At 43.9% G+C, this 144,179-nt stretch overlaps 1 protein-coding gene and 1 pseudogene across 1 annotated transcript; one reads left to right on the top strand and one right to left on the bottom strand.

The window, feature by feature from the left end:
- The first annotated feature begins 37,485 nt into the window (after positions 1 to 37,485).
- On the top strand, positions 37,486 to 135,146 carry LOC126198730 (UDP-glucosyltransferase 2-like). The gene is made up of 7 exons (XM_049935251.1): positions 37,486 to 37,549; positions 59,878 to 60,062; positions 76,813 to 76,994; positions 82,176 to 82,635; positions 87,900 to 88,122; positions 109,658 to 109,877; positions 133,991 to 135,146. The coding sequence occupies exons 2-7, from the start codon at positions 59,880 to 59,882 to the stop codon at positions 134,268 to 134,270; spliced, it is 1,548 nt and encodes a 515-aa protein (XP_049791208.1). The 5' UTR covers positions 37,486 to 37,549; positions 59,878 to 59,879; the 3' UTR covers positions 134,271 to 135,146.
- LOC126200021 (5S ribosomal RNA) lies at positions 110,274 to 110,391 on the bottom strand (annotated as a pseudogene).
- Positions 135,147 to 144,179: the final 9,033 nt, after the last annotated feature.

The following is a 144,179-nucleotide window of genomic DNA, read 5'->3' as shown; positions in this document are numbered from 1 at the left end:
TGCAACCCTCTGCCGCTAGAGGGCTCTGAATTGTAGCGTGTATCATGGCGGTGTGTGATGTAACCAGGTCGGTTTGCGAGAAACAGCGTGCTGTAATCGAGTTTCTAATAGCAGATAACGTGCCTCCAATTGAAATCCATAGAATAATTTAAGTCGTGACAGCAATGACTGTATTTACATCAGTAATGTACGACGCTGGATTGTTCGGGCTTGTAGTGAAGGAAACGGTGGTACTAACCTTAACATTAGGGACCGAGCTCGGAGCACGCGGAAGTGTACAACTGAAGAGACCCATCGGAATTGGGTTCATGGGCTTAGGGTGAGAGCAAACCGTCGGATAACACAGACACCTCTCCTACGCAAGTGTGGCACAACACGAGAGCGTGTAGAAGCCGTCACTGAAGAACTCAAATACAGAAAACTGTGCGCACGGTGGGTGGCTCGAGTGTTCACTATCAACAATTTCTTTTCCGATTTGAGCGTAAGGGTTATGGGTTCCTTAATAACTTTGTGACAGCTGATGAAACCTAGATTCAACATTTTGATCCCTAATGCAACAGAGCATCAATGGAGTTCCGTCACAAAGTACCACCGACGCCAAAAAAAGTTCAAGACAGTATCTTCAGTAAGCGAAGTCATGCTCACAGTATTCTGGGACATTCAGGATGTGGTGCTGTTGGAATTCATGCCTAAAGGCATCACCATAAAATCTGCAAGGTACTGCGAGACTCACAGAAAACTCAAAGCACAAATTTGAACAGTTCGTCCACACGTGGAGCACTCTCCCCTCCAGCATGGCAACATCAGATCAAACACGGCCGCTGCGACGTCTGCAGCAATCTGTCGCCTAGGGTTCGCTGTCATCCACCATCTTCCATACAGTCCCGACTTGGCCTCATTTGATTTTCATCCGTTTGCAAAACTTAAAGAACACATTCGAGGACTTCAGTCTGATAGTGATGAAGCGATGCAAGCAGAGGTGAAGCTGTGGCGTCGTTAACAAAGCCAAACATTCTACAGGGACCGTATCAAAAACTGGTCTCCAGTTGCAAGAATGTGGTATCGTCGCCAGGGTGACTACTGTATGTTGGGAAAACAAGCATGTAAACATGAAGAATAAAGACGTTGAATGTTAATAGAATTTGTTTTATTTAAAAGGCTTTAAAAGTTTTCACATAAAATTTTTTTCAGCACGCCCTACTACATAGTATTAAGGATATACAAAATTGTAAATTTAGACGTTTTGTTATGAGCTCCAGTTAGATACACATACAACTTTATTGTTAAAATAAAAAGCAGTCAACTGACTCCTCTTTGTGAGACGAGCAAAACATGAATTGGCTGCTGCAACCTCCTACTTTTGCTACTCTGTCATCTCCTTTACGGATACGTTGCTGGTCTTGTGTCCCGGAGTATTATTGTGAAGCATTGCGAACGACGGTTCAGATCCTATTTAGAGTTGTTGCCGAGCATAGTTTAAATCCATAAGGAGAGGAATTTCCACTTTGACACCGCGTAAACACAGGTCTGTGACAAGCAAGAGTAAACAGTTTTGTCTCATGACAAAAAGCACCAATTATTCACAGTATCAGGGTATGATACTATGCAGGCATATAGCAGTTGTCTGTTACAGCTACGTAGACATACCTCAATCAGCAGAATCAGACTTTTTCTGCGATCCAGTTAAGAGCATCAGGACTACTCGACGGCTATACAGTAGTAAGTAAACACGATCGAAATTGCATTAACATATCAATTTTTTTGGGAAAACCTTCATTTTTAACTGTAGACTCCCCTTGCATGAATGTACACTGACGCGCCAAAGAAACTGCTAAAGGCATGCGTATTCAAATACAGAGACGTGTAAGCAGGCAGAAAACGGCCCTGCAGTCGGAACGCCTATATAAGACAACAAGTGTCTGGCGCAGTTGTTACATCGGTTACTGCTGCTATAATGTCAGGTTACCGAGTTTGAACGTGGTGTTATTGTCTGTCGGTGTACGAACGATCGGACACAGCACTGCCGAGGTATCGATGAAGTGGCGGTTTTTGGGTACGACCGTTCCACGAGTGTACCCTGAATATCAGGAACCCGGTGAAACATTAAATCTCCGACATCGCTGCGTCTGGAAAAAGGTCCTGCAAGAACAGGACCAACGATGACACAAGAGAATTGTTCAACGTCACATGAGTGCAACCCTTCCGTAAATTGCTGCAGATTTCAGTGCTGGGCCATCAATCAATGTCAGCGTGCGAACCATTCAACGAAACATCTTCGATATGGGCTTTCGCAGCCGAAGGCCCACTCGTGTACCATTGATGACGATACAAAGCCTTAAGCTTCGCCTGGGCCCATCAACCCTGACACTGCACTGTAGATGAATGGAAACCTGAAGCCTTGTGCGACGAGTATCGTTTCAAATTGTATCGAGCGGATGGACGAGTACGGGTATGAATCCATGGACGCTGCATGTCAGCAAGGAATTGCTCAATCTGGTGGAGGTTCTGTAATGGTGTGAGGCGTGTGCAGATAGATATGGGACCCCTGATCATCTGCATCCATTCATGTCCGACGGACTTGGGCAATTCCAGCAGGACAATGCGACACCCCACACGTCCAGAATTGTTACAGAGTGGCTCCAGAAACACTCTTCTGAGTTTAAACACTTTGGCTGGTCACCAAACTCCCTACACATGAACATTACTGAGGATCTCTCGGATGCCTTGCAACGTGCTGTTTAGAAGATACCTACACCGCCTCGTATTCTTACTGATTTATGGAAAACCCTGCGGGATTCATGGTTTCACTTTCCTCCGGCACTACTTCAGACGTTAGTCTAGTCCATGCCAAGTCGTGTTGCGGTACTTCTGCGCCCTAGAGGGGACCCTACACGATATTAGGCAGGTGTACCAGTTTCTTGGCTCTTCACTGTATTTTGTCTAGTGTTTTTGCACTGGACATACGCGTTCCTGAAGTGGAATTCTAGGACATAAACACACGTGCAGACGTAACGTGATAAGTGGGTCTCAACAAGTTTTCTATCCACACTCGTCAGATACATCAGGCAGAGATAAGATAGTAAAACAATAAACTGGTAGCCAAGATCACAGGAATCCTTTTTATTCCATAATTACCGGTTTCGGCGAAACTAAAGCCGCCATCATCGGATCTTAGGACACACAGTTTATTGTTTTACAAGCATCTAGATCGCTACCATAAGAGCACAATGTGCTCCCTACAAAAAAGAGGTACGTTAGTACCATTTCTGGTGATAAGAAAGACGTTCCTAGTCCGTGCGTGTGCGGTATCCCTGTTCTTTTCTTTGTCATCTGGTTGATCTAGATGACGTTTATAGCATTCGGTAGTTATTTCTTTGCCACTTATGAGTAACGTAGTAAGAGAAATCCATTTCACAGTCCAAAAGATCCTCGACGTTGTCTTTCAGCGACGTGAAATCGAGTTTGTCTTTCATGTTTAAGGGCCACTAATATATTGTTTGGTTTCTGGCTTCTATTGGAAGGTTCGTCCATTGTTCACGGTAAAAAACCTGCCTAAACTGTCAAAAGGACTCTTTTTAAAAAGTTCTGTTCACTGCAGAGAAACGCGTCCTACAATTACAGTTGTTAATAAATGTGGCACTCACATAGTTCGAAACTCTTTCATAAATAATTCTTCAAGTGTAATTCTCAGTGTGCACATTTGGTGTAGCTCTAGAATCAGTTATTTCACACACCAGTTGCTGGTCGTGCAGTAGGATACTACGCACTTTCTTGATGGCAATTTCTGCTACGGTTACACTCCTTACATGTGTTTCACGAGGTTCGTCTTCAACACAACTATGGCCACTTCCATATTCAACCTCTCAGAGCTAAAAAGTTGAAAATGAGGAAGCAACCTTCTTGTACACGTTCACAGCCTTTTCATGAATTGCTGATGGCGACAAACCGTAAAATAACAGAAGAAAAATTACATCTGCTGTCATTGCTATTTATTGGTTTCTGTATGATCGCATAAAGCACGACCAATTTACACAGCCATCTAAACAAATGTAGTCCGCATGTTAAGCTGTCATTTGACTGAGTAACTTTTTTTTCACAGCATGCATCGACGCAATACAAAACTTAAAGGTTTCGTGCCTCACGTATCTGTCATTTTTCCATTATTTGTTGTACGACTGTGCATTTTCGGTCTTAAACCATGATCAAGTATCTATGAAAGGGAAACATCACACGTTCAAGGTTTTAGCAATCAGTCGTATCTCAGGAAATGCTGAAATAAATACAACTTTACAAAAAATTGATCGGTGGCACATACAGGTGCGTATATTTAAGGATTTCGTGGGTACGTTATTTAAGAAGGAAACCAAGCCACACGATCAATAATAGTTTACAACGGTTATCGAGACGTATGCTTCGTATGTCGGAACCTTTTTTAACGTTCAGAAATACATAAAATTAACTGTGACGGTAGCTCTAAGTTTTATATATGCACAAACGGGAAGAAAGGTTTGCACCCGGTTTAAAGAGCATACAACGATAAGTTCAGCACACTTAAAAGACTTCGACCACAAAGTACCAAGCACTAGTGAATCACTACGTGTCTTGCGTAAGGTACATAAAGGTATAGTCACGGAGGCGATGGAGGGGCTACAGATTTATACCCGTCTGAGGGACCAACAAGATAGTTTTGAATGAACAAAAAGCCCCGTGAAATGTGACATTTCTAGACAGTTTTGCACCCGTTTTGCAACGAAGCGTTGCAATGTCACATTACGCGCAGTCGTTGATATAGTGATTGGCATTTGCGATCACAATGAGTGAGGACAATACAGCACATGGTAACAAGTCGTGGTAGTTCTATTCTAATTTTATACTTTCATTTTTGTTTTAATGCCTGTAAGAGCACAATTTTTAGCGTTTTAGATACTCGACTTGGCTTTGATTTTAATTTAGTCTGACTTACCACCTCTATGTCCTCATGAAGGAATAACATCTGTGTGTACCATCTGTGATCTGTGTACACTCAGTACCCGTTTAGTAGTCGCATACCCATATTAACCATTGTCCAGTCATAACGCATGTGCTGAGTGCGATGGAACGTGAAATGCACGTAGTTTCAAAGACTGTGACGTGCTCCCGTTTTAACGCATTTTATGACAATTACGACACCTACACTCATTGGCACAATGACGGTGGACGCTATTTAAATACACACAGAAGCACAGAGTCCTATATGGCATCGTGTACCATCGATGAATTTTTCTTTAAAAGTAAGTCATATTTTTTCTAGGGTTTCCTAAGATCTGACCAGTTTTTATATTTCATTTTTAAGTGACAGTGATGATATATTCAGTGCATGGTGCGTCCTTTTTATAGGTAGTTGATGATGGTCTACGACCGAAGTTGTACAACTGCACGACCAATAAAGAGAAGTGACAACAGCAGGTGACACTAAATCGTTTAAACAATCCATCGCTGCTGCAGGTCAAGTCTGGGTGAAGATCATTGTAATACCGAAGACATTGGTATCAATGCCAAGTCAGTACCAACCGAAAAATCTTTCACCTTGTCCAAGTAACAAAATTGCTTATGACAGTGTATGTATTCACTGTTCGAATAATGGAAAATGCAGGTTGTGTTCGTTAGTCCGTAACATAGTGAAAGTACGGTGCTAAAAAAAACGAATAAATATATTTAAACCAGCCGCAAATACTTTAATTACCGGAGAAGCTTATTTTTAATAGTGGTAAAATATTAAAAAAGAGCTCCGGTGATTTCGTCTTAGGAATTCAGAATGAAGTCCGTGGCACGAGATGCATTCTGTTTCAGCTTCCCGTTGCTATAACATCTGTGGATTTCTACGGAGGGCTAATCCCGACTTGGTCGGAGGCAAGTGTTGCAGTAATATCTGGGAGCAGGACGGCTGCAGCCAGATCCATTTACGGAAGGACAATGAGATTATATCGCGGGAATACGGGACGCGAATTTATACGCTCACTTTAAATTATTATTAGGCGGGATTAAATGGGGGAAGAGACGAGGAAGGGAGGCCGGCGGCGTGAGCGCACACGCTCCACTTCTCCACCCTCGTGACATTGCTTCAAATTATGTTTCGCTCCCACTCTCTCACAGAGCAGCTCTCGGTGGAATATGGTCCAATACGAACGAATACCACATTAAGTAAAAAGTAAGTTTTTTTAACAAGTAGGTGATATGATAACCTTAATATACAACTGAAAATGTTGGCGTACAGTATGCGGTGGGGCGAGGTCGGTCGCCTGTGTTGTTGTTAACGCTATCGTTCAGTCGACCTACATCGATAAGATTCACGCCGATGATGTCCCTTCACTCTGTCGTAGTAGATATGTGCTAGGCAGTGTAAAGCAGCGTTGATGAAACCTCTACCTAATACCTACCACACAACGACCACGTAACTCTAGTTGAAAGTCAGTTCCTGAAAGTTCACGATTAAAAAATCGGGCGTTCGGGATATTCAGTCTACTTGCAGAAAAACATTTAAAATTAGATTAACTCTGTTTTTTATTTATACTGAAACACATAAAAGTGGCTATCAAGTCTGTATTTAATACGGTGAAACGTTATCATTGAAAGTTCACTGTCTGTATAACAAATATTCACTCGAAAAGCAGCCAGGATTTTAGCAAGTCCGACCCTATTAATTTTCACGATCTACCAGTCACAGATTCACAACTACTCGCGAGCTAAACATTCGGTCGTTTCAGTGGTCTTCTCCGTCAGAAGTGCTCGCTAAAATATTCCGTTCAGAGCCCCAAACACGGACACGGAGTTGTTACTACCACCAGAAACTTCACACGCTCATATCACTCAAAATATTTAACTTCGAAACACCAATCTTTCATTAAAATGTTCGTAACTACAGTCGCTTCAGTCACGATATGTTCGAACAGTAAGGAGCTCACTATTTCCTCATCTTACAGAGTATTTTTAAGGGGCGATCTGACATCGTGTTATCCGTAGACCGGCTAGCAAGCGACTCTCTCTCCAGATACTCTCCTCTCTGCCCACTCCTCTATCCGTGCAGGAACAGCTTAATTCTGATTGGCTGTTGATCTTAACGACCAGTCAGAACGTTCCTTCCTGATCATTCTCGCGGCAAATCTTGCATTATCAAAATGGTTCAAATGGCTCTGAGCACTATGGGACTTAACATCTATGGTCATCAGTCCCCTAGAACTTAGAACTACTTAAACCTAACTAACCTAAGGACATCACACAACACCCAGCCATCACGAGGCAGAGAAAATCCCTGACCCCGCCGGGAATCGAACCCGGGAACCCGGGGGTGGGAAGCGAGAACGCTACCGCACGACCACGAGATGCGGGCTTGCATTATCCAATCATTAATTTGATAGTAATTAATGTCAGCAAAACTTCAATTTCTTGTATTATGTTTAATCAAAATAAAGTGCGGAATGTTCTTCAAATTGATAAATAAACTTATTCCGCCTCTAACTTCCGTTCTGGCTGCTTTTATACAAAAACATGCTCACGTAGACATACGTCACCTGAATCGTGGTTGCAACATAACTTTCCCACGGTTCGTTTGTACAAGGTTTTAAGTAAAATGAAATATTAAATTTTAACGTATGTCCCACATACACTCTCTCAATCATTCTGACGCATTCACACAACAAAATATAACCAAAAATTAATTTTGACCGATTTTTGTATTACGTAATGGAAAGTGACTAAAGTTTAAAAAAAATTCTAATTAATTGATTTTTGTGCACTGAAGACTTTTTAATGGTTTCAAATGATAATGAAAGTACTTCAGTTATTGTTCCTAACTTGGTTTTTAAAAAAACAAATGTAGTTTTTAGGACTTTTATGTAATTCTCCTTATGTCCTTAACTATAATAATAAAAATCTGAAATTTTGACTAATAACAAAAGGCTGCGTATCAAATTTGAACAAAATCGGATAATAACTAATATGGATTATTTAGATTCGTAGAGGGTATGAATCTTCGTATCGACTGAATGTTACGCTACGCAGTTCTCAAGGCAGGCAGTCAGCTGCGCTGTGAGCAGAGCGAGAAAAAAACTTACTGCAACGAATTTTATCTCGTAATAAGTTGCTGCGTTACAAGTAGTTTGTAATTAAATGTGGTTTGAGGCGTTTGCAAACTAAGAGGACGCAAGATTTACGAAGGAAGGAAAATTAAAAATACATATTGACCAAATATCTAGTACCACAAGTTTAATTAGTTGCCTGTCACAGCATGTAGCTTAACATTATACAGTTATTCCACTTATACCTGCTCCGGCAGTTCTTTTTATCTACCTGCAAAAGACGATACGTGTTTATAGTCTGCACTTCCTTACCTGCCCATGCAAAAGAGAGCTAACGCCTATGATTTTCGGGGGTGGATTACCAATCTTTGTTCTTCTGCACGTTCGAAAAATTTTATTATGAGTGTGCTTGTGTTATTCTGTTTGGCCCATTAGTGTACTATCACTGCAGGCTGTCGATGTTTCGTGGCTCGTCGGAAGAGTTACACTCGCAAATCGTACCAGATTGCCGGCGTACCTTAAAATTTTCATAAAGGAACTAGCATGTGTAACTTAAGAAGTGCCAGATACTGAAGATGGTTTCTCTCAAACTGTGTTCAATATCTAATCTTGATGAAGTTTTATTATCACTAACGGGAAGCAGTACACCATTTCGAGTCAGTAGCGCGACTCACCTGCAGCTACTGAGTGATTGTGTGATGCAGTCCTAGAAACCAGACCTCTTGCCGCCTATCTTACCTGCATCGTATCGGGGAGGTAACGCTCGCCACCTGCACCGCATTCGGTAAGCCTGGGGTGTCTCTTGCGTCGCGCCACATGGCAGGCAGCTTCAGTGGGCGCGTACCGGTGTGCGAACCCAGGTCTCGTGAGCGCCGCCAGCTCTAGACGATAACAGCGAGAGAAGCAGACGGCTAGGGAACCGGCTCAGCAACCAGATCGCTGGCGTGGTTGCTGTACACCTCTCCAGAGCGCGGTTCTTAAACTCGCAAATATTTCAATTTGATTTTCTGCCATATCGTAGTTCCACCGGAGGTGCCGATTTGCATTCTTGAAAGCCACAGGCATCTAGTAAGTTGTCACAACGTCAAAATGGCCGAGATGTTACGGGAAAGTCCGGAGTACAACCGAAGAGCAGCGTTTATCGAAAGTCTTCGCCCTGGTCGTTCGCTTACTGAAGTAGTTCGATTATTCGGGTATCCGAGATCAAGTGGCTACTATATTGTGGCCAAATATTGAGCCGTAGTAAAGTTAGCTTTGAAAAGCGCGCCGCGGCGCGTAGCGTGAAGCAGTCGCCCTCCGTTTTCTGGCGGTGGCGCCGTTGTCGCAATCGAAGGCTTCGGTGTCTCCCTCTAGCGGGAAAGGGAAAAGTGGGCTGTTCTCGGGGAGATTTTGATTTTATCCATACTGGATGGGAGGTCGTGGTTGTGAATGTCAATGTTGAAAAATATATCGGCTCAATCACTTGTTTATAGTGCAAAACACTAAGATTGACGCGTTTCGGAAGTCAAGCTCCCATCATCAGAATAATAAAAAGTAAAAGAACCTGTTAAAACTCGCTAAAATGGAACATGCACCAGGCACAATAAAATTGATAATAAAATTGAAACATCGTGGCTACTTCCCTTGTTGCACCTTGGAAGACACGGCTGCAACAAGGGAAGTAGCCACGATGTTTCAATTTTATTATCAATTTTATTGTGCCTGGTGCATGTTCCATTTTAGCGAGTTTTAACAGGTTCTTTTACTTTTTATTATTCTGATGATAAAAGCTTGACTTCCGAAATGCGTCAATCTTACAAGGGAACCTCCCCATCGCACCCCCCTCAGATTTAGTTATAAGTTGGCACAGTGGATAGGCCTTGAAAAACTGAACACTGATCGATCGAGAAAACAGGAAGAAGTTCTGTGGAACTATGAAAAAAATAAGCAAAATATAGAAACTGAGTAGTCCATGGTAACATATGCAATATCAAGGATCGTGTGAGCTCAGCAGCGTCGTGGTCCCGTGGTTAGCGTGAGCAGCTCCCGATCGAGAGGTCTCTGGTTCGAGTATTCCCTCGAGTGAAAAGTTTACCTTTTTGTTTTCAGTTTATGTGACAAACTCTTATGTTTTCATCACTTTTTGGGAGTGATTATCACATCCACAAGAAAGCCTAAATCTGGCAAGGTGGAAGAATCATCTTACCCATTCGCCAAGTGTACAAGTTAGGTGGGTCGACAACATATTCCTGTCATGTGACGCACATGCTGTCACCAGTGTCGTATAGAATATATCAGACGTGTTTTACTGTGGAGGAATCGTTGACCTATGACCTTGCGATCAAATATTTTCGGTTCCCATTGGAGAGGCACGTCCTTTCGTTAACTAATCGCACGGTTTTGCGGTGCGGTCGCAAAATACAGAGACTAAACTTATTACAGTGAACAGAGACGTCAATGAACGAACGGACAGATCATAACTTTGCGAAAATAAAGAAAGTAAAATTTTCAGTCAAGGGAACATTTGAACCAAAGACCTCTCGTTCCGCAGCTGCTCACGCTAACCACGGGACCACGGCGCTACTGAGCTCACAGAGTCCTCAATATTGCTTATCTTGAGCATGAATTACTCAGTTTGTATATTTTGTTTATTTTTTCATAGTTCCACAGAACTTCTTCCTGTTTTCTCGATTGATCTGTGTTCAGTTTTTCAAGGACTATCCACTGTGCCAACTTATAACTAAATCTGAGGGGGGTGCGATGGGGAAGTTCCCTTGTTAGTGTTTTACACTATAAACAAGTGGTTGAGCAGATATATTTTTTAACATTGACTCTCGGGGAGAGTTGGCAGTTGGGGGCACCAAGAAGCGACTTCTCTGCCGGTGCTAGAGGGACAGCACGCAGACCGCGGCATCTGCGTAAGCGACGCGAGCAGCGGCTCCGTGGTATGGGGCGTTAGCTGCTCGTCGCGAAAGGAGTCTTCCTGAGCGTGGGTCCGCAAGGGGCCTAATCTGCAGTTCGGCCGTATGCTGTCGACCGGCGAGGAGGTTCTGAAAATCGGCGCGCCTTCCTGCGTCCGTTGAATCGGCTGGCAGCGGGCTACTCGGCTAAGCATTTGGAGGTGCTGCGTCGGTTCAGTCCTGGGAGTCGTAAAGCACCAGTAGTCGAGTATTGATTGTTAACAGATTTTGTGATGTTTAATTGAATTCAATTTGCTTATTCTTGTTAATTATACCAGCCGTATATTTTTGGGGTTTCCCGCCATTCATTCTCGTCTGCCCACCCGCGGGAATGTGGTAATATTAGAAAGGGTGGTCCGTTTGTCCCCTTTTGAGGACGAAAGGGGTGGGAGTCAGAGTAAATCTACGGTTCGGATTGCTTCTTTCCCCTCCCAGCTTACCTACGGGTTTATTCGACTGTTAGCCTCTGCCTTGTCTGTGAAAGTCTAAGGCACCAGTGACTGTACTGTTTAAAATGCAACGCACTAAGACCTGATCCATTCTCTCGCCTGCCATAACTAGTATTACTAGACTCACGTGTAAAAGGTACTCTAAGAAAGAAGAAAAATTCCTTTTGGCTCGTGGTAAGAACTAGTCAATTGCATAACGAACTCCTGCTCATCTGGAAGCTGTAATTTGCGTAAATTTGTGTTTATGTATATTTGGCTATAGGTAAGCAAGGTTGTTAATGTACGCCGTAGTCGATTTTTTTATATTGTTCCTAGTCAGCAAAAACTGTTGTGTGTTTTTCCAATTCAATACCTTTTAAGGCTTTTACTCAACGTGCTTAAGTGTTTTATACAGGTAGTTGGTTATTAGTGTGTTTTCTTGCCATACAAAAGTTTGCCATTTCATTACGGGAAGAAATTGTTGCCTTGAAAGGAGAATGTTATAAAAGTTCGCAAGTCCTACCACGCGAGCGTGTGTGTTTGCCGTAAGTTAACTGGCAGAAATTTGTACAATTTATTTTCTTTTTTACTTATTTTGGAAATGTTAATGTTATTAACCGTGAGTGTCCCTCCCCCCCCCCCCCTCCCCCTCCCGTGTGCATGACCCATCCGTTTTGGTTTTTCTATTTTGAGAACTTTAGTATACAGGATTGCCTTCATATGTTGCAGACAAGTTAGATTCTCCGCCATTTAATGAGCCTGAGTGAGGCTGTTGTGGGCGGCCGTAGCTACGGCTGTTGTAACCAAATGGGAAATCTGTCTGCCCAAAAGTGAAGTCATATATTCAAATTGTATTCATTTATTAATGGAGTGAAATTCACCTGTAATTTAGCTGAGCTTGAAATATTATACAGCATCGCGTTGTATACGTTAAATTGCTTACCCGTACTTGCCTTTTACTGGCGTGAATTTTTTTATAATAATTTAATAATTTAGAAGTCCTTTCCTATCGTAAATTGTGACTTATTCGTTAAATGATTGTTGGTTTTCTTAGAAATATCGTAAAGTCTTGTACCAAAATTGAATAACGACTGTTACTGAAAATTGTGTGTAATTTCACCAGTTATTCCTTGGTACCTACTTCCACTTTACATTTTGTGTATTGATTGTGATTAATAACATTTGGTGAACCAGTAGTAATTTTACGGTTCAAATATAATGCTTGGGAGATTGATAGCCAATAAAGGGCTTTCTAAATGGAACAACGCCTGTTGACATTAACAGATTAAAAGAAGTGTAAATTAGAATGTCAATGGTGTTTGTTGCAGTATTCTAGTACGAGTCATTTATGAGATACCGTATTTTTAAAAGTTACGACACCGACACTTGTACAATACCTGCATAGCACGCACTAAAGAAAAACACAACTGCATACGCTAGTTACGTGTATTCTGACCAGTAATGAGACAACTATCATTGCTTGTGTTCAAAATGGTTCAAATGGCTCTAAGCACCATGGGACTTAAGATGCTGACGTCATCAGTCCCCTTTAACTTAGAACTACTTAAACCTAAGTGACAAAAGGACATCACACACATTCATGCCCGAGGCAGGATTCGAACCTGCGACCGTAGCAGTCACGTGGTTCCAGACTGTAGCGCCTAGAACCGCTCGGCCACTCTGTCCGGCACACACATCAAGAGCACTTCCTATTTCCGCAATATTTATGGTACAAGTTTTAGGTGATTCGCACTGTGTATAAAAATTCATCCTCTATATGTTTGCGCAAATCAGCAGACTTGAAATTTTGTCATAACCTTGACTGCGAATACAAGTGTGTTCTTATATTGCTATTTTTCGTTATATGTCATAAATAAACAAATACGTAATATATAAACGGGGAAAATTGTTCCAATCACAGACCGTTTGAAGCGTTACTCGCCTACACAGAAGTCTACATGGCACGTGTTGTATTCAATCCCAATAAAATTTCTGTGTTTCAGATCCATTGTGAAGTTCTAAGGGTTACAGTGGTGCATCGGAAGCTAGTACTGGTCTCCCAGGAAAGGTTCCAAGGACAGACCGTTTGAAGCTTTATTCCCCTGGACAGAAGTCTGCATGGTGCATGTTGAATTCAATCCGAAGCAAGTTCTGTGTTTCATCGTCAGTGTGAAGGACCAAGGGTTAAAGTAAAACTGGAGTGGTGTATCGGAAACTACTACTAGACCCCTAGGAAATGTTCCAAGCACAGACCGTTTGAAGTGATACTCCCCTGGACAGAAGTCTGCATGGTAACTGTTGTATTCAAACCGATGCCATTTCTGTGTTTCATCGTCAATGTGATGGTCGGAGATTTACAGTAAACGTGCAGTGGTTAATCGGAAACTGCTACTGGACTCCCAGGTAAGGTTCCATTCACAGACCGATTGAAGCGTTACTCGCCTGGACAGAAGTCGGCATGGTGCATGTTGTATTCAATCCGAAGCAAGTTCTGTGTTTCATCGTCAATGTGAAAGTCCAAGGTTTACAGTAAATCTGAAGTGGTTCATCGGAAACTACTACTGGAGTCCCAGGAAAGGTTCGAAGCACAGACCGTCTGATGCGTTACTCGCATGGACAGAAGTCGGCTTGGTGCCTGTTGTATTCAATCCGATTCAATTTCTGTGATTCATCGCCAATGTGAAGGTCCAAGTATTACAGTAAAACTTGCAGTTTTGCATCAGAAGCTGCTACTGGACTCGGAGAAATAGTTTCCAAACACAGACCGTTTGAAGCGTCCCCCCCCCCCCCCCCTGTACAGAAGTCGGCATGGTGTTGACAGTTCTTCACTGATTTAAGTCTTATTTTTTACACAATACTTTAAATAACATTTGGACAGACATAGACTATATATTTTAATACATATAAACCCACATTTAACTCATAAAAAGAGAAACGTCCTTGACAGTAACGGGGCACTTAAAACAATAGGAAAATTGTTTCTTTCATATATACTGTTTCTCATTGTATATATTTTTAAACATAAATTGTGTGTACAATATTATGCTGTTTTGTTTACATCCGCACAGGCGGATTTCAGACAAAAAAGAAAAATTGTATTTCTAGCTTGTTATCTAATGATTGGGATATTACTACAGAATGTGAATTTGCAATAACAATAAAGAAGGCTCAAGGTTGGAGAAGGGGGAGACGTGGAGAAGAGATGGACAGAGGGAGAGGCGAATGGGAGGTGGAGGTAATGGAAAGAGAGAGAGGAGGGAAGAGAATGGGTTAACTATACTGGAGGTGGGAGGGGGGAGGGGAAGAAGTTTAAGACGGATATACGTATATCCAATACCCACATATCTTAGAAACGTGTTATGTCTCTTTTGTTTCTTTTCTGTTTAACCAGACTTAGCCATAGCAGTCCATGACCGAGTACGACTAGTTAACCATAAAGTAAGAAAATCGTTCATGTATGGTAATTTTATAGCAGTAAAATGTTGTAAATAAGGTACTTGCTCTGTTTATTTTAAATGTTATTTGCAACTTGAAACTAATGTCACCCTCATTCTAAATGTCACACATCCCCTTACTTTTACAAAAGAGTAATAAGTTTTGTAACACGTTAGTAGTATTTGTTTGAATTTTTTTAACGTTGCACTTTCGCCGGCCGAAGTGGCCGTGCGGTTAAAGGCGCTGCAGTCTGGAACCGCAAGACCGCTACGGTCGCAGGTTCGAATCCTGCCTCGGGCATGGATGTTTGTGATGTCCTTAGGTTAGTTAGGTTTAACTAGTTCTAAGTTCTAGGGGACTAATGACCTCAGCAGTTGAGTCCCATAGTGCTCAGAGCCATTTGAACCATTTTTGAACGTTGCACTTTCACAGTTTATGTGATTATGTTTCACGATTCATTCATCCTAACATAAATTGTTTTAGAATTTATATATACTGACATAAGTGTTAGGAAACCCAGAGTTGATACTAATGCCACACTTGTAACCGTTTTTAAGTAAATACTAACTGATGGAGAAAGACATCAAGAACCAAGAAACAAGAACAATGAAGGATGAACTCAGATATGGCAGATAACTGTGTAACCTATAGAATGATAAAATTCTCTTGCATTTCCAGCAGCGTCAAGTGGTTTATAATCCACGAGCTTTCGGCCGAGTATGCCTGCGCCATTATTAAGTGGTGACTGTCTTTTGGTTTCTGCTGCCGTCCTTATATAGCCGCGCTGCCTTCTGTGACGTCACTGGTGCTCGCGCCACCACCATAAAAGGTAACGTTTTCGTTGAGCGACCGCCGCGCAGGTTCCAACCTTCCGATGACCGGGACCCAAGCCGTGCTTAAATGCGGGCTGCCGTCTTTTTTGAGGGTATTACCACAAATTTTTTTCCAGGTCGCTTCTTTTATTATGCTATATCAGAAACTATTAGTCCACGTAGTAACAAATTTCTCGTCGAATGCGAGGTGATGTCTTTTTTTTCTGGAGAATGCTCTGGTACAGCTGATTTCTCAGGGTACCGAACGAGACAGCACCTCTTGTGTCCAAGACAGCGCTGCTCAGTTGCACGCGTAGTCTATCCAACATAAAACTATCCACACCCACAAGGTATTTTATATACTTCTGGCGTTCTGAAGCCTGCATCTTCCTTCATGGGCTTTAAGAGATGTCGCATTTTGCGGGCCATGAAGACCGAATCGATGTTATGCCTCTTTAGGAGAAGGCTAGTCTTTCCTGTTACTGAGCCACAGAACAACAAAAACAAAGGCTTCTTCAAGTCCTTCTCGGGGTCCTCCTGATTATTCTTTTTTTTTTTTTTTTTTTTTTTTTTTTTTTTTTTGTGGAGATGGTTTGCTAAATCTGGCCGCTGTTGTAGCCACTTTTCTGGAATACTTTCCGTGAGCGATTCAGTTCCCTCGGCAGGTTCTCAGCGTCTGAGACGGGTTCCGAGCGATGCATCAAGATCCTCGGAACAGAACGTTTCTGCGACCGATGGCGATATCTGTTAACGTACAATTACTGGCGTGTGTGGGTGAGTTTCCTCCAAACTCTTCGTCTGAGATACCCATTTGCTTTACGGCGAAAAGGACGTCAAGGAACGGCAACGCACCATGTGTCTTTACCTCCAACGTCAGCTTTACATAGTCATGGATATTGTTGAAGTACGGCGATAGCTCTTAGCATACAATATCACTCCATGCAGGTGAATTCTAGTAAACTGTGTGTCTGAGACACTTGTTTTCTTTTACGATGGATGAGGACGTCCAAGAACGGCAAGGCACCATCTGTCTTTACCTCCATCGTCAAGTTTACGTTGCCAGGGATATTGTTGATGGATGGTGATAGCTCGTAGTGTACAGATATCGGTCCATGTGGGTGACTTTCGGGTAAACTGTGTGTCTGAGACATCTGTTTTGCTTTTTGGCATACGAGGACGTCAAGGAACGGTAAGAAATCGTCTGTCTTTACCTCCAGCGTCAACTTTGTGTTGTCATGGACATTGTTGACGGATGACGGTAGCTCTTAGCGTCTAGATATCGGTCCGCCCTGATTTCCATGTATAAAAACATGTAAAGAAACCTGAGGTTCGAAAACGTTTTGAGTCCAACGGTAGTCACGACGGCCATACATGGATATTCATCATTCTTTGATTGCCACGGTGAGAAACTGCTTACTCACGCATATATTTCTGAGTTTTTAGATGTGTAAACATATTTCAGTGCATTTACTTCGTAATCACCGGCTGCATTCTAGTTACTGATACGAAATTTTAATCGAGAATGGTTTGAAAATAATAAAAAAATGTATTATAGCTGAATGTAATACAGTACTGGCTATTAAAATTGCTACAGCAAGAAGAAATGCAGATGATAAACAGGTATATATTGGACAAATATATTATACTAAAACTGACATGTGATTACGTTTTCACGCAATTTGGGTGCATAGATCCTGAGAAATCAGTAACCAGAACAACCACCTCTGGCCGTAATAACGGCCTTGATACGCCTAGGCATTAAGTCAAACAGGGCTTGGATGGCGTGTACAGGTACAGCTGCCCATGCAGCTTCAACGCGATGCCACAGTTCGTCAAGAGTAGTGACTGGCGTATTGTGAAGAGCCAGTTGCTCGGCCATCATTGACCAGATGTTTTCAATTGGTGAGAGATCTGGAGAATGTGCTGGCCAGAGCAGCAGTCGAACATTTTCTCTATCCAGAAAGGCCTGTACAGGACCTGCAACATGCGGTCGTGCATTATCCTGCTGAAATGTAGGGTTTCACAGGGATCGTCAGTGCGAATAAGAGGTGACCGAAACGTGTAACCAATGGCACCCCATACCATTACGCCGGATGATACGCCAGTATGGCGAAGACGAATACACGCTCCCGATGTGCGTTCACTGCGATGTCGCCAAACACTGTTGCGACCATCGTGGTGCTGTGAACAGAACCTGGATTGATCCGAAACAATGACGTTTTGCCATTCGTGCACCCAGGTTCGTCGTTGAGTACACCATCGCAGGCGCTCCTGTCTGTAATGCAGCGTCAAGGGTAACCGCAGCCATGGTCTCCGAGCTGATAGTCCATGGTGCTGTAAACGTCGTCGAACTGTTCGTGCAGATGGTTGTTGTCTTGCAAAAGTCCCCATCTGTTGACTCAGGGGCCGGCAGGTGTGGCCGAGCGGTTTTAGGCGCTTCAGTCGCGAACCGCGCGACTGTTACGGTCGCAGGTTCGAATCCTGCCTCGGGCATGGATGTGTGTGATGTCCTTGGGTTAGTTAGGTTTAAGTAGTTCTGAGTTCTAGGCGACTGATGACCTCAGCAGATAAGTCCCATAGTGCTCAGAGCCTTTTCTTTTTTTTTTTTTTTTTTTTTTTTTGACTCAGGGATCGAGACGTGGGTGCACGATCCGTTACAGCTATGCGGATAAGATGCCTGTCATCTCGACTGCTAGTGATGCGAGGCCGTTGGGATCCAGCACAGCGTTCCGTATTACCCTCCTTAACCCACCGATTCCATATTCTGCTAACAGTCATTGGATCTCGACCAACGCGAGCAGCAATGTCGCGATACGATAAACCGCAATCGCGATAGGCTACAATCCGACATTTATCAAAGTCGGAAACGTGATGGTACGCATTTCTCCTCCTTACACCAGGCATCACAAAAACGTTTTACCAGGCAACGCCGGTCAACTGCTGTTTGTGTATGAGAAATCGGTTGGAAACTTTCCTCATGTCAGCACGTTGTCGGTGTCGCCACCGGCGCCAACATTGTGCGAATGCTCTGAAAAGCTTATCATTTGCATATCACAGCATCGTCTTCCTGTCGGTTAAATTTTGGGTCTGTACTACGTCATCTTCGTGGTGTAGCAATTTTAATGGCCAATAGTGTATGTTACCTATATTTTATGTTTTGAAATAATTTCAATCTTTTGAGTAACAACACAGACAGAAACTCTCTGCCGGGGCGTCGGTAACAGATGAAGACCCATGTGGATCTTGTTCTAGCAATGTCTAAACGAATTTTCACACTTGACCATAACTGCATTTTCTATCAGACATTCACCGCTACATCTCAATGCTGGCATAACCTCATGCACAATTTTCCGCATTAAATTCAGGGAAAGGGAGAACGTCGTATTGAAACCTAACGATCCCACACATGTGATAATGATGTTCACAGCTTCAATTAACTATCCAATACGTGTGTATTCTTCGAACTTAAAATATACGTTTCGGGTCTTTGGTATTGTCGTTTGTTGCTGAGTAAACAATTAACAATTTTTATTACTATTTTCAGTATATTGCTTCCTGTTTGTAACTGAATTTCGTAATCGGCGATGTTAATAATATCTGCTAAAAATAGCCGAAATGCGTCATGTCACTGTTTACAAAACGCTAGTTCTAAAATTTCTCGTAAATTGTATTTTTGTGTAGAACCTAAAACTGATTTCGAATTCAGCATGATTTACGTCATTGTATTCATGTGGGCGAGTGTTGAAGTCTGATATTAATGAAATAACGAATAAGATTCCAGAAACTCAATACCATTTTACCCAATATGAATGTCAAGCAATATTTTTGCAGTTTTGTAACGTAACGTAAAATATGACTTTGTCAAAGAAACGCCACGAAATTAAGCAATACATAACATTTAAAATGTGTGCAAAATTATCCAACTACATGTAATGACAATTCCAATTTTATAAATATGAGTGCGGCAGATGATGGGCAGCCTATTGTGACTTTGAACTTTGTTGGTGCAGACTGCTTTTTTCATTTTGTGTGTTACAGTATAAGTTGCATGAAAAGGTGTCTTCTTACATTTTTTTTAAATACATCTTGGACCATCACATCTTACTGCTTATCTGTTTCTGTTTTTGCTGTAAGATTGGTTGGTTGGTTGATATATAGTGTAACATTTGTGAGCCAAAACTCACCTTACGGATTGAATTATTTCTAATATTACTGAATTTTGGGTATATACTTTGATGGAGAAGTGATTTTACAGGCTGAACAACGGAAAGCCCACCATAACTGCTTTATTTTTGACCTCACATCGCTCCTGAATACTGTGTAACCAAAGTGGTCGATGGATGACGTCTTCTACAGATAAATTATTTAAGCAGAAGTACATTCTGCAACGTCATATTTTAAAGTAACAAGTAACAACACTTTATTATCAGGAGTGGCACTCAGAAAATCCAAGTCACTGCGATTCCCGATATGGCTGACGCAACCCAGATCAGAACTGATTAGAGGATTGCGAGGGCTTCCACGTGCCTCTGTGACGCAACTGTGTGCAACGACCGTAGTATGTGATGTTGTGTTTAAGCTATCAGACGCTGAACGCATTTCTCGCTGAGGAACGGAAACCAGTGTATTTGGTGTCGGTTTCCCGTTAGAACTCGGCTATTCTTTCTTTCTTTATATTCAAAGCAAGACACTAATCTCTGCAAGCAACGATATTCATGGAGAGGAATTGGCAACGTTGTTCGCGAGCCATCAGACACGTGAACACATGCGTGTGGTCAGCTGCTGAATATTGTTTTGTTTTATAATTTTTTTTCTAGACCTGTATATACAATACGCGATTTATGCGATGTTCAGCTGTTGAGCTGCGCGGAGTAGCCGTGCGGTCTTGGGCGTCTAGTCACGGTTCTAGCGGCTTCGCCCCTCGGAGGCTCGAGTCCTCCCTCGGGCAAGGGCGTGTGTGTTGTCCTTACCGTAAGTCAGTTTAAGTTAGATTAAGTACTGCGTAGGCCTAAGGACCGATGACCTCAGCAGTTTGGTCCCATAGTCCTTACCACAAATTTCCAATTTCAGCTGCTGACATTTCACATCATCTGCAATTTTTCAGGTGACTGAAGTTTATTGTTATTGATTCCGACGCCTTGAAGGATTCTTGAACGTAATGAAGATGACAATGTTTGAAAAGGTGGAACACATTACTGACGTGCATCAGCATCGTATTGAAAGTAGTAGAAACTCCACTTCACAATGAAGTAAAGTGCTCAAAAATGTTTTAGCCTACTCGTCACTCATGGCTTGCATTTGTTTTTTATTTTTCTTGAAAACTCCGCTGACAACAGGTTCAAATGGCTCTGAGCAGTATGGGACTTAAATCGGAGGTCATCAGTACGCTAGACTTAGAACTACTTAAAACTAACTAACCTACGGACATCACACACATCCATGCCCGATTCAGGATTGGAACCTGCGACCGTGGTGGCCGCGCAGTTCCAGACTAAAGCGCCTAGAACCGCTCGGCCACAGCGGCCGGCTGGCAACAGGAAAGTGGCAAATATAATCAGCCGACAGAGAGATGGAGTTAAACGCAGAGCTGCCTTTTCAGTACAGTCGTGTCTCCCTGTAGTCAGCCACGATCGGCTTCGCCATCCCTGGTGAATGCTGCTACAAACTACAGGCCGTACGTACAGCGTGGAGGTCGCAACACAACAGCAAACAGCCTGCTTGGAGGCAACTGGGCGGGCTGTGCCGGTCCCATGTAATGTGCAGTCGTCCTCACAAAATCGGTTTCACCTCTCGGCGTACACCGCACCGCACCGTATCGCCTGGTGTTGCCGCAGTTTCATTTCTGACGCCATTCTTCAGATCTGCGAGGTTTCGTGGTTTATCGACATACACTTGAAATAGCCCGAAGGAAAAGGTTGCCAGAGGTGATACCTGAGGAGCGTGGAGGCCGACGTCACACTGCCGACAACTCACACGTCCGGGGAAGCTCCATCGCACCGAGTCCACTGAAATCCTTGACCAGTGGCACCAGATATTCTCAGTGTCAATTTGAGTCTCCACAAGGCAGATACAAAACTCTTGAAGCATAGCGACGTAGTGCTTGGAATTCACCATCACCGCCACGTTTCCTTCGTCATAAAAAGAAATAGCGGCTAGTTATTCCGATTCTGGAGATTCAACGCTCCACCGTCACCTTGCACTGTGTAGTGGCCGCCGGTGTAGTTCTCGCTGGTTTCTAGGCGCACAATTACGGACAATTATTTGGTGTCGTGGCCGTCCAATGGGAAGTGACGCTCATCGTTAAATACCGGGTCATCAAAACGTCAGCATAAATTTGAAAACTTAATGAACCACGGAATAATGTAGATAGAGAGGTAAAAATTGACACACATGCTTGGAATGACATGGGGTTTTATTGGAACAAAAAAAAAACAAAGTCCACAAAATGTAAATGTCTGACAGATGGCGCTGAACAGCAAAAGGGTGACGGGTGAGAGGCCGATATGTTACAGAATCGCATCATCCCCAGCCTGGCTGATAAACACCTGCTGGAACGTACGATGTTTATGCAGGATGGCGCTCCACCCCATATTGCTAGACGCGTGAAAGATCTCTTGCGCGCGTTGTTTGGTGATGATCGTGTGCTCAGCCAGCACTTTCGTCATGCGTGGCCTCCCAGGTCCCCAGACCTCAGTCCGTGTGATTATTGCCTTTGGGGTTACCTGAAGTCGCAAGTGTATCGTGATCGACCGACATCTCTAGGGATGCTGAAAGACAACATCCGACGCCAATGCCTCACCATAACTCCGGACATGCTTTACAGTGCTGTTCACAACATTATTCCTCGACTACAGCTATTGTTGAGGAATGATGGTGGAAATATTGAGTATTTCCTGCAAAGAACATCATCTTTGCTGTGTCTTACTTTGTTATGCTAATTATTGCCATTCTGATCAGATGAAGCGCCATTTCTCAAACATTTTTTGAACTTTTGTATTTTTTTTTGTTCTAATAAAACGCCATGTCATTCCAAGCATGTGTGTCAATTTGTACCTCTCTTTCTACATTATTCCGTGATTTATTCAGTTTTCAAATTTATACTGACTTTTTGATCACCCGGTATTAACACTGCTGTCCATCGTCTAAAGGTTCCAACATGCTCCCACTGAACTGTTTTCGTTCACGGTAGTCAGTCGGAAATAACTGAACATCATTGTGTGAGGGTGAAAATTCAGATGTTCGTTCAAGACTGTGACTGGACTTGGACGAGAAATTCCGGATGTGAGAGAGAGGAGCCTGGTTGACCAGCATGGGACTTTGAATAACAAAATTTTCTCGCACGACTACTGTTCAACGAGCGCCAGTTTCTTTATCTTTTTTTTCATATTACCTTAAGTAAGTGTGAAACTCGTTCACACAGTTGAAAACTCCGCTACGAGACATAAGCACGTCTCGCACACAGAGTTACAGTGACGGCGGAAGGCACACCGAATGACTGAGATAGAGTCGCCATTTCGAGAAAATTCCTCCAGGGCAGACACAGGACGCTCCACTGCAACTAAACTTGCGGGCTGCGAGTGGTGGGAGCCGGCGGCGATATGGAGCGGTGCCGACGCTGGAAACTGCCCATCACAGAAACGTCCGTTCTCCGCCCACCACGTTGAGCCGGCCGCTGTGGCCTACGGCAAGAAAAAGGAATAAAAGTGAGATAGTGTTAATACTTTCATCCTTCTTTACCTCCTCTGCATTACTGCAGATGACGTGTCACTGAGCACATTTGTACTGTGCATGTAGTACACGAGAGGTGCCTAGTTGTTTCCACTGCCCTGTGCGGAATACATGAGTTCTTGTACACTTCACTAACCTGCTGTCTTCGTGATGATGATGTCCCCAGCGCAGAAAACAGCACGCAGGTCATGGATTCTTTTTCTTGAGGCCGAAATCAACTTCGCAAGGAACTGCTGCTACGAAAAACTATAACTCATTTGGGATGCCACTCGCGTTTTTATTGGTATAGACACGAGAAACTATTCTTGATCACAACGTATTGAACGTATCTTTCCACAGTCATTATATGTGGCTAAAATAACATGAAATTCATCCTGTCACAGACAACATGTCTGTCTACTGGAACCGTCAGAAGTGGAGAATAAAATTACATGAATCAAATACTACTATTACAGACAACATGTCTGTACCTAGCGACGGTCGGAACTGTAGAAAGTAAAACTGCATGAAACAAATATTGCTATAACAGACAACATGTCTGTCTGCTGGAACGGTCAGAACTGGAGAGCCGGACTGCCCGAGACACTTCGCGCGCCAAGCCAGCAAGGCGTGACCCGAACGCCACCGAAGTGCATCGGCAGTAATATCGTCAGTCTTTTGTTTTAGTAATACTTTGATTTTAGTAATTTTGAAATGACTGATTGATAGCTAGCTGTTGAGAGATGTTTATTTAAAAAAAATTAAGTTTTGGATGACAGGTTTAATTAATAATAGCAACTCAAGTTTAACGTTCTGGCGCCCCACCGCCGAACACAGCAGCCAATCACAGAGCAGCAGCATCATGCAGGCGGTCTTTCTCACGGGAATGGTACCGAATCTATCATCTGTCACCGGTACCTCATCCCACATTGCGTCATCTCTATGCTTCTTGCATCTCCACTGCCCTGGGAATAGCTTCCTGGAGCCTAATGTGATGGCTGAATAAGCCAGAAATATTACAGGCCGAGCGGTTCTAGGCGCTTCAGTCCGGAACCGCGCTTCTGCTACGGTCGCAGTTTCGAATGCTGCAACGGGTATGGATGTGCGTGGTGTCCTTAGATTGCTTAGGTTAAAGCAGTTGTAAGTCTAGGGGACTGATGACCTGAGATGTTAAGTCCCACAGTGCTTAGAGCCATTTGAACCATTTGGACCATCCACCACCCTGATCGTGGGCAGATGTCAGGCGTGCAGTCCCGCCGACTGGGCAGGAAGGCAATGTCGTTTAACGAGCGGACGTCAGCGCTAACGAGGGCAATTACGGGCAAGTTCCGTGTCGGGTAAGGACTTCTAACCTGCTGTCCAGCCCGGTGGTCAACATTTCGGCGGTGGGTTCGCCTCTCGAGACTACAGCGTCCGAGCACGCCGAACCAACCTCGACAACATCTTTGACCAGCAACCGGGAACCAGCCGAGCTGAACAGTCTGCCTTTGTTGCCGAGACGAACCCGGAGGACCGGTGGCAACGCAACCTGCGGCGCGCAGTCGCAGGACGTGCGGAGAGCCGCTGGCCGAGTGCGGGGCGGCGCTGGGAGGCAGCGTCCAGGCCGCCTCGCGGACAGGACTGGACCGTCAAGTGGCGTGAGCAGAACCCCGGGGAGTACAACGAGGACACTGCACAATCGTGGCACTCCTCAAACACCTGCCATCTGCTTACACTTAACAACATTCACCGCTTCAAAATTGTTGTATCAGACAGAAATTGCAAAAGTGTTCTATTCTAATTTGCTGCCCACTGTAGCGCAGATGTAATACAGATTTCACAAGCTACGACATCGTCGCGAAACAACAGTGACCCGTATATGTAATAAGTTTCCTTTAATTTACGTCTATGGTCACAAACTGTTCGATAACAAACTTCATGGCAGATCAAAACTGCGTGCCGGACCGAAACTCGAACTCGGTCCGGCACACCGTTCTGATCTGACAGGAAGTTTCATATCAGCGCACACTCCGCTGCAGAGTGAAAATCTCATTCTGGAAACGTCCCCTAGGCTGTGGCTAAGCCATGTCTCCGCAATATCCTTTCTTTCAGGAGTGCTAGTCCTGCAAGGTTCGCAGGAGAGCTTCTGTAAAGTTTGGAAGGTAGGAGACGAGGTACTGGCAGAAGTGAAGCTGTGAGGATGGAGTGTGAGTCGTGCTTGGGTAGCTCAGTTGGTAGAGTACTAGCCCGCGAAAGGCAAAGGTCCCGAGTTCGAGTCTCGGTCGGGCACACAGTTTTAATCTGCCAGGAAGTTTCATATCAGCGCACACTCCGCTGCAGAGTGAAAATATCATTCTTGTTCGATAACAGATTACCGGTTTCTGTCTTTAATGACCATCATCAGATCTGCAGCAAATGGGAAAAACATAAATACACTCGCAAACTGTATACAGCTTAAGAACAATACATAGACGATAATGAAAAGTAGTACTGACAAAATTTACATTTGTGCGCTTTAAATATGAAGAGACATACCTGTTTCACAAGCAAAGAGTCCTAATGTAATGCAACCATAGTGGCATCGTCCAATGTTAAATGCGGAGTCAGTACCAGCATCGTCAAATACATATAAGTCACATCACATGCACGAGTCATGTTGTCAGTAGTACTACTGTTTAAAACAAGCTGCTGCACAGTAGCCACAAGATGTTTGTGTTGTAAGTTCACCAGATGTCGCTAATGTCGGCATACACTAGTTTTCAATAAAAGCTTGTGACCATAGACGTAAATTAAAGGAAACTTAATACAGAGTCATTTGCACATCTACGTCTACGTCACTACTCTGCAGTTCACAATTAAGAGTCTGACAGAGGATTCATCGAAGAACCTTCAACCTGTTTCTCTACCCCTCAGGTCTCGAACAGCGCGCGAGAAAAACGAAAACTCAAATCTTTCTGCGTCATGTCTCTTATTTTATTATAATGATCACTTCTCCGTATGTTGCTGGGCGACAACAAAATATTCTCAGATTCGTTGGAGAAAGTTGTTGATTGTAATCTCGTGAAAAGTTTCCGCAGCAATGAAAACCACCTTTGTTTTAATGACTGCCACTGCAAATCACGTGTCATATTCCTAACACTTTTTCCACTATTTTGCTGCAATAGGAAACGAACTGGCCATCTTCCAACTGTTTCGTTGTCCACCGCCAGTCCTATCTGATGTGCATTCCACACACTGAGCAGCAATACTCCACGAGTGAACGGATAAGTGCAATGAAAGCAGTCTCTTTAGTAACTCTCCTAAGTGCAAATGTTCTGCCAATAAATTGCACTCTTTGGTTACCTTTCCCTAGGTGCTCATTCCAATTTAAATTTTTCGTAATTGTAATCCCACAGCACGTAACTGAATTCCCAGACTCCAGATTTGCGTGATTTATCGCGTAACTGAAATTTAACGCATTCCTTCTAGAACTCATGGTTTACCAAACAGCTAGTATAAAAGAGTCTACGGGTTAAAAAAAAAATAAAATAAAATTCTGCATTTATGAAACCTACTTACTGAAAAAAAATGTTGAAAAACCCCCTAACACGAAAATCCTAAATCAGCCACCAGCCACCTAACAATCAGCAAATAACTAACAGAAAGCACTGCGGTAGCCCCTTCCTCATGTGCGAGTTGTCGCTGCCTAGTACGCATGCGCGGACTGACAGCAATTTAGAAATGCTCCTCTGGCGCATGGATAATGCCTGCTAATTTTCGTAGTTTCACCCTTTATACCGTTAGATGGCTGTCGCGCTAGACCAGTATCGTTCGCGGTGGATCGTCTTGTAATACCTGCTTAAGCCAACACCTACGTCTGGCAGAGCGAGAGCTGAGCCAGCAGCCCGCCCACTACTGCTGTCCACTGACGGTCGGCAGAAGATGTAGCAGAGAAAGGTCGACGGGATGGCGCTCTGGAGCACAACTGCATCCCGAAGTTAGTTTCGCTTTCAGAGTGAATGACAGGGCAGCACTAAATAATAAACCACGCCCCTAAATACGGTCTTCACAAGACGCAGAAGACGCAGCGGAAATTAAGAAGATAGGAGCTTCTAGTCCAAGTTTCGACAACACTGGGGTGCTTCGAGACGGAGATCATAATCAGAGGGAAGGAGATCGGTTCGGGCTTTGTTTTATACATCATCATCCCGTGCCTATTGGGAATTAAGGGGAACTCACGATGGTCAAAAGACGTTTCCAACTCATGGCTACTGACCTCAGCATCAGATTCCTCGACGGTAGTAACGAATCTCTTTCACATTTGTGTTGTAGCGGCCTAGGTAACAGTATTGCACTGATACGAATATTCATATGAATTGTAATGTTTAAGTCAGAGAATCTGTATATTGAGCAAGCAGTAAAGGAAACAAAAGAAAAATTCGGAGTAGGAATTAAGATCCATGGAGAAGAAGTAAAAACTTTGAGGTTCGCCGATGACATTGTAATTCTGTCACAGACAGCAAAGGACCTGGAAGAGCAGGTGAACGGAATGGACAGGGTCTTGAAAGGAGAATATAAGATGAACATCAACAAAAGCAAAACGAGGATAATAGAATGTAGTCGAATTAAGTCGGGTGATTCTGAGGGAATTAGATTAGGAAATGAGACACTTAAAGTAGTAAACGAGTTTTGCTATTTGGGGAGCAAAATAACTGATGATGGTCGAAGTAGAGAGGATATAAAATGTAGACTGGCAATGGCAAGGAAAGCGTTTCTGAAGAAGAGAAATTTGTTAACATCGAGTATACATTTAAGTGTCAGGAAGTCGTTTCTGAAAGTATTTGTATGGAGTGTAGCCATGTATGGAAGTGAAACGTGGACGATAAATAGTTTGGACAAGAAGAGAATAGAAGCTTTTGAAATGTTGTGCTACAAAAGAATACTGAAGATTAGATGGGTAGATCACATAACTAATGAGGAGGTATTGAATAGAATTGGGGAGAAGAGAAATTTGTGACACAATTTGACTAGAAGAAGGGATCGGTTGGTAGGACATATTCTGAGGCATCAAGGGATCACCAATTTAGTATTGGAGTGCAGCGTGGAGGGTAAAAATCGTAGAGGGAGACCAAGCGATGAATACACTAAGCAGATTCAGAAGGATGTAGGTTGCAGTAGGTACTGGGAGATGAAGAAGCTTGCACAGGATAGAGTAGCTTGGAGAGCTGCATCAAACCGTCTCTGGACTGAAGACCACAACAACTACAGTGTCTGCAGCCAACATTACGTAAAACTGTAATACCAGATTATAGCCACTGCACATAGCTCTGAAAACTTTGTATCAATCATAGGTGTATATTTGGAAAATATTATATTCAGCTATAATATATATTTTAATTATTTTCAATCCATTCTTGATTAAAATTTCGGATCAGCAACTAAAATGCAGACGGTGATTATGAACTAAATGTACTGAAATATGTTTACACATTCAAAAACTCAGAAATATATTGTGGTGTCACCGCCAGACACCACACTTGCTAGGTGGTAGCCTTTGAATCGGCCGCGGTCCGTTAGTATACGTCGGACCCGCGTGTCGCCACTGTCAGTGATTGCAGACCGAGCGCCGCCACACGGCAGGTCTAGAGAGACGTCCTAGCACTCGCCCCAGTTGTACAGCCGACTTTGCTAGCGATTGATCACTGACAAATTACGCTCTCATTTGCCGAGACGATAGTTAGCATAGCCTTCAGCTACGTCATTTGCTACGACCTAGCAAGGCGCCATTACCAGTTACTATTGATGCTGTAAAACATGTACTGTCAAGAGCGATGTTCACCAATTACGGATTAAAGTTAAGTATTCCAGAAGATACGTACGTTTTTTGCTAGTATAATTACCTTGTCCTGTTCCAGACCTCACGCCAGCCTGCGTGAGCTTAAACGCGTGCCTTTCGGCTTCCTCATAGTGGGTTGGCTGTCTTGCCAATCCACAACATATATGCTTGAGTAACAGTTTCTCACCGTGGCAACCAAAGAATGATGAATATCCATGTATGGCCGTCATAACTACCGTTGGACTCAAAACGTTTCCGAATCTCAGATTTCTTTACATGTGTTTATAGATGGACAGTAGGGCGCCGAATCTAGCGAATATGATGAACAGCGGGTCTGATGAACGGCGTACGTCAGTTCCTTCAGCTTTCCCACTGCCTTAATATTTTTATTGGTAGAGCAACGTTCAGAATTTCTGTCTTTCTCCGTTTGCTGTCCTGGAGTCTTCTCACATTTTTTAACTGTCGGTTTGGCCCATAACAGATGCACTGTACTCGCCTGTTGTTGATTGACTCTCTTAGAGGAAATCAATAATGAGAAACTATTTTGCATTGAAGAATACATTACGCACAAAATTTTCAGCGAATGATGATGATGATGATGTGTGTGAAATCTTATGGGACTTAACTGCTAAGGTCATCAGTCCCTAAGCTTACACACTAGTTAACCTAAATTATCCTAAGGACAAACACACACACCCATGCCCGAGGGAGGACTTGAACCTCCGACGGGATCAGCCGCTTCAGCGAATGAACTCGACTTCTTCTTTCCTCAAGGCCAGCGATTTGGGTGCACTAGTTTTTGGCTTTTTTGTTTCTATCATGACGTAGTATACTCACGTTCATCCACAGTAACGAATCGGCGTTCAAAACTGGTTGAACTCTTTAATAGTCAAAGCACTTCTGAGAAAATCGTATTTGCTCTTCCTTTTGCTGTGAGTTCTACAAACAAGGCAACTACTGAACTCAAACGTTCTCATAATTAATTCTTAAATGTACAGTTTACTGTTCTGTTTCTTCTAAGATGGCCACAAAGTGAGCCAATTTATACACCTTTGATCGGACAAAACACATTGCCACATATTGCACTTCATCGATATTTCATTTGTGTTTGCAGTTATGGGACGTTTTTCTCACATATCCAGAGAAGTAAAGTAAAGTTTGGTTTCAGCTTTCCTCAAACCTTTTTAATGAAAGAGCAGACTACTTATCAGTCTTCACCAACTATGGATGAACGTCCGTTGGCGTTCACCCTTATAAAAGAAAGAATATTAATATGCCATTTGAATGAAACATGTGCAACAGGAAAAGGCTGCCTGAAAAAGGAAGTCGTTCAGCGTATCAGGCTGACACTTGGCTATCATCATTGTGCAGAATGTGCCAATGTAAGTAAAATTTAATTAGATCATTATTGGGTTTTCATTAAGAGAATACTGTCAGTTTGATGAAGAATTTTGCAAAAGTTCTGGTAAGAACCCGCGGAAACTCCACTACACAGGACCGGATCACTCACGGCAAGTTCAATCGTGAGGAGGAATGAAAATCACGCGAGGGGTGTGATTTACGCATATTAATCTTAGGTCACCAACATCTATTGAAAACCAATATCACATAGTAAAATGGAGGCAGTGCTTGAGAAAGGTATCAACAGCCTTGTAGCCTAGCACCAATGTGATTCTATCTGCACAGACAACAAACTGTGAAGGAAACTAAGAAGAAATTTGGAGAAGAAACCGAAATTCAAAGAGAAGAAATAAAAACTTTAAGCTTTGCTGATGACGTGGTAACTATCAGAGGCGCAAAGCACTTGCAGGATCAGTTGAATGGAATGGACAGTATCTTAAAAACTAGTTACAAGTTGAACATCAAAAAAATTAATGAAAGGTAGCGGAATACATTGGAAGAGAGTCAGCAGATGCTGAGGAAATTACATTAGGGAATGTATGACTGGATGAGTTTTGCTGTCTGGCCAACAAAATAACTGACAATGGTAAAACCAACGACAGTATGTAACCCAGGATGGTAATAGCAAGAAAAGCTTTTTTTGAAGCTATTCGTTTGAGGTGCAGCTGTGGATGGAAGTGAAACGTCGGCGATACACAGTACAGACAAGAAAACAGTATGAGGTTCTGATATGAACCGTTACAGATGAAAACTAAAGATATGGTGAGCAGTGGCGGAGTAAGAGGGGGGCGGGGAGGGCGGCCCTCCAGATATCGAAGGCCTCGAGACTATGAGACACGCTCCCCCCCCCCCCTCCTCCCAGCACCAGACCATTTTTAATGAAATTCCAAACTGGACCAAAATATGTTCACTAAATAAGAAGCAGTTTGGAGTTCTAGGCCCCATATGTACGCAAAATATAAACATAAGTAAGCACTTACCCATTATCAGGCCATGGCACTTGTCAGTATGTGTGTTCAGAATTCTTATGGCTCAAATGGTTCAAATGGCTCTGAGCACCATGCGACTTAACTTCTGAGGTCATCAGTCGCCTAGAACTTAGAACTAATTAAACCTAAGTAACCTAAGGAGATCACACACATCCATGCCCGGGGCAGGATTCGAACCTGCGACTGTAGCGGTCGCTCGGCTCCAGACTGTAGCGCCTAGAGCCGCACTGACAGAATTCTTATGAGTACTACAAAACATTGCTTGAAACCTAAAAACTATAGAAAAGTAATCAGTCGTCTGCTAGAAGCAATTACTGTACATATAATGTTTTTTGACACCTGTACCACGTCCACAGGTGTAGTTCCAGCACTCTTACTTAATTACTCACCTGGCGCCACAAACCGCAACCAGCTTTTGGCCCCGTCAGGTAGCCTCCTCCATAGGGTTCTGTCCTCGACATCTTCTACCCTAGCTCCAAGTATCTGGAGATCCTTGGCCACAGCCTCCCCCCCCCCCCCCTATCTTATTTTCTATCTTGGTCTCTTCACTCTTCCAAGAACGTGTCCGGCACGTCTCGGGTTTCCGCAACAATGTGTGGTATAGTACCTGTAATACCTCAACGAGCACCCTGTGTTTTTTTTTTTTTCTTCTTCGCCATTCTTCTCCCAAACAAATCGGTCCAAGTGTGTTTTATTTTCCTTCCTCAATACTAATCTACACTGAAGTGCCAAAGAAACTGCTATAGGCATGCGTATTCAAGTACAGAGATATGTAAAGAGGCAGAATACGGCGCAGCGGTCGGCAAAGCCTATATAAGACAACTAGCGTCAGGCACCGTTGTTAGATCGGTAACTCTGGCTACAATGGCAGATTATCAAGATTTAAGTGAGTTTGAACGTGGTGTTATAGTCGGCGCACGAGCAAGGGGGCACAGCATCTCCGAGATAGCGATGAAGTGAGATATTCCCGTACGACCATTTCACGAGTGTACCGTGAATATCAGGAATCCGGTAGAACATCAAATCTCCGATATCGCTGCGGCCGGAAATACATCCTGCAAGAACGGGACCAACGACGACTCAAGAGAATCGTTCAACGTGACAAGTGGAACCCCTCCGCAAATTGCTGCAGATTTCAATGCTGGGCCATAAAAAAGTGTCCATGTGCGTGCCATTCAACGGAACATCGTCCATATAGGCTTTCGGAGCTGAAGGCTCACTCATGTACCCTTGACGACTGCGGAACACAAAGCATTATGTCTCACCTGGGGCTGTTGGGGCTGACAACACTGACATTAGACTATTGGTGACTGGAAACTTGTTGCCTGGTCGGATGAGTCTCGTCTCAGATTGGATCGAGGGAATGGACGTGCACGGGTATAGAAGACATGGGCCCTGCATGTCAGCAAGGGACAGTTCAAGACGGTGCCGGTTCTGTAATGGTGTGAGGTGTGTGCAGTTGGAGTGTTAGGGGACCTCTGATACGTCTAAATACGACTCTGACAGGTGACACGTACGTAAGCATCCTGTCTGATCATCTGCATCCATTCATGGTCATTGTGCATTCCGACGGACTTGGGAAATTTCAGCAGGACAGTGCGACACCAGAATTGCTACAGAGTGGTTCCAGGAACACTTCTGAGTTTAAATGCTTTTCCTGCCTCCAAACTCTGTAGACACGAACATCATTGAGTATATCTGGGATGCCTTGCAACATGCTATTGAGAAGAGATCTCCACCCTATCGCGCTCTTACGGATTTATGGGCAGCCCTGCAGGATTCTTGGTGTCCATTCCCTCCAGCAGCATTGCAAGTCGTGTTGCGGCACTTCTGCGGGCTCGCGAGGGCCCTGCACGATATTAGTCAGTGTACCAGTTTCTTTGGCTCTTCAGCGTATTACCCATGTGTGTGCCCCATATAGCAGTACTGGTCTGATTAAAGTTAATATTTAATTATTTTGGATGACAGTTTGTTGAGTAATTCTGATGCTCTGGATGCCGCTTTTATCGTCGTTTCTGTTTCGTCTTTCTCATCTTTTCTGTCATTTATTGCAACCCCCACATATTTAAACTCTTTTGCTTCCTCAAATAAGTGGTCAACAATCAGTATAGCTTCCCGCGTTTTTTACTTTTAATTTTCTTCTAGCCTCATGAATTTTATTTTCTCGTCATTTATCTCCAGCCCAACATTCTTTGCATTTTGAAATAGCTTTGTTGCCTGTTTTTGCCGGCCGGAGTGGCCGAGCGGTTAAAGGCGCTACAGTCTGGAACCGCACGACCGCTACGGTCGCAGGTTCGAATCCTGCCTCGGGCATGGATGTGTGTGATGTCCTTAGGTTAGTTAGGTTTAAGTAGTTCTAAGTTCTAGGGGACTTATGACCACAGCAGTTGAGTCCCATAGTGCTCAGAGCCATTTGAACCATTTTTTTGTTGCCTGTTTTTTCAGACGATCTAGATTTTCTGCGACTAATGCTCCATCAGACACAAAGGCCAGTACATTCATTTCTATTCTTGTAGTAATTCACTTCTGTGACTCACTTGTTACGTCCAGCGCATCCTGTATTATTACAATGAACAAGGATAGTGAGATTCCATGTGCTTGCCTGATTCCTGTTTTATGTCATTAACACGCAATATTCTTCATCCATTTTCTCTATCCCTTTTGAACCTCTCAGTGTTACTTTTGCAAGATTTGTAATCTTCTTTGATGTTCCAAACTTCTGCATTTCCTCTCAAAGCTTTTCTCTTTTTATACTATCGTAGACTTTTTACGAAATATATCCATTCAGTTTTATTTGCAATAGCCTCCTGTGGCTTTCAGTACAAATATTTGATGAGTGGTAGATCGATTCTTCATAAACTCCGCTTGCTTCTTATATATGCACCCTTAAATATGGTTTCAATCTTTTCAGGAGGACCTCTGAGGACAAATTAATGAGATGCTTCTAATTTCTGCATTCTTGTTTATGCCCATTTCTATGCATTGGTACTATGACCACTTCTTTCCACTCAGATGGCATTATTTCTTAATTACAAAAATTGGTCACGAGTTTATGTACTTTTTCGCAACTGAATCTCCTCCCGTAGTAGTTCAGCTGTTATTCAATCTGTCCCCAGAGCTTTGTTGTTTTCTAATATTCTGATCCCGCCTACTGTCTCTTTCAATATACGCGGTGCAGCTAAGGGCTCTACGTTCTGATATACATGCTGAGCCTCCATTTCTGTACTTCAGCATTTAAAAGCTCCTCAAAAATTCCCACCAAATCTTCCATATCTCCCCTTCTTTCCAAAACTGTATTGTCAATTTTATCCTCAATGCCAATATACCCGCAGTACGAATCCTTCTCTGAAGAACTTAATGGATCTTTAACAATCTCTTGCATTGGCTGAGTGGAGGCGCTGTAAGTACAGTTCAAAGTAGTCGCGTAAAGACAGTGAAGAACTTACAGGCGATGTATTAATTTCTTAACCGAAGTATTACATTCTAAAAATTAATTTTTCAAAGGTTACATGTAATAATTATGTAGTTTGTTTTTCGAATATAAAAATCCAACTGGATGAACTAGAGTATATGTCAAAAAGCATTCAACAGCAGCTGGAAGAAGATCGGGCACATTGCGTTGTCCAAGGCTCAAGGTTACGACAACGCCATGTCAGTGTCTGGCGCACGTGCACGAGTACGATGAAGAACTGGAGAAGCCAGTCCAAAGGCTCTCTTCAGTCCAATGCTGATGATTCCTTAAATCTTTGTGGAGCTCATGCATTCTCGATTGTTACCTCTAGCGTTACCTGTTTTGGAACTGCAGAGAAGTTATATACGTTCATCTCGTCTTCTATGTATAGATGCAGAAGACACAGGAAAAAGCTTGAAACGGTTGTCTGACATTCGCTGGAGTGCTGATTACAATTCAGTGACTATGAGAGAATACTTCGAAACAATTGTGAGCACTTTGGAAGATATGCAAGACCAATCCAAGGGGAACCTTGATATTTACTATCTCCAAAAATGACTTTCGATGAAGGTCTCGCCAAATTAAAAAAAAAAAAACTGAATGAAGTTTTAGTAACGCAACGAACTACAGTTATTGACAATAGTGTTCCTTCTGGCAATAATAAAAGCAATATAAGGTCAATAACACTGACTGACGAGGAAGGAATACGACAATGCTGGGAACTACTTCATGACGCTGGATCATCGATTCGAGAAGAAGCTTCACGGTCAATGTTTGAATGCACAGAACGATGTATGGAAGAATTGTCACAACAATACACGTCCCTGAAGAAAAAGACTAAAATTTTCCAAATTGTTGAAATAAAATTTATGCTTGAAGCTTCTAATGACGCTCTGGCCGTAGCTCTAGAGTCTCTAGTAGAAATTTTGATGAGTTCGGTAAGGAGCAGGCGCTGCAAGAAATAAAAAGATATCGTAGCGGTATGTGTGCAACCGATACGACTGTGGACGTTGCTGCTAAATGGGCAGCTCAAAAAATCCTTCTGTTTATAATTACATATGACTTAAGTAATTGATTACACTGTACGTCATTTATAATCCAATACTTCTACACCATTTTTGTTTCAGTCACACCACGCGAGAGAAATTTCTCTCAACAGAAACTAATAAAAGATTATCTTCGCCCTATGATGAATCACGACTGACTAGCCAGTCGGTGCATTTCAACTGAAAGAGGAGTTTCAGATATATAAAATATCTTCAGTAAAATAAAGACACGACAACATGTACTATAATAATAGCAATAATAACTACTATCTCGTACAAAGGTTACGCAACTAACTGATATTATAATTGTAGAAGCTTTGTTTCCAGACGTATAAAATGAAAGGTTAATTTTCTTATTCCGTTCTTTATTATTTTTTTGCACTTACCTGATGGTTACTGTGGTAAATATTTGTTCGTTTTCTGAGTTTTATTTATATCTTCAAGTCTGTGAATCACAATTATTTTATAGTAGAGGGTACATGCATTATAAATGCTTGTTTTTTTGCCAGCAATTACATCTATATTACTCAATTTTTAGAAAATGTACATTACAAATACATTTCGTTCTAAGTACACTGTCCAAGGGATTTAGTCTGTCACTTGTGTTGGATAGATCAGGAATCAGTGAAGCGGTTGTAAATCAAATCAGGGAGAGAAGAGATCTCCGTGGCAAACCTTGGCTAAGAGAAGGAGTAAGTCGGAGAGACATCAGGGAATAGTCAGTTTGGTAAAGGAGGGAGGAGTGTGTGGGTGGGGGGAATAATAATTATAGACAAAGACCAGGCTTAGAACGCAGCAAACAACTTCAAATGGACGTAAAGGAGTTTGAATCTGTTTTACAGGAATGAGGAGACTTATGCAACATACACAAACTTAAAGAGGACGGGCTAACTGCGGCAGGTAAAAACACTGCTGTATATTTCCAGACATGGTTTATTTCTTGGAAAATGATCAGTTCACCTTACTGCTCGACAGTCTAAGCGCTTCGAAGGCGTAAGGCCCTACTGCTATTTTGCAACGATAGCGAATGGTTTGCATAACTAACTGGCGTACCAAACACAGTCCACCGTTCTCGAACTAAGCTCCACAACGCCGAAATTGTGCATTCCGAACATGGGTTCCCTCTTTAAAAATGACCAGTTCGCTGTCCCGAACAAAATATTACGAGTTGTCAGTTTTGTGATCCACCCTGATCGTAATAGCAAATATACTGGAAGATTAGTAGTATTACCACTCAAACGGTCGAATAGCTGGGTGCTACATGGTACACAGAGTTCACGCGTCGCTTGTGACGACATATTGCGTAACGTTAAGTGGCAGCCAGCTGCCGAGTGACGCCTTATCGGTGACTGCCTCGCGATTCGAGGTCGGCACGACCGTTGCGTCATATATTAAGCTGCGTCGTTGCTCCACGCAGCAGTCACTGCGACCGCGAGGGGTACGGCGAAAGTCGTCACTTCTGCTGTTCCACACACGTCATCGCAGAGCGCAAAGTGAGGGACACGTATCTTTGCTGTGTTTCTTGTAGGAGTACTATTCTTTGTTGACAACTGACGGCAAGTTCGCACACGAAGGAGCCAATCTGAGGTTTCTTTGTGCCACATTACCTGATAATATTTCTGTGGTATTTAATTGACTAGTTAGTTCAAACATGTCTGTGTAGTATTGATCGCCTTGGGCTCCACAGCTGATTCATATTAATGTTAATAAGAAACCACTACAGATGTAGTGGTACACATTTATTGTCTAACTATCAATTTCGTTAGTAAGAACATCATCAGGTTACACTACCAAGAGTTCTTCTCAGAAATCCCCACTAGGTTGTGTCTATTGACCTAAGAACTCTAGTTATCTTACGTAAGGTTAAAGGCAAATCGTACAACATGATGATCATAATTATTATAAACACACCGTCGACCACATGACTGAATCATGGCGAGCAGTGAATGCTGGCAAGTTGGCGTGCTTTTGTCTGCTAGACTCTAATCTAGTAGTGAACACTAGCCTCCAGTCTAGTAGTTTACACTAGACTCTAATCTAGTAGTGTAGACTGCATGCCAAGTTGCTCGTCGTGTCTCTCCCAGGTGGTCGACGGAATGTTTATAACACGATCGTCATCGTCGGGTTGCAGAATTTGCCTTTAACCCCACATAATATTACAAGATTTCTAAGGTCATTACACTGGTACGTGTTGGGATTTCTTACGAGGACTCTTGGCAGTGTAACTTGATGTACTTGCTAATGGAACCAGCCGTGACATAATAAATCTGTATCAAGACAGCTGTTGTTGTAGCTTATTAATATCACTGTCTGTGTCCTGTCATAAATGGCATAGATGATGATGAACTTTGTCACGTCTTCTGGTGGTATGACTTTTCATCTGCCAAAGTACCTTTCATTAGATTTTTTGGATAAATAATTTTCTTGCAGTTCACACAACACATTAGTTAAAGTCTGAACATTGTGAACTATTTAAAGATTGTTGGAAGGGGGGACTGAATTACGAGGTGCATTCAAGTTCTAAGGCCTCCGATTTTTTTTCTAATTAACTACTCGCCCAAATCGATGAAACTGGCGTTACTTCTTGACGTAATCGCCCTGTAGACGTACACATTTTTCACAACGCTGACGCCATGATTCCATGGCAGCGGCGAAGGCTTCTTTAGGAGTCTGTTTTGACCACTGGAAAATCGCTGAGGCAATAGCAGCATGGCTTATGAATGTGCGGCCACAGAGAGTGTCTTTCATTGTTGGAAAAAGCCAAAAGTCACTAGGAGCCAGGTCAGGTGAGTAGGGAGCATGAGGAACCACTTCAAAGTTATCACGAAGAAACTGTTGCGTAACGTTAGCTCGATGTGCGGGTGCGTTGTCTTGGTGAAACAGCACATGCGCAGCCCTTCCCGGACGTTTTTGTTGCAGTGCAGGAAGGAATTTGTTCTTCAAAACATTTTCGTAGGATGCACCTGTTACCATAGTGTCCTTTGGAACGCAATGGCTAAGGATTACGCCCTCGCTGTCCCAGAACATGGACACCATCATTTTTTCAGCACAGGCGGTTACCCGAAATTTTTTTGGTGGCGGAGAATCTGTGTGCTTCCATTGAGCTGACTGGCGCTTTGTTTCTGGATTGAAAAATGGCATCCACGTCTCATCCATTGTCACAACCGACGGAAAGAAAGTCCCATTCATGCTGTCGTTGCGCGTCAACATTGCTTGGCAACATGCCACACGGGCAGCCATGTGGTCATCCATCAGCATTCGTGGCACCCACTTGGATGACACTTTTCGCATTTTGAGGTCGTCATGCAGGATTGTGTGCACAGAACCCACAGAAATGCCAACTCTGGAGGCGATCTGTTCAACAGTCATTTGACGATCCCCCAAAACAATTCTCTCCAGTTTCTCGATCATGTCGTCAGACCGGCTTGTGCGAGCCCGAGGTTGTTTTGGTTTGTTGTCACACAATGTTCTGCCATCATTAAACTGTCACACCCACGAACGCACTTTCGACACACCCATAACTCCGTCACCACATGTCTCCTTCAACTGTCGATGAATTTCATTTGGTTTCACACCACGCAAATTCAGAAAACGAATGATTGCACGCTGTTCAAGTAAGGAAAACGTCGCCATTTTAAGTATTTAAAACAGTTCTCATTCTTGCCTCTGGCGGTAAAATTCCATCTGCCGTACGGTGCTGCCATCTCTGAGACGTATTGACAATGAACGCGGCTTCATTTTAAAACAATGCGCATGTTTCTATCTCTTTCCAGTCCGGAGAAAAAAAATCGGAGGCCTTGGGACTTGAATGCACCTCGTACAGTGGTATACTGCCTCTCTTACGTCGCTGAAGTGTGTCACACGTGTGTAAGATTTTTGTGGGTGTTCGTGTTGAGTGTTTGTGTAATGCAGTGCTGTATTTGTATGCTGCAAGATGATGGTGAAAAAGAAATGAAGACGGCAGCCTTTGCTTTCATTCAGCTACCACCAAGGACCGCGCCAAGCTTCATGGACGCTACTTCCCCTTACTCTCACTCTGTGAGACAGTGAGGAGAATCATGTCTTTTTACATCTAACACTGAGGCAAAGTTTGTTGGTCGGGGACTAAATGCAACAACCTTCTCTCACATTGCCATGTCGACAGTCGTAATCCAAATTTATCGCCACCAGAATAGTGTTCGGATACCTCGGCTTCAGGCACCAATGCACAAGCGTGCCACATCATCCTCAACCAAAGAGACAGGCCCCAACATACCTGGGTTACCTAAACGCACCAGTTATCGTGGCATAATCATTTGCACCATCTTAAAGTCGCGTGACTCTAGGGAGCTTTCGACGCGCAGAAATATTCATCTTGTCAAGTTATCCGTGTCGTTTATCCGACATAAACAATACACTGTTAATAGTTCCCCAGAGCACACTGATGGTGATGACCACGATTAAAGTCGAACATCTGTTTTCACGGTTTTTCATGTGAGACGGAAACTGTCACGATGAAGAAAAATGAAAGTTTGTAGAAAATTACTAGCGTGTGCGCCAAGGGTCTCCACCAAAGGCTTCTTGATGATATTGGCTGCAGATTTCTAGATCTGCGTTATAGGTGGGAATTGTAGGACTCCGTTTGATATGTCAGGTGTGCACTACACAAATGCAGCAGCTACTCGGGTTGCAGAGTATTCGTCGAGTGCACATGTGGATTTTTATTCAGGCTTGACGGTAGTTTGCCGTCCTCTGATGAACACTGGCCAATCGATATGCTGCAAGGGAAGTCAGACGGCGTTCCGAGTAAAGACAGTCCGGCTGTTAAAATTTTATCAGTAAAATGTCGAAGTATTCGTAATAAAGTCCTCGCATTTACTGCCCTCCAGGAATGTTCTCGTACTCAAATTATTCTTGGAACCGAGAGCTGGATGAAACCCGCAGTGGAAACGCTTACTTTCCATGTTAGAGCTCATTTTATTATTTCTCTTCAAATCACGTTAATCATGGAATGGAAACACACAGCAACAGAACGTACCAGCGTGACTTCAAACACTTTGTTACAGGAAATGTTCAAAATGTCCTCCGTTAGCGAGGATACATGCATCCACCCTCCGTCGCATGGAATCCCTGATGCGCTGATGCAGCCCTCAAGAATGGCGTATTGTATCACAGCCGTCCACAATACGAGCACGAAGAGTCTCACAGAAAATCTGTGTTGATGACGTGATTGCACAATTGCGTGCGGATTCTCGTCAGCCCACACATGCTGATTGTGAAAATTTACAATTTGATCACGTTGGGATGAAGCCTCATCCGTAAAGAGAACATTTGCACTGAAATGAGGATTGACACATTGTTGGATGAACCATTCGCAGAAGTGTACCAAGGAGGCCAATCAGCTGCTGATAGTGCCTGCACACGCTGTACATGGTACGGAAATAACTGGTTCTCCCGTAGCACTCTCCATACAGTGACGTGGTCAACGTTACCTTGTACAGCAGCAAATACTCTGACACTGACATTAGGGTTATCGTCAACTGCACGAAGAATTGCCTCGTCCATTGCAGGTGTCCTCGTCGTTCTAGGTCTTCCCCAGTCGTGAGTCATAGGCTGGAATGTTCCGTGCTCCCTAAGACGCCGATCAATTGCTTCGGACGTCTTCCTGTCGGGACACCTTCGTTCTGGAAATCTGTCTCGATACAAACGTACCGCGCCACGGCTATTGCCCCGTGCTAATCCATACATCAAATGGGCATCTGCCAACTCCGCATTTGTAAACATTGCACTGACTGCAAAACCACGTTCGTGATGAGCACTAATCTGTTGATGCTACGTACTGATGTGCTTGACGCTAGTACTGTAGAGCAATGAGTCGCATGTCAACACAAGCACCGAAGTCAACATTACCTTCCTTCAATTGGGGCAACCGGCGGTGAATAGAGGAAGTACAGTACACACTGACGAAACTAAAATGAGCTCTAACATGGAAATTAAGCATTTCCGGACACATGTCCACATAACATCTTTTATTTATTTGTGTGTGAGGAATGTTTCCTGAAAGTTGGGGCGTACCTTTTTGTAACACCCTGTATATCGTGACCTGGAGAGATATGTGCCTAGTAAGTAGATAAATAATAGAAAGGACCCACCATGGTTTCAAAAGAGAACCCACAAATGACAAAAAGCAAAGGTTAACAGCGATTCGTGCGTCTGTGAAAAGACCTATGCGCGAAGCATACAGCAACTGCCACCGTCACACTTTAGCAAAAGATGTGGCAGAGAACCCGACAAAATTCTAGTCCTGTGCCAAGATCGGTAAGTGGGTCTAAGGCTTCCTTTCAGTCTCTTGTTGACCAGTCTGGTCTGGCAACTGAAGATAACAAAACGAAAACCAAAGTTAGAATCGTACAAACGTACCGTCATTTGATCACCGGTCAGACTCTCGTGTGGACGACACAGTAATAAGCATACCTGGCGTAGAGAAACAACTGAAAGATTTTAAAGCAAATAAATCACCCTGTCCGGATGGAATCCCAAATAGGTCTTACAAAGAGAACTCTTCCGCATTGGCCCATTGCCTATCGTGAATCTCTCGCCCAGCACGAAGTCCCAAGCGACCGCAAAAAAGCGCAAGTGACTCCAATGTATATGAAGGGTAAAAGAACTTACCCGCGGAATTACAGACCAATACCCCTGACTTCGGCTGGCTGCAGAGTCCTTGAACATATACTCAGATCAAATATAATAAGCTTTCTTTGGACTGAGACGTTTCTGTCCACGAATCAGCATGGTTTTAGAAAGCATAGCTCGTGCGAAACTCAGTTTGCCATTTCGTCACATGATATACTGCGACCTATGGATGAACGGCATAGGCAGATGCCATCTTTCTGTTTTTCCGGAAAGCATTTGACACGGTGCTCCACTGAGGGCTGTTAACGAAGTGTGATCATGTAGATAAGTTCACGGATATGTGAATGGTTCGAAGACTTCTTAAGTAATAGATCCCAGTATGTTGTCCTCGAGGCGGGTGTTCATCGGAAACAAGGGTATCGGCAGGAGTGCCCCAGAGAAGTGTGATAGGGCCGCTGTTGTTCTTTATATATATAAATAATTTGTTGGCCAGGGTGGGCAGCAATCTGCAGTTTTTTGCTGATGATGCTGTGGTAAACGGTAAGGTGTCGCAGTTGAGTGACAGTAGTTAGATACAAGACGATTTAGACAATGTTTCTAGTTGTTGTGATGAATTGGTGCTAGTTATAAATGTGGAAAAATGTCAGATAATGCGGATGAGTCGGAAGAACGAACTTGTAACGTTGGTTTCAGCATCTGGGCGTAACGTTGGAAAGTGGTATGAGGTGGAATGAGCATGTGAGAACTTTGGTGGGAAAGGCGCATGCTCGACTTCGGTTTATTGGAAGTGTTTTAGGAAAGAGTGGTTCATATATAAAGGAGAACGGTGCGACCTATTCTTGACTACTGCTCGAGTTTTGGGATCCGCCGTATCTGGTCGGATTGAAAAAGACATAGAAAAAATTCAGAGGCGCGTTGCTACGAAGGTTGGATGAAAAGCAATGCCTTCGTTAATTTGGTTTGGATAGGAATATTTTTATAAATTAAAAGCAGAAATAATCCATAGAATGTGATCTTTAATTACCAATATTCACTTTTCCCCATAATCACCAGGTAATTGACTATATTTCTCCCAACAATGAACAAGTTTTCTGAAGCCGTCACGGAAGAAGTCGACACTCTGTTTCCGCAACCACAGTCTCACAGTTCTCTCAACGTCTTCATCAGAAGCATAATGATGTTCCCGCAAATCGTCTTTCATTATCGGGAACAGCTGGAAGTCAGACGGTGCTAAATATGGACTGTATGGAGGAAAATCTGGACTGTATGGAGGATACCGTACGGTGGTGTGATTCAGTCTCTGAAGTTCTGCTGTGGTGGCACGTGAAGTGTGTGGTTTGGCGTTTTCATGCTGCAGAAAAAACTTTCCTTTTTCCTTTCGGACCCTTGTTAGCCGTCGTTTCAGAGTTCGCAGCGTTGTGATGTAAGGCTCTGAATTTATTCTTGTTCCACGATAAAGGTAATCAACATGGATAACACCACCTGCGTCCCAGAACACTGTGGCCATGATTTTTCCAGCTGAGGGCTGCGTCTTTAATTTCTTTTTCTGGGACGAGTCTTTGTTTCGATTTTCCATAGACGGAAGTTTCGTCTCCGGGTCGCAATGGTGTATCCACGTTTCGTTTCCTGTCACAATTGAATGGAGAGAGGCGTCACCTTCGGTCTCGTAACGCGAGAGGAGTTCCTGGCAAATTTCAGGTCTGTGCACCTTCATTTCAGGAGTCAGCACCCGGGGTACCCATCGTGCACAGATCTTCCGATAGCCAAGAAAAGCAATAATGTGACCCACACGTTATTGTGAAATACGAATTGTGCCTGCAGTTTCTCTCTGAGCGATACGACGATCAATCTGTCAACATTTTGCTTGTGAAACTAGGTGGTTGCTGTCACAGGACGTCCAACTCTTTGTTTGTCACGCCGCTTAGATATTCCCGACTCAACATTTTTAAACTTACTCGCCCAACGACGCACAGTACTCACATCAACACAATCACCATAAACTGTTTTCATTCTCTGATGAATCTCCTTTGGGGTGATACCTTCTGCTGTAAGGAACTCAATGAATGCACAATGCTTAGATCGCATTGACCGACCGTCTGCGCAAGGTTCCATGCTTTACACTGTAACAACACAACCGTTCAATGCTCCTGCCAACTGGAACTGTAGAGAAGAGGCTGCGGAACAAGCCAGTACCTGCCGCGTACCAATGCTGCCAACTGTTGAAGAGTTACGAAAGTTGAGGCATTACTTTTCAGTCAACCGTCGTATATTTGTTAACAGATGGTTCGAAGAACACCCAAGTGTTACGGAGATGCTCTGGGAACTAATTTGGGAATCTCTGGAGGGAAGACGAGATTTTTTTCGAGAGAGAAAATTTAGAAAATAGGCATTTCAAGCTGACTGCAAACAATTTCAGTTCCGCGAACATGCATGGCACTTAAGCAACACGAAGATGAGATTAAATAAAATACGTAGACATGTGGATAGTAGTTTTTCCCTCGCTCTATTTGGAAGTGAAACAGGAAAGGAAATGACTAGTAGTGGTAGAGGGTACCCTCCACCACGCACCATACGGTGGCAAGAGGAGTATCTATGTAGATGCAGATGTAGATATGTAATTGGCAAATGCTTGTGGACATATGGCTTCAAAATGTTGGCAGACTGATTCATACTTTCTGCTTGTGCATATTTTCGTTTACTTTTTAGTAGTGTAAAAGCTACACTAGGGGACTTATTACTCATATTTTTAAATGAAACCCATGAAAGCGGACTGTCCTGGCAGTCTCGCTTTTGCCTAAAAGGACAAAACAGTCTGCTAACATCAATATGAAGTACATATTTACTATGCTACTGTTGACTTGTATGCGGAGTTTATTTTCTTACACGAATATACACTGAATAATAATGCTGATAATTATTGCTTTGGATCCGTGTAGTCAGTCACAACTGCAAAGTAGTTATTATCAACATAACATTACACACAACTGGGGACGACGGGACAACAAACAGTTAAAAATAACGTGATTTGATACTTACAATCTCCACCATGAACAAAATGGTCACAGCTATGAGCTTCCTGGAGTGTGTGAGTTACAGGGGCTGGACAGCTTCCACTCTCGCAGGCGTACGTTCAATCAGGTGCTGGAAGGTTTCTTGGGGAATGGCAGCCCATTCTTCACGAATTGCTGCACTGCGGAGAAGTATCGATGACTGTTGGTGAGGCCTGGCGTTCCAAAACATCCCAAAGTTGTTCTGTAGGATTCAGGTCACGACTCTGTGCAGGCCAGTCCATTACAGGGATGTTATTGTCGTGTAACCACTCCGCCACACGCCATGCATTATGAACATGTCTTCGATCGTGTTGAAAGATCGAAGAAATTGCTCTTTAACAGTGGGAAGCAAGAAGGTGCTTAAAACATCTATGTAAGCCTGTGCTGTGATACTGCAACGAATAACAAGAAGGAATGCAAGCCCCCTCCATGAAAAACACGACCACACCGTAACACCACCGCCTCCGAATTTTACTGTTGGCACTACATACGCTGAAAGATGACGTTCACCGAGCATTCGCCATACCGGCACCCTGCCATCGGATCGCCACATTGTGTACCGTGATTCATCACTTGACACAACTTTTTTGTGGTGTGCGTACTGTAAGACCTTCGGTACACACACGATCAGATTATTTGACTTGTCGCTCTAACGAAGTAGGCGAGTGTCAGCAATATGTCTCGTGGTCTTATTGTGGCGTGTTAACCTCCTGCTGTTAGGTCAGACGATAGAAATGCCACTTGCACGCTTAGAGTAGCAGATTGACGGTGACCAACTTTAAACAAAACTTGATTAATTTTCACACAGATTTACTTAAATAATAAAAATCATAGATATTACGTAACTTGATTCTGGATGCTGTTTACAATTGACAATCTGAAGTTCCTTTGGTCTTGGTGCGTTAATCTTATTCTCACATATCTCTGATACTTAACAAAGTGTCTATACATTTATCTTCATGGCTATGTACAGGAATATGGTAATCTCATTAGGCGCAGACTGAAACTTGACTACGGACTAATGCAGACAAATGCAGACCCATGCAGACTAATGCAGACTGACTAATCGGAGGTCTGTACACTCGTTATAATACCTCGAGCGTTCAGATATCACTGCGCGAGTGTGATCCGTTAGCAGCAATCTCATTGGCTGCGTTAAATATTAATACGCGGATCGGCGGAAGCAGACTTTGGTCCGTCTTTATGGCAGCGCCATCTCGTAGAGCGGAGACGGACGAGCGCTGCGCCTGCGCTGTTGTGCTTAGCGTGGCGCGCTCTAGTGGGGAAGTTGTGTACGCGCTTACTACGCGGAACGAAGAACACAACATTTTTCCACCGTTCAATCGTCCAATGTTTACGCTCCTTACACCAAGCGAGACGTCGCTTGGCATTTACCGGCGTGATGTGTGGCTTATGAACAGTCGCTCAACCATGAAATGCAACTTTTCTCACCTCCCGTCTAACTGTCATAGTACTTGCAGTGGATCCTGATGCAGTTTGGAATTTCTGTGCGATGGTCTGGACAGATGTTTGCCTATTACATATTTCGACGCTCTTCAACTGTCGGTGGTCTCTGTCAGTCAACCGACGAGGTCGGCCTGTACGCTTTTGTGCTCTAGGTGTCCCTTCACGTTTCCACTTCACTATAGCATCAGCACCAGTGGACCTAGGGAAATTTAGGAGTGTGGAAATCTCGCGTACAGACGTATGACAGAAATGGCACCCAATCACCTGACCACGTTCGAAGTCCGTGAGTTCCGCGGAACGGCCCATTCTGCTCTCTAACGATGTCTAATGCCTACTGAGATCTCTGATATGGAGTACCTGGCGGTAGGTGGCAGCACAATGCACCTAATATGAAAACGTATGTTTTGGGTGGGGAGGGGTGGGGGGCGGGAGGAGTCCCGATAGTTTGATCACATAATGTATATCATCCGATGCAAAGTTCAGCCTGTCACGCCTCACGCCTGTAACGAGGAGGATGTAGGATTCTCAGAGAACGTAAAAAGTAAAATTATCGACTGAGAACCGTCATCGCGAGAGTTCTTAAACACATGTTACTTATGTTGATCAGAACATATCTACGTCGTGCCAATAGTTCCACCGTAGAAGTCTCGTAAAAATGTCCTTCTGCAATCAGCTGCCCATTACAATCTGCATACAGTACTCGGGGCCCGTCTCGTATCAACACGTGCGCCCGATAGCCCAACCTACGGCGTACACACCAGAAGGCTTCCTCAGCAATGTTTCAAAACATAATGCACACTCTGTTCAAACGTGTTTCGTTTCATTTCTCTTTATTCTGTTTGCTTCAATTTCTTTTCAGTCACATTTACGTTCTATGTCTCATCTTTTTATACCGTATTATAGGCTCTATAGGCGTTTAAAATGTCGCCACTTCTATGACTGAGACCAATCACCTATTGCATTCACGCTCCATTTCCTTAAACAGCACCATTAAACACAGTAGCTGATTTTACAACAGCAAGAAAACTTCAAAAGTGGAACGCTAATGTGTTCCTTGCAGTTTTCCAATTCTGCAGTGTGCCTTTTTGACACACAACATTTTGGTCAAATTATCTTCATCTTGACAATTAGTCGCCTTCATTTCATCAATTATAACCATTGTGCCTGATAATCTGCACCATAATGTCAGTTCTGACGTCACGGTTGATAATGGAAGTAAGACTAAATAAACATCAAGTCACATTCATAGGATTTGTCGACCTAGAAAAAGCGTTCGAAACGTCAAACGGTGCAATATATCCGATATTCTGAGAAACATAAGGGTAAGCTATACGTAGAGACGGGTGATAGGTAATATGTACAAGAGCCAAGAGTGAATAATAAGAGTGGACCAAGAATAAAGTGCTCGGATTAAACAGGGTGTAAGACAGGGATGTTGTCTTTCGCCCATGCTGTTCAACCTGTAGATCGAAGAAGCAATGATGGAATTAAAAGAAAGGTTCACGAGCGAAATTAAAATTCATGGTGGGAGGTTATCAGTGATACGATTGACTGATGACATTGGTATCCTCAGCGAATGCTGAATGGAATGTACAGTCTAATGAGTACACAATACGGATTGAGAGTAAATCGAAGAAAGACGAAAGCAATGAGAAGAAGAAAAATGAGACAAGCGAGAAACTTAATATCAGGATTGATAGTCACTGCAGCAAAATAAACAATGACAGACGGAACAAGGAGGACTAGCAAGGAACAGACTAGCAAACATCGGCTTTAATTTGACGAAGAAAATCCTGAGAATGTACATCTGGAGCACACAGCATTGTATGCTAGTGAAACATGGACTGTGGGCAAACCGGAACAGAACAAAATCCAAGCATTTGAGATTCGATACTACAGACAAACGTTGAAAATTAGGTGGACTGAAAAGGTAAGGAATGTGGAGGCTCTGCGCAGAATCGGAGAGGAAAAAGTATTTGGAAAACACTTACAAGACGAAGGGACAGATGGTAGGACTTCTGTTAAGACATCAGGGAATTATCTCCATGGTACTAGAGGCATCTGCAGAGGGTAAAAACTGTAGAGGAAGACAGAGATTGGAATATATCCACCAAGTCATTGAGGACGTAGGTTGCAAGTGCTACTATGAGATGAAGAGGTTGGCACAAGAGATGAGCCGGCCGTTGTGGCCGAGCGGATGTAGGTGCTTCAGTCCAAAACCGCGCTGTTACTACGGTCGCAGGTTCGAATACTGCCTCGGCCATGGATGTGTGTGATGTCCATAGGGTAGTTAGGTTTTAGTAGTTCTAAATCTAGGGGACTGATGACCTCAGATATAAAGTCCCATAGAGCTCAGAGCCATTTGAACCATTTTGAACCACAGGAGATGAATTCGTGGCGGGCCACATCAAACCCGTCAGAAGACCGATGAACAAAAAAAAAAAAAAAAAAAAAAATTTACATGTAGTTCTATAAATATCGTTGAACTTTAAATTCGACAACGAGAAGACAACTTCATCAGTACGTTGTTACTTCACGCGTCGGCTTTTTTTTTTCAGGTAGCAGTTCAGTTGATCTCACAAAAGAGCGTACAACCTGAGTAAAACCAGAAAGAGACTCTAACGCGGGAACACCGGGTCCCCAGTTTTAGGTGATTAATTTGGTCCATTCGATTGTATTTTATGTAAATGTCGAGTGAATATACACATAAAATTTGTACATATATGTTATAGTGTTATCTGAAATTGGATCTCTTAAAATAGTACCGAAAGTTGTGTAAATTTAGCGACTGGCTCCAATTACCGACAGCCGACCATCCGCGTCTCGTGGCTCGCATGGAGGGCTTTCTGCTGCCATTGTAGTGCCAATTGCAGTCGCTACTCACTCATCGCTCTTCAAATGCGTCCTCGACCCGACACACAACACTTTGGACCCATATCACCGACGCCAATATGTTGCGGAATTTTGGATCGTGCTTTACGCTCGCGTATTACGACGTCTGTGCAGAGCGAAATTCCGGTCTACAGGAAGCAAAGCGGACGCCGCAAACAATGACCATGCGAAGCTCGGCTCGCTCTGTTGGTCCACGAGTGCCGGAAGGCTGATACCGCTCCCCACACTGAGGCCGTGTTCCTTGACTTCCCGAAGGCTTCCGATGTAGTTGCGCACTGTCGCCTTACGAAAAAAAAAACACAAGCGTACGACGTATCAGATCCACTTTGTGATTTGACTGAACAGTTATGAGCAAATAGAACACAGACATCCATTCTAATCGAAAAATATTTTCAGAAGTAAAAGTAACTTCCGACATACCTCAGCGGAGAAATATAACACCATTTATTTTCACAATATATGTAAGTGATCTACTGCACAACATCGGAGGTTGCACGAGGCTTGTCGCGGATGATGCTGTTATACACGGAGAAGTGACAGCGCTAGGGAACTGTAGCGAGATGCCATAGTACCCGCAGAGTGGCAGTGCTTGCTGCATCGTCAGTATCAACAAATGCATTGTATTGCGCATGAATAGGCGGAAAGACGCTTTACTGTACGATTACACAATTCCAGAACAATCATTGGAAGTAGCCACGTTCACTAAATACCTGTGAGTGAGAGTACAGAGCGACTTAAAGTGGGAAGACCGTAAAAAACTAATCGCAAATCTGTCAACGCCAGACTGAGGTTCACTGGAAGAATTCTCAGGAAGTGTAGACCACCCACGATGTGTTCAAATGTGTGTGAAATCTTGTGGGACTTAACTGCTAACGTCATCAGTCCCTAAGCTTACACACTACTTAACCTAAATTTCCTAAGGACAAACACACACACTCATGCCCAAGCGAGGACTCGAACCTCCGCCGGGACCAGCCGCACAGTCCATGACTGCAGCGCCTAAGACCGCTCGGCTAATCCCGCGCGGACCACCCATGAAGGAGGTAACTTGCAAGACCTTCGTTCGACCAATACTTGAATACTGCTTGTCAGTCTGGTTTCCGCACGCGACTGCATTGATAGAGGAAACACTGAAGATTCAAAGAAGGGCAGTGCGTTTCGTAACAGTTCGTTTAGTAAGCGCTAGACCTCATCCAACTCCAATGGCAGCTGCTAGAAGGGTGCCACCTCACCGCGGTGTGGTTACCTGTTAAAATTCAGGTAATGTACGTTCCTAGGAGAGTCAATCAATACATTGCTTTCTCCTCCTACGTATATCTCGCAGAGAGACAGCGGTGGTAATATTAGAGAGATTAGAGAGCACACAGAGGTTTACCTACAACCGCTATACTGTGTTCATCATAAGGACAAATCTGATGTAAACATTACGCCATGTATTCTTCCGCGTTTGCTTAAATCACCCTGGATTTAGTTTCAATTGGAGCGGAAGCCAAGCTGTGTCCAGTACAGTCAAGTACGATCATGAGGACACGTTTTATGATGTGTTACACGCATATAGGCTGAACAACAATGCGGGACAACGGCTTTACCAGAGCATTAAACTTCGGCAGCACTGGCCAGCCAGCTGGTCCAGCTAACCTGCAATGATGTGTGCAGTTGCAGTTCAGACGTAAGAAGAGACGAGCGAAGAAACAATATAGCTTCGAATGTCATTTACTTTTTTAACAGAATAAAATAGTATTCGGCAAAACTCCAGCACTACCGCACGATTCTTAGGTGACCAGACGGAAAGCATAAAATGCTCTCGTTCTCACCTGACACTGTATTATATTTACGAACAAGAGAGATGAAAATTCCTAACTTACACACAGGGTAATTTTTCTGAGCGAGCTATGTCTGATGCAAAAGCGTGCTGCAGGGATTTCACCGTACTGTTGAACACTGAGTATTAATCAGAGTCAGTGGTCTGGTAATCTCTTGGCTCTTTCCTTATCCAAATTCGAAAAACACATTTCAGTTCTGTAAGTGTCATTTGCTACGTTGATAACGAGTCGATCAACAACAGAATCCGCGAAACCACCCAGGCACCGTATTTTCTCCTTTTATGGCGGTGCCGTTTTATATCCCGCCAGCGTTCGGCAGTGACGTGAAGAATCACCGTGCGTTAGTTCCACTACGTCTGACAGCTTAAGTCATGTTATTTCTCGGGCCAGATCCCTTAACTTGGCTCCACATCAGTTCTGTTGGGTTCATATTGTAATGATGACAGTGTTGGGTAAAAATACTCCATTTGTACGGTTTGCTCGATGCTGTTTTTCATGTTTCTACGACACCTTTCACTCTGGTTCGTGTGAGACATGTGTGGTATAAACCAATGGGCATAGTCCCAAGTAAAGAGTATTTGATTTTTCATTATTGCCCTAAAAATTACATTGTTAAGCTTTCTTAATTCAAGCAATCTTTTTTAACAGTCTTGCATTAACTATGGGTAATTAATGCTTAATATTTGAAATGGAAGCACGAATTTCGCGTGCATTATGCAATTAGAAACAAGAAGACGTGCGTTATTCATAAAAAAAATGACAAAGAATTTTACAATTACGAGATGTAGATATTTCAAATTGAACGAACAAAATGTCTAAGGTGAGACCTGAACCAGCGATCCATGAACTGCACACAGTTTAACAGTTACTACTCTACCAATTCCGCTATACATTATAATGGTCGCCTAGTCGTGGATATTGCTGTAATCGCACTATTTCACTCCCATTTACGGAGCTTGTTAGCACTTGATGTTAGGTTGGCTCCATTAAAATGCATTGTGGTAATCGCTGCTGCTTGCTGGATCGCTGCTGTGTCTCGATGCTGATGCTGGCTCTAAATCTGGTTGTCTAGGGTAAAAACATGAGGTCCCGTGTTTTTTACGTGCTTTTGATGATAAATAATGAGCGAAACCAACAAATATTTAAACTTCAAATATTTATTACTCTGGTGGCCATCTTAATTCCACTGTCCACCAAAGACAATGACAGAACACAAAGTAGCACTTCTTTTACATGCTCTTTGCAATGTTTATCCACCTCGAATAATAACACACATACACTTTACCAAAGTGACATTCAGACTCTGCTCCCAACCCTTGTTGCTGCTTGTATTTATAACCTTGTCAAAGAACTATTAAAAAGAGATATAGTTTATAAGTCACATGTACATCTGTTATCTTAATTTGTGCAGAAAAGTTATTAGTTTATATCGAGTGACATAATTTAACAGGTTATTAAAATGACAGACAGATTTGTTGACTTGACAGAATAATTCTTTGTTACAAAAAGGCCGTTTTTTAGAAGTTTGTCAATTGACTTCTCTAATTTGCATAAATAAGTAAATAACATGAATTATTAAGAATTACATTGGTTTTCGTCTAAAATAGGAGTGTTTACGTGAATACTGAGTGAAAACGGTCCTAGTGACCAAATAGGTTTCTTAAGGAGATCCAAAATACGTAAGTTGGCCACTATTTTTCGTACTTCATATTAATTATTTAAGATGAATTTAGTGTTTTTACATGATGACATTTGCTGTATCAGTGATCAAGTGATACTAACTTTTGTGTGGGTCAGATATTCAGTATAATTTAATGGGTTGACTATGGAGACATGTTGTGCAATCATTATTAACGTACACAATAACTTTTCTATAATCATAAATACTCGTTAAACTGGTTGAATTTGGAGGGTATCGCATTCTTCGGTAAAGTAGAGCCTTTAATAGGTTCCGTTACAAAATCCAGTGCATGTTTCTACTCAACTGTATCGAATACATTCTCTCGGAAAACTTCAAAGCTGATTTTTTTCTGTAGACTTACGAAAAACATAGAGAACAACCTATGTCTTGGCACTTTTTGAACAGTGTTCCACACGCATGTTTCACTATGGAAGAAGAAGTAGCCTCAGTCATTTTGAACCTGCGCATTAACAGCGCGACAATCGGAGTACAACAGTGCAGTGACTGTAAATGTACACGGTTTTTGAAATAAAAACTACATAGCTAAAGCGTGATTAAGAGAAACGTTGCTGGCTGTTAACACATTAGAATATCTTAAAGTTTCATTTAACGTAACGTATCTAATACATAAGTAGGACCTAGTTCCAAGAGCGTAACAACACCAGTGTGCGTGCGCTGCGGCTTCTGATCAGTCATCGTGTTCGTGTTCGTTTACATCAAGTTTATTCTTATAATGAACGGAGAATGTCATTCGCGACAGCAGCAGAGCGTGACAGTGGTGCGTGCACAGAGGACCCTTCGGCACACGGCATAAGGTGGCTGCCGGAGTTCACGTGTAGAAGCAGAAGTACACCGAAGCGCCAAAGAAACTGGTATAGGTATGCGTATTCACATACAGAGATATGTAAACTGGCAGAAAACGACGCTAGGGTAGGCAACGCCCATACAGTGTGATTCACGAAGATATGCAAATATTTTATTCCACAAGTAAAACAAAAAAGCCGTTACAAACATAGGTTTAGTTACGGAGTTACGACTAATAAAAAATTTGGCCTGAAATTCAGCAAATTCGCTAATATGAAGCCATTGCAAAACTGTACGAGGTCAAAGTAAAGCACGATTTCCACTTATTTTGTTGTTATCTGTCTGCTGAAACTAATAAAGTATGTCCCAGACGTGTATCTGCCGTAGTTTTCCACAACATCCATAGAAGCAAAGATTATTAAAGAAGTAAATTTGTTTACTTTCGATTAGGAATTTAGAAACGTTTATGTCATTGTTGTCAACCGTTAGTGAATAGTTTCAGTCGTTTCCTAACCTTGACACGAGACAGTTTTCTGTATTGTTGAGTGAAAGAACACAATAACAACAGTGTATTTAAGTGAAACCACATAGTACTGTGGTAATTTGTAGATTATTTATGAAATAGGGATGCCTTTCAAATTTACGGGAGAGGAATACGCCGATATGGCCAATGTGATGGTAATGCTACGGCTGCAGTTAACGAGTATCACGTACGTTATCCAACTCGGAGGATTCCCAGTGCACGAACCATTAGTGGAGTATTTCGAATGTTACGAGAGACAGGTTCTCTACCTAGCGTTCATAATCAGTACGAGCGCTCTATGCGTGAAGACTATGATGCGGATATTATGGATGACGTTCGACGTAACCCGGGTACCAGTACACGACGTACCTCTCAATCATTATGCATTTCACAATCTAAGGTACGGCGTACACTGGAGTACAATAATCTGTATCCTTGTTGTTGCGATCTTCAGTACAGAGACTGGTTTGATGCAGCTCTCTATGCTACTCTATCCTGTGCCAGCTTCTTCATTCCTGAATACCTACTGCAACCTACAACCTTCTGAATCTGCTTAGTGTAGTCATCTTTTCGTCTACCTCTACCATTTTTACCCTCCATGATACCCTCCAATACTAAATTGGTGATCCTTTGATGCCTCAGAATGTGTCCTACTAACTTGTGTCCTACTAACTACTTGTAGTCAGGTTGTGCCACAATTTCCTCTTCTCTCCAATTCTATTCAGTACCTCCTCATTACTTACGTGATCTGCCCATCTAATCTTCAGTATGATTCTGTGGCACCACATTTCAAAAGCTCCTATTCTCTTCTTGTCTAAATTATTTATCGTCCATGTTTCACTTCCACACATGGTTACACTCCATAGAAATACTTTCAGAAAAGAGTTCCTGACACTTAAATCTATACTCGATGTTAAAAAATTTCTCTTCTTCAGAAATGCTTTCCTTGCCGTAGCCAGTATACATTTTATATCCTCTCTACTTCCACCATCATCAGTTATTTTGCTCCCCAAATAGCAAAACTCCTTTCCTACAATGTCTCATTTCCTAATCTAATCCCCTCAGCATCACCTGACTTCATTCAACTACATTCAATTATCCGTCTTTTGCTTTCAAGACATTGTCCATTCCGTTCAACTGCTCTTCCAGGTCCTTTGCTGTCTCTGACAGAATAGCAATGACATCGGCAAACCTCAAGTTTTTATTTCTTCTCCATGGATTTTAATTCCTGCTCCAAATTTTTCTTTTCTTTACTGTTTGCTCAATATACAGATTGAATAACATCGGAGATAGGCTACAACCCTGTCTCACTCCCTTCTCAACCACTGCGTCCCTTTCATGCCCCCTCGACTCTTATAACTGCCACCTGGTTTCTGTATAAATTGTAAATAGCCTTTTGCTCCCTGTATTTTACCTCTGCTACCTTCAGAATTTTAAAGAGAGTATTCCTGTGAACATTGTCGAAAGCTTTCTCCAAGTCTACAAATGCTAGGAACGTAGGTTTGCCTTTCCTTAACCATCTTCTAAGATAAGTCGTAGGGTCAGTATTGCCTCGCGTGTTCCAACAAGGTACGAATTTAAGGAGATGGGACCTGGATAAACCGATAGAACCAGAGGTTGTAGACAGCTTCAGACAGAGCATTAAGCAACGATTGACAAATATACGGGAAATAAATACAGTAGAAGAAGAATGAAAGAGGAAGCCGCCTGGTAGAATTTTGCGCAGAGCATAACTTGCAATACTTGGTATAAGAATCATGTTAAGAAGGTTGTATACGTTGAAGAGGCCTGGAAACACTGGAAGATTTCAGATAGATTATATAATGGTAAGACAGAGGTTTAGGGACTAGTTTTTCAATTCTAAGACATTTCCAAGGGCAGAAGTAGACTCTGACCACAATTTATTGTTTATAAACTGGAGATTAAAACTGAAGAAACTGCAAAAAGGTCCGAATTTAAGGAGATGGGACCTGGATAAACCGATAGAACCAGAGGTTGTAGACAGGTTCAGAGAGAGCATTAAGCAACGATTGACAAATATAGGGGAAAGAAATACAGTAGAAGAAGAATGGGTAGCTTTGAGAGATGAAATAGTGAAGGTCGCGGACGATCAAGTAGGTAAAAAGACGAGGGCAAGTAGAAATCCTTGGGTAACAGAAGAAATACTGATTTTAATAGTCCACATTCACCTACTACTTACCCTTCTCTTTCTTCCCCTACTATCGAATTCCAGTGCCCCAAGACTATTAAATTTTCATCTCCCTTAACTATCGGAATAATTTCTTTTATCGCATCATATGTTTCTTCAATCTCTTCATCATCTGCGGAGCTAGTTGGCATATAAACTTGTACTACTGTGGTAGGCGTGGGCTTCGTGTCTATCTTGGCTACAATAATGCGTTCACTATGGTGTTCGTAGTAGCTCATCCGTGCTCCTTTTCTTTATTCATTATTAAACCTACTCCTGCTTAGCTGAGTGGATGCCAGCATAGTAGCTCAGCGTGTTCGGTCAGAGAGCTGGCTGGTCTCTGTAAAAAAACTGAGTGAAGAGATCAAAAATGTCGAATGAAATAAGACCCGATCATTTCATTTTTTTACTGAAGATGGTATAAACAATTTACATAACGAGCGTGTATGCTATGAAGCAAACCAACATGCACCAGTGCAATGCTATTTCCTACAGCGATTTAGCATAAACGTGTGGTGTCGTGTGGTATAATCAATACAAACTTCATTGGACCATTCATTTAAGACCATTTAAGACCAGAAAATTTTCGCATCTGAGGCGTATTTTTCATTATATTTGACCATTCATTTTCCCAAGCCGTCTAACGGGCGAGACGTACTTACAATTCCTTTAAGAACAAAAGTTCCGCTTGCTCGAAGATGTTCCACTTGCTGCGCGATTGCAAATGTATTTTCAGCATGACGGTGCTCCTCCATATTTCACCGACACCATTACTACACAATTAAACGAACATTTTCCCCAGAAATGGATTGGTCGTGGTGCTACACGTCTATGACCACCCACATCGCCCGATTTAACACCAATGACTTTTTGTGTGTGGGGATGATTGAAAGACATAGTTTTGAGGAGAAAATCAATACACGTGAGGCATTACTTGCTCGAATTATGAATGCAATAAACGAAACTAGCAACAAAATCTCTCCCTACGCGTGCAGCTAAATGCATTGAACTCGGTGGAGACGTTTTCGAACGTGTATTGTGAATGTACTGTGAAATTGTGTGTACACTGGTATTAACACAAGCCGATTGTCTGACACATCCATACTGTTTCAGTTAACATTATTACCATCACTTTTCCAAAATCAAAATCTCTTCAACTTCTGTTGAAAACTTTGCGCAACTTTCTGGAATTTAAAAAACAAATTGGGCCAAGTAGTTAATAAATTAAAAAAATTTACGAAATTACTTTGTTGCTTCTCTGGTTGTTCTGGAAAACTACTGTAGATACAAGCCTGGGACATGTTTTATTAGATTCACCAGAACGATAACAACAAAATAAAAGGAAATGGGGCTTTATTTTCACCTCGTACAGTTTTGCAATGGCTTCATATTAGCGAAATTTCAGGTAAAAAGCTTTTATTAGGCGTAACTCCGTAATTAAACATTTGCGGGCCTATGTTAATATGAAATATTTTTTTTAGTTTTACTTGTAGAATAACATATCAGAATATCTACATATCTTCGTGAAACATCCTGTATAAGCCACGTGTCTGGCGCAGTTGTTAGATCGGTTACTACTGCTATAATGACAGGTTATCAAGATGTGAGTTTGAAAGTGGTGTTATAGTCGGCGCACGAAAGATGGGACACAGCATTCCGAGATAGCGATGAAGTGGGGATTTTCCCGTACGACCATTACACGAGTGTACAGTGAATATCGGGAATCAGGTAAATCATCAAATCTCCGACCTCAATGCGACCGGAAAAAGATCCTGCAAGAACAGGACCAACACGATTGAAGAGAATAGTTCAACGTGACAGAATTGCAACCCTTCTGCAAATTGTTGCAGATTTCAGCGCTGGGCCATCAAGAAGTGTCAGCGTGCGAACCATTCAACGAAACATCATCGATATGGGCTTTCAGAGCCAAAGGCCCACTCGTGTACCCTTGATGACTGCACGACACAAAGCTTTACGCCTCGCGTGGTGCTGTCGGCACCGACGTTGGACTATTGGTAACTGGAAAAATGTTGCCTGGTCGGACGAGTCTCGTTTCAATTTCTATCGAGTGGATGGACGTGCACGGCTGAGGAGACATCCTCATGAATCCGTGGACCCTGCATGTCAGCAGGGGACTGTTCAAGCTGGTGGAGGCTCTGTAATTATGTGGGTCGTGTGCAGTAGGAGTGATATGGGACTCCTGCTACGTCTAGATACGACTCTGACAGGTGTCACGTATGTAAGCATCCTTCTGACTACCTGCATCCATTCATGTCCATTGTGCAATCCGACGGACTTGGTAAATTCCAGCAGGACAATGCGACACCCCACACGTCCGAAATTGCTAGAGAATGACTCCAGGAACACCCTTCCGAGTTTAAACACTTCCGCTGGCTACCAAACTCCCCAGACATGAACATTACGGAGAATATCTGGGATGCCTTGCAACGTGCTGTGTAGAAAATGCAGAATTCCTGGTGTCACTTCCCTCCAGCACTACTTTAGACATTAGTCGAGTCCACGCCACTTCATGTTGCGGCACTTCTGCGTGCTCGTGAGAGCCCTACACGGTATTAGGCAGTGTACCAGTTTCTACGGCTCTTTAGTGTATGATCAATCATTAAGGATTTCCGTACAAGATCACAGTCAACTGCAGTTATCACTGCAAGCTGGACAAAGAGACTATTGTTTAGAGAATATGTTGGTTATACTTTCCGGTATTGTTAAATTCCGTTCTTTTTACATTGGTATTCCTTCTACAGCCACAAATAATTGTTTCAGCAATGGCACCGTTCGGAGCTGTCCTTCTCGCAATCCTGGCACTCGCTGGTGGTTCGTCTGCCGCGAAGATTTTGGTTATTTCGCCGACCGCTTCGTTCAGCCACCAGTTGCCGTTTCACATCGTGACCAAAGCACTCCTCGAAAGAGGACACCGCGTCACTTTGATGACAACAGACTCTCCAAAGGTAAGGGAAAAAATGAGACAGGTGGGCATATAGTCTACGTTCTTCATAATGGCTATGTAACAGTGTAAAATCTGCTTCTTGTATGCAGAAGAAGTTACTGCGAGCAATCAACAAGTAGTGGTAGGTTCAGCTAATACTAGAGGCAGTTAATACACTTACATCCTATGGAGTGGATTCTAAAAATACAGCGGACGTATTTTGTTAGTCTTTACAGTGAGAGCCACGTATTGAACTCAGTGTAAATTGTTTCACACTCTTCTTCTGCAATTTCACTAGTGTTCCTCATAGTCAGCTAACTTCTTAACGGATCAGACTTCACTTTCTCGACACAAATTACATACTGTTTGGTCTAAATGATACGGCTCTTGAGCAATATGTGGCTCATTGCTTCATAAAAATAAATTAGACGATCTTTTGTGGTGCATTAAGGCATGTTAATTTTGCATGTAGTCAGTGTCACAAGAAAGTGTACGCCGTAGTAACGTCCGCAGCGACATCTCTGGTAGTCGCGTCGGATCTGCAATCAATGTGCCTTTGCACAGTGTTTAGATAAACAGTGCGAGAGTTGAATGTTTTGTTTTGTCTGTTGCAGTTTAAAATCAGTGCAAAATATCTCAAGCCTCACAAGGCAGTCTTACTTGTAAATCACCCAAAGGGACCAAAGCTTTCATATGGAGTTGCTGCTAAAATTCTTAGAAAGTCAAAGACATTCGTTTGCGAAGTGGGTCCAACGATATTTACAGGTTGGAAACGTGGATGATTTACCGGAGACAGGGCTAAAGTGAGCGACAACAAAAACTCAGGACAATGAGAGCTTGCGTCTTTTGAAGCAGAAACCAGATCTTACTTTGAGTCAGGCCCAAATAAAACTACGGCGGATACGATGCGACGCGATCCGAAACATCGCAGCCGTCTCTGTACAGCGTGGAAACAAGGCAATGGGGTGTCCACGATGGACTGGCCTGCAATGTCTCCGGACGCAAATCCGATCGAAATGTTTGGTCGTATATTAAGACTGAGCTTAAAGGAAAGCCAATATGTACTTTGAAGCAGCTGTCATATAAAATCAGGACGATATGGAGATCGTTACCAGAATATGCAGAAAAAACTCGTGAAAAGCACGCCAAAGAGGTGCCAAGCTGTAATCTATAATGGTGGCGACTGAATTAAGTATTAGATAATTGTACGATTAGTAATAACACGCATTTTCATGTAAAATTATATTCATAATAGTGTCCTTTATATCATACGGATAGCGGCGTAAACTTTCTTGTGGAACTGACTGTATATGATGCACTCAATATACACTCCTGGAAATGGAAAAAAGAACACATTGACACCGGTGTGTCAGACCCACCATACTTGCTCCGGACACTGCGAGAGGGCTGTACAAGCAATGATCACACGCACGGCACAGCGGACACACCAGGAACCGCGGTGTTGGCCGTCGAATGGCGCTAGCTGCGCAGCATTTGTGCACCGCCGCCGTCAGTGTCAGCCAGTTTGCCGTGGCATACGGAGCTCCATCGCAGTCTTTAACACTGGTAGCATGCCGCGACAGCGTGGACGTGAACCGTATGTGCAGTTGACGGACTTTGAGCGAGGGCGTATAGTGGGCATGCGGGAGGCCGGGTGGACGTACCGCCGAATTGCTCAACACGTGGGGCGTGAGGTCTCCACAGTACATCGATGTTGTCGCCAGTGGTCGGCAGAAGGTGCACGTGCCCGTCGACCTGGGACCGGACCGCAGCGACGCACGGATGCACGCCAAGACCGTAGGATCCTACGCAGTGCCGTAGGGGACCGCACCGCCACTTCCCAGCAAATTAGGGACACTGTTGCTCCTGGGGTATCGGCGAGGACCATTCGCAACCGTCTCCATGAAGCTGGGCTACGGTCCCGCACACCGTTAGGCCGTCTTCCGCTCACGCCCCAACATCGTGCAGCCCGCCTCCAGTGGTGTCGCGACAGGCGTGAATGGAGGGACGAATGGAGACGTGTCGTCTTCAGCGATGAGAGTCGCTTCTGCCTTGGTGCCAATGATGGTCGTATGCGTGTTTGGCGCCGTGCAGGTGAGCGCCACAATCAGGACTGCATACGACCGAGGCACACAGGGCCAACACCCGGCATCATGGTGTGGGGAGCGATCTCCTACACTGGCCGTACACCAATGGTGATCGTCGAGGGGACACTGAATAGTGCACGGTACATCCAAACCGTCATCGAACCCATCGTTCTACCATTCCTAGACCGGCAAGGGAACTTGCTGTTCCAACAGGACAATGCACGTCCGCATGTATCCCGTGCCACCCAACGTGCTCTAGAAGGTGTAAGTCAACTACCCTGGCCAGCAAGATCTCCGGATCTGTCCCCCATTGAGCATGTTTGGGACTGGATGAAGCGTCGTCTCACGCGGTCTGCACGTCCAGCACGAACGCTGGTCCAACTGAGGCGCCAGGTGGAAATGGCATGGCAAGCCGTTCCACAGGACTACATCCAGCATCTCTACGATCGTCTCCATGGGAGAATAGCAGCCTGCATTGCTGCGAAAGGTGGATATACACTGTACTAGTGCCGACATTGTGCATGCTCTGTTGCCTGTGTCTATGTGCCTGTGGTTCTGTCAGTGTGATCATGTGATGTATCTGACCCCAGGAATGTGTCAATAAAGTTTCCCCTTCCTGGGACAATGAATTCACGGTGTTCTTATTTCAATTTCCAGGAGTGTATAACAGTTGCAAAGAAATGAAATAAAGCTATGCGCTGAGAGATTACGTGACTGTAGCGAAAAGTAAAGCTGAGAGAACGGACAACATCCTGTAGTCACATCACTAGACTTTTGAAGCCTGCGTGCCTGGTCAGTGCTTCTATGTACGGCTCCCACTGCCACTAGAAGACTGTTAACATCGCTTTACAGCCCTTAGATACCTCACAGAGTTTAACAGAGGTGACTTTAAAGTCGATGATGCTACGCTCCTTTATCGGCTTCCTTCATCGGTCGCAGTTGCAGTACAGGCCGTAGAAGGAGAAGACCAATGTGTGTAATAAAACTGGACAAAGAAATTACTGAGCAGTCTGTCTCACCACTAGTTCATACTATTCTGCGCACCTGTGTTGAAGTGAAAAAGCTTCGTCTCTGTAAGTATCCCTCACTCCAACAGTGGTCCGAATACATAGGCGTGTTGCAAACAAACGCTGGAAAATATTGTAAGATGTACATTTCGTTGTAAGAATCAAGTCGTAACAAGCGAAAAAATTTGGTTTTTAATACTGCGATACTCCAAATCTGGATCTGTCCAATAGAAAACTGCCCTATTTTTACAATCTAGAAGCCTCTAGAGAAGGCCAACTGATTAAACACTGGAGTTGCAATCGGGAGGACAACGGATCAAACCGCTGTCCACCAATCCAGATTTGGGTGTTTCTCGGCAAATACCGGAGCGCTTCCTTTGAAAAGGACAATGCCGATTCTCTTCTCCAATCCGAGCAGATGCTTCGTCTCCAATTATTTCGTCGTTCACCGGACGTAAATTCTCATCCCCATTTTCTTCCTCTCTTTCCACAAGGTGTTTGATGAGAAGACTGGTGCTCGAATCGCAAAAGAAGTGAATCGGAAATGCTACCAGTAGCAATACGACCATCAAATAGAAGGTTGTTTAAAACCAACGACCAAAGATCAAGAAACAAATTTCTGTTCTTTCTTTATAACGGCAGTACTGCAGTAGACTTATAAAAACCAGTACTGACTGTTTAGCCTTCAAAACTGTTGAGCACCATACTAATGAAAGAGTATTTCTATAACTGATGGCTTGTCCAAAATGAAGGTTTCACAGTGTCATTGACTTCGCACGCGTGTAACTCTGAGGTTACCTTCCACAAAATGTTTGGAAGAAAGAAAGCATTTCGAAATATCATACGACGCACTGATTGTAGAGGAAACAACTCAGGAAAAGCACAATCATTAGTAATGCAGAGAAAGAGATTCAAGGTATCTTCCATATGTGTAAGTTACAATTACTGCAAGGGCCAATAAGGCCCAATATCTCATCAATGATTTCCACACTTGTGTGTGGTAGGAACTACCGACATCATTACCTGAATGATTACACTTTACCTGGTAAAATATAATAATTCTGGTAATCTGTTGTGGCTGTGGACGCTCTCGCAACCAAAATTCTTCAGCACCACGAAAAGCCTTCAACAAAATCAACGGAGTCTACTGGGACACATTTATATGTGGCACCCGAATATGATTTTATAAACGATGTATGTCTTTGACAGACTTTATATCGCTGACTATGTAAGACCGCAGACCCAGAGTTACTGCTTCTGCTCTGAGATTATTATAGTGTTGGAGTAAGACAGCGCTTGACGCACAGTTGTAGGTAACTCTGTTGCGGGGGGGGGGGGGGGGGGATTTTGGGGGAAGAGACCAAACAGCGAGGTCATCGGTCTCATCGGATTAGGGAAGGTTGGGGTAGGAAGTCGAGCCTGCCCTGTCAAAGGAACCATCCCGGCATTTGCCTGAAGCGATTTGGGGAAATCGCGGAAAACCTAAATCAGCATGGCCGGACGCGGGATTGAACCGTCGTCCTCCCGAATGCGAGTCCAAAGTGCTACCCAATGCGCCACCTCGCTCGGTCTAGCTGTCTGTGGCGGAAATATGATGGAGTAGGCAGTCTTTGTGGTGTGCTGTGTGAAGCCACCACCGCATGTCAGTATCGTTGGACATGGAAGCAGGAGTACAGATGTTAAATAATTATGATTTCTGTTTTTGCCAGCGCGTTTGTATAGACGAATTGGCTGATAATTTTTAATTGTCGAGTAACCCCACAATGTACGTAAACTGGTTTGATAAAAAGGCTAGTTAGATATTTCACTTATGTTATGTTTCTAAGATTTGTTAACAGTTGTTGTTGTTGTGGTCTTCAGTCCTGAGACTGGTTTGATGCAGCTCTCCATGCTACTCTACCTTGTGCAAGCTCCTTCATCTCCCAGTGCCTACTGCAACCTACATCCTTCTGAATCTGCTTAGTGTATTCATCTCTTGGTCTCCCTCTACGATTTTTACCCTGCATGCTGCCCTCCAATACTACATTGGTGATCCCTTGATGCCTCAACACATGTCCTACCAACCGATCCCTTCCTCTAGTCAAGTTTTGCCACAAACTTCTCTTCTCCCCAATCCTATTCAATACTTCCGCATTAGTTATGTGATCTACCCATCTAATCTTCAGCATTCTTATGTAGCACAACATTTCGAAAGCTTCTATTCACTTTTTGTCCAAACTGGTTATCGTCCATGTTTCACTTCCATACATGGCTACACTCCATACAAATACTTTCAGAAACGACTTCCTAACACTTAAAACAATACTTGAAGTTAACAAATTTCTCTTCTTCACAAACGCTTTCCTTGCCATTGCCAGTCTACATTTTATATCCTCTCTACTTCGACCATCATCAGTTATTTTTCTCCCCAAATAGCAAAATGCCTTTACTACTTTAAGTGTGTCATTTCCTAATCTAATTCCCGCAGCATCACCTGACTTAATTCGACTACATTCCATTATTCTCGTTTTGCTTTTGTTGATGTTACACCCTCCTTTCAAGACACTATCCATTCCATTCAACTTCTAATGGTCGCTATCATCGCACTATTTCACTCCAATTTACGGAGCTTGTTAGCACTTGATGTTAGGTTGGCGCCATTGAAATGCATTGTAGTAATCGCTGCTGCTTGCTGGATCGCTGCTGTGTCTCGATGCTGATGCTGGCTCTAAATCTGGTCGTCTAGGGTAAAAACATGAGGTCCCGTGTTTTTTATGTGCTTTTGATGATAAAGAACGAGCGAAACCAACAAATATGCAAACTTCAAATATTTATTACTCTGGTGGCTATCTTAACTCCACTGTCCACCAAAGTCCATGACACAACACAAAGTAGTACTTCCTTTACATGTTCTTTGCATTGTTTATCCACCTCAAACAATAACACACAAACACACTTTACCAAAGTGACCTTCTTGCTGCTTGTATTTATAACATTGTCAAAGAACTACTAAAAAGAGATATAGTTTATAAGTCACATGTACATCTGTTATCATAATATGTGCAGAAAAGTTATTAATTTGCATCGAGTGACATAATTTAACATGTTATTAAAATGACAGACAGATTTGTTGACTTGACAGAATAATTCTTTGTTACAAAAAGGCCGTTTTTTAGAAGTTTGTCAATTGACTTCTCTAATTTGCATAAATAAGTAAGTAACATGAATTATTAAGAATTACATTGGTTTTCGTCTAAAATAGGATTGATTACGTGAATACTGAGTGAAAACGGTCCTAGTGAACAAATAGGTTTCACTGGGTGATTTTTATTTAAGGAGGTCCAAAATACCTAAGTTGGCCACCATTTTTCGTACTTCATATTAATTATTTAAGATGAACTTAGCGTTTTTACATGATGACATTTGCTGTATCAGTGATCAAGTGATATTAACTTTTGTGTGGGTCAGTTATTCAGTATAATTTAATGGGTTGACTATGGAGACATGTTGTGCAATCATTATTAACATACACAATAACTTTTCTATAATCATAAATACTCGTTAAACTGGTTGAATTTGGAGGGTATCGCATACTTCATAAAATGAAGCCTTTAATATGTTCCGTTACAAACTGCTCTTCCAAGTCCTTTGCTGTCTCTGACAGAATTACAATGTCATCAGCGAACCTCAAAGTTTTTATTTCTTCTCCATGGATTTTAATACCTACCCCGAATTTTTCTTTTGTTTCCTTTACTGCTTGCTCAATATACAGATTGAATAACATCGGGGATAGGCTACAACCCTGTCTCACTCCCTTCCCAACCATTGCTTCCCTTTCATGTCCCTCGACTCTTATGACTGCCATCTGGTTTCAGTACAAAATGTAAATAGACTTTCGCTCCCTGTATTTATTCTGCCACCTTCAGAATTTGAAAGAGCGTATTCCAGTCAACATTGTCAAAAGCTTTCTCTAAGTCTACAAATGCTAGAAACGTAGGTTTGCCTTTCCTTAATCTAGCTTCTAAGATAAGTCGTAGGGTGAGTATTGCCTCACGTGTTCCAACATTTCTAGGGAATCCAAACTGATCTTCCCCGAGGTCGGCTTCTACTAGTTTTTCCATTCGTCTGTAAAGAATTCGCGTCAGTATTTTGCAGCCGTGACTTATTAAACTGATAGTTCGGTAACATTCACATTTGTCAACACCTGATTTCTTGGGGATTGGGATTATTATATTCTTCTTGAAGTCTGAGGGTATTTCGCCTGTTTCATACATCTTGCTCACCAGATGGCAGAGTTTCGTCAGGACTGGCTCTCCGAAGGCTGTCAGTAGTTCTAATGGAATGTTGTCTACTCCCGGGGCCTTGTTTCGACTTAGGTCTTTCAGTGCTCTGTCAAACTCTTCACGCAGTATCATATCTCCCATTTCATCTTCATCTACATCCTCTTCCATTTCCATAATATTGTCTTCAAGTACATCGCCCTTGTATAGACCCTCTATATACACCTTCCACCTTTCTGCTTTCCCTCCTTTGCCTAGAATTAGGTTTCCATCAAAGCTCTTGATATTCATACAAGTGGCTCTCTTTCCTCCAAAGGTCTCTCTAATTTTCCTGTAGGCAGTATCCATCTTACCCCTAGTGAGATAAGCCTCTACATCCTTACATTTGTCCTCTAGCCATGCCTGCTTAGCCATTTTGCACTTCCTGTCGATCTCATTTTTGAGACGTTTGTATTCCTTTTTGCCTACTTCATTTACTGAATTTTTATATTTTCTCCTTTCATCAATTAAATTCAGTATTTCTTCTGTCACCCAAGGATTTCTACTAGCCCTCGTCTTTTTACCTACTTGATCCTCTGCTGCCTTCACTACTTCATCCCTCATAGCTACCCATTCTTCTTCTACTGTATTTCCTTCCCCCATTCCTGTCAATTGTTCCCTTATGCTCTCCCTGAAACTCTGTACAACCTCTGATTTAGTCAGTTTATCCAGGTCCCATCTCCTTAAGTTCCCACCTTTTGCAGATTCTTCACTTTTAATCTACAGGTCATAACCAATAGATTGTGGTCAGAATCCACATCTTCCCCTGGAAATGTCTTACAATTTAAAATCTGGTTCCTAAATCTCTGTCTTACTATTATATAATCTGTCTGAAACCTTTTAGTATCTCCACGGTTCTTCCATGTATAAAACCTTCTTTCATGATTATTGAACCAACTGTTAGCTATGATTAGGTTGTGCTCTGTACAAAATTCTACCAGGCGGCTTCCTCTTTCATTTCTTAGCCCCAATCCATATTCACGTACTACGTTTCCTTCTCTCCCTTTTCCTACTGCCGAATTCCAGTCATCCACGGCTATTAGATTTTCGTCTCCCTTCACAATCTGAATAATTTCTTTTATTTCATCATACATTTCTTCAATATCTTCGTCATCTTCAGAGCTATTTGGCATATAAACTTGTACTACTGTAGTAGGCGTTGGCTTCGTATCTATCTTGACCACAGTAATGCGTTCACTATGCTGTTTGTAGTAGCTTACCCGCATTCCTATTTTCCTATTCATTATTAAACCTACTCCTGCATTACCCCTATTTGATTTTGTGTTTATAACCCTGTAGTCACCTGACCAGAAGTCTTGTTCCTCCTTCTACCGAACTTCACTAATTCCCACTATATATCTAACTCTAACCTATCCATTTCCCTTTTTAAATTTTCTAACCTACCTGCCCGATTAAGGAATCTGACATTCCAGGCTCCGATCCGTAGAGCGGCAGTTTTCTTTTTCCTGATAACGGCGTCCTCTTGAGCAGTCCCCGCCCGGAGATCCGAATGGGGTACTATTTTACCTCCGGAATATTTTACCCAAGAGGACGTCATCATCATTTAACCATACAGTAAAGCTGCATGCCCTCGGGAAAAATTACGGCTATAGTTTCCCCTTGCTTTCAGCCGTTTGCAGTACCAGCACAGCAAGGCCGTTTTGGTTAGTATTACAAGGCCAGTTCAGTCAATCATCCAGACTGTTGCCCCTGCAACTACTGAAAAGGCTGCTGCCTCTCTTCAGGAACCACATGTTTGTCTGGCCTCTCAACAGATACCCCTCCGTTGTGGTTGCACGTACGGTACGGCTATCTGTATCGCTGATTCACGCAAGCCTCCCTACCAACGGCAAGGTCCATGGTTCATGGGGGGGGGGGGGGGGTTGTTAACAGACCTATATTTAATTTGATGATTTGCATTTATGTTGAATTAGTGAGGTTAGATAATACTTGCTGTTTAAATGTCATTGTTTGTGACTCGGTTGTGTGTAATGTAACTTCACTTGTCAGAACGTTTATGAAGAGACAAACTTAACTTATAATGTAATTTTGCTAAAAAAGAAACTCAGAAACTCAGTGTTAGTAATTCACCACAATCAGTACCGCTCCCCCCTTCCACCCCCCCCTCCCCCCCCCCCCCCCCACGGCCTGGGTCATATGTTTTCCAAAAAAGTTGGATTTTTTCATTATTGTTTTCATTTATCAGCCAAAACAATATCATGTGCATTTCTAAGTATTATGACCAGCGTTGCACATTGCTGAGCCTGTAGGTAGCATACTTATATTTTTCGCGAGAGACCAGTATATTACCGCATTACTCCGTTGCTGCTTTAGAGGTATGAGAATTTAATTTATTTGTTATGTGGACAGGGACCAAAGGTGTCAATTTAACAGGGCCAAATGATTCAGTGCCTAAGAGGCTAAAAGTATTTTGCAGTGACTGTATTTCTTTATTGATACTGGGAGTTGCATTGCCCAATCAATTCGTGTGAAAGTTTTGCTAACCACAACACAGAGTAAGCACAGCACTTGCAGTTGCAACACGCTGTTCGATGATTCAATACCCAGTCCACAAATCAGACATTCACTCAAGGTCATCGTAAAGTCTAAAGTTATTTTTTTTTTTATAAAAGAACGTTACAAGATGTAAAATTCAAAAAACTCATGTGAACTTTTACCAAATGAAAAACGTTTTTTAATGTGATTTACTATAGTCTAGTAATAACATAAACTATATAATACACTGGTGGAAACAATCGCAGCACCAAAAACTGATTAATGTAGAGCAGGGCTTAACAACTGGCCAGTTTCGAGCGCGAGTACTCGCGCCTGCTCAGGCACGTGCTCGCGAGCAGGTGCAAGGTCGCGGAGTAGGGAGGGAGGGGAGGGAGGGGAAATGCGCGCGTGTTTGAATGTGATCTCGCGTTCTTAGCAGATTTAAGTAGCCATCTGAATGCTTTGAACATTTTACTACAAGGCAAAGATCTGCTAATTACTCATTTCATAGATCGAATACGAGCTTTTAAAATGAAATTGACACTTCAGGTGAGTCAGCTGGAAACAGTAAACCTAGCTCATTTTCCTAAATTATCATCCATGCAAGATGTCCACAAAGACTGTGAACATTACTCACATAGTTTAGTTGTATCAGCACTTTCAAGATCTGACAGCACTAGACAGTGATTTTGATCTGTTCTCTCCATATTCAGCGAATATATTCGTCCTGAGCTGCAGCAAGAAATTATTGACCTGCAGTGTGACAGAGAATACAGAGACAAATTTCAGAACAAGAAAAACATTTTGGAATTCTACAGACACTTCCCTCAGGACAGATTTCCTCGTTTGCACAAACTGGCGGCTACAATAATATCAATGTTCGGTTCCACGTATGTCTGTGAAAAACTGTTCTCTGCAATGAAATGTAACAAGACGCGCCTGAGAAACGCATTGTCTGATCGACATTTAAACTGCACGCTGCTCCTAAAATGCACAAGAACAATTACTCCGAACACAGACGCAATTGTAAAGGGCAAAAAGTACAAAATAACCGAGAATCCCACACTTCAGTGACACCTTTTATTGTGTAACAGTTAACAAATTAATGCGAATGTAGAGGCATACACTAAGCTAATAAAATTATGTGACGTGTGTACATTCTCCTTTATTTGTTTCATTTGTCGCAGTAATAATTCGTGAGTGATATACCTGCAGGTGGCTGCGGATTTACATTGACTGGCGGCAGCTGTTCTTTGCCCCACGTGAGTTTCCCCACTCTCCGATCTGGTCCGGTAGTGGGGGTAGCGTGCTCGCGCTGCTCCATGCTCGCGCCTTGCTGCTCACAACTTGCTCCGCGAGCACGTATGTTGTGAAGCCCTGATGTAGAGCAATGAAATTTCCGGAAAACGTTTGTCTAGGTAACCTATTTAAGTGAGTAACATTGTAATATGACAGGTTAATGTAAACGCGAGACAAGTCATTGCAAATGTGACATGTAGGTACATTAATAATCGGTGTAAACGAAAGAACGTTGAATGCAAGGATGTAAACGTGCGTGCATCGTATTGTACAGATGCTGGATGTCAGTTTGTGGGATAAGGATCCATGCATGTTGCACTTGGTTGGCCAGTCAAAACAGGGATGGTTGATGGTGTTTGTGGATGATGCTGGAGCTGTCGTCCAACGATGTCCCAAACGTGCTCGACTGGAGAAAGATCTGGCGATCAAGCAGGCCAAGACAACATGTCAGCACTGTGTAGAGCATGTTAGATTATAACAGTGGTACGCGGGCGAGTGTTATCCTGTTGGAAAACACCCTCTTGCACAACAGGTCAGATCACCACACTGATGTACAAGTCTGCAGTCAGGGTGCGTGTGATGACGAGGAGAGCGCTCCTGTGATCACACAAAATCGTGTATCAGACCATAACTCCAGGTTTAGGTCCAGTGTGTCTAGCATGCAGAGAGGTTCGTTGCAGGCCCTCAACTGGCCCAATTCTAACAGACACAAGGTCGTCACTGGCATCGAGGCAGAACCAGCTTTCATCAGAAGACACAACAGACTTCTCTTCTGCCCTCCATTGAGCTCTCGCTCTACATCACTGAAGTCGCAAATGGGATCAGTGGAATGCACGGTACATGGCTGTCCTTGAAGTGGCCGATCTGTAACAGTTCGTTGTGTCGCTGTGGTGCCAACCGGTGCTCAGACTGCTGATGCAGAAGCAGTACGATGCGCCAGATTCACTCGCCGAACACGATGCTCTCGGTAGGGCCACGTGGCCGTCCGGAGCACGGTCTCCTTGCGACTGTACGTTCTCGTGACCATCGCTGCCAGCAGTCATGCACGTTCCTACGAAGTCTTTCCGCAACAACACAGAAGGAAAATCCAACTTCTAGTAGCCCTCCTACACGACCTCCCCCAAACTCAGGGAGGTGTCGATAGTGGCGTGTTGTCGCCTTAAGGGCATTCTTCACTAACGTCAACTCACCACGTCCAGTCTCAGCGGTAACTAACGCTCACGACCGTTACAGAGCGTATTTAAAGCAAATCTGATTTTCATCCTCATAGTGGCGCTACTAGGCCCGCTCTTATGCGACTGGCGCGAAATCTGAATAAATATCACGTTTCAGATGTCGCACAACTTCTTCTTGGTGTTAGGTTTTTTTACCGTCGGCGTATGGTTCAAATGGCTCTGAGCACTATGGGACTTAACATCTGAGGTCATCAGTCCCCTAGACTTAGAACTAATTAAACCTAAACTAACCTAAGGACATCACACTCATCCATGCCCGAGACTGGATTTGAACCTGCGACCGTAGCAGCAGCGCGGTTCCGGACTGAAGCGACTAGAACCGCTCGGCCACAGCGGCACCAATACCGATGAAGATGATATCTTTCAGCGAATGCGAGTCACTGTCACTATTTATAATTTCAAATAGTGAACAAATCTCATCGTTTTTAAAGCCTTGAAGCACTGGTAAGGAAATGAGAGACTTGATATGAGCTTTACTTGTGTAGAAGAAGACTGTTCGCGATTTGAAAAAGGATTGTATTTGGACGAAAGTGGCTCAAAATGGAGTAAATAAAAAGATGTAACCTGTACAAAATCCGAGTGGGGTTCCAACCGTAGTCGCTGATTCTGTTAACAGTCTATATCAGTACCTCCCTCCTCTTGAAGCTAGCAATTCGGAGACACCTGAAACACTTTTTGGCCATTTCTGTCGTTTCTTTCTTCTCCTTCTGTGCAGAGGCACGGTTTGGATTGTCGCTGCATACAGAAAGTCACCCTCCTTTCGTTGGTTTCTTCCCCTGCAGAACACGCCTTTCGTGAAGCAGCGGGTAGGGTGTATCGACTAGTGAATTTGCACCAAAAAACTAGTTGTACTGAACGGATCTGCAGGGTGTACAATACGTTTTCTAAGCTACTAAATGAGGTAAAAGTTTTGATCGAAAATCCCGATTATCGTCATTCATTGAATACCATTTTAGCTACCAAGTCCACATTAGTTTGTACTTTTGAACAGAACGTTAAAAACATGTAAGCACAATCATTCGCACCAGTCATCTTACGGCATACACCGTAACATGCTATCGGAAGGATACACACAGGTTGTCTGTGGATTGATTGCTCGCGCTGTACTGTACAGACTGCTAACTTTGAAGTACTAAATTAACTTTTCATATCTGGAATTCACGGTCATGTAAAATTTTTTGAAAGACATCATGTTTACGCGAGTGACTGTTAGACTTTTTATTTTCACTATTGCAATTTCGGCCGTAGTCCATAATCAAGTGCAGATGTTTTGGCTTTAAGCCATGTCAGATTTATACACGCTGACACTACTTAGCAGCGATACGAATGTATATAACAGCAAATGACAACGACATATAAATGTGTCAGCATGTGTAAAGTTGACATGGCTTAAAGCCAAAACATCTGAGCCTGATAATGGCCTAAGGCCGAAATTGCAAGAGTGGAAATAAAAACTTTAAGAGTCACTGGCGTAAACATAATGTCTTTGAAGTACTAGTTTTAGGTTACAACTTGTACAGTATGCCACACGTATCTAAGTTACTCACTAAGGTCACAGATCGTACAAAAAAATCTGAAATCTTCACATACGACTTTACAGTTCGTCCATTAATATTTTCCGACACTCCACGATCTTTTTAATGCCACGAACGGTCAAAATTATAACATCTTTTCAGTGCTGAGTACTAACACGTCCGACCATAATAATGGCCGATCCCGAATATCGTTAGACTCAAAAATGGTTCAAATGGCTCTGAGCACTATCGGACTTAACATCTGAGGTTATCAGTCCCCTGGAACTTAAAACTACTTAAACCTAACTAACATAAGCACATCACACACATCCATGCCTGAGGCAGGATTCGAACCTGCGACCGTAGCGGTCGCGCGGATCCAGCCTGAAGCGCCTAGAACCGCTCGGCCACACCAGCCGGCCTCAAGAATGCAGCCGCCTCGCCGTACAAAACGGGCGTGTAGTTAACCTCTTATGATTGGCTAGGAAGCGTCATAACAATTCATACTGAAATTACTGTGATTCTCAGTGACTCCATCTTCGCCCTCTCACTGATCACGTACTAAGACATCTTAAAATTTGCTTACTAGATAATTAGTTTCTGAAAACCCAAAAATAACAAAATAATCACTGCTTTACATATCTGAACCACTAGAGTAAATTTTTGTTTACCCAGTATCACAAACTGGCGTATTACAGATCACAAATTTCGCTTCTCATATGGGTCACTCACTCAGTCCAGATACACAGTCCCACAGTCCACATCATACATGCACTTACAAATATTAACAAAACACATACCGGTACATCCCGGTTAGTAAGACGACAAATAAGCAGTCTTACGTAAAATCAAAATAGTTTGTTAGCTAACATGCATGCTCCTGACAAGAAGTTAGTAGTTCATGTAAGCTTTACATTCTACGTTTTCAGCCGTTTTATCATATCTCTGAAAGTGCAGCAAATATGCTACTGAAATTTACACTACTGTTAGCTATTGAAATACGAATACACGGTATAAAGTTTTATTTCATTTGTTATATGGTAAATGTTGCTTTCAGTTTTACAATATCAGGCATAACAGTTCGTCTCCTGTACGGCAGTGGCACATCTAGGCCGACGCCGTAAGCTGTCAGCAGGTAGCCCTGCGACACTAGCATACGTCTGTCACGGTGGACCCCCCCCCCCCCCCCCCCCACTCACGAGCTGTACGAGCCCAACTTCTGACTTAGGTGACAGAAGTTGTGGGATACGCCCTAAGATCGTGTCGGACCTCCTTTTGCCCGGCGTACTGTAACAACTCGGCGTGGCTTGGACTCAGAAAGTCGCTGCACAGATCTTGAGCCATGCTGCCCATGTAGCTGTCAAAAATTTCCAAAGTGTTGCTGCTGCTGGATTTTATGCACGAACCGACCTCTTGATTACGTCCAATAAAGTTTCGACGGGATTCATGTCAGGCAATATGAGTGCTCAAATCATTGGCTAGAATGGGCCAGAATGTTCTTCTAACCAATCGCGAACAATTTTGGCCTGGTTACATGGAGCACTGTCATCCATAAAAATTCCATCGTTGTTTGGGAACACGAAGTCCATGAATGAGTGCAGATGGTCTTCAAGTAGACGAACATCGCCGTTCCCAGTCAATGATGAGTTCAGTTGGACCAGAGGACTCAGCCTATTCCGTGTAAACTCAGGCCACACCATTACAGAGCCACCACCAGCGAACACAGTGCCTTGTTGACAACTTGGGTCAATGAGTTGGTGGTGTCTGGGCCGCACTCCAACCCTACTAACAGCTCTTTACCGCTTTGGACTCATGTGACGAAGCCACGGTTTTCCAGCCGTCTAGGATCCAACCGATATGGTCAGGAGCCCAGGAGAGGCGCTGCAGTCGATGTCGGGCTGTTAGCAAAGGCACTCTCTCATTGGTTGTCTGCTGCCATAGGCCGTTAACGCCAGATTTTGCCGCACTGTCCAAACGGATACGTTCGTCGTGCGTCCCCCATTGATTTCTGTGGTTGTTTCAAGCAGTGTAGCTTGTCTGCCAGCATTGACAACTCCACGGAGCCCGCATCCCGTGGTCGTGCGGTAGCGTTCTCGCTTCCCACGCCCGGGTTCCCGGGTTCGATTCCCGGCGGGGTCAGGGATTTTCTCTGCCTCGTGATGGCTGGGTGTTGTGTGCTGTCCTTAGGTTAGTTAGGTTTAAGTAGTTCTAAGTTCTAGGGGACTTATGACCACAGCAGTTGAGTCCCATAGTGCTCAGAGCCATTTTGAACTCCACGGAAACACCGCTGCTCTCAGCCGTCGGCCATTGCATCGTCCGTGGTGAAACGTAATGCCAGAAATATGGTATTCTCGGAGTACTCTTGGCACTGTATCTCGGAATATTGAGTTCCGTAACGATTTCAGAAATGGAATGTCCCATGCGTCTGGCTCCAACTACCATTCCATGTTCAACGTCTGTTGGTTCCCGTCGTGCAGTCGTAACCAGGTCGTAAATCTTTTAACATGAAACACCTGAGTACAAAGAACAGATTCACCAATGCGCTGCCATTTTATACCTCGTGTACGGGATCTGTATATTTTCAAATCCCTATCCCATGGCTCTTTCACCTCATTGTATTTTATATGTGTGAGGCCTGGTGCTACGTTATAAATGCCTAAGTAAAATAGACTCTATTCAGAAATGAAAGGTACTATCACATTCTTTGAACATCGTATATTTGTCTGATGTGTTTATAACTCAGAAGAATCGTCACTCTTTCCGTGGATCCTATCCTGCTCTTTCTAAGGTGAATATAGCTGTACAGACTCTGCAGAATAAATTTATTTCTTTGCAGATAAATCATGAAAACTACACAGAAGTGGACCTGTCAATCTCTTACAAGCATATGCGCGGTGACTACGATTTTGTGAAGATGTCCCAAGAACCACCAACGGAGACGGTCAAAATGTTGCGTGACTTTCCAAGAGCTTCAATAGAACTGCAGATGAGTGATCCACAAGTTCAAAAATTCGTAACGTGAGTACTCTTCAGTGAACAGCCATAAGATATTTACATGTGACATTGAGTATAAAATACAATGCACTAGCAGAATGAATTGACAAATAACATATTAAAATTGGCAGATAAAGCCGCATGGCACGTCTCCAGTTGCTTACATGTTATGGGAACTGACTATAAGAAAGAGCTACCAGTATTCTCCTCCAGAATAAGTTAAACACCCACGAGGAACGATGATTTTGAGTTTAACATAGCATGGACAACGAAATTCTTAGAGATAGAGCATAAGCTGGGATTTTACAGGGATGTATTGATTCTGGTAGTGACTGAATACAAGAAACTAACTCCGAATAGCTCTTCTCCTTCGGAAAACGATTTTAGTGTCACAAGTACTGCATTAACTCGCTCGATTCCAGTTGTAACCGTGAGACACTAAACACTGAATATCTATGTCGTAGTGATGACCCGCGCTTAGCATCACCAGCTGTTGACAGAAAACCACAAAATAAGTTGATCGATACGGAGAGGAGGCAAGGCCACTGCGAGGCTACTGAGAGGACTGGACCATACATATTGGTCTCTACTCGATCAGTGTGGGCTCTTGGTGGCCATGACGAACACAGATACAAAGCCCACGACAGTTTTGTGCGGAGAAGGTGGGTGTGAGAACTAAAATGGAAACCGACGAGTGCAGAACCTTCCGTACTCCTGATGATTTTCGGAGAAGAGTGTGCATCCAGCTAGCTGCCATTGCCCATCCGACATATGCACTACCACTTGTTCACCAGGATGGTGTCTCATGCAAGCTTTGTTTCGGAATCATGTATGGATTCCAATCGTCTCTCATTGGTATCTAGGGTAATTTGAAGCTCTACAGCATTGGAACAGGATCCTAAAAAAAACTATTCCACGAACCTACGTTCAACGCTTCAGCTAAAGATCGTCTTAGGACAACGCACGTGCTGACTGCGCCCACCTTGGTAACACCTTCCACCATGAGTCAGGAATCAAATAAATGGAATAGCCTGGTATGAATCCGACAGAGCCTGCTTGGCACCAGTTGAACTGCGACGCGGAAACCTTCTCACGGACTGAGTGACTTCAGGAGAGCCACAATCGAACACTGGAATACGGTGAGTAGCAACATCGACTGCCTCGCTAGACAGCATGGGCTCTATGCTACATCGGACCTCCCCATTTTTCCTGAGCTGTATCATATTGAGTCAAAAATGGTTCAAATGGCTCTAAGCACTATGGAACTTAACATCTGAGGTCATCAGTCCCCTATATTTATAACTACTTTAACCTAATTAACCTAAGGACATCACACACACCCATTCCCGAGGCAGGATTCGAACCTGCGACCGTAGCAGCAGCTCGGTCCCGGACTGAAGCGCCTAGAACCGCTCGGCCACAGCGGCCGGCCATACTGAGTCGATGAACTCACAATAGACGGAGTGTTTACCTGAAACCTGACTTCAACAAACCTCATAGCCGTTGGACACATCTGCAATAGAATTAACGCGAGGAGTATTCCCTTGGGTCAGTCTCATTTAATTGTGAACATCTGATAAGCAGATCCAGTATTTTTGACTGTTATCGGTATCTCACCAGGATTACAGTAACTCATCAAATCACAAGCGTATTCATGTTCATGTGTCCTGTAACGAAAATTCATTGCTTTAAAGATCTTCTACTCAGTAACTGTACGAGCGTAACTGCATCTCTTAAAAACACTCACTCCAACCAATTTTAAGATATTTCTAATTGAGACCTGTACTAATCTGGATTAATGAAAGAGACAAAATTCAAAGGTAAAGTACAAGTTTTGTTACGCGTTTTCTGAACCGGTGTGAGAGCAAGAAACGCAACAAAGTCCAGGGCGAGATGGTGCGTACCAGAAGGACGCTGTGCGTTGTGGAGAGATGAACTCTAAACATTCAGAAAACTCACATTTTAATGCGAATCAAGAAATTTCCTTCAGCCTATATCAAACTCAGTGCGAACGTACGAGTAAATAGAAGTACCTACAGTCTTTCTTTCCTCCAAGCACCAGCCGCAAATACTATAGAGAACTTGGATGAGAGCCGCGGGGCGGAGGGGGGGGGGAATCGTATGCGTCCTCCGACACAAACGTACGGTGACTTTCGTAGCAAAGACTTAGAGGTAGACTGATTTCCGCTTAAATTTAACCTGCTTATCTGTTACCCCATGTTCCGAGACAAAAGCTTTATACGTATCTGCTGCACTGTCGTACCTTCTGTTTAAGCGTAACTTACGGATTTTTTCCTCCTCATTGTAAAATCATTGAAATATTTCAAAAAGTAAATGGTAGAAAACCTACGTCATTCATAAATAAACTTACTCTTTTAGTACCAATAAAACCCATGTTGTATTGATCGAGTTTGGAAACAATACGCTGTGTCACATATGTGCCATGAACCAAACTAGGTACGTGTCCTCACTAAGGTCTAGGATTTTAAAGTAAAATTTTTGTTTGTAGAGAGACTTAGCAGAATGGTAAATATGGAAAACGTGTGATTCAGTACCAGAATACGCTTATTCTCATGGGAATTAAAAACTTAAAATATAGCAAGCAAATTATCAGCCGGCTGTGGTGGCCGATCGGTTCTAGGCGCTACAGTCTGGAACCGCGCGACCGCTACGGTCGCAGGTTCGAATCCTGCCTCGGGCATGGATGTGTGTGATGTCCTTAGATTAGATAGGTTTAAGTAGTTCTAAGTTCTAGAGGACTGATGACCACAGCAGTTAAGTCCCATAGTGCTCAGAGCCATTTGAACCATTTGAACCAAATTATCATCACAAAATTTGAAGATGATTTTGAGATATAACACTAATTTTGTTTACGTTATACCAAGTCTGTTGCGACATATGCAGTCCATTATCAAAAATGTACACACCAGCAGATTTTCTGAGGAGTGTAGCAATCTTTCAAAACGCTGTTTATAATGTGTAAGGAAACACAATTACGGACATTCTTGGAATGAAGGAGACAGTGATATGATTTGATCTGGTTTTCGTAAAGCAGACACGCCACATCAGCTACACATGCACACACACACACACACACACACACACACATATATATATATATATATATATATATATATATATATATATATATATTCCTGGAAATTGAAATAAGAACACCGTGAATTCATTGTCCCAGGAAGGGGAAACTTTATTGACACATTCCTGGGGTCAGATACATCACATGATCACACTGACAGAACCACAGGCACATAGACACAGGCAACAGAGCATGCACAATGTCGGCACTAGTACAGTGTATATCCACCTTTCGCAGCAATGCAGGCTGCTATTCTCCCATGGAGACGATCGTAGAGATGCTGGATGTAGTCCTGTGGAACGGCTTGCCATGCCATTTCCACCTGGCGCCTCAGTTGGACCAGCGTTCGTGCTGGACGTGCAGACCGCGTGAGACGACGCTTCATCCAGTCCCAAACATGCTCAATGGGGGACAGATCCGGAGATCTTGCTGGCCAGGGTAGTTGACTTACACCTTCTAGAGCACGTTGGGTGGCACGGGATACATGCGGACGTGCATTGTCCTGTTGGAACAGCAAGTTCCCTTGCCGGTCTAGGAATGGTAGAACGATGGGTTCGATGACGGTTTGGATGTACCGTGCACTATTCAGTGTCCCCTCGACGATCACCAGTGGTGTACGGCCAGTGTAGGAGATCGCTCCCCACACCATGATGCCGGGTGTTGGCCCTGTGTGCCTCGGTCGTATGCAGTCCTGATTGTGGCGCTCACCTGCACGGCGCCAAACACGCATACGACCATCATTGGCACCAAGGCAGAAGCGACTCTCATCGCTGAAGACGACACGTCTCCATTCGTCCCTCCATTCACGCCTGTCGCGACACCACTGGAGGCGGGCTGCACGATGTTGGGGCGTGAGCGGAAGACGGCCTAATGGTGTGCGGAACCGTAGCCCAGCTTCATGGAGACGGTTGCGAATGGTCCTCGCCGATACCCCAGGAGCAACAGTGTCCCTAATTTGCTGGGAAGTGGCGGTGCGGTCCCCTACGGCACTGCGTAGGATCCTACGGCCTTGGCGTGCATCCGTGCGTCGCTGCGGTCCGGTCCCAGGTCGACGGGCACGTGCACCTTCCGCCGACCACTGGCGACAACATCGATGTACTGTGGAGACCTCACGCCCCACGTGTTGAGCAATTCGGCGGTACGTCCACCCGGCCTCCCGCATGCCCACTATACGCCCTCGCTCAAAGTCCGTCAACTGCACATACGGTTCACGTCCACGCTGTCGCGGCATGCTACCAGTGTTAAAGACTGCGATGGAGCTCCGTATGCCACGGCAAACTGGCTGACACTGACGGCGGCGGTGCACAAATGCTGCGCAGCTAGCGCCATTCGACGGCCAACACCGCGGTTCCTGGTGTGTCCGCTGTGCCGTGCGTGCGATCATTGCTTGTACAGCCCTCTCGCAGTGTCCGGAGCAAGTATGGTGGGTCTGACACACCGGTGTCAATGTGTTCTTTTTTCCATTTCCAGGAGTATATATATATATATATATATATATATATATATATATATATATATATATATATATATATATATATATATATCCCGCCACTCGATCGCTTTGTATATAGGCACGCAGTTGGGCCGGTTGTACAAACTACGGCTAACAGCCAGTTAAGCACTGTTGCACCAGCACGGAATAAAGCCTAACCGGAGATGTCAGTATTTTTTTTTACCAAGTTCCGAAAGCTTCTCGCTAGATGGCGGCACCAGACATTTTTGGGGCACATACCGCCCAACGCTCAGAAGTCAAAACTGTGTATTACTTTAGTGTCGGGATATACAGACTTGCCACTACAGTGGGTCGCAGCCCCCCTTACTACGACTGCGTGCCAAGACACAAGTTGCTATACCGAATTTGAATCCCTCTGGGCAAATGCTATAGCTAGACTGATCTCGAATGAACCAAGTTCTACAAGTCCCCCTCTCTTTATTTCGGGATGGAATGGAAGACGATTAAAACAAACAGGAAAATTACAAGAATGGGCTGTGAGAGGTTTTAGTGGAACATATGCATCTCATCAATCACGCAGTGGTGTAAGTTTAAAAAAAGCCGTACCTCACAACTTTTTTATTGGAAAAGCTAACAGTTCGTTTTGTTTTCGCAGTTCCGGTGAGAAGTTCGACCTGGTGATTTTCGAGCGCCTCGGCTACCTGGCGTACTACGGCCTGATCCAGAGGGTGGGCGCGCCGCCCGCGGTGGCTTTCATCACGCTGTCGCCGCCGTCGTCCATCTATCACGGCTTCGGGAACCCGATGAACCCCGCCTACATGCCCGACATGTGGCTCGGCTACTCGGACCACATGGACTTCTGGCAGCGCCTCTACAACACCTACTTCTACTTGAGGCTGATGTACATGTGGTTCTACGACCTGATGCCCGCTCAAGAGCAGCTGATGCACAAGTACTTCGGGTCCGATCTTCCGCCTATCTACGAGATGGAAAGGAACTTCAGCCTCTTAATCATTAACAACCACTTCTGCATGGAGTATCCCCGGCCACATCTTCCAAATATCATCGAGCTGACCGGCATACACGTCGCGACTGAGCAGAAGCCACTGCCAAAGGTAAGGTTCAAAAATGGCTCTGAGCACTATGGGACTCAACTGCTGTGGTCATAAGTCCCCTAGAACTTAGAACTACTTAAACCTAACTAACCTAAGGACAGCACACAACACCCAGCCATCACGAGGCAGAGAAAATCCCTGACCCCGCCGGGAATCGAACCCGGGAACCCGGGCGTGGGAAGCGAGAACGCTACCGCACGACCACGAGATGCGGTCGCCAAAGGTAAGGCTCTCGATACTTCTCTACGATCTTTGCGTAACGGTACGGAGTATGTGTGTCTAAATTACAGCCGTTGAAGTACCACACAGTACGAGTATGTATTGCAGAGTAGTTACACTATGTGATCAGAAGTACACAGACATCTGGGTGAAAATGACTTAACAAGTTCGTGGCGCCCTCCAGTGGTAATGTATTGTGTCGGCCCACCCGTAGCCTTGATGACAGCTTCCACTCTCGCAGGCATACGTTCGATCAGGTGCTGGAAAGTTTCTTGGGGAATGGCAGCCCATTCTTCACGGGGTGCTGCACTGAGGAGAGGTATAGATGTCGGTCGGTGAGGCCTGGCACCAAGTCGGCGTTCCAATATATCCCAAAGGTGTTCCATAGGATTCAGGTCACGACTCTGTACAACCAGTCCAATACAGGGATGTTATTTTTGTGTAACCACTCCGCCACAGGTCGTGCATTATGAACAGGTGTTCCGACGTGTTGAAAGATGCAATCACCATCCCGTAATTGCTCCTCAACACTCTGACGCAAGAAAGTTCTTAAAATATCAATGTAGGCCTGTGCTGAGATAGCGCCACGCAAAACAACAAGGGGTGCAATCCCCCTCCATGGAAAACACGACCATGCCATAACATCACCGCCTCCGAATTTTACTGTTCGCACTACACACGCTGGCAGATGACGTTCACCGGACGTTCGCCATACCCACACCCTCCCATCGGATCGCCAGGTTGTGTACCGTGATTCGTCAATCCACACAACGTTTTTCCACTGTTCAATCGTCCAATGTTTACGCTACTTACACCAAGCGAGGCGTCGCTTGGCATTTACCGGCGTGATGTGTCGCTTTGAGCAGCCGCTCGACCATGAAATCCAAGTTTCCTCACCTCTCACCTAACTGTCAAAGTACTTGCAGTGGATCCTGATGCAGTTTGGAATTCCTGTGTGATCGTCTGGATAGATGTTTGCATATTGCACACTACGATCCTCTTCAACGGTCGGCGGTCGCTGTCAGTCAACAGACGAGGTCGGTCTGTACGCTTTTGTGCCGGACGTGTCCCTTCACGTTTCTACTTCACTATAACAGAAACAGTGGACCTATGGATGTTTAACAGTGTGGAAATCTCGCGTACAGACGTATGACACAAGTGACACCCAGTCGCCTGACCACGTTTGAAGTCCGCGACTTCCGCGCAGCGCCCCATTCTGCTCTCTCACGATGACTGATGACTACTGAGGCCGTCGACATGGAGTACCTGGCAGTAGGTGGCGGTACAAAACACCTAACATGAAAAATATATGTTCTTTGGGGTATCCAGATACTTTCGATCACTTAGTGTATTTTCTTCCTGGTTTCCACTGAAATTTAGATCATACATTGCACGAGATAGTGAATGGTTTGAAGAGGTCACTTACCCTTCTGTTTAGATGCATGGAATCCTTTCGTGTTTATTGGCGGTACAGTAACTACAGAAAGTACGAGTTCATCGTTATGTTTGCACATCGCGTTTCACTCCTTCACAGAGACTACTTACTTGTAAAACGTGAATAACGGGTGTGTCTTGCTATTTTTGCCACCTTTTGTCTTTAATTAATTGATTCTATCTACTTCAGTGACTCAATTTACGTTATTTTTGTGCAGCATTTATATGGGGATGCTAAATAAAGTGTCTCAGTCAAGACTGGTCCTCTGTTTTTAATTAACCTTCAATGAGCAACTCACAACGTTCCATCTTCAGAGTTACTCATGTCTCTGGAATGTTTTCTTCATACTTCTGGTGAAAAAGTCTTTAACATTGATTCAAAAAGGCGGAGCCAATTTCTCTCCAATTTCAGTTGAAACAATTCCACACTTCTGTAATAGGGATAAAAATGGGTAAACTCCGCCAAATTTTGTGGTCGGTCAGGTTCGCGGAAACTGACACATCAGTTTTCGAGTATATGAATTCGACATTTTATTTAAAAAAAGATGATATATTACAGATTAATTATCTCATAAAAGACAACTAAGGGTTCTCTTGAAGAAAATTTTATTTGATTATCTTGTTCAAGGTGTCACATGGCTACATTAAAAACTAGGAATGGTGCGAGGGTGTAAAGATAAAATTTGTCAATTTTCGCGAAGTCGCAATAAATGAGGTTACAGACAGAGCAAAAATCTCAGAAACCAATGCCTAGAGCTCCAAGTTGTGTAGAGCACGTACAACAGTTTGAGATTTGATCTAAACCTAATATTACACATGAAAAACGCAATATAAGAAGGGCAAATGCATGTCAGGTATGGAGATGGCTTTTGTTCTTGATGAGTTTCTTGATTAGTTTGGTTGCTTGTTAATAACACGTTCCTTTCTCAGATGTACACGTTCAGTGATGTCAGATACCACGTAACGACTGTTCGTGGCAATCAGGTCTCGTTGGATATATACAGGGTGAGTCACCTAACGTTACCGCTGGATATATTTCGTAAACCACATCAAACACTGACGAATCGATTCCACAGACCGAACGTGAGGAGAGGGGCTTGTGTAATTGCTTAATACAAACCATAAAAAAATGCACGGAAGTACGTTTTTTTAACACAAACCTATGTTTTTTAAATGGAAACCCGTTAGTTTTGTTAGCACATCTGAACATATAAACAAATACGTAATCAGTGCCGTTTGTTGCATTGTAAAATGTTAATTACATCCGGAGATATTGTAACCTAAAGTTGACGCTTGAGTACCACTCCTCCGCTGTTCGATCGTGTGTATCGGAGAGCTCCGAATTACGTAGGTATCCAAAGGGAACGGTGATGGACCTTAGGTACAGAAGAGACTGGAACAGCACATTACGTCCACATGCTAACACCTTTTTATTGGTCTTTTTCACTGACGCACATGTACATTACCATGAGGGGTGAGGTAGACGTACACACGTGGTTTCCGTTTTCAATTACGGAGTGGAATAGAGTGTGTCCCGACATGTCAGGCCAATAGATGTTCAATGTGGTGGCCATCATTTGCTGCACACAATTGCTATCTCTGGCGTAATGAATGTCGTACACGCCGCAGTACATCTGGTGTAATGTCTCCGCAGGCTGCCACAATACGTTGTTTCATATCCTCTGGGATTGTAGGCACATCACGGTATACATTTTCCTTTAACGTACCCCACAGAAAGAAGTCCAAAGGTGTAAGATCAGGAGAACGGGCTGGCCAATTTATGCGTCCTCCACGTCCTATGAAACGCCCGTCGAACGTGTACCTCACCCCTCATGGTAATGTACATGTGCGTCAGTGAAAAAGACCAATAAAAAGGTGTTAGCATGAGGACGTAATGTGCTGTTCCAGTCTCTTCTGTACCTAAGGTCCATCACCGTTCCCTTTGGATCCCTACGTAATTCGGTGCTCTCCGATACACACGATCGAACAGCGGAGGAGTGGTACTCAAGCGTCAACTTTAGGTTACAATATCTCCGGATGTAATTAACATTTTACAATGCAACAAACGGCACTGATTACGTATTTGTTTATATGTTCAGATGTGCTAACAAAACTAAGGGGGTTCCATTTAAAAAAAACGTAGGTTTGCGTTAAAAAAGTACTTCCGTGCATATTTTTATGGTTTGTATTAACCAATTGCACTAGCCCCTCTCCTCACGTTCGGTCTGTGGAATCGATTCGTCAGTATTTGATGTGGTTTACGAAATATATCCAGCGGTAATGTTAGGTGACTCACGCTATATACGAGGCCTGTTCAGAAAGTAAGCTCCGATTGATTGCCAAATCGAAACCACAGTGAACATCAGAAATGTTTTTCTTGTAACAATTAGCTACACCTTTCAGCTACTTCTCTACGTAGTCGCCGTTCTGACTTAGACTTTTGTCATAGCGTTGTACCAACTTTTCAATAGCCTCATCATAGAAGGCAGCCGCCAGTGCTTTCCGCCAATTCTCCACGCTGGCCTACACCTCGTTGTCTGTGTCAAAATGTTGTCTTCAAAGACAGCGGTTCATGTGACCAGAGATAAAACTCAGGGGGAGACAATTGCGGACTGTATTGTGGGTAATCTCACATTTCCATTTGAAAACGATTCAGGAGCATCTTCATTGCCCCTGCAGAATGCGGCTGAGAATTGTCTTGAAGAAGAAACAGCATGACAGTTATGTAATGTTAGCTGCATAGCTTCAGGCGAAATTTCTCACCAGGCCCTCGTACTCGGCGGCAGACACTATTTTCTAGACATCTTTACGCACTCACTGCGAGCTCAGAAATGAGAAGAGCGACGTGATGCTAACTGGGGTTATACTAGAGACACTACCCAACACATCTGTGCAAAGCTTTATCGGATTTTCATAGTCGTTTCCATTTCGCGACCGATCGGAGCTTACTTTCTGAACGCCCCTCGTATATATATATATATATATATATATATATATATATATATATATATATATATATATATATATAAAATCTGATTTCTACACAACAAAGAAATCATAACGATAAAACGACCAAGTGACTATAAAAAACCATTGTTTAATGATGTAATACCATTTTGTAACATTCCTGCATGTATTTTGTCAGTGAACTAGTATACCATATCTAATTCTTTGGTACTAATATATTAATGTGGTATTTTATTGTAAAGCTACAGCCTTTTGTTTACATTAATTTGGCCTGCTTTGCAATCTAGCATGTACAGGATCATCTGTGTTTTACAGTACCCTATTACTGTAATAAAAGGTTTTTTTTTCTGGAACATTGATTTCTGTTTTTCTAGTAAATGCATCAACGCACTCAGCAAGCATGATGCAGCATGCATATTTTAGTACATCTAGATTTTATGGCCAATCAATTTGAGCAAGATGGACTGAGTTTCCTGCATCTTTAAGACATTTTACCTTATTCTCTTTGCACATAAGTAATCTGGATTTGTTCCTCTGCAGAGGACCACACACCTCCATCCGCACAACACTCCAAGTCATGTTCACGTCAGCCCAACATATATGTATAGACAGTGTGGTTAAAGGAGACATATTTGTACCCACAGGACGTGAAGAAATTCCTGGACGAAGCAGAGCATGGAGTGATCTACTTCAGTCTGGGCTCTAATGTGCGCAGCAACTCGCTGCCAGACTGGAAGCGACAGGCATTTGTGGAGGCATTCCGCGAGCTGCCACAGCGTGTGCTCTGGAAGTGGGAGAGTGACACCCTGCCCGAGCAGCCAGCCAACCTCATGGTCAGCAAGTGGCTGCCCCAGCAGGACATTCTGGGTGAGTACCCGAACACCACACTGTGTGCTCTGGAAGTGAGAGAGCGACACCCTCCCTGACCAGCCAGCCAGCCTCATGGTCAGCAAGTGGCTGCCCCACCAGGACATTCTGGGTGAGTACCTGAACACCACACTGTGTGCTCTGGAAGTGAGAGAGCGACACCCTCCCTGACCAGCCAGCCAGCCTCGTGGTCAGCAAGTGGCTGCCCCAGCAGGACATTCTGGGTCAGTACCCGAACACCACACTGTGTGCTCTGGAAGTGAGAGAGCGACACCCTCCCTGACCAGCCAGCCAACCTCATGGTCAGCAAGTGGCTGCCCCAGCAGGACATTCTGGGTGAGTATCCGAACACCACACTGTGTGATCTGGAAGTGAGAGAGCGACACCCTCCCTGACCAGCCAGCCAGCCTCATGGTCAGCAAGTGGCTGCCCCAGCAGGACATTCTGGGTGAGTACCCGAACACCACACTGTGTGCTCTGGAAGTGAGAGAGCAACACCCTCCCTGACCATCCAGCCAACCTCATGGTCAGCAAGTGGCTGCCCCAGCAGGACATTCTGGGTGAGTACCTGAACACCACACTGTGTGCTCTGGAAGTGAGAGAGCAACACCCTCCCTGACCATCCAGCCAGCCTCATGGTCAGCAAGTGGCTGCCCCAGCAGGACATTCTGGGTGAGTACCCGAACTACACAGTGTGTGCTCTGGAAGTGAGGGAGCGACACCCTGCCTGAACAGCCAGCCAACCTCATCACATGTGGCATAATGGTGGTATGAGCGGATTGTGTACATTAAGGGCCAAGGGTATGGATTTATGGCCTTAACCTACTGTTGTGCTAATTATGACCCCCTAGGTATAATCCGTCCTTCAGAGAAAGCCCACCCCTTACTCCTCCACCTTCCTCACCCATCTGGGATATGACCAACCACTCCCCCCTCGCCCTCGCCGATAAAAGCGCACTTTTGATACCAAATTAATGGATGAATTAATTGCGTTTATAGAAAAAAATTTGCAGGAATAACCCTTGACCTATTGTGCCACATCCATAATTCTGTCATTGAACATGAGCTGCTTCAGGTGAGGCTTGAGCTATTCGAGTGGCCCCCTTCCCACCACTCAGATTGATTGACTAATTAATTGATATCCTTTTGTGTGGAACGTTTCCTTGGTGGAACTGCCCCCTTCTGAAAATATTGATTGATTGCTGGAAAATCGATTGCAGTGTGTGGAATATTGTTTACTTCAACATTTTATCTGATACAGCGTGTGGAATATTTAAACAATGGCGACGCATTTTTTATTGTGATAGCACAGCTGTCAACTCCTGCATCACCCTGTGAAGGACCACCGATGTATAGTGATACTAACCCGTGGTCTGGGGGTAGCGTCTTTAATTCATAATCAAAACGTCTTCGATCCCCGCCACTGCCTAAATTTTGATAAATAATCAGCATTGGCGGCCGAAGACTTCCGGCATAAGTAGTCAGCCTCATTCTGCCAACGGCCTTGTCAAAGAGGGCGGAGGAGCGGATAGACGTTCAGGGCACTCTCTTGTCCAAGGGGTGGGAAATTGCCCCTAAAGGCGGAAGAATCAGCAATGATCAACGACATGACGATGCAGAAGGCAATGGAAACCACTGCATTAAAGACACGTAACGTGTATCCACAGGAAATGTGGCCTGTAATTGAAGAAGTGTCATGATGATCTCTCCATTGGCAAAAGAATCCGGAATAGTCCCCCATTCGGATCTCCGGGAGGGGACTGCCAAGGGGGAGGTTACCATGAGAAAAAGATTGAATAATCAACGAAAGGATAACGTTCTACGAGTCGGGGCGTGGAATGTCAGAAGCTTGAACGTGGTAGGGAAACTAGAAAACCTGAAAAGGGAAATGCAAAGGCTCAATCCAGATATAGTAGGTGTCAGTGAAGTGAAGTGGAAGGAAGACAAGGATTTCTGGTCAGATGAGTATCGGGTAAAATCAACAGCAGCAGAAAATGGTATAACAGGTGTAGGATTCGTTATGAATAGGAAGGTAGGGCAGAGGGTGTGTTACTCTGAACAGTTCACTGACCGGGTTGTTCTAATCAGAATCGACAGCAGACCAACAGCGCCAACGATAGTTCAGGTATAGATGCCGACGTCGAAAGCTGAAGATAAACAGATAGAGAAAGTGTATGAGGATATTGAAAGGGTAGTGCAGTATGTAAAGGGGGACGAAAATCTAATAGTCATGGGCGACTGCAGTTGTAGGGGAAGGAGTAGAAGAAAAGGTTACAGGAGAATATGGGCTTGGGACAAGGAATGAAAGAGGAGAAAGACTAATTGAGTTCTGTAACAAGTTTCAGCTAGTATAGCGAATACCCTGTTCAAGAATCACAAGAGGAGGAGGTATACTTGGAAGAGGCCGGGAGATACGGGAAGATTTCAGTTAGATTACATCATGGTCAGACAGAGATTGTAAGGCGTACCCAGGAGCAGATATAGACTCAGACCACAATATAATAGTGATGAAGAGTAGGCTGAAATTCAAGACATTAGTCAGGAAGAATCAATACGCAAAGAAGTGGGATACGGAAGTTCTAAGGAATGACGAGATACGTTTGAAGTCCTCTAACGCTATAGCTACAGCAATAAGGAATAGCGCATTAGGCAGTACAGTTGAAGAGGAATGGACATCTCTAAAAAGGGCCATCACAAATGTTGGGAAGGAAAACATAGGTACAAAGAAGGTAGCTGCGATGAAACCATGGGTAACAGAAGAAATACTTCAATTGATTGATGAAAGGAGGAAGTACAAACACGTTCCGGGAAAATCAGGAATACAGAAATACAAGTCGCTGAGGAATGAAATAAATAGGAAGTGCAGGGAAGTTAAGACGAAATGGCTGCAGGAAAAATGTGAAGACATCGAAAAAGATGTGATTGTCGGAAGGACAGACTCAGCATACAGGAAAGTCAAAACAACCTTCGGTGACATTAAAAGCAACGGTGGTAACATTAAGAGTGCAACGGGAATTCCATTGTTAAATGCAGAGGAGAGAGCAGATAGGTGGAAAGAATATATTGAAAGCCTCTATGAGGGTGAAGATTTGTCTGATGTGATAGAAGAAGAAACAGGAGTCGATTTAGAAGAGATAGGGGATCCAGTATTAGAATCGGAATTTAAAAGAGCTTTGGAGGACTTACGGTCAAATAAGGCAGAAGGGATAGATAACATTCCATCAGAATTTCTAAAATCATTGGGGGAAGTGGCAACAAAACGACTATTCACGTTGGTGTGTAGAATATATGAGTCTGGAGATATACCATCTGACTTTCGGAAAAGCATCATCCACACAATTCCAAAGACGGCAAGAGCTGACAAGTATGAGAATTATCGCACAATCAGCTTAACAGCTCATGCATCGAAGCTGCTTCCAAGAATAATATACAGAAGAATGGAAAAGAAAATTGAGAATGCGCTAGGTGACGATCAGTTTGGCTTTAGGAAAAGTAAAGGGGCGAGAGAGGCAATTCTGACGTTACGGCTAATAATGGAAGCAAAGCTAAAGAAAAGTCAAGGCACTTTCATAGGATTTGTCGACCTGGAAAAAGCGTTCGACAATATAAAATGGTGCAAGCTGTTCGAGATTCTGAAAAAAGTAGGGGTAAGCTATAGGGAGAGACGGGTCATATACAATATGTACAACAACCAAGAGGGAATAATAAGAGTGGACGATCAAGAACGAAGTGCTCGTATTAAGAAGGGTGTAAGACAAGGCTGTAGCCTTTAGCCCCTACTCTTCAATCTGGACATCGAGGAAGAAATGATGGAAATACAAGAAAGGTTCAGGAGTGGAATTAAAATACAAGGTGAAAGGATATCAATGATACGATTCGCTGATGACATTGCTATCCTGAGTGAAAGTGAAGAAGAATTAAATGATCTGCTGAACGGAATGAACAGTCTAATGAGTACACAGTACGGTTTGAGAGTAAGTCGGAGAAAGACGAAGGTAATGAGAAGTAGTAGAAATGAGAACAGCGAGAAACTTAACATCGGGATTGATGGTCACGAAGTCAATGAAGTTAAGGAATTCTGCTACCTAGGCAGTAAAATAACCAATGACGGTCGGAGCAAGGAGGAGATCAAAAGCAGACTCGCTATGGTAAAAAAGGCATTTCTGGCCAAGAGAAGTCTACTAATATCAAATACCGGCCTTAATTTGAGGAAGAAATTTCTGAGGATGTACGTCTGGAGTACAGCATTGTATGGTAGTGAAACATGAACTGTGGGAAAACCGGAACAGAAGAGAATCGAAGCATTTGAGATGTGGTGCTATAGACGAATGTTGAAAATTAGGTGGACTGATAAGGTAAGGAATGAGGAGGTTCTACGCAGAATCGGAGAGGAAAGGAATATGTGGAAAACACTGATAAGGAGAAGGGACAGGATGATAGGACATCTGCTAAGACATGAGGGAATGACTTCCATGGTACTAGAGGGAGCTGTAGAGGGCAAAAACTGTAGAGGAAGACAGAGATTGGAATACGTCAAGCAAATAATTGAGGACGTAGGTTGCAAGTGCTACTCTGAGATGAAGAGGTTAGTACAGGAAAGGAATTCGTGGCGGGCCGCATCAAACCAGTCAGTAGACTGATGACCAAAAAAAAATCGTTAACGTCCGTATACAGCAGGATTTTGGAACATATATTGTGTTCGAACATTATGAATTACCTCGAAGGAAACGGCCTATTGACCCACAGTCAACATCGGTTTAGAAAACATCGTTCTTGTTAAACACAACTAACTCTTTATTCGCATGAAGTGTTGAGTGCTATTGATAGGGGATTTCTAGTCGATTCCGTATTTCTCGGTTTCCGGAAGGGTTTTGACACTGTACTACACAAGCGGCTTGTAGTGAAATTGCGTGCTTGTGGAATAGCGACTCAGTTATTGACTGGATTTGTGATTTCATGTGAGAGATGTCACAGTTCGTAGTAACTGACGGAAAGTCATCGAGTAAAACAGAAGTGATTGCTGGCGTTCCTCAAGGTAGTGTTATAGGCCCTTTGCTGTTCCTTATCTATATAAACGATTTAGGAGACAATCTGATCAGCCTTCTTACGTTTTTTGCGGATGACGCTGTCGTTTATCGACTAATAAAGTCACCAGAAGATCAAAACAAATTGCAAAACGATTTAAAAAAGATATATGAATGGTACGAAAATTGGTAATTGACCCTAAATAACGAAAAGAATGAGATCATCCACATGAGTGCTAAAGGGAATTCGTCAAACTTCCGTTACACGATAAGTGAACACCATAATTCAACTGAATAGCTAAGAATTACAATTACAAACAACTTAAACTGGAAGAAACACATAGAAAATGTTGTTGGGAAGGCTAACCAAAGACTGCGTTTTATTGGTAGGACACTTAGAATATGTAATAGATCTACTAAGGAGACTGCCTACACTACGGTTGTCCGTCCTATTTTAGAATACTGCGGCGCAATGTGGGATCCTCACTAGATAGGACTGACGGAGTACATCGAAAAAGGTCAAAGAAGGGCAGTATGTTTTGTATTATCGCGAAATATGGGAGAGAGTGACACTGAAATGATACAGGATTTGGGCTGGACATCATTAAAAGAAAGGCGTTTTTCGTTGCGAAGGAAACGTCTCACGAAATTCCAATCACCAAGTGTCTCCTCCGAATGCGAAAATATTTTGTTGACACCAACCTGCATACGGAGAAACGATCACCAACCATAAAATAAGGGAAATGAGAGCTCGTACGGAGAGAGATAGCTGTTCGTTCTTTCCACGCGCTATACGAGATTGGAATAATACAGAATTGTGAAGGTGGTTCGATGAACCCTCTGCCAGGCACTTAAATGTGATTTGCAGAGTATCCATGTAGATGTAGAAGGTTGAGCTAAATGTATCTAAGGTTCAGCCTGTGAATCAGCACGCTGAATATATAACAAGTTGCCGACTACGCATAATGTAATAGCAGCATGGAAGGTTGTTCGAGCGAAGTTACGGCTACCAAGGTTAGGGCACTTGGAACGAGAGCAGAGATTGAGAGGAACCTTTAAACCAGTCACTGAATCTCACGATGGACTCTCAATGAAATTTCACAACGACGATGACGACGCTGTTGCTAGTTTCATTAACTGTCACAGCGATGCTGCGAGAGACAAAATTTGCTGTGTCAGTGGTTAAAAACCATAGATATTGGGCATGCTGCCAATAACTTTAAATGAAAAAACAATATAGATAGGCGATGGGGAATTTCACAGAACGCCTGGTCTACTGAACTTCATTTTCCCAAAACCCTCAAAAAACAGTAAACTTTTACCCACAGATCTGGGGATGTGTGATGAAATAATACAACTGACCAATGTACACAGGAAAGCAGGAAACCAATGCAGTGCGAAATACACATTATGAAACCATTATTATTAGAAGGTCGGTATAGCATTGGTGATGGTAATGACATTCAGCACAAAAGAATCAGCTATCAGCCCCGTCAATACATACATTATGACGACCCCTATGGCCGCTCTGAGTGGCCGCGCAGTTAGAGGCGCCATGTCACTGATTGCGCGGCCCCTGCCGTCGGAGGTTCGAGTCCCCCCCTCGGGCTTGAGTGTGTGTTTTGTTCTTTTCATAAGGTAGTTTATGTAGTGTGTAAGTCTAGGCAACGATGACCTCAGCAGTTTGGTCCCTTAGAAATTCATACACATTTGAACATTTCAACGACCCCTGTGAGCTAATAGATCAACTACGACTGCTCATGGCATCAGCTGCTGCAGGAAATACTGCTCATTCAGATGAGGTTGTCTCAATAATTTCGGAGCTTAGAGAGAGAGAGAGAGAGGTAATCGAATAAGTCTGACGACAGTATTTGGAAAACTGCACAAACCAGCATGCAGAACATACCCTCGTAGGTATGTTATGATGAAAGGTTTGGATGATTTGTGGTAGGCTGATCTTGTAAATATGAGGTAATATCCATATGAGAGCAATGAATTCAAATATATTTTAATGGTTATTGATAGATATTCCAAATTTATCAAGACAGTACCTGTTAAAGCTAAAATTGTGAGAAATGTTATGGATGTGTTCGAGCATTTGTTGCCACTCGTGTTTCTCATACAGTGTGTCATAAGACGTCGAGAGAATAGAGCACTAGTTAAATGGCTTGGTTTTCCTGCTACCTAAAACAGGTGGATTGACACTGACAATTTGCTATATAATGGGGTGCATAGAGCACAATCAGCAAAGTAGCGTAACATGCGTGAAAGGATGCTTATAGGAGATGGCGGCATTATCGACAAACTTTCCGTCGAACTGCGCATTCCAGGGTATAATTACTGTAGACATTGTACAAAACTTGAAAAGCGTTTGTGGTGATAAGAGGATTAACCTGCTTGGCGAGGCGTGTTTAGAACACGACATTCCGTACGCAGAGCATAAAGATCGCACAAGACGTCATGCTGCAGAGCTAATTTTAGCTGATGAACCCAAGGCAGTGCGCGAGAGAAAGGATATCGGTATAGGACAGCGCACTGCAGTAGCCATCGGAAATGGACTATGCCGGAAACCATACAAGAAAGGACTAGGTGTACTCATAAATTTTAAAAAAAAACTTGTTAGCTATCCTACTGGATGGATCTCTTACAAATAAAGATTTGCTCAACTTTATCAGGAAACAATTCAGCATTCCAAGATTCCGTAAGAATTTTATGGGAGATTCATTACCGAAGACTACGTGTAAATCCCGAGAATGTGCAATTATGTTGCTGGAGGACCAGGAAACCACTGGGTGACGCATGTTAAGAAAAGTACAAATAACGTCTACTATTTCGGCTCATCCAGGCGCTAGAACTGTTACAACGATATTTCACCGACAGAAGACAAGTGTTCTACAATTTTCAGAGCTACTAAGACTTAGATATCTACTTACGCAGGCACAGCAGATTCTGCCTAACGTTTACGAAGAAGCATTAAGCATCCACCCACCAGTCAAGGTTCAGATGCAATAACGATCGTCAGTATTACGCGCGAATTTCTTCCCACCGACTGGTTTAAGCAGTGGGGAGTGGAGTATGCGCTGACTGTACTGGAGACTTACAACAATATTCCGAGGCTAACAATAAATCTCATCTCGAAATTAAAGGTGGAAAAGAAAGTGTGGGCATAGAACCTAGTGCATACGATATTGACGATTTAAACGATTGACCGAAGAACGGTCTGGAAAAGGGAGAGCGCTACGTGCAAACACCAACACACTTAAATCTCAAATAAAGACAACAAGTGCAAAGACTGACTTTAACCAGCTACTGGGTTTCACAAAAGGACAGGTTTTGAAGAGGGATCCTAATAAATTCTATCCTAATAAATTCTATAGATCCGATCAGTCAGTGGATACACTTCCTGTCAGTATAATCTGTGTCAGGTGTAACACTGCAACAAATTCTTATCTCAGATTGATTCATACAATTTACGGATTCTTCCCATCGGTGGGAACAGAGTATGATATCGTTGGCACCCATAACAATGCTATTTACCTCCCAGCATCACTTCAGGTATTGGAGTATCTGGAGCTGCGTATTGTGGACCACGACAATGAACTTGTCTATTTTCGTTGCGAGGAAATCGTTGTACGGCTGCATCTAAAGCGGAACCACCGGTGACCTTGAAAGTGTACAGAGGCGGTGGTAGACTTCAAGCAACCCGTACCTGTTGGAGTCAGAAGCGTTGTCGGCGAGGTTCAACCAGTCAGGAATCGTGGCGTCCCCGTATTGCTAACGAAGAGAGGACAGGCGTAAGGCCAAACACACGACGTACACAACGCACAGTACGGTACTCCACGACAGAACACCAAGTTGAAAACACGTGCAGACTACGAGTTTCTTAAATCAGTGGGTCTGAAGCCACGCAATGACGTCGTTCGGAATAATTAGCCCAGTGGAATATGACGAGTGTACTATAAGGCAGGAATACTTGTCGCATAAATCTTATGCGTCAATCACTTTTAGCAAGAACGACAAATTTAGGGTTGTCACCCAATATGAAGTCGCTTTAACCATCACGTGCAGGAGTTCCACATACTCGTACCTTGATGGATCATTTACGAAAAGGGATGGTAGTGCTACAGTGGCATCGAGCCTTACATTTATGCTTTAGCATTCCTGCTTCATGAGGTACAAAATGAATTTAACGGAGTCGAGATTGATCGTACATGTAAAGCAGGCATAACATCAACTCTTAAAACATATGTCTCTGCTTCTCCCTCGTATCTGAACGATTCATAAAATGCTGGATGGTTCGTAGACGAGGCAGTGGATAGAACAGTTGGAGAGTACAAGGGATTTAGTGCGTGTATACGTTTAGAATTGCTTATGGGATACTCTGAGTACAGGCAGCGAACTGTTCTGATTGCTAAGCAGAAACTTATACTGGTACGGAGTGCAATGCATACCAACTCATACATTCAAGGAACTCAAGGGGAGAACGATATCACCATCAATAAAATAATATGGAAAATGCCATACATTACTGTATTGGATGAGCGTGGTTTGAGGCTTTTAAAAGTTCTGAATGCCGGTGCAGTAGCAAGCAGACAAACGTAGTCTGTTAAAACCTCTCCTTAACTGGAGGTAGCCAGCTTCTCCCCACTTGGGATTCAGACCAATAGAAGAAGGAATACAGCAAATTAATACAGCGAATTTGATAATTGCAGGTTAACTAATGCCAGAGAGTAAATGAACTCTGAAATATACCCGTATGATAATTTACACCTGCAGTGGGATTAAAATGTGTTCAGTCTGTCATATGACATGTATGCACGGTTTCATGCTTCGTACTATGAGAAAGTGGGAGTCTACTCAGTCCACGGAAATTCAAGGAGCTGGCGCCAATCATCGTAATAGAGTGCTATAAACAGGACGATATGATTATATTTGGGCCCTTAGGTGCACGAATTGAATTTGAATCTCCGGCAGATTTCCCAGATCTCACTGGAGTGTATGCTCTAGTTCTACGTGACCGTGTGATTAACTACTGCGCGCTCTTCGGTTTGTGCAATGAGCTGTATAAGTTAACATGGGCTGCTCACAAACCCAGAGCATTTCACCATGGTATCTGATGGTGTGACCATCTTTGTAGATGCTTGCGGTCTCTATGATGATGAGCACAGACAGTTCATATTTAAAGATGTTGTATTCATAGCACACACAGAAGATGTCGGAGTAACAGAGACATTCTCAGCAAACACCCGATGTCTTTCAAGAATGTGAAGTGTGCAAGAACACGAAGGATTTCACTGTCATGATTCTGTTATACCCTATAAGGGCATGGTGAAGTTGCTTTGTTATTCGACCACACAGATACCATCATCTACATCAGAGGCGAGTAGAACATCACATGGATGCGTCGAATAATCAAATTTGCTTCCATTCAAGACCAGGAATTCTGCGGGTTCCCTGATCTCAATCGAATCAGGAAGATGTGTGAAAATGGTGTTGCTGTATCTGCTTATGAAAATGTAAAATTACGTATACTTTTAAGTTTCATGAGAATAAATGATTTTTTTTTTTTACCTCACATCTTGTGTATGATTTCTCTTCACACTGTTCCCACTTTGGTACTGCACAGTTTTATGCAAATACTATGTCGATGGTTTTCTAAAGTACTTGTGCTATATGTCTTTGGAAGCAGACACAGTAACATGCATCCTGCTCCCATTAGCTAATTCATGCTACACGAGAGGCATGCTCCCATGCAACAATTCTATACGTTTTGTTACCCTACACGTTAAACTTCACCTTCAAGTTCAAAACTAATGTCATTTGCGCCCTGCACATCCTTTATATATAAAACTGGGATAGGTTTTTTGTAAAAAACAACAGCAAAGACTTATAGCAACGAAGATTGTCATTTGTTCAATTCTCACAGATATACACTCCTGGAAATGGAAAAAAGAACACATTGACACCGGTATGTCAGACCCACCATACTTGCTCCGGACACTGCGAGAGGGCTGTACAAGCAATGATCACACGCACGGCACAGCGGACACACCAGGAACCGCGGTGTTGGCCGTCGAATGGCGCTAGCTGCGCAGCATTTGTGCACCGCCGCCGTCAGTGTCAGCCAGTTTGCCGTGGCATACGGAGCTCCATCGCAGTCTTTGACACTGGTAGCATGCCGCGACAGCGTGGACGTGAACCGTATGTGCAGTTGACGGACTTTGAGCGAGGGCGTATAGTGGGCATGCGGGAGGCCGGGTGGACGTACCGCCGAATTGCTCAACACGTGGGGCGTGAGGTCTCCACAGTACATCGATGTTGTCGCCAGTGGTCGGCGGAAGGTGCACGTGCCCGTCGACCTGGGACCGGACCGCAGCGACGCACGGATGCACGCCAAGACCGTAGGATCCTACGCAGTGCCGTAGGGGACCGCACCGCCACTTCCCAGCAAATTAGGGACACTGTTGCTCCTGGGGTATCGGCGAGGACCATTCGCAACCGTCTCCATGAAGCTGGGCTACGGTCCCGCACACCGTTAGGCCGTCTTCCGCTCACGCCCCAACATCGTGCAGCCCGCCTCCAGTGGTGTCGCGACAGGCGTGAATGGAGGGACGAATGGAGACGTGTCGTCTTCAGCGATGAGAGTCGCTTCTGCCTTGGTGCCAATGATGGTCGTATGCGTGTTTGGCGCCGTGCAGGTGAGCGCCACAATCAGGACTGCATACGACCGAGGCACACAGGGCCAACACCCGGCATCATGGTGTGAGGAGCGATCTCCTACACTGGCCGTACACCACTGGTGATCGTCGAGGGGACACTGAATAGTGCACGGTACATCCAAACCGTCATCGAACCCATCGTTCTACCATTCCTAGACCGGCAAGGGAACTTGCTGTTCCAACAGGACAATGCACGTCCGCATGTATCCCGTGCCACCCAACGTGCTCTAGAAGGTGTAAGTCAACTACCCTGGCCAGCAAGATCTCCGGATCTGTCCCCCATTGAGCATGTTTGGGACTGGATGAAGCGTCGTCTCACGCGGTCTGCACGTCCAGCACGAACACTGGTCCAACTGAGGCGCCAGGTGGAAATGGCATGGCAAGCCGTTCCACAGGACTACATCCAGCATCTCTACGATCGTCTCCATGGGAGAATAGCAGCCTGCATTGCTGCGAAAGGTGGATATACACTGTACTAGTGCCGACATTGTGCATGCTCTGTTGCCTGTGTCTATGTGCCTGTGGTTCTGTCAGTGTGATCATGTGATGTATCTGACCCTAGGAATGTGTCAATAAAGTTTCCCCTTCCTGGGACAATGAATTCACTGTGTTCTTATTTCAATTTCCAGGAGTGTAGTTCAGTTCTTGAGATTGTAATTTGAATCTTTTCCACATAATACGTTTTTAACAATAACAAACAAAACGTTCACTGGCTGAAATATTTATAATATTCAGATATATTTAAATCTACATTGAAACTAATGTGAAGGTACTCTTATTCTTACATTACAACAGTCTCAGTAGTAGCAGTTACATGGCTAGCGGCAGGTGAAAGTTAATAAGTAATCTATTTACAAATGTACATGGTGCACACACACACACACACACACACACACAGACGCTCGGTTACTCACACTATGATGATAGGGTCATACTATTCTGCAGCATTTACACCCAGTCTCATTCTCCCGCTTTCAATCAATCAGAGTCCCCCACCACTTCCCTCGCCACAAGTGAATAGTGTGAGGACGCAACAGTTTCAATCCCATCACCATAAACGACTCTTTTATCGTTATGAGGCGACAGGCCGACTTTAGATTGCAGCACAGTGTACACATCGTGTCCTCTCGATTGAATACTAGTTTGCCATATAATGTGTTGCAGCTGCGTTGGAGGACCAAGAACACCGCTGTTCAGACATGGCAAACAGCCTTCGATAGAGAGTGCTCTCGATGCCACATGGTGCACACCCTTAGGCCGCCTCTGAGCGGCACCTTGCAATGTGCGATACGCATACATTTTTGCTCACAGACCTACAAACTCCACAATCGGCAATCCATTCGTCTCGCCTTTCATAAGGCTGATAACCTTCTTGTTCTGTGGAACAGTACCGTAAGGATTACCAGCCGTGTATGAGGAAACGTCGAATGCATTTATGTGGTACCTCATTACTTCGTATGGATTGCAGTTCTTTAGCCAATAGATGTAGCTATCTGTATTCGTATAAAGTAATTTATGATCAGTAAATGAGGTTTTGCAAACTCATAACGAAAGCGGTTCATGCTGAGATTCGATCAGTCTAGTATACACATCCCCACATAAATATGTTTCGTAAACTCTACTGCAACTTTCGACATCTCCACAGCAACAAAGTTCTCATTGAATATTGTAACGTGTTTAAAATTTCGTCCGGCGATGCATTTTCTTATGCCCCAACGCCCATCCCATAAGGTTCTAATCAAAATTTCAGGATGTTCCCTCGAATTCTCCATAGTTTTACCGAAAATTGAATGATTCATTAACTCAAAAAAATCTGTCTGAAAGTCACACATCACGAAAGTCGTCAGTGCCACATTCAGATCAATATACTCCTTCAACTATGGGGATTGCTTGAAGGAGATAGTCCTGGTGATTCTAACCACTCCATCCCCAGTCTGAGACACTGCTGGAGAAATCGACAGTGAATAATGTATCTCCGCTTATCCCCCAGCGTTGTCATCAGTATTGGTATGGAGCTCCCTCGCTGAACTATTTGCTCCAGACTCAGCAGCAGATCGGCGTGTGCATCTTGCAAACTAATAGGGTATGTGAGTCCTGCCTCCACCACATACCGCTCATCAGAATCAGCTGCCATTACCACAACGATTTTCCCACCTAATCCCTTGCATTCATCTTCGGGCACCAATCGAAACTCCCCAATCGTTAGTGATTGTTGCATAGTGTGCCTGTATGTTATTGACATCCAAGTACATAATGTGTTGAACCTGTCAGCCATACCTTAGTTATTTGCCTGGGCGTGTTTATGGACACATTGACAAAGTCCCCCAAGGATCACTCGCTCAAAGCAAAGAAGCATGTCAGCATCGGTCAATAATTCGATGCTGCGCTTAGTTTTCTTGAGTATAGCGTCCCAGGACAGCCCATGTGCTGTGTAACAAAAGATGAGATCCAGAGAATATGTGGTCGAGCATGGACACCGGAATTTCTCGTAAACGTCCACAAGCAAGCGCACGTTTGTGTCCATGTAAAGCTGTTTGAACTTTCCTAAAGGGGAGATGTTGAACTGCCACATTCATGGCATGCTCATATTCTGCACCTGTTATGGTATCGCCTGTAAGGTTGCTGGAGAATGCAGTTATGTCGGGTAGTCTTGATTCGTTAAGTTTTGCCATACTATCCATCTCGTGTAGGGAAACCCGCTTCCTAGTCACAAGCTGAAACTTTTGCTCATCAGGAAATACAAATGGTTCAAATGGCTCTGAGCACTATGGGACTCAATTTCTGAGGTCATTAGTCCCCTAGAACTTATAACTAGTTAAACCTAACTAACCTAAGGACATCACACACATCCATGCCCGAGGCAGGATTCGAACCGGCGACCGTAGCGGTCTCGCGGTTCCAGGCTGCAGCGCCTAGAACCGCACGGCCACTTCGGCCGGCTCAGGAAATACAGCTCGAATGATATGCATATCCCCGCTAGGTACAGTTTCAACGAGTTTCTGGAGTGGTGCTTGCATAAAGCATAGCAAGTTAAAGATGCGGCGCGTAATTGTTGGCATCCTTCGTTTGGAGAATGAAATGTATTTCTCAACGGTCTCAGGTAGGACACTAACCTGATCATTCTTCATTCTGAAATCAGCCAAGTGCTCAAGAAGAAAGTGAACGTCATACCCACTTAAGTTATGGAAGAAAACGGGTACGCATCTTACGCTCTCCTGCAGATTTTGAGAAATGGACGTGGGCCAACAACTGTATGCTCGTTCTGCTCATCTGACTTGCGTTTTTCCAGGCCATAGACATGAACAGATGTTCCGGTATTCTGAACCTCAAATTTAGGTATATCCTGGAGTTTAACGGGGAACTCAATACTGTGAAAGTTATAACATTATGAAGTCATAGTATCTACCTTATCGAGATACAGGTTTTTCTCCTAATTTCTCTCACAAGCTAGAACTGACCATCCAAAGCAAGTCTGGTCGGTTCTGTTTTTAACATTAATGCATGCATGTTGGCGACTATATCTTTGGATATCTCTGTATAGTTTGACCCCCATTTACCAGATCATAGACATGGATATGGATGTCCAGGTGTAGTATTTGTCTGAGTGCTTTAGCTGAACCCCAAACTTCCATATCGGAAAATCGAGCCAATATACGCCGGTTGGAACTTTAATAGTGGCCACTATTTATTTACAGTTCGTACAAAATAGATATATGCTTCAAAGTTTTACTGACCTTCAAAGTAGTCACCAGCATTGTGTATAGCCCGTTGCCAGTGATGTGGAAGTCGTAGGATGCTCTTAGCAGTGCCAGTTGTGTTGACAGTTCGAGTGGCGCGGTTTATTGCCCGACGAATTTGTAGCAGTTCTGAAGCGAATGCCATGAAGAGTTTCCTTCAGTTTAATAATCGAGTTGAACTCACGAGGGATTAAGTCAGGGGAATTCAGTAGGTGGTATAGCACTTAGCAGCTCAATCAGTCAAACAAATCAGTAGCAGCTTGCACCGTACGTGCTCGAGCATAGTCCTGCAAAATGATGGTCAGGTCCTGCAGAAAGTGTCATCACTTCTGTCTCTAAGCTGGTCGTAGGTTGTGTTACAAAAATGAACAGCTTAGAGACAGAGGTGATGACACTTTATGCAGGACATGACCATAATTTTGCAGGACAATGCTCAAGCACGTACAGTGCAAGCTGTTACTGATTTGTTTGACTGACGGGGTTGCTAAGTGCTATACCACCTACTGCACTCCCCTGACTTAAGCCCTCGTAAGTTCAACTCGATTTCTAAACTGAAGGAAACACTTCACGGCATTCGATTCAAAACTGCTACAAATTCGTCGGGCAATAGACCGCGTCACTCGAACTGTCAACACAAATGGCACTGCTAAGAGTATCCTACGACTTCCACATCGCTGTCAATGCGTTAGACACAATGCTGGTGACTACTTTGAAGGTCAGTAAAACTTTGAAGCATGTATCTATTTTGTGCGAGCTGTAAATAAATTAAAGTTCCAGCCCTCATAGTCCTGAAGGTGGACTCATGGAGCTGCCCAGTGATTGATGTGCTCCGTGTTATCACGCCATTTTCCCACCAAAAATAATGAATTGTCTCTTTAATGTCAGAGGCAGATTTGGGAGGGGGATAGTGTTCGATGCATTTAATGGCAATATGGCACGGTGCATTAACAACCTTGATGAGCTTTGTTTCCAGAACATGAAGGCATGCTTCTAGGAACCAACAGGGTCACGGTACCCTCCTGCCAGATTCTCGATCAATATCAACGAGATTCGCTCCTCATCGGCATCTGCAATCACCGAGTATTCTAATTGTGGTATGGTGTTGCTGTTGGGATGTCATTTACTAAAAGGATAGGAGAGGGAGCTACCACTAGCCACAGGGCTATTACTGCTATTGCTGCAACTAGTTGACGATGGTGATGTGGCTGCTTGTGGACCAGTGCAGAGAGTCATGTGCTCTACCTTGCGTTGCTGCCAATTCTGGCAAGGACAAGAAGGTAGAGGAGGAGGAGTAGGAGGAGGAGGAGACGCAGCAACTTCGGGCCAGTGTGAGCAGCCTGGCTGTGGCTGCTGCTGCTGCTGCTGCTGCTTCAGCCCTGAACCAGTTGCCACCCCTGGTACCTTTGCCACGGTGTTTTGCAAAAAATTGTCTCCGAGATGAGACCACCGTAGAAGGGAGAGCATAGCGAAAAAAATTGAAGTACAACGCTCCGGAGATTGCCTGCTGTTGCAAGGAAAGAAAGAATATTGATTATTATTATTTGTAAGTTTAACGAGTGCGTGTATATAAATTCCCTATTTCACTCTGGTTCCTTGGCATCTCCCTCAGTCAACCAACACCTACTCACACTGATAAAGGTCTGTCTCCATCTCCTCCACCCACTGTGGCGTTTCACCCTCACATGGAATGGGGAAGAGCCATCAATCCATCTCACTGATATTACCTGAAACCACATATTAATTTTTAACAATAAAAACATATACACATCAAAAAACTATGAGAAAAATAATATTTTTTTTAGAATATGCACTTATTTCAGAGTGGAGGGTGACAAAGAAAAGTGCAGCAGAATCCTCATTCAAAAATGCACGAAATTAAAAAAGTGCAGTCATATCAGTGGGGAGGAAGGGGGAGAGGCAGGAGTGGGGATTTCCAGAGGAGTAGCGAAACTAATTGATCAATTTCATTAAGTACTCAATTAATTTCATATCAAAAGTGTGCTTCTATTGGTAAGGGAAAGGAGGATGGAATGGAAATTTCCCAGAGGGCTGGAGGAGGTGGAGGGGGAGAGGAGGGGTGGGGATTATCGCCAGGGGTAGTAAATCAACCCCCAAGGGGCCATAAATCAATTATCATAGGTTAAGGTCATAAATCAATCAAGTTTGCCTCTGAATGTATGCTGGCCCCTTAATGTATGTAACTTACACAAACGAAATCTGCTCATACCAACATTATCCCACTACTCACGTGGTCAGAAAGTGGCTGCCACATCAGGACTTTCTGGGAGAGTAAGAAGTGCATCAAATGCATTTCAGCTAGTTCCCTATGTTGGTGTATGCATAGATAAGCCTTTTAATTTCCTAGCTGAGATGATGTGAATGAAGTCATCATGGTCTCTTTCTCCCTCACGTTAACAACCAGTAGTACAGAAAAAGTGGAGCTATCATCAATCTAAAGGGTGCTCGGATCACCACGGCACATTATTAGCCCTTGAAAGATGTCATATGTCCTTGCCTCCCTCCATCCCAAGAATGGAGCCAGATATAGAAGCATGGTGCTTTTCATACTCATAAAATTAAGAAAATATGAAAAAAGTTTCAAAATACTAGGGATAGCTTTTAATCTTCTTTTTTTTTCTTTTTTTGAATCATCAGTCCTCTTACTGGTTAGATACGGCCCTCTTCCACTTCCTCTGTATCAGTCCCTCAGTTTCAGATGCCCACAATTATTTGTTAGTTATTTCAATGTCTCTCTTCCCCTACTACTGAAAGTCCCTCAAATACCATAAAAGTTATTCCTTTATGCCTTAACATATGTCCTATCGTCCCTTCTTATTGTCAGTTTTTCACAACCATCTCCTCGCTGATTCTGTGTAGAACCTCATTTCGTATCTCCTCCACCCACCTAATTTTCACCATCTTTCTGTAGTACCACATCTCCAACACTTCGATTCCCTTCTTTTCCCTTTTTCCCACAGTCCATGATTCAAATCCAGCTCCTGAAGATTTGTACTCAGAGTGTAACTGCGTTAAACCTTCAGGATCCCTCGTGTCAGCCTTATGTCTTCGATGTCTTCGAGAGGTTTCTGGTACAATGAAACAAAGAAGACTGTGGGGTTAACAGCGGATCGGCGAACGAGGTCTCAAAGGATGGACCTTGAACACTAATAAGTCAAGAGCGAGGGAAAAAAATAACCGTGGTCTCTTCAAAGGAACCATCCCATCATCCGCTTTAGTCGATTCAGGGAAACCATCGGAAATTTAAAACTGGATGGCTGGACGGGTATTTCCCACTCCTAGCATCAGACAGCCTTGGTATACTGGTTCCATATGTTCAATTTTCGTTGGTGTATTTCTATCTTTTATTTTTCCCTCACAAGAGCATGTATACATCCCGAATAGGTCCCGTTCCTTAGGCAATGGAGAGTCATGCAGTCGCTCAGTCGCTGTGTCCTAGACGCATAAGTAACCCAGACAAATCGTCTGAAGCTCTTGGGAGATACTACAACTTGCTGAACTTTCCTAGGACAGTAACCTTTTTTTCTCTTTGGTATCGGTCCATGGATGTGGCATGGGGTGTCAGCATGGGTCCCAGCCCACTTTGTCGATGGTTTCACGGGTTTGTTGGGCAATATGAGGGCGTGCGTTGTATTGCTGGAGAATCACACCTGTCCTATGAGATCCACGACGTCTCTCTCTTATGGCTGGCTTCAGCTTGTTTAAAAGCGAATCCGAGTAACTTCGGCTGTTCATTGTACGCTGATCTTCGAGATAATCACAAAAAATCTGGATCTTCAGCATCCCAAAACATCGTCAACATGACTTTTCCTGGCGATGCTTGGGTTTTCAATTTTTACTTGACGGGTGAGTTGGTGTCCTTCCACTCCATGCTTTGTCTTTTTGATTCTGGCTCATAATAGTGAACCCAAATTTCATCACAAGTTAAAATTTTGTTGAGGAAGTGCTCACCTTCTCTTTCATAGTGTTCCTTTAGCTCTGTGCACACTCTCAACCTTGTTTCCTTGTGTAGCCGCGTCAACTCCTTTGGGATCCATCTTGCACATGTTTGGCGGTACTTCAGCTTGTTACAGATAATGTTATGAACTGTACCAGTACTAACTTGGACCTTATCAACTATCATTTCCACAGTCACACGGCGGTCGGCAAGAATAATGTCATCATTTCGACTTGCAAGTGCCGCGCGGGATTAGCCGAGCAGTCTAGGCGCTGCTGTCATGGACTGTGCGGCTGATCCCGGCGGAGGTTCGAGTCCTCCCTCGGGCATAGGTATATGTGTTTGTCCTTAGGATAATTTAGGTTCAGTAGTGTATAATGTTAGGGACTGACGACTTTAGCAGTTCCATAAGATTTCACACACATTTGAACATTTTATGACTTGCAAGTGAGGGAGTAGATCAGGGCCGGCCAAAAGCCGCACAGTGTGCAAACGTGCGGAAGTGCTGCACATGTGCGCACGTGTGCGACAGCGAGCGACAGCGACATCTGTTATTAGACATGTGTCCTAAATGAACGGCGGCGGCTCCACTTCCCTGTGGTACAAGCAAGAGCGCAACATATCCAGTCTCGTTTATCCCTGGTGACCGTAACCTTAACAGAGATGTACTGAGAACTGGCAAGTACTGTGAAAAAGCAAAGGATGGGAGATCTATGTTCTCAGTCGTTTAAAAATGACTGGGAACAGCAATCCCTTTTTGTAGCCGTTGGTGAAAACTCACAGTGTTTGCCGTGCCGCCGAATAATAGGAGTCCAGCGTAATTTTTCAATTGAAAGACATTGCAGTACATATCACAAAGACAAGTGTAGTGTACTCAACAGTGAAGAACGGCAAGCAAAATTAAATGTCCTTCAGAAAATGGATGAGACACATCAACTCGATTTTACTGTACGTCAAAGTAACTGATACTTCTTGAACTCTTAGTTTCTTGTGTTACATTTATGTCTGTTTTACTGTACGCTGTACAATGTACTGTTTTCAATTTTCCAGAATGACAACCACACTAAATCTTCACTGCGAGCAAGTTTTAAAATCGCATTAAGAATTGCACAATCTGGGAAACCCTTTTCCGAAGGGGAGTTTGTGAAAGGGTGTCTGATTGATGCTGCAGAACTTGTGTGTCCCACGAACGTTAGCAGGTTTCAAGAAATCAGTCTATCCAAACAAACAGTGACAAGACGTATCAGTGCTATGGCCGGCGATCTGCACAGGCAGCTAATAAATAAGGCTAAATACTTTGTTGCTTTCTCTGTTGCGCTCGATGAAGCAACAGATCTTACAGTTACAGCTCAGGTTGTGATATACATAAGAGGTGTCGATAACGCACTTTGTGTAACAGAGGAGCGACATCTGTGCATAGAAACATTCACTACATGAACGCTGACGGCTGCGGCGTGCACGCTGTCACCCGGAAGTTGCACATGTGCAGGAGCACCGCACGCGTGCAGAATTTCTGGCCGGCCCTGGAGTAGATACTGCAACTGGTCGGCCAGAACGGTGTTTGTTAATCGCTGAGTCGTGACCATTTTTGAACTGCTCTACTCAGTTGTAAAAATGTGCACGATTCATACAACCTTCACCATAAACTTTAGACATTCTACAGTATATATTAACTGGTTTCTCGCCTTCGGCAAGTAAAAAACGAATAACAGAACGTTGTTCAACTAATGTGGACGTTTCAAGCGGTCTCACCGTCTTGAAATGTATTTTTGAGGTTATGAACAAAACAATGTTACCAACTTAATGCCATGAAAGTATGAAACTTTCCCTACTAACAATTTTTCCCCGTACCAGTTTGTCTCTTTACTTATTGAATGACCCTCGTATGTTTAGCCATGGAGTTACCAAGCTGCTTAGCTGTCAGTTACAGAAGACACTAGCTATATATAGACACAAAACCTTAGAGTTAGTAACCTGTGTTTAGCGAAAGCAAAACAGGTCTTGACTAGGTTTTACTTACTGATTGTGCCTTACGGTGTGCTGTACGATTCGGAGCCGCTGCCCACTGCTTACTCTGAGGTGATGTGGTTGTTTCCGCAGCCCACCCTAAGGTGCGGATGTTCATCAGCCAGGGCGGCCTGCAGAGCCTCAACGAGGCGGCGTACCACGCCGTGCCGCTGCTGGTGGTGCCCTTCTTCTCCGACCAGGCCCACAACGCCGCCAAGGTGCAGCAGGCCCAGGTGGGGCTCTGGCTGGAGTACGCCGACGTCACCAAGGACGCTCTGCTGCGCGACCTCAGGGCTATACTGCAGGACAGCAAGTAAGTGGCGGGCGTGCTCCAGCTCCGAAAGTCGGTTCCAGCCGCTGTGGGATGGCAAAGAAAGATCTGATACTCTTCGTACTCGGCAGTATCTGATCGAATCTTCAGCTGTCCAGCCTTATTTATGTTGTGCCTCACTAAATAATTGTTAACGAACGCTGACTCGATTCGTAACAAATGAAGCTTCCAACAGCGTTCCCCACTCCACAGTAATATCTATGTGTAACTTAAGAACCACTAAAAATCACTCCGTCTTCAGGCCACGAGTGGCCTACCGGGACCATCCGACCGCCGTGTCATCCTCAGTGGAGGATGCGGACAGGAGGGGCGTGGGGTCAGCACACCGCTCTCCCGGTCGTTATGATGGCATCACAAGGCTGAGTGCACCCCGAAAAATGGCAACAGCGCATGTCGGCCTGGATGGTCACCCATCCAAGTGCCGACCACGCCCGACAGCGCTTAACTTCGGTGATCTCACGGGAACCGGTGTAGCCACTGCGGCAAAGCCGTTGCCCAACTTAAGAAAGCTACAATGGAAAAAGAATAGTGCTTTTTGTTCTTGCTTCCCAAATAACGTGCGCTCGAAGCTCTTCAGAATCCTTACTATAACTGTTAACAATTGAATAATGACAATTGAAACCAACAGGTTTATTGTAATCCGACGTCGTTTACTCAAAACATGTTACCAGTTTCTACTACAAAGAGCGTCATCTTCAGGCCCCTACCGTAATCTGCCATCAAAGTACGAACCAAAACGACAAAGAACAACGGACTCTTGAAATGGAAACAGCATATATATATATATATATATATAACACCAAAATACACACACACACACACACACACACACACACACACACACACACACACATACAGCCCCCTCAAAAAAAAAAATTACATAACACCAAAATACAGACACACACACAGCACAAAAAAATATATATTACACCAAAACATGCACACACACATACATGGACAAAAACAAAAATAAATAAATAAATACAATAAAATTAAATTAAATTAATACGACACCAAAAAACACTCACACACACACATACACACACACACACACACACACACACACACACACACACACACACAAATGCATACACGAACAGACCACAGATACTTCAATAGTTACACTCATAAGTTTGGCAGTAATATTCGATCTTTGGCAAAAACATTTGACAGTCGGCAACAGAAACCAAAACATTGCATTAAAACAAGCGCTCAGTGCATAGTGCTTTGGAATGCGGAAAAAACAGCAAATTGGCGCTCATAGGAAGAAGAACAACACCAAAAATGCAACAGGAGCGTAATATGTAAGAAACTGTCTACGCAACCTGTAAGTACACTTCAAAACATTACTACTCAATAGGAAATACCAACCACACAGAACTGTTTATAACCTATAGGCACAGTGACAAAAATGTAAATAAAATAGCTAACATATGTACATATTCCAGGCCACTGATGATGCCTTGCAGAAAATAAAGGCGAAACGCGTATGGCACTAAAATTGTGTTTTATTCAGTTGCTGTCAGACGGTCCATAAGTGAAAATTATCAATATACAGCAGAGTTTATTAAGCATGTTACGCCAGCATGTGCAACCAACAAAGTCGAGTGAAGCGGGACCGTAAGCAACTGGATTCCGTAACTTCCAGTAACAACCCCACCCAATAGTCAGATGACAACTCCTCGAGTTTTTTTGTCAGTCTAGCAGAATGCGGCTGGGCGTTACCGTGCAGTAACATGACTTCACACAGTCTTCCTGGTAGTTGTTCACTGACGCCAGGTGCAAGACGCCTCACTTAGTGACAACAGAAGCCAGGAGTGATGGTTACACCTCGGGGAAGCAATTGTTAGCACACCACACGACCGCTGTTCCACCAGATGCATTACATTAACTTTCGTGTATGTGCGCAGGACTTTGTTGGGGGAGTTGCTGCTTTGTATGGGCTCATCATTCCATTGTTTTCCTTATGCTAACATAAAGACTCCGTTTCCCGTCACTATTAACGATACAGGACAGGAAATGTCAGTGTTGTTCACTAGCCAATTGATGACTAGCAATTAGAGATGCATATATGGCCACTCGCTGAATTTTGTGATTTTGGTTTACAGCATGCTGTACATATACACCCGATTTTTGAATGTTCCCCGTTGTGTGAAAATGTCGCACGATGGTGGAATGATCACAGCGCATCACACTTGCCAGTTCTCGAGTACACTGACGAGAACCATTCTGAATTAATGCGTTTAAACGATCTTCATCAAACCCAGGAGGTCTTCCTGAACGTGGAGAGTCATTAATGTCAAAACAATCCATTTGCTTGCCTTGCTCCGTCCAGTGTTATTATCGCCATACACGGAGTACGATGTTTGTCCGGAAAATACGTATAAAAGTTGAATAATAATTTTATTTTACAATTATTCAGATTATTGCAATATGGTCTCCTTCAAAGTACTCGCCCTGAGACGCGATACACTTCTGCCAACGCCGTTTCCACTATGGATAACATTGCTGAAAGTCTTCAGTTGTGATGATGTTCAGTTGCCGTGTCGTTTCCGCCTTGATGGCTTCCACATCTCCCAAGTGCCGCCCATGAAGCACCATTTTGCATTTCGGGAACATGAAGAAGTCACACGGGGCTAAATCGGGTGAATAAGGCGGGTGGTCTGTCACGGTGATTGAGATTCGGGCCAAAAACTCGCGCACAACGAGTGACGTGTGAGCGGGCGCATTGTCGTGATGGATCCACCTGCCCCCTTTTGCCAACTCCGGTCAAACTCGGGCCACATGAGCTCTGAGACGTGCCAGAACTTCAACGTAAAAATTTCCGTTCACTCTCTGGCCGGGAGGGACAAATTCCTTGTGAACAATGCCCCTAGAATCAAAGAAAACAATCAACATTGTCTTCACATTGGACCTTGATTTTCGCGACTTTTTTGTTCTCGGTCCTCCTGCTAGTTTCCATTCCTTGCTTTGAGATTTTATCTGCACCTCTAATTCGTAAAACCAGGACTCGTCTCCAGTGATGACTCGGTTGAGAAAGTCCCCTCGTTCCTCTGCTTCGAACCAATCCTCACAGCACTCAACCCTCTTTGCTTTCTGTTCTGGCGTCAAGAGCTTCGGTACGATTTTCGTACACAGTTTCTTCATTTCAAGTTTTTGTGTCAGGATTTCGTGAACGATTGTTTTGGGGATTGACAGCTCGTCAGCAATCATTCTGACTGTCAATCTACGGTGTTTAAGAACACAAGCCCGAATTCGTTCAACATTTGCATCGGAACTCGATGTCGACGGGCATCCTGGGCGACGGCCATCGTTCACTTCTTCTCGACCATCCCGGAACCTTTTTAACCACTTGTTCACGGTTGGTTCCTTCAGAGAATTGTCTCCGTAAACCTGTTTCAAACACTCAAAAATCTCACGGCCATTCTTGCCTAGCTTTGCAAGAAACTTGATGTTGACGCGCTGTTCCTCAATCAGAGAGAGCTCCATACCGACGGCAGGTGAAAAAGGGTAACTGTCAACAAGCTGCCGCACGCTCCCACCTTCACGCAGAGTGCTCTGACTCGAAATGAGCGTTGATGGGATTGATTACAGCAGTAGTCCCACCTGGCGATGAATGCAACTTGTAACATAAAGACATTATTCAACTTTTGTACGTATTTTCCGGACAAACCTCGTATATGTTTCTGGCTGCCTTCGCTGCTGGCACCCGTCTACCGAACTAGTAGGGAAGAATATGTCGGAAACGTGTCGGAAACGTTCCGATTTCTCGACATAGTACAATATTTTCTAGCATCCACCACTCCACTCACTATCTCTAAATTACAGAATGACAGTATGTAAACCTAAAGAGCAACAGTGAACTACAAACAGGAAATGACAGCCGATACCCATAGCAACTGGAACACCAAAGTGCAAAACAAAGGCGCTACGAACTTACTCGCCCATCTAATATCATCTTAGTTGGACCTAATGAGAGCTGACCATTTTATAGAAGAAGGTAGACGACGTTTGGAATCAGACGAGGTCATCTCATTTCGAACAACTGTCTACATTTCAGAACCAATTTTTTTAAGACGTGCGTCTATGGCAAAAGCAATCCATATTCATGATTTTACAGAAAACATAAAATATTCTAAAAATTCCTGGAAGGAAGTGACATTATGTAGCCTACTTTACAACCTTTGCAAGAAACAGAAACGCAATGGAACGATAAGGGCGAGACACCCTTACATTTAAGAAGTCTTCAGTTGGAGAGTGTGGTTGTGTCACCCGCATACTTCGTGTGAGGATGGAGATTCCAATAAAGGGAGTTGGATTACCGCACGTAACCCACAGTAAAACAGCACGTTCATCCTTTTACTGATTCTGCTCTGTATCACTTTCATGTCTGACTTTCAGGAATACAACCTAATGACATATGAAAGATTTTAGACTAACTTGTGAGATTTAAAATCTCTGAACTCGTCACGGTAATAAAAGACTAACAGTGATTTGCGAGAAGACGAGTCACTATCTTTCAGAAACTGTCTGGCAAAAATAGTGTATCACCCAGAAGACAGAGTCTGATGTCAGTGTAATTCCGTACACATACACACCATCGGCGGGAATGCAAACTGTTGGAGTTGCTGTTCTCTGTGTGAGCATAGTGCGTTGGTACTGTTCGCGCTGTTGTTACCAGGAGTGGCAGGGTTTACACGGTTTGTGAACAGCGTCAGATCTCGAGCAGTGAGTGTGGAGGACACGCAGATGGGAGACAGACTTTAACTAGTACTAGCACCTGGCAGAGTCTGATTGGAGCGTCATTGCGGAATTATGCCAGATCCAGAATTGCTGGACACTCGCGTGTGACTGTGGCCCGACGCTGCACTGCACGGGAACACGTGAGCGCGGGCACACTCGTCTCCGAGGCTCCCGCTGACCGCCTCTGATCACCGCTAGGATGGATCGTCCTGCTGTTCACCGAGCACGACGTGAGCCCTCCACTGCGCCTGAGAACAAGTAATGGCTCCGTCCCCCCCCCCCCCCCCGGCTCCCCTACGCAACATTCTGTATCGTCCCACACCAATGCTCGGAGACCGGAGACTAACAAAAATCGGAGTAAATAACAGCCCTCCCACACGTACGTTGCCGTTAACAGCGTAATCTCATGTAAGGAAATATTATTATTACAACTAAGCATCAGACTGAGAAGGGGAAGCAACATATACTTGCGTGGCTCCCTTTACCGTTTAGAAAGTGCCGCGTACCATTGTGGAACAGCGAGGCTTTGTGCGAGCGACGTGCGATTTGAGAAGTAAAGTTTTTTCTAAGAAATTCCCGGACGTCACTCGTACTGAAAATGTACCTAAGGGCCAGTTTAAAACTGAGTTTGAGGAATATTACAAGGGGAGAATGTAAGTGGTATGTTCGGCTTCGACTGTTTTGTCCTCGCCGGCCGGGGTGGCCGAGCGGTTCTAGGGGCTACAGTATGGAACCGCGCGACCGCTACGGTCCCAGGTTCGAATCCTGCCTCGGGCATGGATGTTTGTGATGTCCTTAGGTTAGTTAGGTTTAACTAGTTCTAAGTTCTAGGGGACTAATAACCTCAGCAGTTGAGTCCCATAGTGCTCAGAGCCATTTGAACCATTTGATTTCTCCTTGTAAATCGTCAAACTACATCATTGCAATGCATAGTTAAATATTATACATTGGCAAATAAATGGCTCTTGGCCTCTTTCATTACTCAAATCAGTATTTTATGTTACGAGATGTGGCGGTGTGAAAATACAACATCTCAGTAGCTCAGTTGACCGAGATCGGAGTTGTCCCGTGACCGGGAGCCGTGGGTTGCGGGTGAATGGCGCCTCATTGTGTTCACCGACGAGTCGCGTTTCTGCACTGGCCGGGGTGACAGCCGCCGGCGAGTGTGCCGGCAACCTTGGCAGCGGCACAGCGGTGTTACACCCTGCCTACCGTCAAGCTGTGTGCGTATCGGTAGGGGGGAGCCATCAGGTATGATTTCAGGTCACGGCTTATTGTGACTGAGGGATGCACCATACGGTCCCATGCGGAGTACGTAGGTGTAGATGCAGGTGTAGAGCTCTGACAGCAGTACGGCACGTCACGGACATCCAGTGTCCTCATGTGTTACCTTTCATACGAGAGTGTCGTACTGCCATTTTTCAGCAGAAAAATGCTTGTCCAGACATGTGTCTCTATGGACTGTCTGCGCGATGATGAGATACTCCTGTGGCAAGCAAGACCCCGATATGTGTTCTTAATAGAAAGAAAATTGACGATGTGTTAGACGACGACAGTTTGGCTTTAGGAAAGGTAAAGCAGCCAGAGAGCCAATTCTGACGTTGCAGCTGATAATAGAAGCACGACAAAGAAAAATCGAGACAAATTCGTAGGATTTTTTGACCTGGAAATAGCGTCCGACAATGTCAAATGGTGCAAGAAATTCGAAATTCGTCGAAAAATAGGGGTAAGCTATAGCGAGAGACGGGTAATAGATAATATGTACAAGAGACAAAAGGGAACAGAGTGGACTAAGAATGAACTGCTCAAATTAAACAGGGTGTAAGACAAGTATGTAGTCTTTCGCCCCTACTGTTGAATCTGTACATCGAAGAAGCAGTGAGGCAAATGAAAGAAAGTTTCGGGAGTGGGATTAAAATTCAAGGTGAAAGAATATCAATGATACGATTCGCTGATGACATTGCTATCCTGAGTGAAAGTGAAGAAGAATTATCTGATCTGCGGAATTGAATGAGCAGTGTAATGAGTACAGAATATGAATTGAGAGTAAATATAAATAGGACGAAAGTAATGAGAAGTAGCAGAAATGACGACAGAGAGAAACTTAACATCAGAATTGATGGTAACAAAATAGATGAACTTAAGGAGTTCTACTGCCTAGGTAACAAAAGCAACCAATGACGGACCGAGCAAGGAGGACATCGAAAGCAGACTAGTACTTGCAAAAACGGCTTTCGTGGCCAAGAGAAGTCTGCTAGTATCAAAAATAGGCCTTAATTTGAGGAAGAAATTTCTGAGAATGTACGTTTGGAGCACAGCGTTGAATGGTAGTGAAACATGGCAGTTGAGAAACCCGGAAAAGAATCGAAGCATTTGAGATGTCGTGCTATAGAAGAACGTCCAAAATTAGGTAAGGAACGAGGTAAGAAGTAAGGAGGTACTGCGCAGAATCGGAGAGGAAAAGAATATAAGGAAAACACTGACAAGGAGAATGGCGGGATGATATGATATCTGTCAAGGCATCAGGAAATGACTTCCATGATACTAGAGGGAGCTGTAGAGGAAGACAGAGACTGGAAAACATCCAGCAAATAACTGAGGACGTAGGTCTGAGATGAGGAGGCTGCCACAGGAGAGGAATTCGTGGCGGGCCTCATCAAACCACTCAGAAGATTCATGACTAAAAAAAAAGAAAAGGAAAACGAAAACATGTGTGGGATTAATGGGACTAAAGGGATTAGCTATGAGGTCATTTCCGACGAGTGTAGTATCCAGGATATTTAGGACCAATTACAACACATGTGGGCCAGTTTCCCTCAGGACAGGATACAACGACTTTACGACGGTCTTCCAAAGTGAATCACTGCATGCATCCTGTCCAAAGGGAGTGTAAGCTGACAGTGATGAGTTGGCTCACACTGCCAAGTTGTTTGGAACTTTGACTCCATTTTGTAAACACTGAGAAGACATCACATATCATCTCACTTCGTTTGCTCCTCCCCTTGTGGCAGCTTCGCTCTTTCGTCAGCCATTGTATTTCAGTTAATGTCTTCCACGGGCAACATTATAATGCGTATAACCTTACCTGCATCATTCTTAGTCATGAAAGTCTCCACATACGACAGGATTTTTCATTGATGGAAGAACTAGAACAACGTCCTCCAAAAAAATTAAGATTGGAGTTTAATATCTCGTCGACATAGAGGTATCTGGAGATGGAGGACAGGTTTGAATTCGGCAAAGGATGAAGAAGGAAAAGGCCAATCACGGAAAATCTCAATCTCGACAGCGTTTGAACCGTGGCCCACCAGAGGGAGGGAGACGAAGTACTGGCGGAAGTGAAGCTGTGAGGTCGTTTTTGAGTCGTGCCTGAGTACCTTACTTGGTAAGAGCATCTTTTGCTAAAGGCACGGTTTCGAGTCCCGATCCTGCACGCAGTCTTAATGTGCCAGGAAGTTTCGAAACACCGTACCCTCTGCTGCAGAGCAACGTGTTCATTCCTGGAACGGTTCTGATGTCGACGTTAATAACCAGGGTGGTTTTGAATGGTTACATCTCCTTCCATCAGTGCTGTGCAGTGATGCTTTAGATAGAAGAGCCGCAGCAATCGGTAAGCAGACAGGTAGCATGTGCCACGAAGTTTACTTTTATGTTCCGTATCTATCTTTAAAACATTCAGATGCTTATAGGATCATATATCTTAGGTTTCCGTAACACAGTCTGTAGAAACGGAACCGTTATAGGATCACTTCTTCCTTGTCCATCTGTCTGCCTGTTTTAAACCCTTTTTCTCAGGAACAAGTTGAAATATATGTCACATATTAAGGTTTACGTTCTCTTGGCGATGTAAAACAGGACACAGCCATTTGTGTGACGTATTTTGGTACTCGCGAATACACTCATAAAAACCTACGAGGTACTTCCCGTTGGACCAGAGTCATGAGATTTGGCAATAAGAAAGGATTCACAGTACAAGGACAGGATAAGAAACAGAAATTTGTTTATTTGTAATTACATCACACAAAAAGAATATTTCTTTTGTTATTTGCTGTCCAGTTTCAGACTCAAAATTAACATGTAAAAAAGTTTCCAAAATAGAAGTATTATTGCCTAGATCGCAGCTAATAGACGAATTGGGTTGGCAGTCATTAAAATCAAGGCCTTTCTCGCTGCGGCAGGACCTTGTCATGACACCAACTTTCTCCTCAGACTGTGAAAATATTTTGTTGGCATTGCATAGGGAGAAACGATCATCACAATAAAATAAGAAAAATTAGACCTCGGACGCTGTGCGAGAATGGAATGGTAGTAGATGAAAGGTGGATCGATGAACCCTTTGCCAGGCACTTTATTTTGAACTGCAGAGTAATAATGTAGATGTACATGATACGTATAGGGTTACTAGTTTCAGCGAAGTTACGTTGGCATCTCCAGATCATCGGATACGTGAATTATAAGACCACTACATGTTGTACACTGTCATCTTGCTGTTGAAAACATGGAGGTAAACTCACAGAAAAGAAACTGCCATACAACACTTAAGTACTGGTACACTAACATAAAAGCCATAACCGTATCAGAAAACCATAGAGGTGTCAAGTACATCAAATAGATAGTTAAACTGTGTTTTATCTGACGTACTTGACACCTCTGTGCCGTGCCGATACACTTATGACTTTTATTTTCATGTTCTTCACGTTGCATGGGAAAGTATTTTCGGTCAGTTTACCTCCATGGCCAGATGACAATGTGCCACATGTAGTGGCTTTATAATTCATGTATCCGATGATCTGAAAGTGACAATATAACATTGCTGAAACTATTTATCAGGCTATGTATAAACTGCGATGTGGGCAATAAAACTTCAGTTTTGGGAGCTTTCTTACGCTGATATAGAGATTGCTCTCCTTCTGACAATACCGGGTAATTATTGAAATTAAAACATTCTTGACAGTGATGAATGCGTGGTTTCGACGCGATATGAATTAATAAAATTTTCTCGGGCTTCCAGCCGCATCAGGTGGTTAAAATCCCACGAGCTTTTGAACGAGCTCTCCTCAGTCATTGTCAAGTGGTAGAATGACTGCTGTGTCGCCGTGGCCGCGTCGTTATATAGCCGCACTGCTGGCTGTGACGTCACTGGTGCTCTCTTCCTCGCCATAAATGGTAATGTTTTCATCCCGCGTCCGTCGCGCCCGTTTTAATCTCTCGATGGCAGGGTCCCAGGCTGTGCTGAGCTGCAGACCGCCGTCCTTGTTGATGGATTTTTCAGACGTTTTTATTTCAATAGCTTCTTTTATGACGCTATCCCAAAATCCCTTCGTCCTCATAACGACAGATGTTTCGTCGAATAGAATTCGGTGTCCATTTTCTAAGGCGTGTTCTGCCACGGCTGATTTTTCTGCATAGCGTAGGCGTAAGCACCACTCGTGTTCCGTCCGGCGTTGCTCCACAGTGCGTACTGTTTGGCCGACGTAGTAACAGCCACACTGACATGGTATCTTGTACACTCCAGGCGTTCGTCCTTCACAGGCCTCATGAGCTGTCAAATTTTTGCTGGGGGCCTGAACACCGATGAAATGTTATATCTCTTCAGGAGCCGGCTAATCTTTCCCGACACTGTACCACAGAAAGGCAAAAACACAAGTCTCTTGCTTTCTTCTCCAGTGGTGTTTCTCTTCTCTGTTGGCATGTTTCTTGCGTGTCACACCAGATATAGCTTGTGACACCTGTCCATGGTTGTACCCGTTTTCCCGGAAGACTTTTCGCAGGTGGCTCAGTTCTAGTGGCAGACTTTCAGCGTCTGAGACGACTTTAGCACGATGGACGAGGGTGTTCAGAAAGCCACGTTTTTGTGCCGCATGGTGGTGGCTGAGAGCGTGCAGATACCGATCTGTGTGTGTGGGTTTCCTGTAGACACTGTGGCTGGGGTGCCCATTGGTGTTCCGTCGAACGAGGACGTCAAGGAAGGGCAATGCACCATCTGTCTGGACTTCCATCGTAAACTTGATGTGGCCGTGAATGCTGTTCAGGTGTTCTAACAATTCTCCCAGTTTTTCACGACCATGGGGCCAGATGATAAAAGTGTCATCGACGTAACGATAAAAACAACTTGTCTTAGCTGGAGCCGTGTCGAGGGCGATGTTTTCAAATTTTTCCATAAAAAGGTTGGCTCAGGATGGAGCTAATGGGCTTCCCATAGCCACGCCGTCCAACTGGTCGAAATACTGGCCGCCATGTAGGAAATACGACGATGTCAACGTGGGCTTAAACAGTCCCACAATTGTGCTATCAAATAAGTGGGAGAGGAGATCTATACAGTCTTTGACCGGAACACACGTAAACAAGGAGACCACATCAAAACTAACCATTACATCTCCTTGACTAAGACGCAGTTGTTTCATTCTGTTGATAAAGTCGTCGGTGTTCTTGATGTGATGCACACAACGACCCACATGCGGCGCAAGGAGGCTGTCCAGGTGTTTTGCCAGTCTGTAAGTGGGTGACCCAATGGTGTTCACAATGGGACTTGTGGATTTTTGGTGGTCCATAAAGCGTAGGTGGTCTCGGCGCCTGAGGGAGGAAATTCTTAATAATGCCCTCATCCAGTGTTGACTGCTTTAGAAGCTCTGATGTCTTCCTCATTACTCTTGACGTCGGGTCCCGTGGCAGCTTCCGGTATGTATCCTCTTCAAGAATGAAATGAATTTTGGCGTCGTCGTCAGCTTTATTCAGAGTGACGGATGCATTGCCCTTGTCAGCTGGCAGAACCACGATGAGGGGGTCGTTGCGGAGTGCGTGAAGACCACTGCGTTCAGCCCTAGTCAAGTTAGACCTCGGTGGTTTAGATTTTGAAATGATACGGCACGTTTCTCGGCGAATTTCGTCTGCTCTCTCACAAGGCGTCTTGCGGATTGCTTGTTCTACCCCACTTATAATATCACAGATAGGGATGCTCCGAGGCGCTAGTGCGAAGTTAAGACATTTCTTAAGCGCCGAAATGGCACCCGCGTCGTGTTGACAGTTCGTCCTGTTGATTTTCGTTCTGCACCGTGTTGTTGTTACCGCGTGAACTTATCTTTCTATTTCTGAGTGGTCTTCTTTTCCGATGACACCTGTTGTGCTGAGATGGCCGCTTCGATCAACTCCCAATCTACTTGCGAGAGTACCTCTGTCAATTGGTGATGGATAGCCAGCAGTGGTAAGGTGGCTCTGAGCACTATGGGACTAAACATCTGAGGTCATCAGTCCCCTAAAACTTAGAACTACCTAACCTAAGGATGTCACACACATACATGCCCGAGGCAGGATTCGAACCTGCGACCGTAGCGGTCGCGCGGTTCCAGACTGTAGCGCCTAGAACCAGCCAGCAGTGTAACCTTTCCAGCAACCGGGCGAAGCTGACACGACGATAGATTCTTCTGGCTGCCGAGGTGTTGATGTGATGGCTCACCACGGCAAATCGTGGAATCGTGTTCTCATCTCGACAGCGTAGCAGGAAGGCTAGAGAGCTTAAGAGGCTAGCCTTCTTTTGGGATAGCATCATAAAAGAAGCTATTGAAATAAAAACCTCTGAAAACACCATAAACAAGGACGGCGGTTTGCAGCTCAGCACAGCCTGGGACCCGGCCATCGCAAGATTAAAACGGGCGCGACGGACGCGGGATGAAAACATTACCACATATGGCGAGGAAGAGAGCACCAGTGACGTCACAGCCAGCTGTGCGGCTATATAACGACGCGGCGACGGCGCCAGAACAGTCAGTCTTACCACCTGACAATGACTGAGCAGAGCTCGGTCGGTAGCTCGTGGGATTTTAACCATCTGACGCGGCTGGATCCCGAGAAAATTTTATTAGCCTTGGAATCCTTGGAACAGGTATCTTGCCACTATCAATGTCTATAACTGGCAAAATAGTCTAGATCCTCTATTCCCGAAATACATGAACTGTCTGCATAAATTATTAAGTCTGTACGAAATCCTCAGTGCGCCTGACCTACTCGCACCTGACCAGTTTCTTTTTTCATAAAAATAATCGAATACAGAAGCTACTTGTAAATCATACGTAGAACATAACATACAATACAGTCATGATCAGTAAAAGAAGAACACGTTGAGCGACTAGAGGTAGGACGTTCATATTCACAGGACATGTACATTAATGTGTTCTACTCAGTCTCCTCGGTTCAGCGTGTGCCCTGTTGCCTACTGGACACAACGGCCGCCATGGTTCCTGGTAAATTGCTCCATGCGCGATGACATCGACGCGTATAAGGCGCGAATTGCGTCCTGCAGTATAGCCATGCATGATGCATTCACCTGTTGGTTCCAAAGTTCATATGTGGTGGTTGGCAATGGGTCAAAGCGCTGCACCCGTCGTTTCACCACATCCCACACATTTTCGATTGGCGACAAGTCTGCTGATCTGGCGGGTCAGGGCAAAAGGCTGAATTCCTGTGACAGCAAGAAGGCAAGCGTTCGTGCAGCAACATGTGGTCGTGCATTGTTTTGCTGAAAAATGGCGTCTGGGGTGTTGGGCAGAAAGAGTATGGCCACCGGTTGTAGCATGTCATTCACATAGTACACACTTGTCGCAGAGACTTGAACACGCACCAGCTGTGATTTTTAGTTGTATCCAATAGCATCCCACACCATAAGGCCTTAGGCTGGCGCTATATGTCTTGTGCGAATGCAGTCACTGTGACGCTGCTTCCCCTATCTGCGCCGAAGCAAAATGTGGCAATCATTTTCAAACAAACAGAACCTGGATTCGTCGGAAAACAATATCTGTTGCCATTCCTGTTCCCAGTGACGTCGCTCCATACACCAATTCTGCACATTCGTCAAAGTGGACGAAGCGCACGTAACCCATGCCATAATAAACTTGGTCAGAGTGTCACCTCTGATAGAGTAGAATGTATTACAGTATTCCACTGTTGCGCCAGAGCCGGCGGAGGGGGGGGGGGGGAAGGGGGGGTGCAGATCTGTCGTGAAATGCCATTCGGTTGACGTGTCGGTCTTCTCGGTGGGTGGTCTGGGTGGTCAACCAGAGGAATCTCGCCGGGTTCTACGGCCTTCCGTGAACCATTCTGCACCCAGTCGTTGCACTGCTGAAACACTTCGTCCCACACGAGCAGCAGTTTCCAGGATGTATGCATCACATTCTCTCATGCCAATAATGCACCCTCTTTCAAACTCACTGACTTGGCGGTGCGGTTCGCAAAAACATCTGCGCGGCATCCTGCACGTCTGCTCAAATCATACCGTTGCATTGCCTTCGATTTATGGCGACGACGAGGGTCGTAGGCACCTTTTGCCGGTAGGTGGTGTTCCGCTGCGATATCGACATTGACCCACGGGCCAACATGGTTCAAATGTTAACAATGTCTGCAGAACATACTAATGTACGTGTCGTGTGGACATGAGTGTCCTGTATCTGGGCAAGGTGTTCTGTTTTTTTCTGATCATGAGTGTATCTTCGTACTGCTGAGAGCAAACTTATACAATCACACCTACGTTCTACATCTGTACTCCGCAGTCCACTGTGGACTGACTAGGTGACGTTTGCTTACCAACATACCCCTTACTAGAGCTTCTTCTCCTTCCATTGTCGTATGGAGTGCGCAAAGAATAATTGTTTAAACACTAGTGTAATCTTGTCTCCGCCAGAGCTGCTGGAGGAAAATGTTGTAGTATATTCCCATATTCCTTATTTAAAAACTGATTCTTGAAATTTTGTAAGTACTCGTAGACCTCGCAGTATAGTTTGCATCTATATTCGAGCGTCCGCCATTTCAGTTTTTCCAGCACTCCGTGACGGTCTCCCACTGGCCAAAGAAACTTGTAACTATCTGTGCCGCCGTTCTTTGTATAGTTCAGTATCTTGCGTTAGTTCTATTTGGTATGGATTCTATACACTTGAGCAGTATTCTTGGATTGGTTCCACGAGTGTTTTATGAGCAATTTCTTTGTAGGCTGATTACTTTTTCTATGCTACGCGTGAATGCTTCCATCTTATTTGCCTCCGACTGAGACTAAGTGACGGTTTCATTCCATATCCCTGGATATTTACATCCGGTGCACGCTATTTTACCTGTGCTGTTAGTGGTGTCTGCTGGTGCTCCATCTTATGTACCGGTCACTTCGTTTCGTCCTCTAAAACGCAACGTATTGAGCCAGGAGCTAGTTCCTGAAACGAAACACGTTACCTTCTGGCTACTGTAAATAAACACCACTAGACTGTGTCGAAGTAATACACTACCTGACAAAAAGTAAAGCTCCCTGAAGACGTGGTCTGATGTCAGTGTAACGTCGTACGCGTACAGACCACCGGCGGGTACGTAAGTGATTAAGAGTTACTATCGTCTGTGACAGAGCGGTCACAGACGGTATTAGTGTTGTCACGCTGCGTGGAAGAGAGCATAAGCGGCGTGAACAGCGTCAGATGTTGAGTGATCACCGTGACGGACTCGAAGACGCCGCGTAGTCGTGTGAGAGAGCGTCGTCAGCACCTGACAGTTTGGAACGATGCTCACTGTAGGTCTCCATTGGGCTTCCTCGTCGAATCGTGCAACATCCAAATCTGTGGGGCATTCGATTGTGACAGTGGCTCGACATGGGACTGCCTGAGATCTCAAGTGCCGGCATACTCTTCGTTAAGGCTCCGGAAGACCACATATGCCACAGTTAGGGAGGATCTTCATAAACCCCTTTACATTTGTGTCTGCCAGTCGAGAACAAGTAGTTGACTCAATGCAAAACTCATTGTCATCCTGCACCACAGTGTGCAAAACAGCATCAGCTGAACTGAACCGTTACCGTCATGTGTGTAGGTTGCCATTAACACCAGATGGCGAGATCTGGAAGCGTGGACTGCCGCTGAAGTGTGTCACATAATGTCCAACAACGAATTGTGCTAAAGCACTGCCACGGATATCCATCGGTGGCGAGTACGGTGGCGGTCTGTGGAGATGTCACATTCTTCCACTGTTTTGAAGAGGTCCAGCAGTGTCACTCCTGACGTGGGGACCCATAGGTTATGACTTTAGGTCACGGCTGACAGGAAATTAGGGAACTGTGATGGCGCTACAGTACGTCACGGACATCCTGTGTCCTCATGTGTTACCTCTCATGCGACAGTATCGTGTTGCCATTCTTCAGCAGGACAGTGCACTTCTACATGTGGCACGCATCCTTAGCAACACTCTACGTCATCTTGAAGTACTTCCGTCGCCAGCAAGATCCCCAAATCTGTCCCCAATAAAACATGGGTGGGACAAGCTCGGACGTCAACACGTTCTCAGCTGACAGTATCAAGCATATCGAGGACCAGAAACAGGAGTTATTGCTTCAGGATACGACACAATGCCTTCCCAACCTAATCTCTGGGCGCATCCAGGCCACAGGTGGTGCAACAGCATACTGATAAGTGACCTCATACAGCCTTGTTCTTTGTAAATTTGACTCGATTTTGTAATCACTGAAATATTCCGTGCAGTTTCATTTCGTTTCCTCCTCCCCTTCAGGGCGATTCACATTTTTTGTGAAGCAGTATACTGAAATATTAGCCCTGTCAATGAAGATCAAAAACGATCGAATTTAGGAAAAATCTTCTAAGTTGCAAATTTTTGTGCAATGGAGGAGTGTAATGAACGCCATTTTTAAAAAAAAAAAAAAAGAAAGAAAAAAAGAAGAAAACACTGGTGAAAGTGGAGTAGGGGAGTGGGATTTTTGAAGGCTTGAATAACGCGAAAACCGTGACTTCTAAATGAAATATTTCCCAGTACTAAATTAAGATTCCTAAAAAAATTTCCAATTCATTTTTGTCTAGAAGCATTGTACAGAATGGGAAAATTGCGTACTATTAAAAGTAATATTTTAATGGTATAAAATTCATGTTCATTTCTAAATGAAGTGGGTCAAGAACAGATATTAAATATCTGTATCACGTCTAAGTGCATTAGACACGCAGTAAGGGATAAATTGTTTTCTCGGCATGTAACAGGGTCCAGGGATGGGAGGTGGAGAGTAGAAGCCCGAGGGAAGGTAAGTCGCCTGATTTTTTTCGTGCCATCCCCTTCTTCAAAGGTCTGCAAGCTACCTACGACAACACGAAAAGCAACTAAAGGACTTTTCGCGAAGTTATACCGATCCGGCAACCTACATTCTCTCGCGCTTTTAACCTCCAAGTCCGCCTCCTTCACCCTGTTGTGCCCCAGAACATAAAAATCCATTAATATGGCTCAAATGAACTTGGACGTGGTATAGATATTTAAAATTTGTTCTTAACCCACTTCATATAACAATAAATATTAATTTTATAATATTAAAAAACTGTTTTTAGTAATATGTCTTTTTTTACGTTCTGTAACGCGGAAACTATTAGTCCTGGACGAAGAGTGATCAGACCTTTCTTGTACGTAATTTAATGTAGTCCCGGGAAACGTTTTCGCTAGAAGGAAAACGTAAAAAAGTAGCGTTTAAACGCCCCCCTCCACCACCCCCACCCCCGGCTCACACTCCTCCGGTGGTGTTTTGTAGTGTGTTGTTCATGGTGGTCTATCCTATCACTGTGCAGAAGTTAGCGACTACATGATCTTTCTTCCCCTAGTTTTCCTTTGTCGACGGATATATATCAGTGAGGCGCCAGGCCCTATCAAAGAAATAAACGGCCAACGAATTGTAGTTACTGTGGATTTGTTCCGCAGAGTGATTACTCGACTTACATCAATCAAGCATACGACACACTCTATTGTAAACGAATCTTAATTAGTTTAAGTCTAAGCTAAACTAATGAAACAAATGATTGTTTCTCTGGTGGCAGAAAGCACGCTACCAAGCACTTACCTTCTACAACGATCCTGTCTCACATCTTACTGACCACATGCAGTGTGATAGGTGACTAAAAGCAGACGACTGCGTCCTTGGTCGGTTCTTCTGAGGAGAGAAAGCTTAGGACACAGTCAACGTTCCCTCCTCTTGTACAAGCTAAAAGATGTGACCAATGTCCTGTCCAGTTCTGTGACGGACGATCAAACTCCGACAACTCCACGGAATCCGCGTGCTTGTATCGCTCTAGTGGAGAGCAGGGTTGAGATCCCACGCTCTCTTTCCCCAGCAGTGTGTGGAAGACATTGTTTTGTGTGCCAAACGTGTTGTGGCCATTTCTGGCCATGCCGGTGCTTAATGAAAACTTTGCACCTTTCCACCTCATTGCAATTAATAAATTATTTGGACGCTCATAACCACGGTGCCTCCAGCAGACCAATGGCTCGTTTACCGACTAATCCTCGCGACGCTGTCTCGTGGTCTGCTCACTCCAGACTTCAATTGTGCCAATTAATCTGATGTAATAGCCGTTCCCTCTCTCCGTGTATTTGTGTGAACTGATCGATCCCAAGACTCTCGTAAATGAGTAATTAGTGCTGTATTTGTAAAATCAGGGAGTAATAATGGGGAAGACATATCTAGTATTGATTAAAAGAAAAAGTCGAGTCAATCCCCTATTTATTTATTCTAATAAACACACACTTAAAAACTGCATATAAATAAAATTTACATTGGAGTGACATAAATATACAGGGGAAAGTTATATGGATCATACTTTAGACAGGAGTGCGTCGCAAGTTATTAGAAACGAAAATGTTGTCTCTATGGATCACTCTCCACTCCACATTCATAGATACCATAGAAATAGTGAGCTGGCCGTCGTGTGAGGGCGGGGGATGGGGAGGGGGTCCTAGGCAATCATCCAAATGAGTCAGTGGCATGCAACCGCCGCTATTAGTTGAACTAAGCCATCGCAGCAAAACAGCACACACTACGCTAGATACGTATAAACTTTACCGAATCAACGTCCATACTGACGAAACACTTTGCACCTGCCTCCTCCTGACGCCCCCACAAAAGAAAAAGGCGCGCCTACAACAGCAATGGTCGGCGAGGCACGTAACCCACCGGCAGCCTGTGGCGTGAGAGGAGGTTACCGTCGCGAGCCCCTCTCCCCAGAAACATTGGAAAGTAACCGACCAGGCTCACCCGTTGAAGAAAAAGCGCGCCTAAAAGCTGGTAACTGTCAGTGAGGCGCCGATATGCCGCCATCATAGGAATGTGAGAGGAGGCCGCCCTAGCGAATCACTCTGCCCAGAGAAAACACGGTATGACCAAAATGAAACACGAATACCTATCCATGCTAAATGGCGGGACATTTATTGTTTTATTAATATTAAACTTGTGATTCTTGAAGTTTTCCCGGCGTACTGAATATAAAACAAGGTTTCTGGATTGCAGCCGGATTATGTTGCCTTCTTGAGACAATATTTCGGTTGGTATCCGTCTAGCCATCTTCAGGTGAGTCTCCGCCACTGACACAGACATTGGAGGACACTCACCTGAAGCTGGCTGGGCGGTCCCCAGCGGAAATATTGTCGCAAGAAGACAATCGAAACCTCTTATAATAATATTAAAATTGCTTGTACATCGCTGTAGTAAGTGTGGTGTCACCGCCAGACACCACACTTGCTAGGTGGTAGCCTTTTAAATCGGCCGCGGTCCGGTAGTATACGTCGGACCCGCGTGTCGCCACTGTCAGTGATAGCAGACCGAGCGCCACCACATGGCAGGTCTAGAGAGACGTTCTGGCACTCGCCCAGTTGTACAGCCGACGTAGCTAGCTACAGTTCACTGACAAATAGGCTCTCATTTGCCGAGACGATAGTTAGCATAGCCTTCAGCTACATTTGCTACGACCTAGCAAGGCGCCGTATTCAATTGATATTGAGATTCTATTAATGTATCATCAAGAGCGATGCTCTACAAATGTGGATTAAAGTTAAGTATTCCAGAAGCTACGTATTTTTCTTTATAGCATTCATTACGTATCCTGTTTCAGTCCTCACGCCAGCCTGCGTGAGTTTAAGCGCGTGCCTTTTCGGCTTCCTCTCATTGTGTCTAGGCTGTCTTGTCTAGACACAACAGTAAGAGGTGCATAAAACCACACAGAAAGGAAAGGGATAAGGATACTAGCTACTTGTCAGATCGCAGTTATTTCCGTTATATCTGATACATTCTTGTTCTTGAATACAGTGAGCTGGGGGAAATAATCTTAAAAGGTGGCACAAATTAATCTAGAAAAAACGAGTCATCCAGAAATCTGACGGAGGGGTTTCAGCAGGATACTACTTTTCTCTGATTTTGTGATGTGCACAATATGACATTTCTGTAAACATATAGCAAGTGCCAGTCTTTGTACCACTTAGAAACCTCATCAAGATTTTACTGAATATATGTGCAGCTTTTGTCAAGTGCTACTCTTTTATACACTTTAAGACAAAAGACCGACTCACGAGGAAGGAATTATCCGAATAGGACGGAAATCGGTAGCTGCAATGTTAAGATACCGATAAACAAACGATTACAATTTCACAAAATTGCATAATTGTTCAAGAGAGGGAGCTTCACAAATTGAGCAAGTCAATGAAGCGTTGACCCCCTTCTAGGCCCTTATGCAAGCAGTTATGCGGCTCAGCGATGATTGGCAGAGTTCTTCAGTGTCCCTGTGAGGGATATTGTGTCAAATTCTGTCCTATTGGCGGGTTAGATCGTCACAATCCGGAGATGGTTGGAGGGCTTTGCCAGTAGTGCTCCAAACGTTCTCTACTGGGGAAATGTCTGGCGACCGTGCTGGCCAACGTAGGGTTTGGCAAGCACGAGGACAAGCAGTAGAAAGTTTCGCCATAGGCGGGCACTATCATGCTGCAGTGTAGGCGCACGAAAGCTTGCCATGAAGGTAAACAAAACGAGGTATAGAATATCTTCCTGTGCTACAAGTGTGCCATGGATAACAACCAAAGGGGTCCTGCCACTAGAATAAATGAAGATATGCACCCCAGATCACGACTCCTGGATGTCGAGCTGTATCCCACCGCTGTTTAGGGCACCTCCAAGGCACGTCTCCCGCCTGGAATCTCATTGACTGGAGTAGAAGCAATGAATACCATTTCGAATTCCCCATAAACCAGTGTGAAAACCAACCTGAATGTCACCCGCCATACTGGCCAACAACCAGGAGCGACAGTCTGGCGTCACATTTCTTTTCACAGCACCACCCCTTTGGTTGTCATCCGCGACATCCTTAGAGCACAGCGGTATGTCGCCCCTACTCTACGCATTTTGTTGCCCTGCAGGGCAAATCATTGTGGACTCACATTTCTGCAGGATAATGCTCGCCTTTAAGGGAACCCGGAACCTAAAAATGATGAAAATTTCGGGTTTTCAGTTTATTGTGAAATAAAATACTACAGATCTTCCTCTTTAAAATGACATATTAATCTTATCTGTAGCTCAACTCCAAGTATTGAAAACATTATTTTCACTAATGTGCTGTAGAGGGCATGTCGCGACATTGAATTTCCATGGATACATGTTCATTGAAAACATCGTTTTTCAAAACTTCCGGTCTTTCCAAAGACGTTATATTATGTTGGCAACACGATTTGTCTGCGTATTGGATACTGTTGTTTACATTGAGCATTTGTTGGTTATTGCACGATTTGTGTTGTATTTCTATTGCGTAACTAGAACTTATCAAATATGTCTCGATGTAGTAACAGAGTTTACAAGAGGAAGAAGCCTCCTCCGAGGTACACTAGTGGAACTGTGACAATTTCTCCGACCTTGGGAAATGATTCTAAATGGTTCAAATGGCTCTGAGCACTATGAGACTTAACTTCTTAGGTCATCAGTCCCCTAGAACTTAGAACTACTTAAACCTAACTAACCTAAGGACATCACACACATCCATGCCCGAGGCAGGATTCGAACCTGCGACCGTAGCGGTCGCACGGTTCCAGACTGTAGCGCCTAGAGCCGCTCGGCCACTTCAGCCGGCAATGATTCTAAAAATAGTGAGGTTATTCATTAAGTGAAATCTACTCCTGTCTCGAGCACAAGCAAGAAGTTGCATGGATCAACTGAAAAATACTGCAGTTTATTGGAGAAGTGTAGTGAGGATAATGTGAACGAAATAATTAACATTTCATTGCTCTCAAAGGTGATTGAGAGTTCAGTACTGTGTAAGGAATGTTGCAAATTGAGTATGTCAGTAAATGTCAAGTGACACATAGGACTTGCAGCAGAAATCTGTCTCCATTGTACTAGTTATCATTACAGTGTTTCATTTTGGAACTCAGAATATGTCGAAATAGGCCAAGGTGAAACTGATAGTGAGAAAAGCAAGTACTATGGTGTAAATATTAGATGTGTTTATGCTCTAAGGTCAATCGGTAAGGGATACTCCGCTGGTCAAATGTTTTGTGGTGTAATGAATCTACCACCACCACCAACGAAATTCTCAAAATATAACTCGGTTGTTGGATCCTGTGTTGAAGATATTGCCCAAGAATCCATGAAAGAAGCAGTAGAGGAGGCTGTGGCGGTGAATGAAGAAATTCCAGATGTTCAGAATCCTCGGGACCTGACTGTCGCACTAGATGGTACGTGGCAGAAGCGCGGGCACACTTCACATAATGGGGTAATAACGGCAACAAGTGCTAGTACTACAAAAGTTATAGATGTTGAAATTACATCCAAGCACTGTAGGTGTCCTAAAAGAGTGAAGGAAGAGCATGCAGAAAACTGTCGAAGGAATTACAGTGGGTCTAGTGGGGCCATGGAAGTTTCCGGTGTGAAAGACATTTTCAGTCGCTCTCTTCTGTGGTACAAGGTCAGATACCTACAGTTCCTGCGTGATGGTTATTCGAAGTCTTTTTCTGCTGTATCTGAGCTGAAACCTTATGGAAATGATGTTACCATTAGTGCATAGCTCACGTTCAGAAACGTGTGGGAACAAGGCTGCGTCGACTGAAGACCACAATGAAAGGCCAAGTACTCAGTGATGGAAAACCTTTGGGTGGAGCTAAACGATTGACAGACGAGGTAGTCAACAGATTGCAGAGAGACTGTGGACTGGCAATAAGACAAAATACTCACAGTGTTGATGCAATGGAAAAGGCTGTAATGGCACTTTACTACCACACCTTATCGACTGACGAGGAACCACTACATGGGCTATGCCCACAGGGACCCAATTCCTGGTGGAAGTACAACAAATATCAGGGATCTGAACGTGTATACAAGCATCATCACAGTCTACCAGAAACTGTCATGAAGGCTATAAAAAGGCTATAAAACCAATTTTCAGATATCTTTCTGCAACTGAACTTTTGAAGAAATGTCTCCATGGACGTACGCAAAATCAAAATGTGAGTGTGAATAATGTAATTTGGACCAGAATGCCAAAAAATGTGTTTGTGGAAATTCATACTCTTCATTTTGGAGTATATGATGCCATTGCTGCGTACAACAAAGGTAACATTATAAAGTGCAATGTGATGCAGAAGTTGGATGTGATGCCCGGAAAGTACATGGTGAGTGCAATGATGTCGATAGACAATGAGAGGAAACGGGATGCTGAAAGGAAAGAAAAGGAGTGTGAGGAGCAAGCCAGACAAAGAATGAAAGGTGTGAAAAGAAGGCTAGATGGGGAGATGTCTAGTGACAGTGAAAACCACTGCTATGGTGCTGGACTCCACTAAAATGTTAGCGAAACTTTGAAACTCGTTTTCCACAAGTTCACTTTTTTGCCATATAAGGAACATTTTCTGCTAAACTATTAAAGACTTAAAATTTTCAAGGAATGTAAACAGTGCCAATATACACCTTGTATCATAGCCTTTTTGTGATAACAGATTTTATTTCAAAGATACTCTGCCAAAAAATGTGTCAATTATTTTCAGTAACAAAATAATTAATATCTTCCCAAAAAAGCACCAATAAATTAACATCCATATGGTACATGGTATTAAATGTATGTAATATTATACTGTAAAAGTCTCATCATTCTGGTGTTAATAGTTCATAACAAAATGTTCCTTACATTTGACATTGGAGGTATAGGACGTTGCGGGTCCCCTTAAACGGCGGGAGTTTCTACTGCGTGTCGTCGCGCTTGCCAGAACCTACCTCGGCCGGCAAGATCGCCGGATGCCTCCTCGATTCAGAACGTTTGGAGCATTATGTAGCATTATGATCTAACGCGCCAGCTGGACAGAATGTAGCACGATAACCCTCAGGCGAACATCCAACAACTGTATCAATCAATCCCCAAGCAGAGTAACTGCTTGCATAAGGCCAGAAGTGGATGAACGCTTTATTGACTTGCTCTGTTTGTGAAGATATTTATCTTGGATAACTCATCCAGTTTTTCCTGAAAATTTAGTTGTTTCTTAGTCTGTAGATGTAGACCTGCTAAAAGTCGGCGGTTCCCTTTAATACTGGTCGCTCTCTGCGGCAGGTACAAGGAGAACATGAATCGGCTGTCTGCGGTGTTCAGGGAGCACAAGGCGGACTCGGTGGAGCGCGCCGTGTGGTGGCTGGAGTACGTGCTGCGCCACAAGGGAGCGCCACACCTGCGCAGCGCCGCCCTGGACCTCCCCTGGTGGCAGCTGCTGCTGCTCGACGTCGTCGCCTTCGTGCTGGCGGTTGCAGCAGCCGCCGCCGCCGCCGTCTACCTACTGGCGAGGCGTCTCTTCAGCGGGCTCAGCGCCTGGAGGGTCAAAACCAAAGTCGCCTGAACGCCAGCGTCTCCAGAACTGTGTCATTTGTCCCGTACTAGCTGCAAAGTGGTGTCACAGTGGAGCTTTCTCATAATCCGTCTGCTCCGCACGCCTCCTCGTATATTCTTTTCAACGTTGATGGGGTTCCTTTCCCGTCACCAATCCAAAAAAATACTGCATATCGTCGTTGTTGACAACTAAATTACCAGTAGTCAGGAGATGTCCCGTGAGTCTCGTCCAGAGCATTGCAGTTTGTGGCTGACTTTAATGCAAAACTTCGCTAATGATAATCCCAAATTGCATTCGTAGTTCAAATCCGTAAGAGAATATTCTGCATCAGTGTGTCACGTCTCAAAGCCAGTCCTACACAGCTGTAGCCTGTATCCCTGGGCAGGATGACAGAGCCGACTTGTAATCTGAGACATTCGGGCTGCCGAGTACCGCACGCGTTGGCTACATTTCATGTGAGCGATCGCTGCCCCACTTTGTTCTGCCAGCTGTCCGACGAGTACAGTAGGGCGCAACAATAACTATATTTGTTTTGCAAAGTACGCCCGTCGACACACACAAATATTTGCTCACTTAGCTGAAAAGTTGTTATCCTTTTAATAGTTTAGCCGAAGACAGTCTGAAAGAAACCAGTGGGTGTAAACGAACAAATTGAACATCGCTTGTAGATTGCTTTCCACCGGGAGGAATACCATGTAATCTGCATATACCTAGGATTGGCGACAGGCACGACCTGTTAAAAGAAACGACGTCAAAATACACAGCTACCAAATACATACAGCCTAAAGTGGCAAAAAGAAGTGCTTGAGAAACACATGTCTCGAATTTGTGTATGTATTACTTCCAGTCATGCGTTATTACACAAAAATAAAAGAAATAAACGCACTGCACAAAAGAAAAAAGTCTATTTTTTCAATCTAAAAAAAGTGGTTCAAATGGCTCTGAGCACTATGGGACTTAACTTCTGAGGTCATCAGTCCCCTAGAACTTAGAACTACTTAAACCCAACTAACCTAAGGACATCACACACATCCATGCCCAAGGCAGGTTTCGAACCTGCGACCGTAGCGGCCGCGCGGTTCCAGACTGTAGCCCCTAGAACCGCTCGGCCACCCCGGCCGGCTTTTAATCTAAAATACGGCACATATAGGTAAAGACAGGTAAAGAAAAATCACTAATTCTTGCTGCATCTGCACAAATCTGCTTTGCTAGAACTCGAACAAAAGTTTCTGGCTACGTATCTCACAATTTGAAGCACTGACTTTTCTTACTTTTCATAATCAGGAACAGAATTTGACGCTTTTAAAGTAGCACTTTGAACCTTTCATGGTATTTCATTCTCATCAACTGCATCTTGACGAATCCAGCATTTTCTTATTCATAAATACCAACAGGGTTTCAGAAGACGATGCACGTAATCTACAAGACATATAGTAAACAGCCACACATAATCAGTGGATGGAACTTCTCTCCAGGTTTGTAGCTCACATTACAGATGATCGGTGTTGTCACCGTCTGTGATGCGACACTTGCCAGTATGAAGATCAAATTCTTGCCACACGCGTCCCAACATGGCATGGTCAGTATCAACAACCACATTAATTATGCTTTCTTGCAACTGTTACAAAGTGGCAGTGGAGACAGCAACACGTGATCTTTGACGTAACTCATAAGAAGAAATGACATCGAGTTAAGCCACGTGACTAAGCGGACAACTAAAGAAGAGATGAGTCATGATTCGTTGCTCCTCCAGTCCAACACTGAGGCAGTTTGGCATCGAGGTGATCACGAATGTGGGGAAGAAAGTGTATTGGACCACCATCACATTGCAAAATAAAGGCAGCGCTGTCTTGCAGTAATTGTGACGTAACCAATTTCTGAAGCAGGACCACGAGCACGAAACCAGTCACAGATTTCTCCGGAAAAAAAAAAGTTCATAAATTTTGTAAGAGACATGGGATAAAAGACACCTACTTTAGGAAAATCGCTAATGTCTGCCACAGTCTCGCGTGAACCTTCTTTGCCTCAAACACGCACGTTATGACGATTCACTTTTCCACACACATGAAACGTGGCTTGATCACTACAACCAGGTGCTGTGAGAAGTCTTTCTGCGGTAGCTGCTGCTAGTCATTGTAAGCGTCAGAACGGAGCTCACTGTTCCGAGTGCTCACCGCATGTATCAACTGCAACCTGTACGGTTTTATACGCGGACGTTTGCGGAAAACGCGACCGACAGCTACAGCGGTAGCTGCAGTTGTCTGATAGCACGTGCCGTCAGGTTCTCCTGGCTCCTCCTTTGCTGACGGTACCAACCGACCTGAATTCTTAGCTGAGTTTTTACCCGATATTTGGGACGAAATCGTCGCTGAACCGTCACAACTGACTCACATTTAGCAATTCAAGGACACAAAACGCACGCATCGCTCCATTATACACCATTTTCTGACTCCGCTGCCCTTTAGTGGCGTGCTCTGCAGTTACGCCACGGCGTGTATTACGAAGATAAGCTTGGAGTGATGTTCCATCCACTGATGTGTGTCTATTATCTGTATGTCTTGTAGTTTATAAACAGCTGTCTTCTGAAACCGTGGTGGTACATACCAGTAACATCGCAGTGGCTGTTTTTAGTAGACTACACCGTCGTTTCAAAAAAGGTTGTTTTAAAATATAATGGGCTTTTCATGTAATTTTGCTCAATGTTCGTACATACTATTTTGATAAATGTATACGTTTCAGGAGTGGACCATGTACGTATAGTATTTTACATGTGGTGCCCAACACAACACTGTGCGATTTGCTACTGTATGTTTTACGAACGACTGAGGAATACTTCTTTATAATAAATTATCCTTCACAACCAATGCCATAAATATTTATCACCTCGCATCTCCACAACGAAAATATGTTTATTTGCTTCTGGCCGCTATTATTTATTATAAGAAAATCGGGATAATGAAAAAAAAACACACACTTCATGGAGCACAACGTCAGCGTTATATGGTAACATAAATAATGAACCCGCAGCAATAGTCGTTTGTTATTACAGTGAAGGAAATTAGATTGCAATAGATTACCCAATGTAAGTGGTCATGTCACAATGGAACACAATTCTTAAGTTCTCTGACAAGGAAACCTCCCCATCGCACCCCCCTCAGATTTAGTTATAAGTTGGTACAGTAGATAGGCCTTGAAAAACTGAACACAGATCAATCGAGAAAACAGGAAGAAGTTGTAAGGAACTATGAAAAAATAAACAAAATATACAAACTGAGTAGTCCATACGCAAGATAGGCAACATCAAGGAGTGCCTGAGATCGGGAGCGCCGTGGTCCAGTGGTTAGCGTGAGCAGCTGCGGAACGAGAGGTCGTTGGATCAAGTGTTCCCTAGAGTGAAAAGTTTAATTTTTTATTTTCGGACAATTATTATCTGTCCGTCCGTCCGTCCGATGCGAGGTAACTGCGCCGTAGTATGGGGACGCTACACCTAAACAAACATCGAAACACACGTCAGTCGACCGCAGCGCACGGAAGAGAGAGTATTCCTGCTAACGAGGCTCCCTGGCTGGCAGTTGACCGTTCGCTACTTTCGACGAGAATGCATTAAATACGTGAGATGTATTCAGTGGGCAATATGAATCCAGCAAATATAGCTCGCGACTTCAATAACAAGGTCAATGATAATAATTGTCCGAAAATAAAAAATTAAACTTTTCACTCGAGGGAAGACTTGAACCAAGGACCTCTCGTTCGGGGGCTGCTCACGCTAACCACGGGACCACGGCGCTCCCGAACTCAGACAGTCCTTGACGTTGCCTACCTTGCGCATGGACTACTCGGTTTGTATATTTTGCTTATTTTTTTTATAGTTCCGCATAACTTCTTCCTGTTTTCTCGATTGATCTGTGTTCAGTTTTTCAAGGCCTATCCACTGTGCCAACTTATAACTAAATCTGAGGGGGGTGCGATGTGGAGGTTTCCTTGTGAGAAGTGACTGTTAAAGGTGATTATTACGTAAATGCATCGAAGGCGCGAGGATCTTACAAATATCCAGAGCGATACTGTCCAGAGCGAAGCCACACGACTTTCGTGCCTGTAGCAACACTTCAAAACTAAAAGACCTAAAAGAGTTATCTAGTAACAAAATCGGTAACATCTGTGCCAGGTCGAAAGAAATTTATGAAAAGATTTCACCAATTAAAAACTGTACAGGTCACTGGAAAATGATGTCACAGCTGAAACATCAATTTAAAAGAAACCCGTTTGAACACTCACAGCAGCAAAAACTGATGATGAAATTGGTGCTCTATTTAAAACGTCGCAATAAAACTGTTTTAATCTATCAATAGCAAAATGTTAAACATGTAATGTACACTATATTTATAGAATCACCACTGACCATGCTCCGTAATCGCGCATTGTGTATAACTCTTAAATTTGGGGCCGGCCGAAGTGGCCGCGCGGTTCTGGCGCTGCAGTCTGGAACCGCGAGACCGCTACGGTCGCAGGTTCGAATCCTGCCTCGGGCATGGATGTGTGTGATGTCCTTAGGTTAGTTAGGTTTAACTAGTTCTAAGTTCTAGGGGACTAATGACCTCAGCAGTTGAGTCCCATAGTGCTCAGAGCCATTTGAACCATTTCTTAAATTCGAATATGTGCAAGACGACTAAATCAAAGCGGCTACTGCACATGATGGCCATCCAAATAAAAAATCTGTTGTATTCATCGCGGAACGCATGATTTATGTAATTCACCTCAGTTCATAGTTTTTTATGCATATTAAAAAGGACGATGATTACAAATTAGCACATTTATGCAGCAGTTGTGAACTCTACGCTGTTAACAGCATCACAGATTCACTCATCGTTCTCCCTTCAAGCGAAGAGACAATTGCTTGTCCACAGTTGCGATTCAGTATCCATTCATAGTGTTGCCGAAAAACATTTCTCAACTTTCTATTTCACAATATAGTACCTTTTGTGAAACACACCCTAATGGTATTTTTCTCAAAAACGTACATCCAAGCAGTTTGTAAACAAGTCCACAGAACACTGACAATGATCGCTGTAGGGCCTTAACGAACTGCAGCTCAGACACGTTTGAAGAGCGAAGTTACAGGCGAGAGGGCCGGTGAGGTAAGCAGTGGATAACCACTGTTCTTAGAGACTGCTTACATATCGTCTCTACACGTACCCGGTCATTTTCTTTTTGAAATATACACTGAAGCCCCAAAAAACTGGTATAGGCATGCGTATTCAAATACAGAGGTACGTAAACAGGCAGAAGATGGCACTGCGATCGGCAACGCTTATATGAAATAAGTGTCTGGCGCCGTTGTTAGAACGCTTACTGTTGCTACAACGGCAGGTTATCAAGATTTAAGTCAGTTTGAACTTTATAATCGGAACACGAATTATCGGACGCAGCATATCCGAGTTATCGATGAAGTGGGGATTTTCCCGTACCACCATTTCACGAGTAACTGTGAATATCAAGAATCCGGTAAAACATCAAATCTCCGACATCGCTGCGGCCGGAAAAAGATCCTGCAAGAAAGGGACCAACGACGACTGAAGAGAATCGTTCAGCGTGACAGATACGCAACCGTTCCACAAATTGTTGCAGATTTCAATACTAGACCATACACAAGTGTCAGCGTACGAACCATTCAAATAGTTCGAATGGCTCTGAGCACTATGGGACTTAACATCTTAGGTCATCAGTCCCCTAGAACTTAGAACTACTTAAACCTAACTAACCTAAAGACATCACACACATCCATATCCGAGGCAGGATTCGAACCTGCGACCGTAGCAGTCCCGCGGTTCCGGACTGTAGCGCCCAGAACCGCACGGCCACCGCGGCCGGCTCGAACCATTCAAACGAAACATCATCGATATGGGTTTCCAGAGCCGAAGGCCAATTCGTGTACTCTTGATGACTGCACAACACAAAGCTTTATGTCTCGCCTGCGCCCGTGAAAACCGACGTTGGACTGTTGATGACTGGAAACACGTTGCCTGATCCGACGAGCCACGTTTCAAATTGTATCGAGCGGATGGACGTGTATGTGTATGGAGACAACCTAATGAATCCATGGAACCTGCATGTCAGCAGGGGACTGTTCAAGCTGATGGAAGGTCTGTAATAGTGTGTGGCGTGTGTAGTTGGAGTGATGTGGGACCTCTGATACGTCTAGATACGACTCTGACAGAATGACACGGACGTAAGCATCCTGTCTAATCACCTGCATCATTTCATGTCCATCGTACCTTCCGACAGGACAATGTGACATCCCACCCGCGCAAAATTGCTACAGAGGGGCTCCAGGAACACTCTTCTGAGTTTAAACACTTCCGCTGGCCACCAAACTCGCCAGGCATGAACATTATTGATCAAATCAGGGATGCCTTCCAACTTGCTGTTCAGAAGACATGTCCACCCCCTCTGTTACGGGTTTATGGACAGCCCTGCAGGATTCATGGTGTCAGTTCTCTCCCGCACAATGTCAGACTTTAGTAGAGTCCAGACCACGTCGTGTTGCGGCACTTTTGCGTGCTGGCGGGGACCCTACACGATATTAGACAGGTGTACGAGTTTCTTTGGCTCTTCAGTGTAGTATGTGGAAGGAGAACAATACCTTGGGTTCCACGACGTCCCAGGTGTAGTGTTTTCGAGACCTCACATTGAATAAATTAGTGCTCCAAATAATCTTAGGTGCAAGACTGAGGCCGCCATAATAGCATCTAACGCATATAGACACTCGCATGGCAATGGCCTTTCTGCAGAAGTCGCTACAGACGTTCGTTGCTCTAATCGTCTTGAATTATTTGGACTGATTCGTGATGAGTTCGAGTGTGGACCTTCCTATAAGCGCGGTCCGCTTTCCTACTCACTTCGACGTAAAACGTAAGTAGTTATTTTTTTATTTCCAATTCGTAGACAGACGCTCTGCTTTTTTAATAGCCCCAGGTACTGACATACAGGGTCTTAGGGGAGTAAGTGAAGACATTTTGATCATTGGTACCTTAATATTTACCCACTTCAATGTGGCAGTTGTTTTTCTCTGCGTCTAAGAGTCTTCCCACAAACAACTCACATAATATACTACATGATATTTTCTGAACGGTTGTAACTGACTACGCCTGCCACTATAGACTAACCGTTTTGCGAAAATATTGTAATGTAGTCAGTTACTTTATATTTCAAAATTCTGAAAAAGATATTTATTGTTTTAATGAATATCTGTATCTGATTCCACAAGTATTTATATTTTTCAATTAAACTTAGACCAAAAATTTAAGCATTAGTAGGTGATGTCACTTTTGCCAATGAACGCCTTATCCAATTGTTGTGTACATAGTTCCGCGTAGTCAGTGCGTACACAACTTTCCCACTAGAGCGCGCCCCGCTAAGCACAACAGCGCAGGCGCAGCGCTCGTCCGTCTCCGCACTACGAGATGGCGCTGTCTTAGAGACGGACCAAATTCTGCTTCCGCCGATCCGCATATTAATATGTAACGCAGCCAATGAGATTGCTGCTAACGTAGAACCTTTTCTCCTCGCGGATCACACTCGCGCAGTGATACCTGGACGCACGAGGTATTATAACGAGTGTACAGACCTCCGATTAGTCTGCATCAGTCTGCATTAGTCTTCATTTATCTGCACCTGTCTTTACCAGTCTACATTAGTCTGTACCAGTTTATAGTCAAGTTTCAGTCTGCGCCTAATAAGATTATCATATTCCTGTACATAGCCATGAAGAGAAATGTATAGACACTTTGTCAAGTATCAGAGATATGTGAGAATAAGATTAACGTACCAAGACCAAAGGAACTTCAGATTGTCAGTTGTAAACAGCATCCAGAATCAAGTTACGTAATGTCTAATTTTTTATTATTTTAATAAATGTGTGTGAAAATTAATCAAGTTCTGTTTAAAGTTGGTCACCATCAATCTGCTACTCTAAGCGTGCAAGTGGCATTTCTATCGTCTGATCTAACGGCAGAAGATAAACACGCCACGATAAGACCACGAGACATATTGCTGACACTCGCCTACTTCGTTAGAGCGACAAGTCAAATAATATGATGGTGTGTGTACCGAAGGTCTTACAGTACACACACCACACCAATACTTTCAGACCAAGACCTTACTTAACACATCAATATCCCTTTTAAAATATGTTGCGAGTAAAAATCAACAGCACTCGAAGAAATTCGCGTTTTTAATTTTTTATGGTGGACGTACGTTACCCCTCCGCTCGCTAATAGACGTTATTCAAAGTACGTTGATGTTGGTAAAAGAGTAGTAAAAGACGGTTTCGTGTTCTGGATCCTACTAACACATCAGAACCTCTTTAAAAAGTATGTTGTTCATATAAATCAACAATAATTAGCGAATTTTGTTTGTTTTTAATTTTTTAAGGGTGAACTTAAACTAACCCTCCCCTCCCCGCTCTTGGTAATGCGCGTTATGGAACTAACTCCTCCGGAACAGGCTATGAAGGCCCAAAGATGCCGACCAGCCACCGTGTCATCCTCAGGCCACAGGCGTCAGTGGGTGCGGATATGGAGGGGCATGTGGTCAGGACACAGCTCTTCCGGCCGTATGTCAGTTGCGTTATGGAAGATCAACCTAAAAACATACTACTCCTAACAGCTACAACTATTAGTGCAAATGAAGGAAATACTGACGTCATGTTGTTTAGGACAGTCCTCAGTCAACAGCAAAAGCATCTGGACTTACATCCCTAACGCCCCTTATATTTTAGAACAGCTGTCCCCACGTCGTGGTAAGTCTACGGCATTGGACTACTGTTTTATTAACAGCAGCTCTGCTAATTCTTGTGCGCCATACAAATTTCGTATTTGTATACTACTGGCATCTAAAATTGAAACACAATAAAAGGAGCAAGTAACAAACTTTAGATTGGCATGAATTGCACTTCATGCTTGTTATTTCAGTGCAGCCGAACAATGTAGCTTGTGGTAACGCCGCATATATCCTGTCGATAAGGAAATATTACGTAGCGGGTTTGTCATTTAGTAATCGCATTTGAGTCTGCGCCGGAAAGCACACCTACACTTATAATCGAGAATAACATCGTATGGGATACGAAGCGAAATTTGTGATTGGATTTAGTACTTTTGCCAGGGAAGGAAGGTAGGAAGGTTAGGGTTTAGCATCCAATCCACAACGACGTCGTTGGAGACGTTTCTTTGCGGGGAGGATACAACGCGTTATCCTGAATGCAGAATCATCTGCAGGCGTGTCGTATTGTCACGTGTTGCAACCCTTGCTGGTTCATGTTGTGTATTAGTGACCTGGCGAACAATATAAATAGCAACATCGCATTTATTGCAGATGATGCAGTTATGTATAACGAAGCACTGTCTGAAAAGTCTGCACAAATGTTTAGCCACATCTTCATAAGATTTCTGAATACAAAATTGTTGAGGCTTTCGTGGCCACTTGTTGACAAACTGCCTATTGGCTTCTGTCTCGGGTTCTTCGGCCGACGTTCATCTAATGATTTTTCTGACGTTTCGCCAGCACGAGTGGCTGGCATTGTCAAAGCTTCACCCTCCATTGCCGGTGAATGGAGGGTGAAGCTTTGACAATGCCAGCCACTCGTGCTGGCGAAACGTCAGAAAAATCATTAGATGAACGTCGGCCGAAGAACCCGAGACAGAAGCCAATAGGCAATTTCTGAATAGTACAAAATTGGCAACTTGTAAATGTTCATAAATTTAAAATTTCGCACTTAATAGAACGAAGAAACGTAGTATTGATGACTACAACATGCATAAGCCTCAACTGGAAGCAGCTAAATCATTCTAATACTTGGGAGTAGCAGTTTGCAGGGGTATGAAATAGAACGATCATGTAAGCTTAGTCGTAGGTGAAGTAGGT

This window comes from Schistocerca nitens, chromosome 8 (genome assembly GCF_023898315.1).
Source record: "Schistocerca nitens isolate TAMUIC-IGC-003100 chromosome 8, iqSchNite1.1, whole genome shotgun sequence".
NCBI lineage: Eukaryota > Metazoa > Arthropoda > Insecta > Orthoptera > Acrididae > Schistocerca > Schistocerca nitens.
This window is presented reverse-complemented; position numbering and strand designations above follow the sequence as displayed.

Coding starts and splice junctions, on each gene's coding strand:
- LOC126198730 (XM_049935251.1), top strand. CDS start 59,880: ATGGCACCGTTCGGAGCTGTCCTTCTCGCAATCCTGGCACTCGCTGGT. Junction 60,063..76,812: donor TGACAACAGACTCTCCAAAG/GTAAGGGAAAAA, acceptor ATTTCTTTGCAG/ATAAATCATGAAAACTACAC. Junction 76,995..82,175: donor CAAGTTCAAAAATTCGTAAC/GTGAGTACTCTT, acceptor TTGTTTTCGCAG/TTCCGGTGAGAAGTTCGACC.